The following is a 144179-nucleotide window of genomic DNA, read 5'->3' on the forward strand; positions in this document are numbered from 1 at the left end:
TAATTTTTTTTTTACCTATTATACCCTCAATTAAATAACTAATTACTTTGAAGAATGTAGAACTTTTCATCCACTTCATAATTAATAGGTGTAAAATGATAAACTCACTATGTCATTAATTGATTTCTGAATAGGTGTGTCAATTCAAAAGTGGACAAGTAATTAAGGACAGAGGGAGAGGGAGTATAAGTTGTAAAATTATTGTCAAGAATATTGAAGATCATGCATTTTTTAGAAAACTGGATGAATTCGTGCAATGAATCTTTTCTTTCCAATTCATATGGGTTAGTACAGTTTGACACAAAATTTAAGAAAAAAAAAAGATTTTTAAAATTTGTGATCTAAGAAAGCCTATAACCATTCGTTATTGCAAGAATATGCAAACGAGTTTCTGCCGTTGACGTTTCTACACACGAGGAGTTTATGTATAAATCAAAATCTGAATCAAAATTAAAATCAAAATGAGGCGGTTAGTATTGCACAATGTTAGGCAGTATTAGGGGCATCAAATTAAATGAGTGGATTGGATTGAAATAGAAATTTTGTTTGAGTCTTGATTCGTCTAAGTTTATTTTGGGCTCAAATAGTCTAAAAATTGGGTTGGGTCATGATCGGTTTAATATCAAGAATTTTAACATATTGCTATTTAACTTTTAAAATCATAATTTGAATTTCAACTCGAGAGAATTTATAAAAGGAGTTATAAATGGATAGATAAATACTAAAAGATATAAAATAGATAGTAATTCATACATTCAATATAAAAACATGGGAAAATGGTCTGAAAAATACTCCAATTTTAGCCGAAATTGCTATTACGATACCAAACTTATGAAGGACCTTTTACCCCCTGCACTATTTAATAGTGTATTTTAAAGGTTTTAAATAAACTGGACAAATTACCTATAGTTGAGTCATTTTTTACAACCCTGTGCAGCATTATGACAACTACGATGTCCAAAAATAAATAAATAATTGTGACAGTTAGGTTTCCGAAAGAAAAAGCTTTTCTATCTTCTTACCTTAGAAATGTGAATAGTACTCGTTATTTACGTGTCATCCTTACTATATGAAAACTAAATGATTAATTCATATTTGTTGGTCAATTTAATTAATTAAAATAAATTAATTTATATTTATTTATTGAAAACTTGTCTTCAAGAGAACACTAAATAAGGATACAATAATAAGCTTACCTAGTTACTTAAGGACATAAAATCTAAAATGATGACATATAAATAGAAACGGAGAAAGTAATTAATTCTATCAACCAATTGACTTTTTTCTATGTGGTAATTTTAACTATTATCATTTGTTGAGAGCTAATCCTCTAGTTATGTTAGAGATACTGAAGTGAGGAATAGGAGAAGAGGAGAAATTGAGAGTAACAATGTAAACTGAAAATAACCGACTTGAACTTTTCATTATCAACAATGCACTATATATTTATACACAGTTCCTAACTAACAGTGTTTAATTACTCATGTAACTAACTATCTAACAGACTAATTGATCCAGCTAATTATATACAATTTACATTTTATCACTCCCCCTCAAGTTGGATGGTGGAATATGTCCAACATTCCTAACTTGAACAACATGTTACTATGCAATTGCTTTCCTAAGGCTTTTGTAAAAACATCTGCCACCTGCTCCCTACTTGTTATGTACTCAGTCTTGATGAGCCCTTCTTGTATTCGTTCTCTAATAAAATGACAATTTATTTCGATGTGATTTGTCCTCTCATGATACATGGGATTTGAAGCAATAATTTGTAATGTTTCTTTATTATCATAGTGTAACTTCATAGGCAGTGTAATCTTAGCTTTAATTTCTTGTAGCAGACCCTGTAACCAAACTAACTCTGCAACAGTAATTGCCATGCTCATGTATTCAGCTCCTGCTAAAGACTCACCTATTCTGATGCCAAAACCTGTTACAAATTTCCTGGACACCACACATGAAGCTCAATCTGCATCACAAAAAACACTTATTCTGTCCGACTTCTTACTGCTCATTAATAAATCCAAACCAGGTTGTCCCTTAATATACCTCACTACATGTATTGCTGCATTATAATGTGATTGTTTAGGAGAATGCATAAATTGACTCAAGTGTTGTACAACAAAAGAAGTATCTGGCCTTGTCATAGCCAAGTATAACAACCTTCCAATCAATCTTTGATAGCCCCTCTGTCTTCCAACTCAATATCATCCATGAGGTTAAAATGTTCATCATATTCTAAACTCGTAAGTTTCTGATTTTGTTCAAGAGGAGTTGAAACTGGTTTTGCTCCTGCTAAGCCACACTCTGATATTAACTCCAAAGCATACCTTCTCTGATTCATCAATATTCCACTCTTTGATCTAGCATATTCAATGCCAAGAAAGTATCTTAATTCACCTAAATCCTTCATTTTGAAGTTATTATGCAATATGTCTTTAGCTTCATGTATTAACTTGTAATTGTTTCCAGTAATCAAAAGATCATCCACATATACCAAAATTATCACTATGTCTCCATTAGCATCTGCTTTGGTGAACAAGAAGTAGTCTAGTTTACTTTGAGTGAAGTCTGACTGTGTAAGAGCAGTAGTTAGTGTCAAATTCCACTGTCTGTTGGCCAAAACCACAACACATCTAACGGTCACCATTTTTACAACAGGTGAGAAAGTGTCATGATAGTCTAAACCTTCCTGTTGTGTGAAGCCTTTAGCTACAAGCTGAGCCTTATATCTTTCAACACTGCCATCAGCATGATACTTAATCTTATACACCCATTTACAACCAATAGGAGTTTTATTAGCAGGTAAATCAACAATTTCCAAGTGTGGTTATCACTGAGGGCCTGAATTTCTTGGTCCATAGTAAGAATCCAGTTATTGTCCTGAGCAGCCTGATCAAAAGAAGTAGGCTCTAACATAGAGGAAGAGGGAGTGGAAAGATAAGCCTGGTAAGATGGATTGATGTTTGAGTAGGACAGGGAAGAGGAAATGGGATGTGAGGTTGTGAAAGAGGTAACATAGTCAACATGCCATATATGTGGTCTGGTAGGTCGGGAAGATTTCCTTGAAGGTAAAGCGACGTAGTAGGAGCCACAGGTGAAGGAGAAATAAGAGATGAAGGTGTAATCTGGGGAACTGGTGGTGCAACAATGGGGAATGAATCATCAGTGGGGTGTGGAAATGCAGATATAGGAATAGAAAAAGAAGAAGAATAGAGAGAGGGTATAGAGTCGAGGAAAGAATGTTTGGGATGTTTAAAAGGGAAGATAGTTTCTCTAAAAGAAACATATCTACTGACGAAGAATGAACTGGTTGCAATGTTGTAAAGTTTATAACCCATTTGAGTGTGTTGGAATAACCCATAAAGATAGAAGGAATGGCTTTGGGAGACAATTTGTCAATAATAAAAGGTTTGGTAGCATAACAAAGACAACCAAAAACTTTTAGGTGATTGAGGTTAGGAGCATGATTATGGAACACTTCATAAGGAGGTTTACTATTCAAAACAGTAGAAGGGAGTCTGTGTATGATGAAAGTTGCAGTGAGTACACATTTCCCCTAAAATTTTAAAGGTACATGAGCTTGAAACCTTAAAGCTCTTGCCATTTCTAGGAGGTGTCTATGTTTCCTATCAGCTATGCCATTTTGTTGGGGAGTATGGACACATGTACTTTGATGGATTATACCAAGGAAAGTAAAAATATTGTTACATTGGTGATTGAAGAACTCAAGACCATTATCTGATCTCACAGTTTTAATGGTTGCTGAAAATTGTGTTTTAACAAGAGTAAGAAAAGCTGAAATGAAAGTCACAACTTCACTTTTATATCGCAGTAAAAAATCCAAAACATTCTAGTATAGTCATCAACAATTGTGAGGAAGAATCTATGACCATTATAAGTACATTGTTTGTAAGGTTCCCAAACATCCATATGAAAAAGCTCAAAAGGTAAAACAGTTTTCTTGCAGCAAAACAAATATAAGAAGTATGTAATGGAGAGGTGGTGTGAGCAATACCTCTCATATTGGCTATAGCCTCTTGTGATGAATAATCTTTTTCAAGCAATTTCAACAGGTGATTAACATCAGTATTCCTATTGGTATCCAAATTCTCAGCATACTGTGCATTATTGATACGAGGCTTTCTATTACCTCCAAAAACCTGTGATCTGTCATTCCTTGATGTTTGACCCTTATTACTCCAATCATCAGTTCATTTCTTCTTTGTGAACTTGTAATGTTGAGGATATCCAATGAGTTTATAACAATTAGCCTTTGTATGATTCCTCAATTGACAGTAGTCACAGTATAAACTTATATTTTGACATGTGCTTTGGCCGAATCTGTTATTGTGAGCTGAAGCTAATGCAGTAGGCTCATTAATGTCCAATTTCTGTAGAGGCAATACACAATTGGATATCAGACTAGACTGTATCTTTTGGGTTTCATCCTGCATTATCATACTGTAGGTTTGGGCTAGGAACTGTCAAAAGTATTTGGCTCCTCGACTGAGCAAAACTGTCATTTAATCCCATTAAGAACTGCATAAGTTTTTGTCTCTCCATGTGTTCTGCATATTCTTTGTATTTATCACACACACATGTTGGTAAAGGTACCAGAGATACATACTCATCCCAGAGATTTCTCAACTTAGAATAATACTCAGAAACAGTAGATGTTCCCTAGCTTAGGGTATTGATTTCTCAATGAATTTGATAGATCCTAGTTAGATTACGTTTATCAAATCTCTCTTTCAGATCTTTCCAAACACTATGTGCATTATATGAAAACATTAGGCCATTTGCCAACTCCTTTGAAACTGAATTTGTAATCCATGACAATACAAAAACATTACACCTTTCTCATTAGTGTTCTAAATCTCCTTTGTACTGATTCTTATATATTTACCATCAATAAACACAATTTTATTCTTTGTTAACAACGCTACTCTCATAGAATTGCTCCAACCAGTGTAATTTCAATACCAGTAAGCTGTTGAGGGATCAGAATGCTACCTGGAGTATCAGATGGAGTAGATAAAGAGAATTTCTGGGATGAATGTATGTAAACTTCTCGATCTGCTCTGGATCTGATTCTTCAACCGTAGTCATTGTCATCTTTGGATTAATGAATTGATTTTGGGCCGGTTCAATTGTTCTTCAATTCTCGAGTGTGTGGAAGGGAGAAAAACTTCAGAATTATCTCTGTTTCAGCTAGATCTTCATCGAAACCAACAACTCTAATACCATGTTGAGAGCTAATCCTCTAGCTATGTTAGAGATACTGAAGTGAGGAAGAGGAGAAGAGGGGAAATTGAGAGTAATAGTGTAAACTGAAAATAACCGACTTGAATTTTTCATTATCAACAATGCATTATTTATACACAGTTCTTAACTAATAGTGTTTAATTACTCCTGTAACTAACTATCTAACAGACTAACTGATCCATCTAATTATATACAATTTACATTTTATCATGGACGATTTTGACAAATATCGTTCTTTATAAACAAAGATTTTACAATGAACAGCCGGAGTATGAAAATCCCTTGGTGAATTTTTCAAATTAACAATAATGAAGGACGAAAATGAATTAGAAAACACATTTACAAAATAAATTAAAATACTAAATATCAAAATTAGTCAGATCATATTTATTTTAATATTTATAATAACGAGATAAAAAAATTGTTACAATTAAATAAAAATAAGGAAGGTTAAGCGTAATAATATGAACCACAGAAGAGGTTAGTGTTGGAAATCTTACGTAAAACACTTTCATCACGAACACTTGTACTGAATTCACCAAATCCTATGCTTCACTATGAACTTTTGTAGGAACTTCTCATAGCTTGAGGCGTGTCGAGAGACATTGTCCTTAAGGATATTTCACCTGGTATAGGTGTATCCCCAAGATTCAACAAACTCTTCTAATATAAAACTAGGAGCCAGAAACTAACAAAGATTTAATCAAAGAAAACCCAGCACTAAAATATATCTTGACGTAGGAGGAAAAACTTAATTAAAAATAGGCTTAAGTCATCTGCGACCCCTTAAAGTTGTCCACATAATTCATTTAGACACCCCCAACTAAGGTTTGTGCCTATTGAACCCTCTAACTTTAAGAAATTTTTACCTATTTGACATAAACTGACAAATAGTTGAAAAATAAAAATGCGTGTATCTCAAACGTGAATACAAAATCGATTTACCAATAAAATGATGACACGTGGTATTGTATTCAATTTTTTTTAAAAGCTCTATTTAAATAATCCAAAAAGTATTTTAAAAAATTTAAAAAGTTTTTTTTAATTAACACCCTTTCCCTTCTTCTTCTTCGATAGACCCAATTCTAGTTTCCCCTTCCGCCGGAGCTGGTGTCGACACCGGTGACTCCAGCAAACCATCGCTCTAACTCTTTCTTCTCTTTCGTTGGCGTCGGCAGTACAAAATACACCATTCCTATCCATTCAAGCTAAATACTCATTCTCTTTCATTTCGATAGCATGAATATCTTTTACTCATTGCCTTCATCTTCTATCCATTAGTAACTATTTATTAGAATTGAAGAAGAAAAATAACAAACTTTTTCCCAAAAAAATCAATTCTTATGTTTTCATGTAATAAATTGAGATTTTGAGACGTAAATTAACATAAAAAAGGGAAATAAGACGAAGAATGGCAGAGGGTGAGAGAAAGAGAGAGGTGTAGGGGGTGGGGTGTGCGCATGTGTGTAAGAAAAATGATGAAAATGGTGGAATAATAGATGCAGGGATGGGGAAGGAGATGACTGCTCCTTTTTTTTTGTTAATTAATTTTTTTCTTTTTTATTAATCCAATTGCATAAGTTAAGGGGAAAAAAAAGAAAAAATATTATTTTTTGATAACTTAACGCGTTCAAAGAAAGTGAAGCACACATTTTTTGCCATGTCAACATTTTGTGTCTAATAGGAATGACTTTTGAACAAATAAGGTGTTCAATTGGCACAGGGATAAGTTGAAGTGTCTACGTGAATTATGCGGACAATTTTAGGTGGCCGGAGATGACTTAAGCCTTAAAAATATGTTCTTTTCATCACTTTCATCTCTATCTGTATCTTAGGAAGAGAAGATATATATGTACATATATACTCAAATCAATTCAAAAATCAAACAATAACGTTCCAACATTAAATATGGTAAAATATTAATCACCATTAATAATCCATTAAAGGTCTTGCATTATCATATATTAATGACAAAAAAAGGTTAGGCCATTAAACAATATAATAACATACCTTTAAAGATATAATAAAAATAATGATAAAGTTTAATATAATAACTAATAATTTATTTATAAAACATTTATTTTTGAGATATTATCTTATTTTTCCAATAGTTAGTGTTATGAAGCCAAACTTAGGAGAAGGTCTTTAAAATTATCCAATTTTTTAATGAATAGATTAATTTTTTATGTCGGTATATTTTAGTATAATAAAAATATACACGTGATATGTATGTATGTATACCTAATTATATATTAGTGGTAGGTAATCTGTAAATGCATCGGATCGGTGAAAAGATAATTAAATATTTGCTCTTTTCTTAATGAATGGATTAGATTTATTTTATGTATATAAATTTAGTAGAATAAAAATACACATGGTATATTTATATATGTATATCTGATTATATATTAGCACTACTAGGTAATGTGTCATCATTAATGGATTTGGTTAGTGAAAGACAATCAAATATCACTTTTTTTAATGAGAATGTGTTCCATTAGTTTGTAAATTGATTTCTTAGTAAGTGTAAATGATGATGAAAGAAGAATGGTCTGTTTTATTAATAGGGTATAAGTTAATTTCTTAATCGGTGATCCTCATTAATCGTAAGTAATTTTAGAATATTCTAAAAAAATCAAGAAAAGTTGTCATTTTTTAAATAAATAAAAAAGTTCTATTTATGAAAACAATCTTAGGAAAACGACTTAATGACCGTGTAATTTTCCCCATAAAAGTGGTAGCCACCTAACCATATAAAAATTAACAAAACAAAAGTTTCAATTATTTGACACTTGAAGGGTCCTTTGGTAGAGTGTATTAACAAAACTAATGCATGCACTACCTAATTTATGTATTAGTTGTACCTTGTTTGGTGTACTTTTAATGTTAGGTATAAGTAATGCTTGCATTAGTTATACATTCTATTGTGTATTAGGTGTGTATTACTGATATCATGGATTTGTAGGTATTAGTAATGCAAAGGGATTTAATTCATGCATTAGCATTGTAAAGACACTCTTATCCATCAAAATCTCTTTTAAATCTTTTTCACCATAATTGTGGAAGATATTTTTGTACAATACATGATATTTTTAATACACCAAACCAAACAACGTATAAGAAATAATCTATGTATAACTAATGCAGCCATAACTAATACAAGCATTGTTAATACACCTATTTAGCTTTATTTTTATACACTCCACCAAACGATCCATATACAACCCACACATATAGGCTGATAGGCAAACAATAAAAGATTGTTCCGTAGAGTGTATGATATATGCATTAACTTTGTGTATTAATAATATTTTATTCAACATTTTTTTAATTTATGTAAAATTAATGTTTTCATTAGTTATACACTCTATTGTGTATTGAAAAGTGTTTTATTAATACATGTATATTCAAGGTATTAAAAATGCAAGAAGAATTAATGCATATATTAGCATGATTAAAAATTCTATTGTCCCTTAAAATCTTTTTTACATCTTTCCACCATAGTTTGGAGGTATTTCAAGTAAATAAACATTTTTTTTAAAAAAAACTATATAATGCATACTATTTTTAATACACTAAACTAAATAATGCATAAAAAATAATGTAAATATAATCAATAATAAGCATTACTAATACAAATATTATTAACACGCTCTATTTAATATTAATCTTATCTATATTATTAGCATCTTTTAAATCAGTTCTTAAATTTCAATCGGACACCAATCAACAACAAAAACGTTTGTACACCTTTTGGTCATTTTGCAACATCAAAAAGCACGAAGATGTTTTAAAAAATTGATTAAACCTTAACCTTCATTAAAAGATTTGACAAATTTTACTATTTATTTTAAGTTATAATTTAATTATCTTTAGAATATTAAAATAAAGGGGTCCTAAAATATATGACAAGAAAAAAAATTAGAAAATTTAAAAGTTCTAAAATCTTTGATAAGAGTTAATATATGATAATAAATATTGGAAGAATTAATAATTAAGGAGTCCTTAAATATATGATAAAAATATTTTAAAACTTGAGAAATTCTAAAATATAGTAAAAGGAAAATATATTGTACTAGTCTAATTATGTCTAAAATATTTAATTATAGAGTAAATTTTAGGTTTAGCAAATATAAAAATCATATTTGTATGTTATAGCTATAGTTTATATAATCGCGGTATGGCTATTAATCTGTACATTTCGGTATACATATACATAAAAATATGTATTTGTATATTTCGGTATACAAACTAAAACATAGTAATTGTATATAAACAAAATTACTACATATATACAACACATATGTATACCGAATGGGTCTATTTGAATATTTCGATATGCAAATGGGTCTATTTGAATATTTCGATATGCAAATGGGTCTATTTGTATATTTCGATATACAATTGAGTCCTGCAATTATTTTTTATACAACACATATGTATACCGAATGGGTCTATTTGTATATTTCGGTATACAAATGGGTCCTGCAGTTAATTTTTATACAACACATATGTATACCTAATGAGTCTATTTGTATATTTCGGTATACAAATGGGATGACAAAAAACATGGAATGTTTGCTTCGAATTACAAATAAAAGAAATTATAGCTATAGCATTTAATTTGAATTAATAGTTTGTTATTTTATATAATTTTCCCTAAATTATAATAATTCATATGTTTATTAATTACTTATCACAGGGCATTTTAATTTGAAAAGGAGACTGTGCTGTAAATTTGACTATTAACCTGTTAGGTTAAAGTATTCTAATTTATTTCTACATAAGTGAGTAGTTGATATTTGCAATCGCACCAAAACGTTTTCTGTCATAATTTATGATTTTTTGGTTGGGATAAAAAAACTTTCTTTGGTTTGGTTAAGATTATTCCCTCCACAAGCTTTTTAATTGGTAGGTTAGATCAAATATTTTGTTTCTTTTATGATAGCTTTTTTTAAATCTGATTAATTATCGCCTAGATTTACGATTGTTATCTCTTGCATGACTTATGCTATTTGGCATCGTCTATACGAATTCTCTATAACCATTCAGCTCTGTTGGGATATATATTTCATTCTAATAGTGGAAAACTATTTTGTGCTGAAAATTTTTTAGTCCAAATATGGCTCCCTCCCCAAATAACATGGTGGGAGGAGGGATTAATTTATTTGAACATACAGAATCTTGTCTAACTTAAGAGTACATGAATAAACTCGAGGGAATAATTTATTTGAAACATACAAAATGTTGTGTAAGTCAGTGTACATGAATAAACCCAGGAGAATATTTATTTGAAGCATACAGAAACACTGGGTACATGGATAAACCCTCCTCTCTAGCACCTTGTTTGGATTGTTGTTATCCGTTGTATTATATCGTATTGTTAATTTGAAATTTTAAATATAATGTTTTTTTATTGTTACTTAATATTTTCTTTTTATTTTTTCTTTATTTATTAGAGTATTTAGTAATCATATTTCATCTTTATATATCCTATCTTTTAATAGTAGCTTTATTTCGTACTCTACTTTTCTTATAGGTTTATCATTTAGATTATAGATGTGTGACATTATGTAACGACAAAGAACAATACAATCTAACCAAAGTTGTATTCATTGAAACAATACAATACAATATAACAAAAGACAATACGATACATTATGAAACAATACGTAACAACCATTCAAATAAAGTGTAGGACAACTTCCTTAATGTTCAAACTTGGCACCGTTCTGGGAGAGATTCTTACGCTTAGCTGCAAATGTCTCAGCTACTAATATGGGAAATGCAATTGTTGCATCACAATGCACCTGCATTCAACAAATCGAAAACAGTAGAAGAAATTAGAATCTCACATCCTTTGAAACCTATAATAGTCTGATACATATATTAGAGGTTACCTTTGCGCTCTTGGCACCAACACGTATCTTTCCCCATGATACAGCTTCATCAGGACGAGCACCAGAGTCACTACCATCATACTCTTGTGCAGTGTTAATTAAGACAGCAAAATCTGCACCATTGCGCATCATATTCGCATTGCAGATATGGTGCTTAGGCAGCCCTCCACCCAGGATAATCATTCCGGTCTTCCTCAAACCAGCATGGACAGCTTCATTATCCATGGCCCTGACATCTGGTTATATATACAACTTAATTCTTTAGTCAAATAATATGTATCTTGATGAGAGAATTAAAACTTGATCGATAAGATAGTGATACCTCCAACAATGTCTAAGACTAGACCAGGATTACGGTTTTGATCTCCCTTTTGGTAAGAATGAAAGTATAGCATGTCACCTATTGATCCATCCGTCAAGCTAGGACAGAAGACAGGAATCTCGTTCTGAGAATGATAACTACACATTAGTTTATAATAAACTCAAAGAAAATGCATGTTTTTCCTTTTATTTTCTGGAATCAAATTAAATAAGCACTAAACTATTCTTTTTAGAAATTTACCTTGTAAGCCCAATACAAGTATGAGGTTTCATTATTAATTTCTTTACCAAGGCGAGCAATGACTTTAGATGGTGTCCAAAGAACGTTCTGTAATATATAGAAAAAGAAGCTAAAAAGGTCAAATCATCACAAACAGAAACGCAATTAATTAATGACCCAAGAGTAGAGTAGATATATACCTCATTACTCTGCTCGTCATACATTTGGTCAAAAATTGGCATGATCCAGTCCTCAAATTTGCAGTAGTTGTCATTTGGAACCAATAAATTACCAATACGGTTCAATGCTTTGGATCGTAGAACAGCTCCAGGTAAAGCAAAGTCCCCCTTGTAAGTTGGTGCGAGGCATTTTATGAGATCCTCTTCAATACCACCAGCAGTAGTAACCAAAACATCAACCTGTAGGGAGGGATGGAATTGAACACAAGGTTCAAACTTGACGGTACAACACATGCAGTAAAGACATAAACTAGTGAAAATGCTACTGACCATACGGTGCTGAACAAGGTAGCGGATGGTTTCTCTAACACCAGAAGAAACAAGGTTTGAAGTGAACCCCAAAAATATTTTGCACGTTACCGACTCTCTGTATGCAACATTTCTTTCTTTTTCGCTGCAATCGTCTGTGGGCACCTCATGGGAAAGCCTCCAATTAAGCTTCAAAAACATTTATGGAATCAACTTTAAAACTATTTTATCTCAAGTTAAAAAGAAATAAGTGAAATCTAACCATTTGATCAACAATGTCGATGGCGTCACCAAGATTAGAAGCTTGGAAACCAGTGGAAATCATGGATTTGATAAGCTCAGAATAGTTAACGCCTTTATTAAAGTCATACCCCACTATTTTTATGCAAGAACCTTCTAGATCTTCCGAAGATTCTTTCAGAACTGCCGATCTTACCGACTCCATCATGTTGTCTTTCATTACTGCCACACAGAATATTCAGAAAAAAATTGAGGTTGATGTTTCTAAACACTAGGAGTTCACGTGCTATAAATAGAAATGGAAGTAGGAAAGGATTGTTTGGTAGAGTATATTAGCAAAAATATGAGTAAAATATCGAATATATATTTAAATTATCATTTTTTTAGCTTTATATCTAAATAATTGAAAGTGTATGTTTCATATCTAAACTATCGCTCATTAGTTTGTGAAATATATCTCTCTTTTATTTTTTAAAAATTGTCATATGATACTCTACATAGACAAACTTCTACCTTGATAAAAATTAAATAAATGATTAGTAATAATTAATAATTAAAGTATCACTATCCACAAAAATAATACTATTTTTTTTAAAAATCTAATTTTTATTTTTAATATTTTAAATTTCTTCATAAAAGTTTTCTTTTAAAAAAAAACCTAACTTATCCCCAACCTCATTCCAAAAAAAATTTAGATATTTTTTTTTTAAAAAAAATCCTATCACATCTCATCTAACTATCCGCTTCTAAATTTTGTATCGTTTTGTGTTAGATATAAACGTATGTTTTAGGAAAATATTTTCTACTTGTCGCACATTTAAGAAAAAAAAAACTTTCATTTCAATTATATTCTTTCCTAAAAAACATATGCATACATCTAACAGGAAAAAAGAAGCAAGAAGGTTAGATGGGGTGGTCTGGTAAGGTACAAACTTACTTTTCTTTGTTTTTAAAAAAATAATAGTAATATTCAGGGGGGAGGCAGCATATACGGGTTCATCCGAACCCCCTCAACGAAAAATATTACTATTTATATAATGTTAAAATTATTTTAGGTATGTATAATAGATGTCGAACCCCCTTTCACTAATTCGTGTGTTTATCAGATTTTGAATCCCCTTATTAAAAATTAATGTTCTGCCACTGATAATATTTAAGAAAAAAAAATTGAGAAGGAATGGATGGTTTAGAGGTGATAAGTGGGCATTGAAGTAAGATTTTTTTGATAAGAGATATTTTATAATAATAAAAAAATGGAGGAGGGGGGGATTGTTGTGGTACCGGGAAATGGTGGAGTGGGATTTAAAAAAAAATAAAAAATTACCTAACTAAACCTACTTTACTACCATATATACTTAATTTATCTTTAGTTTAAAAAAGTTAAAACATAAGACCATCTCCACCCCTACTCTATTTAACTCTTTATTCTCTATATTTGGAGAGAAATAGAGAATGTCCTCTCCAATCACACTCTATTTTACCCTCTACTCTTCAATTATAGAGAGTTGGATAATAGTTCTCCAAATTTAGAGAACAACTATTCATACTCTCTATTTCACTTTTTGAATATTATATTACTATTTCTACTATTTTGTAATTAACATATTATTTTTCATATAAGGCTATTAATTAAATCTCTAATATTTACAATTCTTTTTTAAATGTCATATAACATTTTTAAAAATAGTTTATTTTATATATACTACTTTCATCTCGAATTAATAATATTTTAAATACTTTTTTAAATTTTCGTCACTTTGTGATACAATTTGATGTTATTATTAATTTCCACTATGAAGAATGCAATTCAAATGATGAGATAAAAAAAATTAATTTAAAAATATAATACATAACATAATAATTTAAATACAAGATAACAATACAATACAATGCATTAACATAATAATTTTAAAAAACTATATTAAACGAGCCTAAATTCATCAATCAATACAACGATTTACCCCAAGATTCTAAAGGCCCTTATCACCTTGACAAATGGCAAATGCCAAGTTTCAGGATACACTATGACAAAGCAAATTTCTTCGTCAGCTAATCTCAATGCTTCTTTTTTTCCTTTGGGAGAATTTTTTATTTTATTTTTTGCATATGGTAGAAGAGTTTTCGCTCTTAGAATCTCCCATTTTTTTTGTATATCACACACTCTGTGTTGTGGAGGTAAGGCTCACAGCCCCCTCCATTTATGTACTTGCTTTTTAAGATTAAAAAAAAAGATAACAATAATTTAGTAATCCGGTAGGTCGTTTCTAGATTGAACGATATTTGAAAAAGGAATTAGTGTATGATTTAGAGAAGTTGTGATTGTAATTGCAGTTGTGCTTGTTGATTTCTTTTTTCAATTATTCGTAGTTGTTCTTTAGAAATCTAGAATAAAATATAATTTAATATTAAATAAAAAAAATTCAAAAAATTAAAATTTTATATTACATGAAATTATATAGGATGATTATTCGGAAAAAAAGAAATAAAAGATTTATATTATGGAATACAAAAACAAAAATGAAATAGAAATAATAATATAATATTGAGGAGAGAGAAGAAGATTCTTTTTTAGAGAGTAAAATAGAGAATTAGATTGGAGTTGATTGTCTGAAAAAATAGAGAACTCTATATTTGGAGAGTAAAATAGAGTACTCTATATTTGGAAAGTAAAATAGAGTGTAGGGTTGGAGATGCCCTAATATCACTTTTAATATTTATGTCATATATTTTAAAATCATTTAATCATAGAATAATTATCTTAAAATTTAAAGTCCTTAATAAATTGTCAATTCAAAAAAATTTCTCTCACCTCTGCCACACATATATATTATCTCTCCCCCACCACCAAATCTGTAAAAACAATATATGAAATACACTAAATTTGAAGGATGGAGTACAACCAAGTATGGAATAAGATAACCCTGTCAAAATATTATTATTAGATATAGCGAAAGTTAACATCAGATACAGCATGTCCTCCACCACCATTACCTGTCTTCTTCCTTTTTCTTCACCATCGTTACTGGTCCTCCATTTTTTCTAGAATGAATACACCCACAAATGCACAATCCAAGCAACAAGATGATTCAAACAAAACTGTAAACACTTTAATCATTCAATTGCGTTTTTTTCTTCAATTGTAGACGGCTAAAATGTGATTGTGGGTATCTGTAAATTATTTATCTATCATTTAAGCAATAGATCTTGTATATGATTTTCAAGATGGATTTGATGTTTAATTACGATGTATCTCAGTTTTGCTATGTATATATCTTATTGAATAGAATTTATGTATCCATATTTTGTTATATTTCCTATACATGAACTCATTCTATGTTGACTTAGTTATAATGGATGCGAGATACATGCTTAAATATATAAGATACAACTTATATACTTAGCACTATCTTGAATTCTCTATACACACATGCTCACAACGATTCCGAGATACATGCCTAACAAATTATACATGCTACACAAATCATTCCTCTTTAACATCATATTCGTTAATTTTACCAATGAAGTATACATTATTTGTCAGAGATACACATGTATCTATAATACATTGCTATATGAGATACATGCCTAACAAAATATACATGCTACAAAATTGTCATACCCCAAGCCTACACCTTGCGCGGGACTGACATTCGAGAACTATTGCTAGCCCCAAGCGAACCCTTGGTCTGACTTACTTACTCAGCGGAAGACTCTAAGTATTATTACAATGATCAAATGCATTTCTACTCAACTGTTTAATAAAATAATTTAGAACGTTTAAAGATCAAACATTCAACTTTGCCAAAGTGGCAACTTAAGTCTTAATTGTCACGCCCTGTGCCTACACCCTGGGCGGGACTGGCACTCGAGAACCATTGCTGGCCACAAGCGAACCCTTGACTTGACTTACTTACTCAACGGAAGACTTAACTCAACAAAGATAAATCTATGTAATAAACTGGAATGTTATATATGAAGGAAAATTCAACTGTCCATTAAGGCAAACTCAAGTCTCAACATAAGATAATGATAATGAAAAGACTAAAGAACTAGCATCTGACTTTCTATGAAGCGTCTAAAACAACTGAGATGGATGTCGGGACAAGACCCATGACATCTTAGTGAACTAATAATAAAACTGAAAGCAATAAAAGAGATCATCCGGAAAGCAATGAGGCTCACCACAAGACTCTGAGTGCTCAACTGGATCAACGATGTGCTGGATGCTGATCTTAGTTACCTGTGTCTGCATCATAAGAATATGCAGGTCAAATGGCATCAGTACATTGAATGTACGAGTATGCGAGGGGAATTCTAAAACAAGACATAAGCTTGAAAAGAACTAAAAAACTTACCTGGCTCAACTCAACTCAATTCAATATAAAACAGTTTAAAACAAGTGCAATATAAAGAAAAAATGTTTAAACATGGATGTCAACTCTGTGTATTTTAGAAATACCATAATACTTTGTATGTATGCAAAGATACAAATATAACTCTGAAATGTATGTAAAAATACAAACAAATTGTGTATATAATAATACAATTACTTCTATGAGAGTTTCTATAACCGACAACCATCACTTAAGAGCTATTGTGATGATACAACGTTTTGCCTAACGCTGTCAGGGTCGTCATATACCTTGCCGAGGGTATAAATCTTGAACTACTAAGTGGATCCACTAGTTTATGCTAAAAAACCCTAAAGGAATCATCTAAAAAGTATGACCCTTTTCTACCCATGATGGCTACATGGTTTATGGGGGCTGTGAGTTGATACGCTCAAATTACACCTTCCTAAAGAAGCATAAGCGATTGTTATCAAGTAAAGAACCCAACTTGTAGGTTGGGGTATCGATCCCACGAGGAAAATGGTTTAGACCTTACTTTAACCAACAATTATATTCAATTAGTCAAATTACTTCCAGAAACAAGTAATTAAATATGGGGGGCGGGGGAGGAATTTGTGAAACAAATTGTAAAAATTCAATAAGTGATCAATACACAAAAGTCAATTTTTGTTGTTATCAAGATGAGAGAATTAACTAGGGTATACGTGTTCCCCACAAGCTCATAACGCAGTAATCCTAGTAATAGCAATCATTTCCTAGTATATCGCATGCAAAGTGGTAAGTTATGTATCTCTAAATCCATGGTCCGGCATCTAGAGAATTTCACTGTCACGACCCGAGATCACCCCCTAGTCGTAACCAGCGTACTCGACCTCGAAGAGGTCTAATACAAGCCTCTTAGCATTCATTCATCGCATAGACCTCGAAGCCATAAGGAATTAAAAACTTTCTTTACCAAGAAAATATTTCATAAAAAAAAAAAACAATAGCAAGTGGAAGACTTTCTAGACTTTATACATGATGTCTCAAAACAATCTAATACTTTAGAGTACAAAATTCGGAACTAATCCCATACACAACCTAAACAATACTAAAAAGACATAAAAGAACATATGGGGTATTGTCCTCGAATATATGAGGACTCACCAAGTCTTCATCTTCAACACTTAGAAACTTATCAAATAGCCATGACATGTTATCATCTCCAAATCCCTACACTTTAGTCCAAAAAGGGAAAGAAATGGGTTAGCACAATTAAGTACTAAGTATGGAAGCCATGCAAAAACATGCTAAAAGGAACGTTTATTGGAGAAACATGCTTTTATGCCATTTGGTAAAACTTTATGAAAAAATACAAGTATAAGAGTCACAATATCCAACCATAACCAACATACGAGTCATTAACCACTTTAGCACATACTCCACACATAACCCATTCCTTCACCTTAAACCATCCACCTCAAGTAACCCTTGGACAATACTTTGTGCAATGTATGGATAGCGTCTCATACCACCATCCACACTAAAGCATCATCCTAAGGCCACCAAATGTGAACTTACCACTTATCATGCTTCATATCACAAGCCATCACGCACAACTAGTACCAATGTACAACACATGAACATAATTGACAAGTAAGCCTTTTCATCATTTCTTGACCTCTATCTCAAGTTACCCAAAGCCACACTTAAGTGAAACATGAAGTGACCGCCCATACAATCTCTTCATATACACCTAAGTGTTCCTAAGGGTTACCAAAGATAAGGAAATTTACCATTACAATATAACATACTAAGTCAATGTTCACATATAAAACCATAGCCAACCGTATACATACTCAACATATATTCATATACAACCCATGCTTAACTTTAAAGGAACACATGTCATTTCATTACCATAGGACCTCTACCTAATATAACCTTAAGACACACTTGAGTAAGACAAGAAGTGACCGCCCATACAACCTCTTCAAGCACACTTAAGTGTTCCTCAAGATTACCTTAGATAAGGACATTTCCTTTACAACATAACATCAATAGACCAACATTCTTTAAGAAACCATTTTTTGAGACATTCAAGCACATAAGGGGACTTTCACATAATAGTCGTTAGACTTAGGGAACTCACTTTAGTATCTTCAAAGCCTACTCGTGCCATGTGTAGATAGCATCCCATACTACTACCTATACGTTGTAGAACCTATCCAATAACTAGAGTGCGCATCCCACATGATGGGAATAGGCATAACCGACATAGACCATACTAGCTAGGTATGGAATCCGGAGTCTATCCTACTCCGTAGAGGTTGTTCTACTTGCCAAAGGTAGAACTAGTAAGCAACCCATGTAGGCACATGGTTTAGGGGATGTCCAAGGAAGTTCATTGTGCCTAATCTCATACTCAACTAGGCCACCTTCCTAACCACATCCACTCGGTGCTAGCCTTGTTTCCCATAGAGTAATTTCATTCACATGTATATGCTAGAGAGGGCACCATCATTAGGTCTACCGACCCATAGCACATCTACCAAGAAGGGCACCACAAGGATCTACCGATCAAGGTTCATTAAGGATAGCTCATTAAATCCCCCTGGAAGGGTGCCTTAGGCCTACCGATTTTTCATTAAGGGAGCCTTAAGCCTACTGGTCCAAGGTTCATCATTTCACACATGAGAAGAGCTACCACCATTAGGTCTACCGATTTCATGGTTTTACATTTACTTAGGAAAGCTAAACTTATGAAAGGGCACCATTTCTTAGTTTTGCCAATTCAAGTCTTGGCCTAGAATTCCTCTTTTAGCATTTATAGAAAGGGCACCATTTCTTAGTTCTATCCCACCTCACACTTTCATGCATTCAAGACTTTAAGTAACAAGGAGGGACACTTTAGTCTACCAACCAAGTCACAACATTTTCATTTAAGGATACTTCATAATCCAACATCATTTCATATATACATCATGAGAAATCATACTTTAACTCACAATGCTATCCACTTTACATAGGATCATCACAAGATCACATAAAACTCATTCACATCATACCTTCACATATAGCTTCATATAGAACTTTACATATAGCCTCATTCATATATAATAATATAACAATACAATAACACTCATATAATGCCCTTCATGGCCTCAATTCACAATAATACAATATTCCAACATTATGCAACAACTTCCCCAATGCCTTCATGGCTACAATTCACAATAATACCACACAAGAACAAGATATAACACTTCCACCAAAGGTGGATTCAACCTACCAACAACAATTAATTCAATAAAGAGAGTCCAAACTTTCTTACCATAATTCAAAGTCATAGCCAAAATCACCAAAAATCCAAGCAATCACCAATACTTCACTCATAAGGCTTACCACCCTTAATTCACCCATTATCAACAATTAATCATGAATAAATATTAAACAACACAAGAGATATCAATACAATTCGCTTTACACATAATTCCATCAACTTTGAATTTATAGAAATAGACCCACTTCATAAACACATTTTGGGGTTTTGTAGAATACAAGGATTCATGGAGTTTTTCATCTTAAAACATCAAATAAACATCAATAATATCATAACTTATCATTTGAAATCGTTTCATGCAAGAACCCATGAGTTTGAGTAGAAATTAGGCTTTTTCACAAACTTTGGAAAAGTTGAAAACCATTTGAAATTGGCTCTAGGGTGATAGCTTGCCCTAGATAAAGAACTCCCATACCTTTACTAAGATTCCCCAAGAAATTTGATGAAGAAAACGTCTTGCATCCACAACCCTAGCTCCCACTTCTTCTTCTTCTTCTCTCTTCTTTCTCTCTTCCTCTCTTCCTCTCTTCTTCACTCAAGAACCCTAACTCTTACTCTTTTAAAATGGAACAAAAATGATCCACAATCAGACTAACACAACAATATAACCTCAAAAGAAATGATTTGTGAAACGACCAAAATGCCCTTAAATTTCCGGACGGACTCCCTGCCAACTGCCCAACTTTCAAAGGGCATAACTCGCTCATACGAACTCGGAATCGAGCAAACTCGGTGGCGTTGGAAAGATCGTTCCAAGGGATTTCCAAACAGTATTGGAACTACTCCTGGATCATCCTGAGCTAGGAGTTATGACTGCTCAAAGTTGGCCAAAAACTCACTGATTTCCACACTTGGCCGAATTTCCAAATTCTGAATTTTTTTCCAAAAATGACTACTTCCAATTTCAAGCTTCTTCATATTCATTTTAAATTGTCGGATGTTACATTCACCCCGCACCTTGGTCCGGCTACGTGTGTATAATTTACTAACCCTTACCTATACCTCATATTAGCCATCATAATCGATGTTTGACTTAGTTATTACTTCGTACCAATCGACACTAGACTATTAGATAGTATCACACTAAATCTATGTTGATAATCTTTTCTTGTTAATTACATCCTTGGTCCGGCAAGTAGTAACAAGGCGAGTTCTAACGTTGGCCACCGTTAAAAAAACTTTTAAACGAAAGAATTATCAATGCATGCAAAGTACTAGTCAAGAATTTCTTATTTACTATTTATACTTTGTTAATCGCTCATGGTTCCCACAACCCTAGTTGTGGATTTAGTTACCCATATTAGCAAGAACACAATTCATAGTTTTAGTGGAGAAATCAAGAACTTACGTAAGGAGAATAATAAATCCAGAAATTCAACTTGAATTACAAACCCAAAATCTTCAAAACGAACTTAGAAATCAATAATTGCTAGGTTTACAAATTAATCTCCCAAGTCACAAAGTAAAACTAGAATAATAATGTCTAACCCCTAAAAATGAGGTTTACATACCCTATTTATAGAAAACAAGTCCTAAGTGAAAAAGGAAACAGATTAAGGAAAGTTTGTTCAGGCACGCGTCTTCATTGCACGAGACTTACTCACGGACTGTCAATTGATCTACGGTCCGTGAGTCCCTTCCGTCAGCCAGGACTTGATAAATATTTCAGCTTCCACCAATCAGCTTCTCTGAAGCAAACGACGGAACTTCAGTATGGACCGTAGATCGATCTATGGTCCGTCAATCCCCCTCTGTAGCTCCACACTTGAAATCTTCAAAAATCAGGTACTGGAACCCTCACAGTATCAATCTACGGATCAACAGTACGGTCTGTAGATCAATCTGTAGACCGTCAATGGCCACCGTGGTTCCACCCTTGGTCAAATTTCCCTGATTTGCCTTTCATGCCTTGCCTGTTGATTTACGGCCATCACCTACGGACCGTCAATGGACTTACGGTCCGTAGATCACATCCGTGAATGCACCTTTTCTGCATTTCTTTCAGTTGTCTCTTTACTTCCGCGCCTGAACATCTTTCCTGCAAAATATGATAAAACACATAAAAACCAATACAAAAAGGCCCTAGACACACACAACTTGTAAGTGAAATGTATTATAAATACCGTAAACTCACAGTATATCATGAGTGGTCTGAACTATCCCACATATCGGTGCTCAATACTACTCCCAAAAGATGATACTAGCTCTTATGTTTAAAAACATACTTCTTTCTGTAATTTGAGATAATTGCTCAAAAACTTAACTCAAATGTTATCTTGGAAATCAAAGTTTCCTTTCTTGATTAATTGTGAAAGCGTTTACTCTTTCTGAAAACTAGCTCAAAGGCTATTTGAAAATCAAGGTTTCCTTTTTTGTTTAAATGTGAAAATAGTTTAAACTCTTTGGGAATACATAGTCCTCATATACTTTTGAATAAATGAACTTCAATCTTTACTCCTTACTCTTTTACTCAACTTGAACTTTAAGTCTTAAAACAATGTTAAAAGCATTTGCAAAAGACTTCTTGAAAGGACTCTAAGAACTTCCTAGACTTGGCTCTTAACCTTCCTTGAATTTGAATTTATAGATTCAAGGTTATGATAATGTTTTTGGATGATTTCTAGGTGTTTAGAAGTCATTTAGAGTAGTTAAAATCAATATGAAGTGTTAGTACACTTTAAGAGGACTTAAACGAACTAAATGACGAAAAACGGGTGGAAAATGATGATCCGGGCATATACCTGGCGTGCCGCGCCTGTCCCAACTTACTGGGGCTCAATTCTGGCGCACTGCATACACGCCGCCCCAACTCCTCTGGCGCAGATGGGGGTGCGCCGCGCCAGACCCTCCCCAAGTGCGATCTGACGAGTGTTTCAACTCGTTCTCTGACCTTAATTCGATTAATTTCGACTTTTTTCCTCAATATCTCTTTAGATTCAGGTACCCAAAACATATACACAAGAATCTAACTCAAAGCAACTCTAATAATCAACATTAAACTCTTAAGAATTCCTCACTCTCATCCCAAATTCAAGAATGAAACTTATTCAAGAATACAACTCAAGAACATCAAATTATCAATCTTTTTAGGACGAAAATACGCTGAATTAAACATACTTGGCGCGTGGGTGAACTAACCCAATGCTATGTGATCTCACATACCTCGTAGGATTAAATCCTTGTTGAAATCCACACTCAATTCCTCACGAAATTGACGATTCCTTGCTTCTTCTCCTCTTTTCTCAAAACCTTAACTCTTTTTGATAAAGCGTAAACTGAACCAAATTGGTTTAGACCACAACTTAATTACCAAAAATGAAATTAATTAATAGGGTAGTGAAAAGACCAAAGTACCCTTCTAAAATCCGGTTTTGACTTTCCTTATCTAGACAACCCAACTTCAAATGAGCATATCTCCCTCATACAACGCAAACTTCGCAGCGTTGGAAAGATAATTTCAAGATTTTTCCTACGGTATCTTGTAGTACACCTAATTCATCCTGAGCTAGGAGTTATGGTCATAAAGTTGACCCAAATCTCATACTTAATTTTTGTCAAATTTTCAGATTTTCATTCTTTCCAAAAACGACTCTTTCTAATTCTAAGTCTTTCTAGTAGTGGGGTGTTACAAAAATCCATTACTCTTAAACATTTGATCTTTACATTCAATAATTATGTATACATTATTTGTTCGAGATACACACTATAAAATTATGACACATTTTTTTCTTCACATATTCGTAGTACATTATTATTTGAGATATATGCACAACAAAATATACATGCTACAAAATTCATTACTCTTAAAAATTAGATCGTTACTTTAACAATGACGTCTATATTATTTGTCTGAGATACAAATTATAAATTAAGATACACGATAAAAACACATTTAACCTTACGTCTCATTTCATTAATATTATGATACATTTTTATCGTGTTTCTAAGATACACGAAAAAGATATTCATTATGTATCTAGGGTACATCCAACAAAATAACATCGACTAGATCGTTATAGGTTGCATTGTCTCTCAAAGTATTCCGTCAATTCTATAATTTTCGTATTCATTTCAGTGATCCATGCATCCAAATGTCTCAATAATATTGTCATATTCGTCATTTGAAACAAAAAAAAACTTTGAAAATTGAAGATTCAAAGGAAGAAATCGATGAAGAAGATGAAGTTTATAATTTTAGAATTACTAATCTTTATGATTTAGTTTTTTCATTAAAATTGGTAACACTTGATATGGATCCACTAAATCTCTTTTGTTTGTTAATTTTCCATCATTTACTCATTTAATTAAGGAATTAAGTTACAACATTTAATTCTAATCAATTAAATCATGTATCTCATCCTTATAAGTCTAATAGATACATGTAGGGGTGTACATGACCGGGTTGGTTCGGGTTTTTCAAATATCAAACCAAACCATTTGTGTCAGATTTTTAAATCTATAAACCAAACCAAACCAATAAAACTCGGGTTTTTCAACCTTGGGTTTTTTTCGGATTTTTGGGTTTTTCCGGTAAAGTATTCATACAAACATATGATTTACTTGTACTTCAAATATTTCTTTAGTCTTACCAAAATACAACTATCTAAGGTGTTTCTTAAGAAAATAACACAAAATATGAAACGAGTAATGACACTAAAATATCCAACAAAAAAAATAATAATAATGAAATCACGTAAAGCAAGTATTGCAAATTAACAAGTCATAATGAAAATGGTCATAATTTAAAAGTACTAAATCATGCTAAAATAAGTTTAATAAGTATTAGTTACATGACTAAATATTAAAGGAAATTAAAATTAGATTATGTATTTGAATTGTCTAAACTAATGTAAAACCAAAGAACAAATATTCAATATTATTGTCATTCTTAGTGTTGAATTGATTTTCATTTTGCATTAGTATTAATTTGATTTCTATTTAAGCTTTATAATAATTACCAACATATGTGGACTATAATCTTTATTGAACCATTCATAATTCTAAGTTTCAAACTTGAAATAATATATTAAAAGATAAAAACTATGAAAAAGTATAAGAAATATTTAAAAATTATATCAAAGTAAATATTTTTATGTATAAAATAAAATTTTAAAATTATATATATAATGTCGGGTTGGTTTGGTGTCGGGTTGGTTTTTTTTAGTTAAAACCAAACCAACCCAAATATAGTTGGGTTTTTTTTTTTCCAATACCAAACCAAGTCAAACCAACCACTAGTCGGGTTTTTTTCTCGGTTTGCGGTTTGGTTTGGTTTGCTGTTCGATTTTGTACACCCCTAGATACATGTATCTAACGGGATACATGTATCTGATAGCCGAAAATGGTATAGAAAGTAATATTAAAAACTATCGAGATTTCTAGTAATTAGGATCTAAAGTAGTGAAATTTATGTAGTTTATTATAAAAAAATGTTTTTAATTTTTTTTTTTTTTGAAATAGTGATACTTTGAATTTTAGTTAATACGAATAGTTTATTGCGTAATTTTTGTTAAGATGAGGTGTTTTATCCATGCAGAACGTCAAACGACATGGTTTTTAAATTAAAAATGAGAGTGCATTACACACACCATTGAGATATGTTTCTCAAACTAAAGAATAATAATTCAAACATGAATGAAACTCATATTTTCAATAATTTACATATGAAACTCAATAAAAAAGATACAGTTTGTATGTATTTATGACATTTAACTCTAAAAATAATAAATGCATTAATTTTATATATTAGTAATATCTTACCTCTTGGATGCTGATTGGACTAGAAGGATTTGCCTTTAATACAGAGGATAATGTTTGGACTAAAGGCACCCTTACATTTTCAATTCGAACGTTTCTAATTAGTCTATTTTTCTTCTCCCCACGTTTCCATTATGGATTAGAAAGAGATACATGAATAGTGTCAAATTATCATTTACGACATGCTTCTGGATAAGAATCTAGGTTAAAAAAACAAAAGTTGGGGACCAATAATTAAATTGCAAATTACAAATTAACATGTTGATGGAAAGATTCCACATGATCATTTCAAATAAATTATAAAAAAGACAATATTAAAAATTTACCCCTTTCGTTTAAAAAAGAATAACTTAGTTTGACTTGACATATAATTTAAGAAAATAAAGAAGATTTTTAAAATTTGTAATTTTAAATTAAAGTTAATGTCAATGTAGCAAAATACACTTTAATCTTGTGATCTTAAACATGTCACGTGAAAAGCTAAAATTAAAATGTTATAAAAAAGAAATGGAGGAAATATACCATATAAGAAAACTTAAAAAGTACAAAAAGATGTTGTTGCAACTTGCAGCATCGTTTTATTTTTTAAATAATATAATTTAAAATAATGCTAAAAGATTTATCAAATTGTATCGATATAATATAACTTTTTAAAAATATAATATAACTTTTTAAAATAAATCGACCGATTCATATCATTAATATTATGAGTTGAGAGTTAAAATTATGTTTTCCTCTTGATTGATTGCATGAAAAAAAGTTGAAATATGCAAATATAAATTTACTCGTGCTTTTAAATAATACTTAAATGTTTTAAATAATATACTTTATTAAAAAATAATGAAAACAAAGTTTTTATATAGTAACTATTTAAATTTTAAAACGATGCTGATATGCCTTCTTTTTTCTTAATATGGAGATTTGATTTTCTTTTTTAAACTTTTAAGTTAGTGTTCTCTAGTTAGGTATCCTAATTAACTATAATATAGATTTTTAGTATTAATTTTTTTATGATTTGTTTTTAAAATAATTTTGGGACCCTTAAGCTTACATGTGTAATTAATAAAGTGCACCATATAAATAATGTTAATTATGCGATTCATAAAGTTAAATTTCTTGAAATAATACAATTTTAATGAGTTTCTATTTTTTAAAATTTACTCATAATTAATAACATTGATGAAAATATTATGTATGCATATGTATTTTGTAAAAACATTTGTCAAATAAGTCTCCCTCACTACTTAAGGTAAAATCTGTTTCTAAATTGCAATTTTCGATTGTATACCTATATGTAAAAGTTCATTAATCTTCTGAACTATTGTTTATCCCAAGAGTATAAATGATCAAGCTGCGGTAGTAATACGTTGTGAGACACAAATACAAAATTGTATGAATTTTTATTCTAAATTACTGATGTAAATGCTTTTCGTAGTTTTTATAATCTTTTTATATACTCTTTGTGGATTTAAGGAGATCAAAATTAAAATTATTAAAATGGTATACGACAATTATATATTCACATCTTATCTAATTCATTCAACTGAAGTAACTTCCTTGTTGTCTCATATAAAGGCTTTATTTTTTTTCTTAAATCGTATAATTTTTACATTGTTTTGTGACATAAGACATGATGACATCCAATTGAACAAACGTACTCTTAAATAACTCAAGGCAATCAACAGAGATTAGAACATACATAGGAGAAACTTTAATGAGAGGTGAAATGTATTGTATAAAATTAGTTAAAGTATGTGCATGTTAGTATGGGCAACACAATATATATAATATGTACGTTCTCTGTAAAATGATGGAGATGCTAAGTGCTGAAAAGAAGTGAATTATCAAAGTTAAATAATGCATCATCAGTTGGTAAACTAATTTTTAACAAGTATAAATGGCGATAAAAGAGAAATGATATATGCTATTAATTAGGATATAAGTATAAATGAGGTGCTTCATTAACCTCATGTAATTTTAGAATATCCTAAAATGTAAAAAGAAAAAAAACTATCATTTTTGTAATAAATAAAAAAGTACTTTAATTTATGAGAACCTACGTATGCTCCCTCCGTTCATTTTTACTTGTCACTTATTTGTAAAATAAATTTCATTTTTATTTTTCACTTTTGACATGTCAATAAAAGATTTTTTCCCCATGTTTTTACATTAACATTAAATACGTATTTCCAAATCATTTTCCAAGTCATCATTTAATAGGGGATGGTTTGGTAAAATACATATATCAATAATTATTTTCTTAATAGATGTGTCAAAGTCAAACTGTGACAAGTAAAAGTAAACTAAGGGAGTACTTACCGAATAATTTTTTGTACATATCATACATAGGCAATCAGTATTTTAAATGTAGTCGAGGGCACATAGCATTAAGTAGTGGCCAACACTATAGCCTCTCATTCTAGGACTTCCTTGTGCAATCCTTTCCATTAAGGAAGAGTTCGACCCATTCATTCATTAGTATTAGTTATCATAAGGGGATTTTTGATGAACTGGGAGAAAAAAGAATCTTGAATCTCAAATTTTTTGACAATCTTGAATCAAAATTGAAAGGATCTTCGATGAACTTGAAGATTCAAAAGGAAATCGTTTGGCCAACAACAATTCCATCACTTTTGTATCCTTCATAACTCACCTCGCTTACCCAAAATTTCGACAAATTTTTTAATCAAATTGAAAGGTTTCTTCGTTGATGGGGGGAGCAATTTGAAATTTTGAATTTCTTCATTCTAATAGGATTTGCCTCTGTATGATTGAGAGTAAGAATAAACGTAAGCGTAATTTATGGGATTTAATTAATTTTCAGATTTTATTCCTTTTTAGAGCAATATAAAGATTCTTCTTGTATTAGAATTAATGTATTCGGATGGTGAATTAATGTATCCGAAAGGTATAAAATTTTAAGGGATTATTGTAATTAGAAAAAGAGCAGGGATAGGATGTAATTTACTCTTTACACTATTAAATTAAATATACTAATATATCGTTTCTTTAAACCGACTAATCAATTCCTAGATTTCAGCTGGACACTTGGACTGTTGGTCACCAATCAACATAAAAACACGTTTCTTAACTCTTTTGGTGATTTTCCAACCCCACCATGTGCCCACTAAGATTTGAATTAACATTAGTAAATTGATGATGAAAAAAAACAAAAACAAGGATGAACGGCGAAAATCAAGAAAGACAAAAATTACCTATTCAAGAAGTTGAAATTGATTTGAGTGGAGAGAGAGCGATTTTAAATTTCAAATTGTTAGGAAGGAATTAATTGATAAGATTGTGGGAGTGAAGTTAGGGAGAGATTAATGAAGTGAATTAAGGAAGAAAAACGTTAGTTTTGGGAGTATGAAGTTAGGTATCAGGAGATTAGGATTGGGGAATAAAATAAGGGATTTTGATAATATTTTGAAATGGTAGGAAAGAACAGAAATTATGGTGAATAAAGGTATGTAAATAGGTATTTTTTCCTAATAATAATGTACATTGTCCAACCAACACAAGAATAACGTTCCCTTTTTCTTTTTCTTTTTTTGTGATTTTGCAACCACGCCATTTTTTTGTCATTTTCTTTTTGGATGTCTGTTGGTAAATTAATTATGAATAATTTTATATTGGAATTAAAATTTCATTATTTTACCCCTCCCCCTCATCAATTTTCATTTAAAATTTTTTATTTTTTTATTTTTTACGTCACTCCCAGGCCCCCACATCCACCCCCACGCGCCACACCCACCCAGGCCACCTCATCAATTTTTTTAAAAAAATATTTCAAATTTTAAAATTTTTATTTTTTATGCCACCTCCACCCCCTGCCCCCCTCCCATCAATTTTTTTTTTTTTTGAATAATATTTCAATTTTTACGCCATCCCTACATCCTACCCCTGCCATCCCCCCAACCTCCTCCCATCCCCCCGGATTAATTTTTTTTATAAAAAAAATTACTTTTGAAAAATATTTCATGGTCGAAGGTCTGACCAATTCCTGAGTCAGTTCTGGAAGTTGACTTTTGGTACGATCGTTAGGGTTTTGTCCTAGTTTAGGTGTCAAGATCAGATATTAGATCAATTATCGGGATTGATTTTCGAATCAAAATTATTTTCCTAAAAAATATTTTTCATTGACCAGCCAAACATTAAAAAATATTTTCTACTCGCCAATTAAACACGAGAAATAAATTAAAAATCCACTTGTTTTCCAAAAGCCATTTTCCTTCGTACCAAACACACCCTAAATCTCATAGTACAAGGATCCATCATCTATATGGTAAGAGGACTTGTCAGTTATCACCAACCTCCAAAACTCAAAATATGATACAACATGATTCAAAACCTATGAACATCTAAGCTCTTCACTTTAGAAGAGGAAGAGAACTAAATAACATGGTGTGAAGGGGAGAAAAATAATTAATTTGAGCCATACAGGATGTCGTCTAACTCGGGGTACATGAATATACCCTCCTCTCTAGTCAGTTTTCCAGAATAAATGGTGCTGCACACTAGCAAGTTGGCTTCAAAAGTACTTAGCAATTCATATGTGTCGTTGGAAGGACAGCTTCCTCAATGTTCAACTTGGCACCTTATCTGGGAGAATTCCTTACTCTTAGCTGCAAATGTCTCAGCTACTAATATAGGAAATGCAATTGTTGCATCACAATGCACCTGCATTCAACAAATCAAAAACAGTACAACAAATTAGAACCTCACATCCTTTGAAGCCTATAGTCTGATAAATATATAGCAGGGATTGCAGGGACAGTAAAAGAACCAACCTTGTTCTAGAAACGATTTCTGTTGCCCTAATTTTAACCCAGATAGGAAAACATAAGAAAATTTAACTAAATAAACTATTCGTAAGGTTGAGCAAAGTGCATACTCTCTCATAAGCTTTTGACACATTTGGACTTCCCTCCTCGAGCTAAACTTTATGATATTAACTCTTTGAGATTTTTAAATAATGAAACATCACCTCCTCTTAATCTCATGACAAATCTTTTTTCCCATCACAAACCTGCCAGACAGACCTTTTCCCCTCCATTTAATCTTCATGATAACAACACACTCAAAGGAGATGCTTGCACAAAATGTAGTAGAGGTAAGTTGTTAACCTTCACAGTCTTGGCACCGCCACGTATCTTTCCCCATGATACAGCTTCATCGGGACGGGCACCAGAGTCACTACCATCAAACTCTTGTGCAGTGTTAATGAAGACGGCAAAATCTGCACCATTGCGCATCATATTGGCATTGCAAATATGGTGCTTAGGCAGCCCTCCACCCAGTATAATCATTCCTGTCTTCCTCAAACCAGCATGGACAGCTTCACCATTCATGGCCCTAATATCTGGTTATAGAACTTAATTATGTTAGCTCTTTCATCAAACAAATTCTTGATAAGAGAAAATAATCACTTGATAAAATACTTGTACCTCCAACAACATCTATGACTAGACCAGGATTAAGATCTGGATTATCTGGATCTCCCTTTTTGAAAGAATGGAAGTATAGCATGTCACCAAGTGATCCATCCGTCAAGCCAGGACAGAAGACAGGAATCCGGTTCTGAGAATGAAAATGAGATTTATTCTATTAGAAATTAAGTCACAATATTTCAGCAGGCAGTCTTCTGCTTGTGAAAAAACTTCACTTGGAATATCTAGAGATAAAACAGGTATTTTTACAACCTTTTTATTTTTGAGAAGGTAAAAGGATTTTCAGTTTGTCAAAACAGCACTAAGATAGATTGTTGAACAATTTACAGCAACATCAGCCGAGTCCAAAAACCCAAAAAAAAAAAAAAAAAAAACTGAGATTAACTAGGATTACTAATTTTCCTTCCAAAAAATAAGGTTTTGTTTCAATTCATACCCCCTTTGGAAAGAGACCTCTCCTATTCTGTTCTTCCCTACTGATACTAATGTAAAAGTCAATATTTTCCAGAAAACAACAGCTAGGTGTTTCGGAAGATATCCCCAACCCAATCCCTATTATTCCCACCTGAAAGACGAAAACTATAACAAAGGTTAGTACCTTGAATTGACAAAGGTACTATTTAATTGCAAGGAAAACCTGGGAATAATGATAGAAGCTACTTTCCTGAATTTTTGTGCATTTGGCAAGCAGAAAGGATTTGATAAGAGTAAAAACTGTTAATGATGTTTTCTGCACAAAAGATATCCTCCAATTACGTATTGCAAAAATCTGCCACAATTCTGAAGTTGTATCCTCTTTTAAACTTTCTTTTTTCCCTCCTATACAATGTTGTGTTTCTTTTTCCTTCTTGAATTCAAAGGAAACAGTTCAAGGGTTTTTTTGGCGTCTAAACAAAAAAAAAATAGGGAAACAACAGCTACGCCTCAGTCACAAACGGGATGGGGTCCGCTAGATGAATCTTCATCGTTCCAAAAAAAGAAGAAGAAGGTTTCTTCTCCTTTTATCCTTTCCTCTTGATTTCACTTGCTGATCTCAATAACGATGAATTTGCTACCACGATGCATGCAAATCCATTTTCTCTCAGGTAATATCTCTTACTTTCTCATTTATCAAAATAATATCCCAATATTATTCCCACCATTTCAATTTATGTGCCTTACTTCTCGTTTTAGTTTGTCTGAAAAGAATGTCTCTTTCTATATTTAGTAAGTTTTTAACTTCAACATACCCTTAATAACACTCCCTTACATAAATGACATGACATGTTTAAGACCAGTAGACCACAAGATTCAACCGATATTTTTGGCATGATATACAAACTTTAGTTTATGACGCAAGATTCAAAAGTATTCTTTACATTCATAAACTTCATATCCAGTCCAACTATGCCAGTAAAATGGAAAGGGGAAGTCATAATTAATAATTAATTATATATGTGGGACTAGATCATTTGGCATTCTAACTTCACCAATATAATTTCATCAAATATGGAATGGAACGGAAGTGATTAGAAATGCACCTTACAAAATGAAAAGGGGGAGAGGTAACTAATATATATGTGGGACCAGCTTTGGCGTTCTAACTTGAGTAATACAATTTCATCAAATATGTAATGAAAGGAAAGTGATTAGAAATGTACCTTGTAAGCCCAATACAAGTATGAGGTTTCATCATCAATTTCTTTACCCAGGCGAGCAATGACTTTAGATGGTGTCCATAGAACCTTCTGTAGTACAAAAAGAAGATAAAACGGTCAAATCATCACAAGCCAAAGCTAAGATAAGTATTATCATATTTGAAAGAATATCACAAACACAATGACCCAAGTAAAAAATCCATTTGTATTTGAAAGTAATTCCCAAATACAAAATGAATAATAAAGGTTCAGTTAATATTAAACAAGTAATGGGAGGATCTAACACCGAACCAGACAAGAGTAGATACCTCATTAGTCTGCTCCTCATACATTTGATCAAAAATTGGGATGATCCAATTCTCAAATTTGCAGTAGTTGTCATTAGGAACCAATAAGTTACCAATACGGTTCAATCCTTTCGATCGTAGAGCAGCTCCAGGTAAAGAGAAGTCCCCCTTGTAGGTTGGTGCGAGGCACTTTATGAGATCCTCTTCAATACCACCAGCTGTAGTAACCACAACATCAACCTGCAGGGAGGGAAGACAATTTGCTAAGGTCCAAGACGCAATAAATAATATAAAATTCTTCCCTATGGTAACAACAATTTCATTAGACCAATGCTAACCATGACAGCTAAAACCTAAGACACGGAGATAGTAATTTTCTACCATAACATTTAGTACTTGTGTGGCAGAGAGAAGGATGAGGTATTCTAGTTTGCTTAACCAATAAATTAGAGAGACAAGGAAAGAGTGGAACATGATAAATAATGTCAAAAGCCTTGATCTTCAATTAATACAAACCAAGCATAACAGTGATTCAGTGCTTGACATAATAAATCATATGAAAGAGTATTGAGGTTGAATAAGAGGATGTCATAGTATTAGTGTGGTAACTATAGCTTTAGAGTGTAGAAGGGAGAGGACATAAAAAAAATTGAGAATATATATTAAGATTATCTCATATAAAAGTAGCCCACAGGGTCACAAACTTAATGGTACAACACAGTCAGACTTAAAAGTTAGTAGAACAGAAACAACTGGGACTGTTACTTAAATGCTACTCACCATTCGGTGCTGAACAAGGTAGCGGACAGTGTCTCTAACACCAGAAGAAACAAGGTTTGAAGTGAACCCCAAAAAGATTTTGCAGGTTACCGACTCTCTGTATGCAACATCTCTTTCTTCTTCGCTGCAATCCTCCGTGGGCAGCTCATATGAAAGCCTCCAATCTAGCTTCAAACCCATCACACCCCAAACAAAAACACAAATTTCAAACTTCTAGAATCAATTTAAGAACTTTAAAACTAGTTCAAAAACTTCAAGTGTATGAAAGAAGGTAACCTGTTAATAAAAAATCAAACCATTTTTAAGAAGCACATCATCAACTGTAAAAAGAATGGTGAGGTTTGACGTGTGAGGGTGGACAGATTTTCCGAAGTAAATTCAGATACTAATTGAATTGAAATAAGTCTTACATACTTCCAATATGCATACAAGAACCATGAATCATACTATCTATACCCACCCAATTCCAACTTAATTAGCATTCTTTCTATTTTAGGAATAATTCTTTTAACATATTTTTCCTACAAAACTATTCTACCAACTCTAAATTTTTAACTTTCTTCCTCCCACTGCTACTTGCTATATTTTATGACTTCCAAAACATGACTGATATTATTTCATATCTCTACAACTTTCATGATCTTTTAGAATCCAAATTATTTACAACATATTAAAACTTCAATGTGATATTTTCTCTAGCGAACTAATTTTTCTAGCAAGACCTTTTTTCCACTATGACTAATGACATACTAATATATATGTCAAGCTAACATCTTAAACCCTGTTTCCAGTCATATAAAATGGGAAGGGGAGAGTAGTTGAAACCCAAATATTGTTAGTTTAAAGCAATTAACTTTATTCCTAAGCCCAAAAAATATGCGAATGGATGAAAAAATTCAATATCATCGGATCTAAGTTAACTGGAAAAAAATCTTGATACTGAAATATGAGAATTTGCATAAAGCAACAAACTTTTTTAGCGTAAGTTAAAGAAAGAAGTGAAATCTGACCATTTGATTAACAATTTCAATGGCGTCACCAAGATTAGAAGCTTGGAAACCAGTGGAAACCATGGACTTGATAAGCTCAGCATAGTTGACGCCTTTATTGAAGTCGTAGCCCTCGATTTTTGTGCAAGAGCCTTCTAGATTTTCGGATTCTTTGAAAACTACCGATCTTACTGAGCCCATGATATTGTCCTTCAGAGCCTCTCCCATTATTGCAGACCAAGATTATGATTATGTATGGAACACCACTGCCGCCGCGATTTTATGCGTTTTTAAAACGCGAGTTTATGTAATGAATGGGTTTCTTAAAAACGGGTCGGTTTCTGTTCATTTTGCTAGAGGCCCAGGCCCACATTTTTTGTTGAAGGGTGGTTAAATATGGCCCAAGAATTGATTTTAGCTTCATTTTTAAAGTGATTTTCAATTTAGCTCAATACTAACCTAATTCTAGCCCATATTGTAAGATTTACTTTCATTTGGATTATTTTTTTAGGACAAATTACTTAAGTACACAACATTACTTTACCTATTCTCAATATTTCCCTACTCTTTTATTAAAATACAAAAATCCCTTATTTTCCCTCAATTCAACTTAACCGGATACTTTATTTTTTGGAAGCCAAATTGACGTTTCCCATTCCCTAATTTTCGCCCTCAATCTCTCCTCAGATTTTCCCACAACACACGATTCCATCTCTAAATTTTCTCCCCCATTATTCTCAACAGATTCATTAGTCCAATTTTGAATTTCAAACTAATTCTCTCTCCATTCAATCAATTTCAGAGTTTGAAATAGATACTCTTCATCTTCAACTTTTTTTTTTCATTTTTTAAATATTTTCTTATACTTTATGGATCATCCGTCTTTTAGTATTGGGATTATCCAAATAATCACAACAAACACTAATTGAATCTTTGATTATGAAGATCCCATAACAATGGTTAAGCAAAGTTCTAAGAAGTCAAAAGCTAAGAAGGAGGCACATGCAAAAACACCCAAGAAAAGTGGTAGAAGGGTTGCCCCGGCCATATCCAGATTTGCAATACCAACAATATGTATTTTCTTTCCTATAATTTTATGTATTCACATGTTACTATTGGATCCACAACATTCGTTTGAGGTGGAATTTGTTCAAGATATTATGCAACAAGAAAGCGACAGTCTGTAACTATTGAATCATTTTTTCTTCACTTATACATTTGATTTTTTTTTATAATGTATCTTCTTCTTTTTTATAGTGACTGCGGAATGTTTTTTGTTGTTTTTGTTGAATTTCTGAGCAGTGAAATCAATACCCATCTAATGATTTTCAAAGTGACTATCTTCACACGAGATATGCAACATTGTTATGAAAGTATAGTCTCAACAAGGCCAAGACGGAATATGTTAGAGAGAATGATGATCTACAAGGCAGAAGAGTGACTACACTCCACCAACAGAAGATTATCTTGTTAATGTAGAATAGATTTTTATATATCGATTCACCGACAATTGTTGATGATCTATTGTTTTAAGATACATTACATGTTTTTATACAATTATCAAGTATATGATACAAAAAAAAATTCACAAATAACAAAATTTTATTCTTCACACAACATGATACAAATTATATCTTATAAGATTGGTACAAATCACAACAGATGATACTAAATCATTATCATTTACATAATATTATGTATGTCATACTTAGGTGCTATAAACATCTCAAATTGATACGCTTTTATTATTTCATGCCAAAGTTACAAAGATATTAAGTTTCAAATACATGAAATTGATACCAAAATTACTCTAACGTTTTTTAAGATGATATTAAATTTCCAGAAAATTATTATGTACATGAAACACAATTGCATCCACAAATATCAAAATTATATGTATATGATATATAATATTGGTGAAAAATACAACATCCGATACTTTAATATTAGTAGATACAAAATTTAGAAGAAGATATTATGTATATGATATATCATTGCTTCAAATGATACCTTTTTTACATGTTGTCTCTTTTAACTTTGGCACACATCGTTACAAAGATATTAAGTATCAAATACACAAAATTGATACTAAAATAACTCTAACTTTTTTTAAGCTGATATTAAATTTTCAGAAAATTATTATGTACATGAAATACAATTGCGTCCACAAATATCAAAATTGTATGTATATGATATATAATATTGATAAAAAATACAACTTTCGATACTCTATTATTAGTAGATACAAAATTTAGAAGAAGATCTTATGTATATGATATATCATTGATTCAAATGATACCTTTTTTACATGTTGTCTCTTTTAACTTTGGCACACATCGTTACAAAGATATTAAGTATCAGATACACAAAATTAGTTCTAAAATTACTCTAACTTTTTTTAAGCTGATATCAAATTATCAGAAAATTATTATGTACATGAAACACAATTACATCCACAAATATTAAAATTGTATGTATATGATATATAATAGTGGTAAAATACAACTTTCGATACTCTATTATTAGTAGATACAATTTTTAGAAGAAGATATTATGTATATGATATATAATTGATTCAATTGATACCTTTTTTATATGTTGTCTCTTTTAACTTTGGCACACATCACAACTATTGATACTATTATTCTATCCCATACAAAATTTACAAACAATTAAGTATCAGAAACACATCAATGTATACCAAACTAACTTTATCAGAAATTAACAATAAAAAAATGTAGCCAAAATTCAAAATATAACAATTTTTCATTTATTGCTTCACAAAATAGTAACCTAAAAGTACTTAATTAAGTATCAAATTTGAGAATTATTAGACATGAAGCATAAAAGTACTTCTAAAAAGCAAGCATCGAGAATCTTTCCACCCTCAACACACATGATTGCACCTGTTGTTGGATCGAAGTTTTGTATCTCTTCATCACTTTTTTTCGACGTATCACTGCATAGAGGATACATACTGAATCTCACCTCATGTTTCTTAATTTCTATGTACAATTTCACCCCATATCATTCCGAATACACAATGGAGACGAATTACCTTCAACAACGTATTTGATCTCGATGTTTTTTTTCAATTCATCGATATCCAATTCAGCTGCAATTGCTGAAATAAGATTAACGAACGAAATATTTTCAGATACCACTATCTCATCACTTCTGTATCGCTCGTATCTAACATCACTTTTCCATAATCCATAATATCTTAACAAGATCGAAATATTCATTACAAAACTTCACAAAATTGCGTTTCAAAATCTTTTGAATCAAACTTCTACTGAATTTTCGAAGAACATGGAGAAGGTTTCACAATTTGAAATTTAAAATTCACAAAATTGCATTCCAATTTTTTTTTTAATCAAACTTCTACTGAATTTTCGAAGAACATGGAGAAAGTTTCACAATTTGAAATTTAAAATTTCTAATTCAGTTAGAGGTTTTATGAAAGACTGATTGGTTGAGGGAAGAAACGTACGTGTTAATAGTGGGAGTCAATTATAATTTATGTTTTTAATCCCTTATTTAACACATTAAACTGATAAGAACAACTTATTAATTTAAGTATCCGCCTGTTATTAATTAAAGTATCCGCTTGCAATATTATGTATCTGAAAGACACTAAAAATAGGGATTTTTTGGTAATTTATGAAAGAGTAGGGATATGAAGTAATTTCTTTCTTATACTATGTGATTTGCATAATTTTTACTTTTTTTTTATGAGATAGGGCGAATCTTGGATCTATGGTCTCGGGTCGAGGTCATGGTGGGGGATCGGGTATGGATTTCTGAGTTAGGATCAAGTCTCAAGTCTTGAGTCCCGAATCAGCTCGAATCTCATGTTAGAATTGTTTCTTCGTAAGGGTCCTAGGTAATTTGGATTATTTTTTTTATGAATTAGGGCTCGGGTTCCGAATTTTGGATCTATGGTCTCGGGTCGAGGTCATGGTGGGGGATCGGGTATGGATTCCTGAGTTAGGATCAAGTCTCAAGTCTTGAGTCCCGAATCAGCTCGAATCTCAGGTTAGAATTGTTTCTTGGTAAGGGTCCTAGGTAATGGTCGGGGATCAGGTTTCGAGTCCCAAGTTAGGGCTCAAGTCTTGGGTTTCTGGTCAAATTTGAGGCTCTGGTTTTGAGTTAAGGTTGGAAGTCATTTTCGTAACGCCAAAAGTAAAATAAATACAAAAGCGACCTTCTGAGGTTGGTTTCTTTAATAAATAAAAGCTATAAAAGCTGACCTCTCGAAGTCGTTTTATTTTCAAAATAAATTAATCGATCAAATTTAATATCTTTTTATCTTCTTTATTTTTTTTGCAAAAAAACTTATCTGACCTCATAATGTGTTTCTTTTTTGCGAAAATATAAATTTAAAGAGTATAAAACCGACTTCTTGAGGTTGGTTTCTGTGTCAATTTCCGAGGTAGGGTCGAGGCTCAGGTCAGATTATGAGTCTTATGTCCCAAGTGCCGAGTCAAGGCTCGATTCCCTGGTTTCAGGAGTGGACTATTAAAAAAAATTGGGTCAAATTAGCGGATCATAATCCAACCCATTTTTAGCCCAAACAACTTTTGGGTTGAGTTTAGCCCAACCTATTTATTAACTCTAACTCATTTTAACTTGATCAATTTCAACATAATCCGCTCTTTTGATACCCCTAATTTGGTGTATAATTAGGGGAGAACTTTTTCCCTTGGGAGTAGGGTCTTTGAATGCCAGATAAGGAAAAGCAAAAAGAAAAAATTATGTGACATGACAAAAGTAAACACTGTGATATACGATACATAGGTTGGTGCATCTTTCTCTCATTTTATATGATTCTGCAGAAGTTAATAGAAGTTTTTAATTGTTGCATAGTAAGTAGTAACAAATTTAACTTTGGCAACATAAGATGGACGCCAGAATCACATATAATATGGCTCATCACATTTACATTTGTCATTGCAAATATATATGGTGCTTAGGCATTCTCTTAATACCCTTGATATGATACTTCAAGTACCTTCCATTATACTACCTCTTCAAAACTGATCTATAATTCATGTACACACTACACTACATTTACTGAGATCATGCAACACTGCGATAATGCCAGAGGAAGGCAAAAGGGAAAATACCCATATCATGCAAGGAAGAAAGAAAGAAAGAAAGAAAGTGGTCCATGTTGCATTGAAAGGAACTCATAAGCAAAAAACAGCAACACGTAGATTGAAGTATTCCGGTTATACTTTCACTAAAAACAGTAAGAACAAGGTAGAAATTAGAGGAATCAACAAGTTTTTAAGAGGCAACAAAGAGTTATTATGGCTTGTAGTACTTGGTGGGAACAAAAGGCATCTTGGTAACCACCCCATCATAAGACTTCCCTCGAATCACAATCTTGACATTGGTCCCTGCCTTGTGGTTACCCGTTTTTACGTATCCCATTGCTATGTTCTTCTTAAGACAAGGGCTGAAACCACCACTGGTGATTTCTCCAATATTTTGTCCATTTGAATCTTGAATTTCACTGTGACTTCTAGGGGGTGGGCCTGAAGAGAAAAAGCCAACTCGCCTGATTTTAGGACCTTCTTCAATTTGCTTTAGTATTACCTCAGCACCAAGGAAGCCTCCTTCTGCCCTTCTTCTCTTCCCTATGGCCCATGTTAGCCCTGCCTCTACAGGTGTTATGTGCTGCTCCATGTCATTACCGTATAAGCACAATCCAGCCTCGAGACGAAGACTGTCACGAGCTCCTAAACCCGTTAACCGAATCTTCCCTTCTGATTTCTCCAGAAGAGCTTTTGCAAGATCAAGAGCATTTTCTGAAGGTACTGAAATTTCAAATCCATCTTCACCAGTATACCTGAAAACCACTCAAAATACAGATTATGTCAGAGGGGCTGTCGCAAGTCAAGATTACTTGCGCAAGGATCAAGTGCCAAGCATACATCAGAAGTAGGAAATGATTGCATAAGAAAATAGCTCAATGACTAGGAACATAGAGAAGTTGCCTTATGGATACAGTTGTAGCTGTTCTATACATTAGTGTGCAATAACAAAGGGGTATTCGACCATAACAGAAGCCAGGTTAACCCATTATTAAACAATTAAAGAAGGAACTAACCGAAGAAATATGCTTGGACCTTTTTTCATTTATCTGAAGTGATTTTGATTTTGAACTTTTTGAATTTTGAAAAAGTTTATCAAACCAAAGGATTGCTTTTTCACGGGCGCAGATTCAGCACTCAATTTTGAAGAGGAAAGCAAGAGCAGAAGCATACCCTGTCCTTGTGAGGAAGCATGGTGCCCCATTGATATCCAAAACCCTGAATTCCCCAAAGTACATCTTGCTCAAATCATCTTTTGTCAGATATTGAAGAACTGGAGCAGCAAGGGGGCCCTGAACAAAAGAAGTCAAGAAAAATAATCTGTAACTAGCAAAATAATTAAACAACTTAAAGAAGTGAAATGAAAAAAAAATTATTTCCTGAAAAGCAGAAAATGAAAGAGATTAATTATTTCCTGAAAAGCAGTGAAATGAAAGAAATTATTTCCTGAAAATCGAAGACCTAGTTCGAGAGATGCATTGAAAGAAAATAAGATTCATTAATTGTGGGGAAGATGAAGATTATTTGGTAAATATCTTGCAAGTTGCACATTCTTTTAGTCGGTTGAAGGAGTTGGGTGAGAGAGGGGGGTAGAAAACCATTGCTAGCACAGAAGTGTGCCCCAAAACTGATGAAAATAAAGTTTTAGATAAGGAAGAAAGAACAGAAGGGCGAGGGATTAATATGCATGGATTCGGCAATATTTGCACGAAGGGAAAGAAAATAACTTACTGCATCAAAAGAAAATAACTTAGTGATACAATGAGAAAAGGTCATCCGGAAAGTATATTCATTTGGATCTATACATTATCACCAAATATGATCAATTGCAAATTACCTTAAGCTAGAAAAATCCCACATTTCTACAGATAGTCTGATAATTCTATGAGCTGAATATTTTTGACATTCTGTATCCACTGGGATGTTGGATATCACTTTCTCATATCCTTGACTACTTAAGTGCCCTTTTTCAATCTTTGATCAGTTCTTAGTGCATGTGATTAACATTATTACTTACTTCATGATAAGAGAATATTTATATAAAGCATATAGCATGAATCAATTGTTGGAAAGAGCGAGCAGACCTGAAGGGCTAAAAGTGACCTCTCATCATGGATGTGCCATGAAACATCACCACCTTTTGACTTGAATGATTTCATGTGCTCCTCAATGTGTGCAAGATCCTTGTCCCTGCAACCCGCATTTACAACAAGGTAGATGTGATCATTAGTCACCTTGGTGACCACTGAATCATCAATTGCACCTCCCTTCTCATTTGTGAAGACTGTGAGACTACCAGTCCCAGGAGCAAGCCCAGCAACATCAGCAATAACAAGCTTTTCCAGGAAAGGGATAGTATCTTTCCCCTTGAGGCTTAGCCCACACATATGAGAAACATCAAAGAGGCTACCATTCTCCCTACAATTTACTGTAGAGTCCATAATTGAGTCCTTATACTGGATAGGCATACTCCAACCAGCAAAAGGCACCATCTTTCCCCCATTTACAACATGGAAGTCATATAGAACAGTCTTCTTCAGATCAGCATCTGAAGCAAAGCATCTACGACCAATAGTCTTCTTATCAGCCTGAGCCAGACGCCTGGTGATCGATTGTCCAAGTTGCCACAATCCTCCTCTCATCTTTCCAAACAATCTAAACAGTTTACAGACAAATCATCAAAATCCAAACAATGAGACTGATCATTTTTCAAGGCAAAAAATTGAATCCATCTAATTCAAAAATATCAAAATCATACTGAGAAACTACCAAAAACACCATTCCTAGTGGTAACAAGAACAAACAGAAAGTCAGAACACGTAAATAATAACTAACTTGTAAATCATCTAGGAATGCAAAACTTTCTGTGTCAATTTTTTTCTCAATAAGTATTCAATAATTTAACTTTTCATGAGACACTTTGTACAAGAACAGTCAAAATGGCAATAGCTAAAGTAAAAGAAGAACTTAAAGAGCATATAAACTTTCACAAATAGATGGATTAATCCGTTTGATTCAATAACTTTCAATAGTACTCTTTCTTAACTGCTTTATCCATCCTAAATCACATCACAACTTCTCAATGTTGAACTCCCTGAACCAACCACTTTAGAATTGTTCGACTTTCTTGATGTAATTTAGCCTATCCTAGGATTATAACAACATTAAATCAATCAGGGGCAATTGTATTTATCTGTTTGAAGGCGGAGGAACTCCATGAAAGTTCAATTAAGTGTGAAAATTCGGACAACATTCAGCAGTTCAGATCCAAATAGAATGATCTATAAGGTGATACAATGACAGATCTCTGAAAGAGAAAAAAAATACAATCTTGTGTTTTAAGATTAATGGTAATTACATGAGAAGAATTGAAGAAGAGATAAAAAGAAGACTTACCACCTTGCAAAAAGATTGAATCTTTTTGTATTCTTGAAAAGATAAATCTGAGAGCTTATAAGAGTTTATTCATACCAGCTGATATATGGGCAAAGAAAAAAGACAAGGCCTTTTTTATCTGATAAATACCAATCTTGGTGTTGTGGTAGGCAACAAGGAATATTTATATTTTTTAAATATGTAAAAAAAAAAAAATGAAAAAAAGAAGAAGATTTGTTGGTGGTGAAGAGTGGGTGGAGGAGGCTTTCTATTTCAAATAGAGAACTCATCTTTAGTGAGTGGTAGGAATTTGGATACTCCCTCTCTCTCCTTCCCCTTTTGGATTTGGCTCTTTGGTTGGTATGGATGGTATTTTCATTCAGTTGACATGGCATTTTCACAAGCCCTCTAACTCTATTTTTTTCCCTTTATTCATCGAATTTATGTCTAATCAGGTATAAATTACTTTAAAAAATGAAGTCATCTCTTAGTATGATAGAAAAATATAAATTCAATTAGAGTATTAGTTATAAGAGATATAAATTATAGACAAACAGAAAACAGAAACAAATTAAAGACCAACACAAAATTGGACCAAAAGGTAGATGAGCATTTTCTCTTCTTTTTTTTTGGTACTTTTGATGCCTGTGTTGGGCTCCAAACTTATTTTTCCTCTTTTTCTATTTAGAAGAAATCTGAGGGCTGGGCTTTAGGCCATGGCCTATTAAGCTCAAAGCTCACAACTTGTTTGCCTACAAGCCCAAATCAGTGTTCTCAAGGCCCAAATCAGATCGTCATCTCCAATATTCTTCTTAAAATAATTATTTTTGTAAATAGATTCCTCACAAAGTTTATTACAAGTAGACAAATAAAATGGTCTCCACTGTTTAACAAGTTGATAGGTGTGTTCTGTTTAAATATTTGTAAAGTGCATTTACATTCAATGAATAGAAATATATTTTTTATTTGGAATTTTTTTAGGAGTTATGTTTGATCATTTTTTTTTTTTTGGAATTGAAATGTATTTTAAAAAGAATTATGAAATATGATTTAAACAAAGTTCTTAAAAAAACAAAAATTATGATAGTTTTGAAGGAAAAAATTAAAAAGTAAAAAAAAAGAAGGAGAATAGAGTTTCGACTATTTTCCAAATTTCAAATACAACTTAAAATCATTTCACGGTCAAATATTGATTTTTTTTAAAATGATTTTTTTATGGCTCAACGTCTTTATTCTTTTCGACCCATAAATTTCAAATAAAATAAAAAGTACTCCCTCTATCTCTATTTATTAGTCTAATTTTGACATGACACACCCATTAAAAATAATAATTAATATAATAAATTTATTATTTTATCTTTATTAATTTATAAAATTCCAAAACGAAGTTCAACTTTTCGAAAAACTTACAAGTATATTTGGAATGTTTCGCCATTACCTACAAATTTGGCTGTTTTAAATGGTCCCACGCAATGTGACACTTGCCAAATTTAGACGCAGATTCACCAAATTGGTCTCAATGTAAAGGAAGTCAAAGAAGCGAGTGAGTAAACTATAAGATCGAATCTGTTCGTCTTCTCAAATCTTGAAGGCGAACAAAGTGAAGAAAGATAAAGAAGAATGGGATCAATAGCGAAAAAGGGTCTCCAACAGTACTTGCTACAGCTTCAGCAACACCCTTTACGAACAAAGGTCAAACCTTTTACCCAATTTCTTTACCAATCTTTTTTGTTTTTCTTTTCAACTTTTTTTTTTTTTTTTTGATTTGTGAAGAGGGGTTTTGGGATATTTTGAATTGTTTGCTCAATTGTGATGTGGGTCTTATTTAATTTGTCGAGAAGTTGCTATTTTGATACAAAGATTTCATCTTTTTCTTCTGCATTTTCTTGAAGTTTTTCGCAACTTTTCTGAAGTTTTAGCAGAATTAGTACTGGAATAATCTATGATAGTTGAATCCTTGATGGCAGGCAATAACGGCGGGAGTGTTGTCGGCGATCAGTGATATAGTGGCTCAGAAGATCACTGGCATTCAGAAACTTCAAGTCAGACGCCTTCTTCTCAAAGTGGTACGGTTCCTCTACCTTCTATTTGCAGAGGTTGATATTTCGAGTACTAAAAAAATACATTTATGGTATAATGGAGGTCATAATTGCAATTTGTAAGCACTCCCATGGTTCCATTTACGTATCTGAGCTTGGGTACGACTTTTGTAAATTTCATGATGCTTTTAACAAATTTTTTCCTTCGATTCAGAAAGAAGTATCAGTGAAGTTTCATACACTGGCCTGAGTGCCTCATGTTTGGTTTAGAGGTTCGCTGTCTGTGTCTTTTCATAAAAAATCTGCTTGGTTCTGTAACACTAGTGCACTACCTTAGACCCCAGTCTCTTTCATTGCTTTTCTGATGATGGTGGTAACCAGCCAGTTTATGTGCATCTACTAATACTCCAGGCAGCCTGATATAACCCATAATTACTTGTATTTGTAAACCTGTCCATCAAGGTTAGAAAATAGAACAAACACTCAATGTTGCAGCTGGGATTCGAACTCCTATGCCTCGGCTACTCAGCCTTAAACCATGATGTCTTTTATGTAATACCAAGTACAGATCAATTTTAGCCTCTTAAGTGCATCAGGTACGGAAACTAAATATAAAAAGCAAACTAATGCAGTGTCAACATGCTCTTTGGCTTGGATGGAAGTGGTAAGTTTGCTTTTAAAATGTAACCCAGGGCAATATGATCAGCTTTTCTCAAATTTGTCTTAAAATGACATGATTAACATGCCGAAGAGAGTGCTTTATTTTTTTTGTTCTAGAGAATCCCAGCCCAATCTCTTTCGGTTTTGGGTACATATTTCGGTTGTGCCCATCTAGGGTTGAATGGGTTAAGTTTAATTTCAGATTCTAGTGTTTCTTCTAAATGAAAATTTTACAACTTACGGGAAGAAGTGTTTTGGTTATGAGCCACAAAGGATGTTACAGATATATTTCTTCTTGTGCGTGAAATCTCTTTACTCATACTGGTCCTACTGCACAAAGGCTTCTGCACTGAGTATTGGGACGGTAGCCTCTGTTTTTTTTTTTTTTTTTTATAACCGAGAAATTCGTCTGTGACCCGCCCTTTGGACCAATCTGTTGCGTTAAAGAGGTGCTATTTCTGGCTAATCCTTTAATTTTCTATTTAGATTGTCAAGTCCTAAAACTGGAGTGGGATCTTTGAAGTTAGAACTGTAGCATGTGGATTATTATTACTTGTCACACCACTGACCTAGGAAATTAGGAGTCAGAAGAAAGGTAAGTGTTTCAAAAAATTGACAACTAACTAGTATGGATGCTGCTTGAAATAGCTTCAATATCTTGGGTTGCTTTGAAGATTTGTCTTTGAGGTTTGAGAATCCGAATACTGAGCAAGTAGTTGCCAGTGAGCATACAAAGTTAAAGTTCATTTCCTGGCTAACTTTAGTCACAACGAGTGAATGGATATAGAGGATTCATACAACCGACTCCAACTAGCTTGTTATTTAGGCGGAATTGTTGTCGGTGTAGGTTAAGTTTAGTTGCAATTCTGTGTCAATTTCAGGGTTGTTATTAACACTGCATGGCAAAATCATTTGATTCATTTGGTATCATTTGTTTCATATTCATCTACTTTGCGAATAAGTTGGTATTTGGGATGTCATCATCTGCTTTGCCTGTAACTACATGCAGCTTTTTGGTGTTGCCTATCTTGGACCATTTGGACATTTTCTTCACTTATTACTGGACAAACTTTTCAAGGGGAAGAGAGACAAGAGTACAGTTGCCAAAAAGGTACTAAACCCTCTCTTCTTTGGATGATTTTGTATGTTTCACAAAAATAGGATATGGTATCTTGTACATGGATGTTACACATTACCTTGTTCTTTATGGATCTGATCTACCTCGTACGTGGATCTATATCAATAGAACTGCTTGACTGTATACTCATGACCTGGTAAATTGCTACACTTGCCTACTTGAAAGTTTCACTTGTTTATCGTTTTGCTAAATAATGTTACCAGATGAAGAAGTAAATAAGTAAATAAACAATGAGCTGATAAATATACAAGAATGTGAACTTGCACTTTGATTATTTCAGGTGTTGCTGGAACAAATTACTTCGTCACCCTGGAATAACTTGCTTTTTATGGTTTACTATGGATTAGTTATTGAAAGTGAGTTTTTCTTTTGAGTTACCACTGCCTTTTAACATTCTGACATATAAACTATTGCGTGGTATACCATCACACCAAAACTCAACATCACGTTCTACAACTAAACCTTAAGCAATCAAATTAGGATTGTTATCTAAGAACTCAAAGGGACTAATTATAGACATAACCTTCAATTTAAAAGAGTTACAACAGCAACAAACATTTTATTCATGTGGCAAAAAGAAAAAAGGGAAACAAAAGGTTAAAAACTATTGTTTTCTGGCCATCTTTTGAATTCAATTTTAGCAAAAGCATTTCATCTACAGAAACACATTGTTTTGTTACGAAAATTATTCAATTTGCACGTTCAAACAGTTTATCTCTTTAAACCCTTACAATTGTACAAAGCTTGATAAGGTACTTAGTTTTTGCCATGTGAGAGCCTCAAATCCTTTGTTTATGTTTCTAGTTTAACGAAAATTTTGCGTAATTATTTCCCATTTTTCTTCTTTTTCCCTTAGGACCTTGTGGGAAATATCCTCAAAATGAGTAGATTACTGAAAACAATCTCTACTTTACTTCAATGAGTGTTTTATTCAAATAAATATTTATATTATGTTTGGCTGGGGTAAAAAGAGAGACGGTGTGAGCAGAGGATGTTTAAAAAGAAAAGCGATATGGGGTTTTCTACACTTTTTTACTGACAAAGTAATAGAGGAGCTTTTGAACCCTCTGAAAGAGGGACTGAAGAAGTTGTAACACTCTTCCATAAACTAGTGAAAGGAGGATATATATCCTTTTTACCTTCCATCCTATCCTAGAAACAATTAAAAGAGATGATGGATGCTCTATAAAAAGAAATAAAACCATGAGTTTCTCATTTCCTTACATATTTCTTCTCCTTCGTCGAGCCATATTTAGTACAAGTTTTTGAAAGCTGCTGAAAGGGAGCTTAAGTTTGTTTACCTTCCATTAGCTAGAGGTATGATTATGTACACACAGAACAACAAATCTTACTGAATATTTAATATTATTATGTATTTTGCACAGAGAGACCCTGGATCCAGGTGAAATCTAATATCAAGAGAGAATATCCAAAAGTGCAGTATACAGCATGGGCGGTTAGTCAAATTTGCCCTCTCCCAAATCCAATGTTTTTTGTTCTATTCTACAGTGAATGATAATTCTAATTATTGTTTATAAATGTGCAGTTTTGGCCAGTCGTTGGGTGGGTAAATCACTTGTATGTTCCTCTGCAATTAAGAGTAATCTTTCACAGCATTATTGCATGTTGCTGGTATGCACTGCAGTTCCCTTCTTGTTACTGTTTCTGCTACTTTCAAACATGTTCCATCTCTATGATTTCACAGTGTTGTAATGTTGTTAATGCTCTATGTTCTTTTATCGATTTGTAGGGGAATATTTTTGAATCTACGTGCAAGGTCGATGGTTTTGAAAAAAGCTTGAAATCCTCAAAGTTGATTCATGAACATGGCAACATCTCCTTGTGTTAGTTGAATTGAAAATGGTAGCTTGGAATTGCTTATTTTGTTTTGATTTTCATGTTTTCGCTGATCCCTCATAACCAAGACAAAGCTCATTTAGTAATAAATTGGTTGTAATTGTCCTGTGTCATCGATCAAGTGCTAGGCAGAATGTTGCACACATGGTAATGTGAAAAGTTGTCAGTTCGAAAAAAGTAACGCCCTTCAAATGTGACTCAAAAAAGCAAGATTGTGGCAAGAGATGACAGTGAATTATGTTTCACAATTCAACATTGTTAATGTAGCCATATTATTTTGGCATTTGACCAAATTGAAACTGAGTTGCTGCTATCTGTATACCAAGTCCTGGATGGTTGGTGTTATTCATCATTGCCTAGTACACCATCTAAGTGCGCTTTTCTAAATTTTCTCAGACACTATTTTGGAATGTAAACATGAGAATTTCTCAAACTACTTTTCAACATAAGCAATTTGATAATAGGTATTGTTTTTGGTCAATTAAACCTTTCAAATTATTTGTCATTTCAGAAAAAAAGGGAATATCATTTACATACACTGTTCCCCACCCCCAACCCTAAATTTACATTTTAGTGTTCGAATTAATAGGTTAGACATTTGAGGGAGAGATAAATAGTACTTACCACAAATACAATGAAATGAAGAAAATTTAACATGTGAATCTAGATTTGTTGGAAAAACAAGTATGTGCATTGAGCTAGAATTTTAGCTCAGGTAGTAAAAGGTCAACACGGTACACTAGTATAGAGCTGAACATGAGGTATATACACATAAAACAACTTTTAGTAAAGTAAAAACTGATGAGCTTTAGTATTTCAACAGTGGCTGGCTGGTATAAGAATTTTCTGATATTTGAAATATAGTTGAGTATATTTGACAGTCTTATTATATATTCATATCCCTTGAAATTTGAATCGACAAGTACTCATATTATATGTCCAAATTTGGATTTATTTCAATTTGTGAAACTACAGTATGCAAAAAATTTGCCTAATTAAAATCCACGTGATTTGAAAGAAAAAACAGCTACTCCGTGTTTCAATACATCTTTTGGTTCATGTTTTTGGAATTTTTTTCATGTGTTCTCATTAAAATTAATCATATAAAATATGTCATTTCTTTTAATTATATATATTCACCTCAATAAATAGTAAAATTTCTATATGAGGTTGATGCACATAATTAAAGGAGATGACATATTTTATGTGGTTAACTTAACTATACAATAGACTAATGAAAACACACGCAAAAGTTTATGTGCAATTTGAACACATGAAAACCAACTCATTAGACGAATGATAACACGCAAAATGGAACAAAACTTAATTCAAATCTCTAAATAAAATATCTTGACAAATTTAGGAGAACGACTATGTATTAAGCCAAAAAAACAACACAAGGGGTTTGTTAACACGTACTCCTTCCTACATGGTGTGCTAATTCAGTATGGCTAATTCTCATCATTTTGCAACTCAGGTTGGTGTAATAATTTGATTGTGCCAAGGGAAAATAAAAATAAAAAAGCATGATGGATTTTATCGAGAACAGATAGCTAATATCTGGTGGATAATTAAATACTTGTTAGCATTGGATTTTTTTGTATCAAATTATACAAAAATTATTATAATTAATTAAATTAAGTAATGATAGATGTTAACGAATCATGATTAGGTGTTAAAGAGATCTATGTACACATATATGCCACATAATTAATTTGGTTTAAATATCAGTAGCATAAAAAAAAATTTACATGTTTGCTCAAAATAAATGTAACAACTAAATGATTGTAAATTGTATTTTTTTTTCTCATCTATTTATTATTATATTGCTATTTGCAACTGATTGGTTAATAAAGTGAATCCACTTATATAATTTTTTTATTAACAAGAATAATTCTTAATTTGACGAAATTAATGTGGTTCACTCTTAATTATATTTATACCAAGTATCATCACCCATGAAATACCTAATTGGATACACGGATTAAGAGTTGATCAAGGGTCTTAATTATATAATTTTGCTATATTGAAAGTCAATAAGAGTAAGTACAATCAGGCCTAGTAGCCAAAATAAGAAATAGTCTTCTTGGCCATATTATACCCATTCAATTCAAACTTTGAATAACGTAACATACTATTATTGCCCCTCCAGTCAAATCAATCTTATTTCTGTTAACTACTATCCCTATAATAATCTATATATACGTCCCATGTCCTGTGTTTTTATATCATAATAATCATAAATCAAAAACTCAACTTTGGGTTTTCTCCTCTTTGTTTTTCAATCAACTAATATCAATTGAAGTAACAAATACGATGACAATCGTTCTACAATCGTCAAATTTCTTGAATTCATCAACATCATGTAGAAAGGGATTTATTAGAGCGAATATTAATACCCCGAATAATCAGACATATAAAATCTCCCTTCCTAGGCTTCAAAAAAGAGCTAGATTAGCACAGGAACAAGAGTTGATTAGTGTGTTCTCAACTAGTGGTAGCCCAGTTGGGAAACAAATTAGCCCTTCAAGAAGAAGTGATCCTCTGGTGATCGAGAAGCTTTATGCGATTAAGGAGGCAATTGCGGATAGAGTGGAGATGCATAGGAATATTGGGGAACAGAGGAGTCAATGGAGCAGTATGCTTTTGACATCAATTAATGGGATTACTCTTGCTGCTGCTACGATGGTTGGAATTGCAGCTAGTAGTAGTGGTGATTCTGTTTTGGGACTAAAAATGTCATCCTCTTTGATGTATTTGGCTGCTACTGGTATGTTGGTGGCCATGAACCAAATTCAGCCATCCCAATTGGCTGAAGAACAAAGAAATGCAGCTAGGTTGTTTCAGGCTCTATATAACCAAATCGAAACAACTTTATCAATCGGTCACCCTTTGAGTATTGATGTGAAAGAAGCTATGGACAGAGTATTGGCTCTTGACAAGGCTTATCCATTACCTCTTCTAGGCGGAATGCTAGAGAAATTTCCATCTTCTGTTGAACCTGCTGTTTGGTGGCCTCAACAACGTCGAAGGCAGCCTAAAAGGGTCAATGACAATTGGAATGGATGGAATGGTAAACTGGAGGAGGAAATGAAGGAAATAATGGGAGTATTAGGCAGAAAAGACCAAGAAGAATATATTAGGCTGGGGGAGAAGGCATTGAAATTCAACAAGTTTTTAGCCATGTCCGGTCCATTGCTCACGGGCTTAGCAGCAGTTGGCTCTGCATTTGCAGATCATTCTCCTCATGGATCATGGGCAGCCATGCTTGGAATTGTTGGTGGCGCTTTGGCAAGTGTAGTTAACACAGTAGAGCATGGTGGACAAGTTGGAATGGTATTTGAAATGTATAGGAGCAACGCCGGTTTCTTCCAGTACATGCAAGAATCTATTGAATCAAACTTGACAGAAGCAGAAATGGAGAGAAGAGAAAATGGTGAGGTGTTTGAATTGAAGCTGGCTTTGAAATTAGGAAGGAGCTTATCAGATCTAAGAAATCTTGCTGCTGCTTCTTTATCAAAGGGAGAAGAAATCGACGAATTTGGGAGCAAGCTTTTCTAAGTTTTAACTGCTTAGTGTATAATGCATTGGCAAAATGCAGTAGTACATATTAATGTTTATGCAAATAGGACTAACTCATTCTTTGTAAGACCATCTTACAAGTTGCACAGTAAATGGCAAGCTTGTTTGATTCTTAATTATTTTTTTTGACTCTATACAAGAAATGAATTACTTGATCATTTATTGTCTTTCAATTTTTGACTCATTCTTTCGATTCAAATATTGATTGCTTATAACAGTTTCTCAGGCAATCTTGCAAGCTTTAAATCGTTTGATGTTTTTTCTTATTTCTTGGCTCCATGAGAAATGAATCATCTCTTTAGTTCAACTGCTTTCTTGAATTCAAGCTTTAATTATGCATTTGATAATAAGTGAACCAAAACAAAACCTGAGATCATGTGTGTTTAAGTAGTGATCAATAGAAGACTAAATTCGAAACTTTGAATAATAAAAAAGTGAGCGTGTGATCGACTTGAGTTTTAAACTTAAAGGGAGTTGTAAAACTGTGACCTCTCTAACAGAGGCGGGCGGGTTAAAGAGAATGACTGATAGACTTTCACGTTGATAATTAACTTTGGAAGATGGGGAAGGAGGAGGGCTCAAGAAAGCGGGTCAAACCAAAGAAAACGGCAGACATGCTTCTAGTCTGACAAATATTTGAAGAAGAGCGGGCTGACGAGGACGGGCCAAAGGAATGACAACATGCTTTTACACTGACAAATTTCTGAAGAAAGGGTGCTCATAATACCTTAGGTCAATCTCACATCGTGGAGATCTTTATGAGGCATATTGTAGTTTGTAAGTCATAATACAAGTTCACATGATATGCACACTTTTGTACTATAAATATACCAACAATGCGTATCATGAGCTCATGCTTTAGTCGTCAAGGTGTAGACTGTAGTGGTTGGTTGGGTAGTCAGTGGTGGATCTATGCAGAGGTTTGGGGGTGCCACGCCACCCCCGAACTTCGACGGAAACTCTATATATACATAGGTATATATATATAATATTTATATAAATATAAAGCGTGTCACCCACAAAACAAAACTATCTTGTGGTGCCATGGTAGGAGGGCAATTTTAGAAGGTTGATGTTGCCGGTTCGAATCCCATTTGTACCTATTTTTTTGAGAAATTTGATGCAGACGTTTTTTAAGAAAAAAAAAAAAAAGGCTCCAAGCACGTTTTTTTAAGGAAAAACAGCTAGCACAATTTTTATTTTTATTTTTTTATAATTGTTATTGACTTAAATTAAATTAATTACATTATTACTCCTTTGACTTTTCTTTTATTTGATTAAATACTCAATAAAAGTGCAATATCTTATTATTTACATTTTATTGATTGATTTATGATATATATCGAAAAGAAAAATAATTTAATCAAATATAAAATTAATTTAATCGATAAGTCTATTTGGCACCTACGGACTCTAAATCCTGGATCCGCCACTGTGGTAGTATATAGGGAGTAGTATAATACCCCTCCAGTAAAAATGACAATATTTCTTAATTTAAATAATTTCTCATCTTAAACCGTTAAAAAAGTATTATACTGGTTCAACTAGGTTATCACCTTCAAATTGTATAAGGTTATTATTATCACCTGCAAATACCCATACGGCTAGCCGTACCCAGTAAGTCGGTAACCAAATTGTGTGTAAATATTCTTTAAGCTATCAATGGATAAGCTTGAATTTGCAACTATTTTTATTGGAGAATAAGTGTATACCTCATGAATTAGTAACAGTCCCCCTTCCCCACACCCCCACTTTATAAGAATTAAGACTCTGCTCTGATACCATGTGAAATTAAGTTTTACCCTAACTCACACCCCCAAAAGCTAGCTCAAAAAGAGGAGGATTGTCCAAGCCTTATAAGGAGTCCATTCATCTCATTAACCATCAATGTGAGACTTTTTACTTTAACAAGTTAGAGTCCCAAAATCTTAGATCGTGATTTGAATATTTAGGTAAAAAATTGAATTCTTGGTCTAAATGGGTTTCGAGGGGTATTTTGGTCATAACAATCTTTTTTTGAAATCCAACGTTTTCATTGATTTCGAAACATGTTTTATGAAGAATTTTCACTATTGATTTGTGTTTATAGGATCCCTGATAAGTTTCGAGGGTCAAAAAGATATTTTAAAAGTTGCTAATCGATGCATACTTTTAGGGACAGAAAAATAGACTTTTATCGACGGAAGTTCTCCATTATTCTCTAAAGCAGGAGTACTGGATTTCTATTCGTACCGTCACTTTTCATGTTTTTTGTTAGCATTGATATAATTAATTGCAACTTCCTTCGTGTTATGCCCAGTCATATTTAAAAAATATATGATTAAAGTGAAAAAGATAAAATAACAAAATGGAATTGATTAATTATACTTCTCATCGCATATTACGTACGTAAAGCTTAAATTTTGAAAATAAATATATGCAACTTATATGTTTATTTAACTCTTAAATTTAAATAATTACGATACGTTAGTATAATAAATTCCTAAGATTATATATGTTGATCTTTATTAAAGCCAATGAGTTTAATATGAAGGTAAATATTGTACTATAAAAAAATCGATCCTCCAATAGTATGAATGTAGTTCCAATTAAGCAATGGGTTCTTTAACCCTTTATAGTCTTATAATAGTATCAGTAATCGAACTTTTATATTAAAATATGCCAGAATTAAGAGCATGAAACTACAAAAAGTGAATGAAAAGGGTAAAAAATGCCTTTTTAATTATGTGAAATGAATAAAAATGTCCTCCGTTTATGGTTTGGTTCAAAAATGTCCACGCCGTCAATATTTTGGTCAAAAAATGACCTTATTGTTATTTAATGGATCAAAAATGTTAATTTTCTAAATAAACATATCATTTATTTTCTTTTTAACACATTCTTTTTTAATAATATTTTTATAATCAGCAAATATTTATCATACTTCAATTCAAAAAAATAAATTATTTTATTATAATTATTTTTATCGTTATATGAATAAAATTAATGATGGATATAATATATTCTTATATATATGACATATATTATCGAAAGGGTAAAGTTATTCTATTTTAATTGATAAAATGAGATTAAGAAGAAAAAAATTATTTCCTACATTTTTTTTGTTAAAGTAATTTTAAAAGAAAGAAAACAAGAATAGGGCTCTTAGTAATATTTTAATTTGGAAGAAGATGTGTTTAAAAAGAAAATAAATAATATATATATATATATATATATATATATATATATATATATATATATATATATTCTGAAAAGAATATTTTTGACCCTTTAGTAACTATAGAGATATTTCTGGACCAAAGTATTAATAGTAAAAACGTTTTTGAACTAAAATATTAACGGCAAAAGCATATTCTAACCAAACTATAAATAAAGAACATTTTTATTCATTTTACTTAGTTTAAGAGCATTTTTTATCCTTTTTTCCTTATTTTTGTATGGTGAGAAATGATGTATTGCCACCTCCCTTTGATATCATCAATCATGGAGGCTGAAGTATTACAATAGAGACCACCATGGGTCATGGGTGCGTTAGCTTTGAATATGAGAAAATAATGTAGTATGATAGTTTATTAGTAGGATAAATATTTATCCTCACAATGTGTTTATATCAAATTAATTAAAATATTATAATTAGTTAATTCAATAAAATAAAAATACATATTAATTAATCAGGATCAATTGGTAGTTATATATGTTTAACACATATATTTATGGACTAAGTATAAATATTCGATAAAAAATGTTTGTAATGACAAATGACATTACAAGTACCACGGTTAACATCTATTATTACAGTTTACCAAAGAAGTCAAAGAAACTGATTTTTTTCGCGAATGTTGTCTCTATAAAATATGTATTCAAATAGTCAGGTCAGCCTTTGACACTTTGAGAATCAATTATAAGCTTTTTAATAATATTTGACATATTAATATTGACAAATATGGTCCTCACAAGTTACATCCCAAATCAATATTCTCAACATCTCATATATACATCTTGTTAGTATTAAAATGAATTTTTCAACATTGTTTTGTATTTATTTGACATAATGTGGGATTTTCAATATTTGTTTTGAAATTGATCTCTCTATCTTTACAAGGTAGAGATAAGGTGTACGTACGTATCACCCTTCCCAGAACTTATTTGTGGAATTTCACCGAGTTGTTGTTGTTGTTGTTATTATGATTACTATATGATAAAAAATTAAAATAGATAAATACTTTTTGTTAGAAAACAAATTCATGAAAATTATATGATGAAGAGGAAATGTGGTTTATTTTTAATAGCTTCAACATGTAAATGTTATAAATCCACATGAGCCCTAAGCATATTCTATATACACATAAAAAGCAATATTTCTTTCCTTTTATTGGTGTTGAATATATTATCTTAGTAGAGAATAATGTTTCCAAGTAAATAAAAATCCAGGGTTTGGCCATTTCAAAATTCATACCCTATAAAAGTTTTTTGTTGAAAGTCAATGTCAAAGCAGCCTATTATACTTGACAACAAAGGCAAATATCAAATATTGTGACTGCGCCAAATTAAATTACCCATTCAATTCAACTACTAAAAAACAAAACTATAATACTAGTACTATTTCTTCTCATGCACCAACTTCCCTTATATAAATGTCATCTCTTACCCCTCTTTTAGCATAATAACAAAACATATAAACAACTGCTACATTCATTTTTTTTTCCTCCAATTTTTCAAGCCTAGCCAATTAATCATTCTTTTACATATATCAAAAGATTTAGAGAAATTAAATATATGGCAACTCTTCAAGCTTCAAGTTTCTTGAGATCGTCTTGTACTAATGCTAACTCATCTTCATCTTCTCGAAGACGAACCAATATTACAGCAAAAATCAATATTCCCAACATTCGTACCAACAAAACCTCTCAGCTCCCTATGCTAATATCAGATCAGCTTGAACAATTTGCCATCAATCCAATTGAGGAATTAGTGCTTAGTCCTTCAAGAATATCAATTCATGATACAAATGTTGATGGTCTGGATCCCCTGGTTATCGAGAAGCTTTACGTTATCAAAGAGGCAGTTGCAGATAGAGTTGAGATGCATAAAAATATCGGAGAACAGAGAAGCCAATGGAACAGTATGTTTTTAACATCCATTAATGGGATAACTCTAGCAGCTGCTACAATGGCTGGCATTGCAGCTAGTAGTAGTGGTGATTCTGTTTTGGGACTAAAAATGTTATCTACTATCATGTATTTGGCTGCTACTGGCATGTTGACCATCATCAACACGATTCAACCATCCCAGCTTGCTGAAGAACAACGCAACGCAACAAGGCTTTTCCAAGATCTATATAACCAAATCGAAACAACTTTATCAATCGGTCATCCTTCGGGTATTGATGTGAAAGAAGCTATGGACAGAGTATTGTCTCTTGACAAGGCTTACCCTCTTCCTCTTCTTGGTGTAATGCTAGAGAAATTTCCATCTTCTGTTGAACCTGCTGTTTGGTGGCCTCAACAACGTCGAAGACACACAAAAAGTGTCAACAACAACAATTGGAACGGATGGAATAGTAAACTGGAGGAGGAAATGAAGGAAATAATGGGAGTATTAGAAAGAAAAGACCAAGAAGAATATATTAACCTAGGGAAAAAGGCATTGAAATTAAACAAATTTTTAGCCATGTCCGGTCCATTGCTTACAGGCCTAGCAGCAATTGGCTCAATGTTTATTGAATCTGATTCTGCTTCTCATGGATCCAATTGGGCCGCTATGTTAGGAATTGTTGGTGGAGCATTGGCGAGTGTAGTAAACACAGTTGAACATGGTGGACAAGTTGGAATGGTATTCGAGATGTATAGAAGCAACGCTGGTTTTTTCGAGTACATGAAAGAATCCATTGAATCAAACTTGATGGAAACGGAAACGGAGAGAAGAGAAAACGGTGAAGTGTTTGAAATGAAGGTTGCGTTGAAATTAGGAAGGAGTTTATCAGATCTGAGAAATCTTGCTTCTTCTTCTTCTTCTTCATTGAAGGAAAAGTTTGCAAGCAAGCTTTTTTAATGTTTTAAAGTAACTGTTTATTGTACAAGAGTAGGGGTTAGCTAACTCATTCTTTTGATTCAATTGTTAATTATCAAATGACTTGATTTATTCGTTTATCTTATTTATTTATACTCCATGAGGAATGAATCTTCTCTTTAAGCTTAACTGCTTTTCTGAATTATAAGTGACGTATGCAACAAAAACAATTTAAAGAAGTAAATAAAAAACTAATTACCATAAGACATAATGCTAAAAGAACACAAGCATATTAATACTTCATGCATGACTTGTTTTTCGATAGAGTAAATCAATGTAAGAAAATCAACATAATATATATAATTAAAAATTTAATACACTTGGGACCCGTTTGGTAGGAGGTATTAATCAAAAGAGTCCATAAAAATATTGTTTGGTTACTTTATTTAACCTAATCCATGGGTTAGTTATACCTCATACAAGGTCTTATCTAATCCCTAGAAAAGGGAGGGATAACTAATCCAAGGTTTAACAATCCTTGGATAAGATCCCTAAATGACTAAACTATCCCCAACTCTTTTTTCCTATTTTTTTTTTTGTAATTTAATGCTCTTTTTTTTTATTTGAGAATATTTATAAATATTCTTTTAAATTCTCCAAATTCGTTCCATGTGATCTGATGATTTCACAAATTAATATTTTTTTCTCCATGTTTGATTTGTTATATTGGGTTGGTTTTTTCATTTTTTCTTTAAATGTAGTTCGTCGATTGACCTCTTGAACAATTTTTTTAAAAAAATAAGCTTTGTGTATTTCAACAATTTAAGTAGAGCTTAAATCTATGTTAAGTTCAAGGTATATTTGACCAACAAAAAAATATGAAATATACTGTGCTATCAAGGATCTCTATGGTGGCATATCACACATCAAAATTAATAATAATTTTTTGAATATATTCTAGTATTTAACTTGACAAATTAAATGAAATATAAAATCTCATAATAACTCAAGGGTATAATAGGAAATAAACTTTTTCTAGAATTTTAAACCAAACATAAGATAGAATGGGAAACAATGAACCAAACACTTGATAAAAACTAATTCCTACATTACTAAATCCTGCATTACTAATCCATGCATTAGTAATCCTTGCATTATGCATCTTTGTACCAAACGACCCCCAATAGTTAATACGTACTTCCTCTGTTCTTAATTACTTGTCCACTTTTGAATTGACACACATATTAAGAAAGTAATGATTGACATAGTGAGTTTACCATTTTACCCCTATTAATTATGAAGTTGTATGGATTAAAACTTAAGATTTTTAAAAAGTTCTACATTTTCAAAGTAATTAATTGAAGGTATAATAAGTAAAAGAATCTGTCATTTCTTGATTTGTCAAAATGAACAAGTAATTAAAAACAACTAAAAAAGGAAGAGTGGACAAGTTGTTTGCTTTTTCCCTTTTTCTTGGGGATCCGGTTCTTCTCCATTTCTCTTCTCTCCATTTTCCCCAAATTCTAGCCTGCATTGGAGACACATGTCATAGTTAAGACTTTGTTTTAATTAATTATATCTCAACCATTAATTCTAAACTATGACATGTGTCTCTAATACAAGCTAGAACTTGGAGAAAATGGAGAGAAAAGAAATTGAGAGAAGCCTGATCCTTTCTTCTTATATAATACCGACATAAGTTAGTGAGAAAATTTATGATTAATGCAAATATACAATAGAAATAAGTGTATTAAATAATAGTAACTCGATAAAAATATTAGAATGATAAAAATTATCTCTCAATGAACAAACTTTTTTTTTTACTAAAAAGTAGTATACAAATATTTGAATTATACATTTGAAAAAATTATCTCGACTAAAATTTTTATTTTAAAAATTACTTTTTAAATTCATTGGTGTTTTCATACCGCAAATAATTTTTACTAGTTATAATTATATAATCAAACTACACATCCGAAAAAAATAATCCACGTTACAATCTTTGATGTAAGAATTGTACAATTCTTACATCACGAGAATTTATTTATTCCGTTAAGCATCACAGATAATCTAAAATATACAGCAGCCACATGCTTTATTTTTCGGCCGATAACGGAGAAAGTAACGGATTATTAGCGAATTATCCTATGTAAGTAATGATCTGAATTCTGAAGGGCTATTTGAGGAAAAACACACATAAACAATTACTTTCTCTGTCACATTTGGAGCATGAGAATCAAAACAATTAATTTAGATAATGAATTCAGGTACGGAATTTTCAGATATTTAAAAGTAAAATTTACATAATTAAAAATCATATATAAAAAGTATTACAAGTCAATATAGCACATGATTTTTTACAAAATTATAATTCGAAAAATCTGTTTGACCCTCTAAATAATAACACCTTGACATAAAAATATGACGTATGTATCATATTTTTTTTATTTGTAATCATAAATTTATATACATCCTTTATTTTTTCTTTTTATTTTCTTGGGTCTCATGTATTACTAAATTGCATTCACCAATTCGTAATATGGGTTGGTGAGTTCGGTCGATTAAATAAATTGCATGTCGGCAATTAAGATCATCCTGAACATGATATATCCATAGCCTATAAGCATATAAAAAATTCTGAGTAAAAAAATTGTCTAGTTTTTACTGCTTCAAAAATGTGGTTGGCTTTCAATGCTATTCCATAATATAAAGCATAAAGTCATTGTTCGTTTATGCTAAGGCCGTCCGTCCCGTTAGCTTTGTGGGATGGGGTGGGGATATGGGTTTGTCTTCTATTATTATATCAAAAACAATTTTTAACGTTAATTAATTATCAAAAATGACTTAATTATCGTTAAATATGTTTTTTTTAGAGGCAAGCAATACTTTTTTTAAATATCCCTAAAGTCTATAGTAACACTGAATCCAATGTCAATTAGTTGAGCACTCTTATTTATATGCATATTTATTGCCATTAAAAGTTATTTTTATTGCAGTATATGTATTGTTTCACTTTTAACTTCCCAGTCCACCTATCCTGTTAAGAACTTGTTCCGTGCCAATTAAATTAGAAAAAGCATTTTTATATGTTTGAAATTGCAATCTTTTTTTCTTATCATTATTAATTTTTATTTTTATATTTTTGGAGTCGGTAATAAGTAAAAGTAACATAACTGACGTTCAGAAACCATAATATGTCAAGGTTATTTTAAAATTTGTGTATTCTTATATCACCTATTGTACTATCATCTTTTTATAAATTTTTAATGCTTAAATATTTAAATCAATAGTAATAATTAAAAAATCTCACTCAGGCCCTGCCCCGTCCCGTCCCATTAGCTTAGTGGATGGGACGGGGCGAGGGGTTCATCCGCACCAATCCTCCCTATCCCGTTAAGAAATCGTCATGTGCCGTCCCCCTAAAATCGTCCCTTTCCGCCCCCACTAGATATCCTTAGTTTATATATCATGCATGAAATATACATACAACTTGGGCAGAAAGTATAGTTGGTTAGTTGGTGGTTTGTAAATAGAGACACCATAAAAGTTTTCCTATAAATGTTGAAAGTCAATATAAGGGAAGGAAATGTGTAAGCAGTCAAAACAAGAAAACATAACAAATAAACAAAAGGGTACTCGTGAGATCCAAAATTTACGGAATTAAGCCAAATAAGAAAGAGTCTTGTCATCTACCCATTCAATTCAAACTTTGAATAAGTCACTAGTCTATTATTCGTCTCAGTCAAATCTTGTATATTTCAATGTCAACTCTCCCTATATATATGTCCAACAATTTTTTCATAATCACAACTAAATCCATTTTTTCTTTACCATAATCTCTCTATTACACAAAAAACTTTTCCATCCTAAATCAGTTAACATCCATTGGAGAAATTAGAAAAGATGACAATCCTCCAATCTTCAAGTTTCTTGAATTCTGTTGCCTCAACGTCATCCAACTACAGTTGTAAACGAGGATTGATAAGAGCTACTATTAATATTCCAAGAATTAAAACAAGCAAAATCTCTCTTCCGAATCTTCAATCAGTGCATGAACAAGATTTGATTAGCTATTCAACCATAGTAAACAACGATAACCTAGTCGAGATACAACTTAGCCCAGGTACAACAAGAAGCCATATGGTTAATGGTCCTGATCCCCTGGTTATCGAGAAGCTTTACGCGATCAAGGAGGCAGTTGCAGATAGAGTGGAGATGCATAGAAATATAGGGGAGCAAAGAAGTCAGTGGAATAGTATGCTTTTAACATCTATTAATGGGATAACTCTAGCAGCTGCTACAATGGTTGGAATTGCAGCTAGCACTGGTGCTGAGGGTGATTCTGTTTTGGGACTAAAAATGTCTTCCACTTTGATGTATTTGGCTGCTACTGGAATGTTGACGATCATCAACACGATTCAACCATCCCAGCTTGCTGAAGAACAAAGAAACGCAACAAGGCTTTTCCAAGATCTACATAACCAAATAGAAACAACTTTATCAATCGGTCACCCTTCAAGTATTGATGTGAAAGTAGCTATGGACAGAGTATTGGCTCTTGACAAGGCTTACCCTCTTCCTCTTCTTGGTGTAATGCTAGAGAAATTTCCATCTTCTGTTGAACCTGCTGTTTGGTGGCCTCAACAACGTCGAAGACAGACTAAAAGTGTCAACAATTGGAACGGATGGAATAGTAAACAGGAGGAGGAAATGAGAGAAATAATGGGCGTATTAGGCAGAAAAGACCAAGAAGAATACATTAGGCTGGGGGAAAAGGCATTGAAATTGAACAAGTTTTTAGCCATGTCCGGTCCTTTGCTCACAGGCGTAGCAGCGATTGGCTCTGCATTTGCAAGTCATTCTCCTCATGGATCATGGGCAGCCATGCTAGGAATTGTTGGTGGCGCATTAGCAAGTGTTGTTAACACAGTAGAGCATGGTGGACAAGTTGGAATGGTATTCGAGATGTACAGGAGCAACGCCGGTTTCTTCCAGTACATGCATGAATCTATTGAATCAAACTTGAGAGAAACAGAAACGGAGAGAAGAGAAAATGGTGAATTGTTTGAATTGAAGGTGGCTTTGAAGTTAGGCAGGAGCTTATCAGATCTGAGAAATCTTGCTGCTGCTTCTTCATTGAAGGAAGAACATTTAGATGAGTTTGCAAGCAAGCTTTTCTAATGTTGTACATATTTTTGTATTACTAGTGGAACATATTCTTTAATTTTTTTGAATATATATTCTTTAACAAAGTTAATTGGTTTAAAACAGTACTGTCTATGAGCATATTTTTCTGATTCTATACTGATTAGTCCTTGAAATTTCTTACCAAATCTTATCTGTCATGATCCGAATTCATGAGACCATGACTGCCCTTAGCAAGCATCTACCCGACTAAGCAAGTCTATACTAAGATTGATTAAAATGTACTCATTAGTAATTAGTACAAAACCAATAGATTTAGCTAGTAATTAGCTTGATTCTATGACAAAAGTCAAGGATTTGAGAGTGAAATTAGGGTGGTTAATTAACCTAGGGTAAGGTCAAGAGAGATATTATTATTATTATTATTATTCACATCATCTAATCCGGCAGATGGTTGTAAGGACATAGTTGTGCTGCCGGAGTCTTCGGCTTCTTCTTCAGTATCAATCATTGAAAAATGCTTATTTGACAAACTGCTACCATAATGATCGCCTACACTCCCATCCTGCCATAATTAAGCAAAATTAGTTAAGTAGTTAATCTCACTAATCTATTTGCTTCCAATTTTTTGGATAATTAATTACTTGAACAGTAGTGCAGCCATTGAAAAAATCCCTGAACATGTTGCAAGCTGGGTTCGATCGACCTTCTAATCCCATCATCTTCTTGGGCATGGGTTTCCTGGGAGGGGTAAACATGTAATTTCATAAATCACCATTGTAATACTAGCTCCGGTTATCTGTCTTATTTTTCAGGTAATTCCACTTGTTAATGATTCTAGCGGATAAAATTACACTAATCGTGTAAAAATTGTTCACATTCAATATATATAAGTTAAATTCAGTAAGAAGTTAGGTGTGAATAAGAAATGAAACGAACCACGGAGCTGGAGGGATAAAAGGAGGCGTAGAGGCAATTTGGTCCGAATAGGTGCTAGTTATTGTCGAATTAGGATGGCCATTATAGTAATGATGAAGAAAGTGTCCATGGGGATAATTCACTTGATCTGGACCATCCATTCTATTCCTCTTGCTCCCATTTGCAGCCTCTGCTACTGCTATAACAAAAAAAAATATCAAATGAAATTGTGATAAACTTAATTAACTAGTAACTGTTGAACGAATAATTTAAAGTTGGAGTAGGAAATTAAATTTGTCTAGAATTTGAATATTTATCTGTTGAATCCAGGTTCTATTATATGAACACTTCTTTGCTTGTACAAAAAGAGTCCACCACCACACATGGCAAATAAGATCTTTCTTCTTTACCCCAATATTCGGTCTGATTTTATGGACCCTTTATTAGGATTCTAATGGACATGAAGTTCTGACCATCTATCATAGAAAAAAAGAATGAATCGTGTATATATCTTTTTGGAGATTTTTTTTGGAAACAAATGATTAAACATCTACTTTTTCTTATGTTCCGTAATAGACAGGACATTGAAGAATAACCAAAAAAAACATTTCGAAAATCGGCTAGATTCTATCTCTTTTGCTTCTGATTGAAAAAGGAACGGAGCACAAGAAATTGATCTTTAATCTTTCTTTGATTAATCAATATGTAATATTCCGAATCTTCATGATCACTAATGAAATCCCAATGATCTCTAGACTGATCAGTTGATTAACGGAAAATTTGATATACATAGCTTAAATATACACCCAAAATAAAAAGAATGAAATTGAGGTAAATTATCAATTTTGGCCTTGCTAGCCATAGACTAGGTAGTGACTAGTAGTTCTAATTAGAACGTCCTTTTCACTTTTTAGTAACCAAAAGCGGTATTGTAAGGAATATATAATGGAGTATTCAGGAAAAAACATAAAGGGTCAAATAAAACATAAAAAGATTCCTCAAATGGAACTTCAATATCTTTTCTTGATTTCATCACTATTCATTCATTTACTTTCTATTTTCTCAAAAATTGTAGTATTAATTAAGTCATAAACTTTCAATTTGACTCATCATCTAATAAAATCAAGCTCCTCGATCGCTATAATGAATTTTAAAATCCCCAAATGAAAAGAAGCACAAAACATAAATAGAATAAGAAATTAAAGGTAGTTTATTGAAGGATACCTTGCATCAACTGTTCATGTTTCATACTTCTGTACATCTGTTCATATCATCAAAAAATACATCTTCTTAAAGCTACAGATCAAACGGTTGGAAAAGAAAAAAGAATGAAAGGCTTAATTATCTGTTAATAAATAACCTGAAGGTGACTCTTAACGTGAGATATGGTGAGGCCCTTCACATCCATCAACTGTAGCACCATCTTTGGTGTTGCTCCTAATTATATATGTACCACAACAAAATCAATAAATAAATAAATAAATAGCTACCAAATTATTAAGTCATCATGATATATAAAGAGAGAGTTAGGCTTACGATCTTCTCCACCAAGACGCTCAACAGCATGCACAAAGCTGCGATGAAGATCATGTGTCCATCGGAGTCTAGGCATTTTCGATCGAACATATGGTCTTACACCTGATTTGTTATTGTTAGTATTTTCTAATATAATTGGCTGCTTCATGGATAAATTAGAAGAAGAATTTTCTGAGAAGTGATGTAGCCCGTTCATCATGTGGTTGGGAAGATGGGGCAAGGGAAGAAGTAGTACTTATGGTGTATGATACAATAAAAGGAGAATATTTATTAGGGAGTCTGTTGTCATGTTTTGTCTATTTCTGCAGGCTTTTTAACAACAAGGGATTTGAGTTCTTGAAAGAGTTTTCATTTTAAAAGTCTCTTGAATTTTGATTATGAAGCTGAAAATTTTCCACACATATTCAACCTTGCACTCATAATTACATGAAAATAGTGAAGAACTTTAATGAATAAGAACAAAATAAGTCCCCAGAAAAAGATTCTAATTGATTATAATAGCTTTACTTTACAGGACATCTTTGTTTGAAGTCGGCATCAAAACATTCTTGTGTGCCCACTTATGAGATAGATTATACACCACAAACACACCTTTTTGATCAGTCTTAACTTTAAAATACCCTTAAAAATGGCCTAAACAGATCATTAATGGTGATTGAACATAGAAATGATCGTCAATGTTAAGATTAGCTAAAAGACAAATTAGTGTGTGAAAAGTGAAAACCTCTTTTGGCATTTGGTGAAGTCAGTTACGAATAATTAATTAACACTTCAAGCGTGTACTTGATGAGTTATACAAGTGTGTTGTTTCAGAGCTTGATATACTCATTATATTATTTTTTAAAATTTGACTAGTACTCTCTCCTTCTCAAATTAACAATCCCAAAATTATTATAGTTGGAAATCTTATGGAAAATATTTTTCACGAACACTTGTACGGAATTCATCATGCGTATCATATACTGTCCTTAAGGATATTTTTTTTCCAACAATTATTGTTTTTTAAGAATTAAAAGAAGAATGCACAATATTTAAAAGAAATAATCAATCTACTTTTATTATTAAAGGATTAACTTAGTAAATTATACTCCCTATGTTCCATTTTATGTGACACTTTTCGGATTTCGAGATCCAAACAAGTCTGTCTTTGACCGTAAGTTTTCCATAAATCTTTTAAACATTTTGAATTATCAATTATTGTGACTTATAATACTTTTTACGTAGTTTACAAATATATGAATTTCATTTCAAAAAAAATTGAAGATTCCATGCGCAAATTTCCGATCAAACTTAAACTGTTTGACTCTCGAAAAATAAAAAGTGTACGTAAATTGGGACAGAGAAAGTACTTTCTATATGTTTGTGAAATATTTTTTTAATAGGCATTGAAAGTCATAACAACACTTAAATGAAATTGTGAAGTAACATATAGCTTAGCTTATTTGACCTTTCTTTTGTAGTTGCCAAAGCTAGATATAACAAAGCTTTGCTTCATTTCTTAAATTTCATATCCAATTAAAATGTATCACGTAAATTCACGGAGAATATATTTATTATCCGAAGAAGAATGATGAGTGGTGAAGTGAGACCAAAGAAGGAAAAGATGAGGGTGACATAGGCAAATGTATGTCCTCAAGGAAACATACCAAATTCTCCCTGCCCCACTAATTCACCATTTCCTCTCCCTGGAAACCGTAACTCCTTCTCATCCCTAAAGTTGTTTTAATATTTTTTTTCTTTCTTTTTCGAGGGGCGAAGGACTCTAAACGTTATTAACGTTACCCCTGACTAGATGGAGCCAATGAAATAGTGACGCGTGATGACACGTCTAAAAGTTTGGTGACACGTGGCTCATTCGCGATAACTTCTATGAATAAATAAGGATATCGATCATTAAATGAAATCTCAACATATCATATTTTTTTAACGATGACACGCTAGAATTTCTGCGGGCTTCCGTAAGATACTTAATATTTAGTGGGGCGGGTGCAGAAATTCTAAGTAGCTTACGTCGGAATTGGTTGATGGGTGGAATTTAGGAGAAATCCTTTGCGGAATTCAGTCACAGCCGAGATGGCCGAATGTAGCCAAAAAAATAGTACGTAAGTGGACAAAAATTGGGGATGAAAACGGGAACGGAGTGGCTTGGAAAAATGACAGGAATATTCTCTGGCAGGAGATAATGCATGGACAAGTATTTTGTAAGCATGAATAATGGACACTCTAAGAAATTTGAGAATTTTATTTCTCTAGCCGTGATCATTCATTAAGTGACTCTGATTATGTTCAATTCCCGATGAAAAACAAAAAAAAGTTGGGTGATTAATTATTTTCTTATTTCTCTAAGTTTGATTTAATTTGATTAATAGAGTGTATTCACATCGATGGAATAATCAGTAGTATTTGGTAGAATAATCAAGATGCGCACGAAGTAGATTTTTTTTAAAAAGCTTCTCAACGTGTGGGTTACTTGTGATTAGGGGTGTACAAAATCGAATCGAAAATCGAACCAAACCGTAAACCGAGTCAATCCGGAAAAAAAAACCCGACTAGTGGTTGGTATGACTTGGTTTGGTTTTTGAAAAAAAAAACCCGACTATATTTGGATTGGTTTGGTTTTAACTAAAAAAAAACAACCCGAGATCAAACCAATCCGACATTATATATATAATTTTAAAATTTTATTTTATACATAAAAATATTTACTTTGATATAATTTTTAAATATTTCTTATACTTTTTCATAGTTTTTATCTTTTAATATATTATTTCAAGTTTGAAACTTAGAATTATGAATAGGCCAATAAAGATTATAGTCCACATATGTTGGTAATTATAATAAAACTTAAATCTAAATCAAATTAATACTCATGCAAAAAGAAAATCAATTCAACACTAAGAATGACAATAATATTGAATATTTGTTCTTTAGTTTTACATTGATTTAGACAATTAAAATGCATAATCTAATTTTAATTTCCTTTAATATTTAGTCATGTAACTAATACTTATTAAATTTAATTTTAGCATGATTTAGTACTTTTAAATTATGATCATTTTCATTATGACTTGTTAATTTGCAATATTTGTTTTACGCTATTTCATTATTATTATTTTTGTTGGATATTTTAGTGTCATTAATCATATCATATTGTGTTATATTTTTAAGAAACATCTTAAATAGTTGTATTTTGATAGGACTAAAGAAATATTTGAAATACAAGTAAATTATATGTTTGTATGAATACTTTACCGGAAAACCCGAAATAACCTGAAAAAACCCGAGTTTTATTGGTTTGGTTTGGTTTATAAATTTAAAAATCCGACACAAATGATTTGATTTGATATTTGAAAAACCCGAATCAACCCTGCCATGTACACCCCTACTTGTGATCAAATTATTATGTGTTATTGTATTTGATGTTTACTATTGGAGCAACTAAACAAAGTAGTTTGAATGGTCAGAAACAAGACAGAGGAAGGAGTGAACGCCTGACTGGATAGAAAGTGTGAACACAAAAGTATTGTGAAAAGTGTGAACAGAACCATATTTTAAAAGAAAGAATGCAGAGAATGAGAAAACCCAACTTAGCCTTAATTTAGACGAGAGAATGTAACCAATGTTAATTGTTGTAATATTCATCCCAGTAACTGACGAATAGTTAATATGATAGAGTTTCAAATTTCACATGTCAAATTTCTTGACAATAGCTATTCTCCCTCCATGACCATCTGTTATTTAACTCAAAAATATGTACAAAATAATTGTCATTTTAAAAATCTAAAATTAAAGCCAACAATTGTTTTCTACCATTATTAAATTAAAGAAGTATGTGCAATATTTAAGAGGAAAAATTAATCAGCTTTTCTTCTTCTTCTTTTTAATCTGCTTTTATTAAATAAAGATAACTTAGTAAATTATACTTTGTATTTATATATTTATTTTTTTCTTAATAAGCATAATAAAAAGGTCTGAAATATATCTGAACTTTGACCGAAATTACTATAACAATACCGAACTTTGGAAAGGACCTTTTACCCCTGCACTATTTAATAGTGTATTTTAAAGGTATATATGTGCCCACGTGGACATCATAAATATTGCATCATTATAAATCGTAACATGTCAACGTGGGCACATATATAATTTTAAAATACACTATTAAATAGTGTTGAGGGTAAAAGATCCTCCATAAAATTTGATATCGTAACAACAATTTCAGCCAAAGTTAAAGTATTTTTCAGACCCTTTTCCCAATAGAATACATTCACATTTATGGAATACCGTAGAATTATCAAGATGCACACTAATTAGATATAGAAAAATGGTTTCTCAACGTGTGGGTTCGAATTGTTATGTCATTACGTGTTTATCGTCTGAACAATTCTGTCTTATTTAATAAAAGAGATAAATGTCAAAAACACACCTAAACTATACTTTTTTTAGTTTCATACCTAAACTATCACTTTTTAGTTTGAGAAACACACATATCTCTTTTATATCACTTTCATCATGGTGTGTGTAATACACTCTCTTTTTTATTTAAAAAAATTATCACATCACACTCCACATGTGTCACACCCCTTTTTGCGCATAGCGGTGGAAGGGTTTTTCCAATTTAAGTGACGTTATTGATTAAGGGATTTTTTATCTTTGTTTATTTTTTCAGAGTCACCACTTTGAATTGAGTTGTGGTGTTCCAAGTCACCTTTTCAAATCCCTAATCAATAGGAAATGACTCTTTTAGTTTTGGTCTACGAACTAGAAATTCGGGTAAGGAATTCTGTTGATCGAGGGGAAGGTATTAGGCATCCCTCGAGTCCCGTGGTTCTAGCACGATCGCTTTTATTGACTTATACTTATTTTAATATGTTTTTGGATAATTTGTGTCTAAGGCCATGATTCACTTATTTTTTAATTGTTGAATTTTTATTAGTCTTAAACCGGATGCATAACTGCATTCTCGATCTTGACATTTTAGAGACATAACTGTCTTCTTTGCATCACACTTAATAACCTTATTTTTTATAAGTCTTACCTTAAATTAATAAAAACTATTTATATTAGTGGACAAGGTGCGTCACCGCATCCTTGAGTTTATTTTAATGTCTCAAAAAAGATGTGTAACCACATTCTTAATTGAAACAAATATTTTTTAATTTGTTTAAGTGTTTGATCTAACATTAAAAGAAAATATATATTCCTAAAAAAAAACAAATAAAGTAAAATACTAAACTTCTAGAATAAATTTTTTTGATCATTTTTCATATGTTTTTATTTTTTGCAATTTCTTAAAGTTGAAGTCAAAATTAAGTGTACACTTTCTAATCAAAGAAAACAATACCGAATTGCAAAAAATAAATCTCATTTTTTGTTTGATAAAATAAAACAACAATAATTTATTTATATATTTATGTTTTAGCCTAACTATACCTACTTTACCATTCTTATCTAAATCAAGACAAGAACAATGTTATGATCCGTTCATTTTTAAGAGATCATAACTAATAAATAAAAATAAATAAATAAAAAACAAAATCATCAATTAAAACTACCTTCATTCATGAAATAGATATAACACTTAACACATTCTTCATTTTAATCAAATTATGAATAAAATAAAAGTGTAAGAAAACTTATCATAATAATTACATCAAATTCCATGAATAAATTAAATAAGAAGATAAAGTAAAGTTGAATACCGCAAAATCTTAACTGAAGCTCGATTAGAACACCCACAACTTTTGTAGGTTATTTGTGATGGTATATGTGTTTGTGTTGATATGAAAAAAAAATGGGTAATGAAGAAAAGATGTGAATGTGTTGGTGAATTTTTTAAAAGGATAATCAAATAAAATGGGAAGGTTTTTCTTCTTCTTTTTTTCTCGTGTAATGTGTTGTTGTTTTTTTTTGTTTCTGTCCGTTTGTGTTGCTGTGTTGTTTTCCGATTTTTCCTTCTTCCTTGGTGTGTGTCTGTCTATATAGTAGTAGTAGTATGTATGTGTTGTGTCGTGTGTGTAGTGTACTAGTGTGTGAGTTGGGTAAGTGGGGTAGTGGGTAGAGTGGGGGTAATGGGAGATAGGTAGTGGAGTAGTGTGTAGTATATATAAATATAAATATAATAATTAAAATTACTAACTAATTATTTTAAATTACTATAATTTAAGAAAAGTTAAATAGCTAATTAAAAATATAATTAAGAAACACTAGTTTATTTATTAAATATACATTAAAAGAAAACATACATTTTTGAACATTTTCTTCTCTTTTAAATAAATTGAAAACAAAACTTAACTTAAAACATAACTCTATTTTTGTGGTTTTCGAATATTTTTACACTAAACTTACTAAAATATGATAAAATCAAAATATTTAATTTAAAAGTAAAAGAAATATTTAACCACTAAAAATGGTGTAATACCTTAAATTCGGTCAAAAATTACGTGTCTACAACATGGACAAACATTCAACTTTGACAACAATTAAATAAATTATTAGTATTAGTTAAAATTAAAAATTAAAAAATTATTATCCAAAAAAATAATATTTCTTTTATAAAATAAAATGTAAAATATTTTTCTTACCTCACTCCATCACTTTCTCTCACCGCAACCCACCCACCCAACCCCGACCATTTTTTTTTTGTTTAAATTTCTTTTATAAAAGTATTTAATTTTTTTACTTCATCTCCTCCCCCCACCCCCTCAAATACTAATTTAGATATTATTTTATTTTAAAAAAAAAAATAATTCTACCCACTCCACCTAACCCTTCGCTTCCAATTTTTTTCTCATTTTGTGTTAGATATATACATATCGAAAATATGTTTTACTTGCCGCAACAAGATTTTTTCCAATTTTTTTATTTATTTATGTTATATTCGGCACACTAGTAGAAATTATTTTTTTCTAAAAATATATGTATGTACATATCTAAAACAAAATGAGAAAAATGTAAAAATAAAATGAAAATAGGAGCGGATGGTTAAATAGGATGGGATAAAAAATTTATTTTTTTAAAAATAAAATAATATCAATTTTTATTTTGGTGTGGGGGGGGGGGGGGGAGGGTGAGTGGTGTTTTTTGGGAGGGGGAGAATGAAGTATGATTTTTTTTAAAATATTTTATAATATAATTTTTTTATAAAAAGGATGGGGGATTGTGGAGGAGATGGTGGAGTGAGGTAAGAAAAATAATTTAAATTGTATTTTTCTAAAAAAATTATTTTTTATGGATATTAATACTTTAATCTTTAATTTTTTAATTAATATTAATAGTTTATTATTTATTTTTTTGTCAATGTGAAATATTTTATCCATGTAGAATGTCAAGGTTTTTTCAAATAAAAGAGAGTGTATTACACACACCACTGAGGTGTGCTTCTCAAACTAAAAAGTGATAGTTTAGGTATGAAACTCACACTCTCAATAGTTTAGATATTAAATTCAAAAAAATGGGATAGTTTAGATGTGTTTTTGACACTGTTCTCTTTAATAAAATAGTTTGAATGGTGAGAAACAAGAAAAAGAAAGGAGTGAACGCCTGACTAGGTGGAAAGTGTGAACACAAAATCATTGTGGAAAGTGTGAACACAAAATCATTGTGGAAAGTGTGAACAAAAAATCACATTTTAAAGGGTAAAGGGTCAAATATGCTTCTAAATTATGCGAAAATGTCTAGATGTACCCTCCGTTTGAAGTTTGGCTCATATGTACCCTCGTCGTCCAACTTTTCGCCCATATATGCCCTTATAGACGTTAGTTGTTTTGCTGGAACTAACCAACTCATTTTCTTTTCTTTAAATAACAAATGAAATTGCCACATCCCCTTTTAATTACCACATGACATTTATTTATATTAAAAAATGAATGCACCTCTCTTAAATAGAATATCCGACCCGTAAATCCTATCCAACCCAAATTTTTTTGGTGGATATTTCACATAAGCCAATAAATCATATTTGCACCAAATCCCTTTGGTCGGAGAAACGCCATCTCCAACCAAACCCATCAATTTATCCTAAAAAAACACCATTAAAGATGAGCTTCGAGCTCTAACCAAGAGCAAACAATATAGCTCCAATGAGCTCACTGATTCGCACAACCTTGGACAAACAACTACCAAATAGCTCCGACCACCACGAGCTCCAGAAAGCTAGCAAACGACCCAAAAATAGTTGTATTTCAGATGTCAAATGTTATCTCATTTTAGATCTGGTCGGAGGAATTCAAACTCCGGCCACCTTGGGTCGGATATTCTATTTAAAAGAGGTGTGTTCATTTTTTAATATAAATAAATGTCACGTGGTAATTAAAAGGGGATGAGCCAAACTTCAAACGGAATATATCTAGACATTTTCGCATAGTTTAGAAGCATATTTGACCCTTTTGCTCTATTTTAAAAGAAAGAATGCAGAGAATAAGAAAGCCCAACTTAGCCTTAACTTCAGGCGAAAGAATGTTGCCAATGTTAATTGTTGTAATACTCCCTCCATATGTTAAACTAGCTTAAAAAAATAATTGTCACTTTAGAAATTCAAAACAAAAGTAAAGGTATACTTCAATCATATTAAAAAGTCCAAGGCGAGAGAAGTCCTAATCCATCTCTAATACCGTAAAAACCCAATTTTCCTTTTTCGATGGCCGCCACGACCGGCAGCCAACCTCCTGCTGAGGTAGGTCGGCTGGTAATTCCATCTGGACCTTCATACGCTGATGCACTGGGTCTGAAGAAACATCACAAACAACCATTACCACTTAAACCAATTTCGTATTTGCATGGAGAACCTCAACTAACATGGGATGTAGAAAAAGTACATCAGATGATCGTCAATGAAAATCTAGAATATACGGTGATTGAGAAGTTTTCGTACGAATGGCCGGATATGCAAGATCTTAGAAAGTTGATACCTAAACAATGTGAACTAAAAGGGTGGGTGTAATATCGTTTTGCTTAGCAATAGGCATGTGTTAATAAGAGCGGCGTTTTTGGAGGATTATGTGCATCTCATATCCAAGCCAGCTTTTTACATCACTTAAAACAACTGGTCATTCCCAATGAGAACTTTGAAATGGGATCCAATGTTCAATCCTGAAGAGAAAACGACAACAGCAATTGCTTGGATCTCATTTTCATCGTTGCCGCCAATTTTTTTTGGAGGAGATGTCGTATTTTCACTTGCGGCAGCAATGGGAAAGCCACTACAAGTGGACATGGCAACGAAGAATCAAACGAGGCAAAGTTGTGCAAGAGTAAATGTGGAGGTAGATTTACTGAGAGAATTCCCAAAGCAGATTAAAATTGGGATGAGGATGAAGAATAAAAAGGTATTGGAGAAGTGGATCAAGATCAAATACGATTATGTACCAAAGTATTGTCAAACATGTATGATTCAGGGACACAACGAAGAATAATGTTTTGTTGTGCACCCAGAATTGTACCCAAAAGAGAAAGCAGGACAAGTGGAGGGAAAAAGAACAGAAAGAAAGCATATAAATTCTAAGAAGGGAAATTTAGATGTGCATGTTGTAGGAGATGTTGGAATTCTCCAAAAACCCAATAGAGAAGAAGGATTTGTGGAGCAGCGATATAAAAAATGGGGTGGTGACAAAAGTAAGCAGCCGGAACAAGTTTGGAACAGGGTGGGTTTAATCACTAAAAATATATTCAATATGTTGGCACAAGTTGAACAAGAGGGAGGGGGAAAAGGGGAGAAAGTGGATTTGACTGGGGTGAAAAAAAATGGAGATACGCCTGGTGTTCAAATGAGTGATAATAAAGAAAAGGGAACCAAAAGGCAAGAGAGCACAAGAGAGAATGAACTTGTAGAGGGGAACAATCAGCCAGAAATAAATAATATGGATACATCAAGTAACATAGATGACAATCATCAGGCAAGCAACAAATGAGGTGATAGGGTGGAGAGAAATTTTAAGGAAGATATATCAACAAATGAGACTTATGATGTGAGTAATCAGGTTAAGGAAAAGCAGAGTAAAGATTTTGCATCACGTAAAGTTATTGAATTACGCATGAACTCGGGGAAAAAAACCTTAATGGAGGGGGAAGACACTGGGAAGGGTCCAACTTTAATCGAAAAGGATGATGAGGTATTGTAACACAGAAAGGACACGAAGGAGGATGAGGATATTGAACACAACAGTCAACAAATTAGTAAGGCATGTGATTTATCACCTAGACATACCAATAGCTTGAAATATGAGGCAAAGAAAGATAAGCGAACACTACCTTTACAGTTCCAAACAAGGAGTAGCAGGGATAAGGCGTCTAATAGTGATCAATGATTGACAAAATTATTTTATGGAATATTAGGTCGGTTAATACTCAAAAATCTTTTGAGAGATTAATGGATCTAAATAAAAGACATCATTATTCATTCATAGCTTTAATGGAGCCTTTTTAAAGTCCATCGGAGCTAGATCAATACAAAAGGAAGTTAGGCTTCGAGCATGCAGGGGTAAATTGTTCTATAAAAATTTGGTTTTTTTAGAAGTCAGATTGGGAGGCCAACATTATTCTGGACACATTACAGCAGATTACTATCAAGTTTAAAATAAGAGGTCTATTTTATCGGATCACGGTTGTGTATGCGAGATGCACTGCCTTGGAAAGATTGGAATTATGGGAGGAATTAGAAGAGTTAGCAGGAAGTGAGCAATGTCCATGGGTTGTTGAGGCTGATTTCAACGTAATTCTTAATGATGAGGAAAAACTAAGTGGACTGCAGTTTACTTAAAATGAAGCTTTAGATTTTGCATCCTACATCACTTCGTGTGCTTTGTCAAAAACACACACATCAGGTAGCAAATTTACTTGGTGGAATAGGCGAATTGAAGGAGATTGTATTTTTAAGAGGCTAGACAGAATCCTTGTTAATCAAGGGTTTCTGGATATTTTACCAACTTCAGAGGTCCATCATCTGATTAGGTAAGGATCTGACCATGCCCCTTTACAGATGATATGTAATTCTACTGAGGGACCAACGATAAAACCCTTAAGGTTTTTGAATTTCTAGAGTAAGCACAAACATTTCAAGAAGATTGTGGAAGATAATTGGTGTGTGGATTTTGTAGGTAACCCTTTTATAGAGTTTCAAGCAAAACTGAAGAAAATTAAAAATGCACTATCAGCATGGAATAGAAATGCTTATAGAGATGTATTTTAGTAAATATCCACCATGGAAGATGTGATAAAGGTGAAGAAAGTTCAGATGGAGATACACCCCTTTGCAAACAATAAGGTAGAGTTGAGCGAAGACGAAGCAAAATTGAAGAAATTTTTGACAATTGAAGAAGAATTTTGAAGGCAAAAGGCGGTAATTTTTTCATTCTTATGTAAAGGGGAGAAGGAAGAAGTTGCACATTGCTGAAATAGAGGATGATTATGAGATAAAGTTGCAGGTGAATTAACATATTGGAAAAGTTGTTGTGGATTTTTTTTAGCAGCAATTTTGTGCAGAAACAATGGTAACAGATTTTGCCATGCTTGAGCACATACCAAAGTGTTTAACAGAAGATGAAAATGAGGTTTTAAGTAGACTGTCGGACCTAAAGGAAGTGAAAAGAGTGGTGTTTGAATTCAATGGGAATAGTGCTTGTGGATCGGATGGTTTCACAGGACATTTCTTTCAGTGTTGCTGGGAGATCATTGGGGAAAATGTTACAAAGTGGTTAAAAGGTTTTTTCTGTGGGCAAGAGTTGACAAAGAACATCACTCATATGAATTTAGTGTTATTGCCTAAGAAAGAAGTAGTGCAAAATTTTTCAGATCTAAGACTTATAAGCCTTAGTAATTTTATGAATAAGATCATCTCCAGAGTGCTACATAAAAAATTGTGATGATTTTACCCTAGATAATTTCTCCTACATAGTGAGGCTTTATGAAGGGCAGAAGTATTATAGAGAATATATTATTGGCAAAAGAGATAATCAGAGATATGAATAAGAGGAGCAGAAATGTTAATGTGGTTGTGAAATTGGATATGGTCAAGGCATATGATAGAGTATCGTGGTTTTTTTTAACCAAAGTGATGAGAAGTTTTGGTTTTTGTGAAATTATTATTGATTTGATATGGAGGATTATGTCCAATAATTGTTACTCTGTTCTGATAAATGGGAGGGCTCATGGCTTTTTTCGATCTTCTAGAGGATTGAAGCAAGGAGATCCTCTCTCCCCTACCCTTTTTACTATTGCTGCAGAAGTTCTAGCAAGAGGTTTCAATAACCTACATGGGGATGCAGACTTTAAGGGCTATGGGTTGCCGAAGTGGAGTCCTAAGATAAATCATTTATCTTATGCAGATGATACTATTATCTTTTGTTCTGGGGAAAGAGGGTCAGTGACGAAGGTGCTAAGAGACTATGAGTACGTTTTAGGGCAAAAGATTAACAAATCAAAGAGTTGTTTCTATCTTCATGAGAACACACCTTTGATTATCGTTATAAGATTGAGAAGGTTAACAGGATTAAGACAAGGGAATTTTCCTTTCATTTACTTGGGCTGTCCAGTTTATTATGGGAGGAGCAACTCAAGCTATTATGAGGAGTTGATAAGGAAAATTGCAAAAGAGAATTTTTTCCTAGCATAATAAGTTCCTTTCTTCTGGAGGTAAGCAGGTACTAATTAATCATATACTTCAGTCAATGCCTATATACTTTCTATCAGCAATGAACCCAACCAAGAAAGTCATGGTGCAAATTCATCAAATCTTTGCGAAATTTTTTTGAGGAAGGGATGGGGGAGTAAAAGGAAAACATTGGGTGGCATGGGAGGATATGTGTCTACCAAAGGAGGAAGTTGGAATTGGATTTAGGAGGATTCAAGATATAAACAAAGCTTTGTTTGCTAAGTTATGGTGGAATTTTCGAATATCCACAAATTCATTATGGGCTGAATACATGTGGAATAAGTACTGCAAAAAATTGCATTCGGTAATTACAAACAGTATTGGAGCTTTTCAAGTATAGAGGAAGATGATTAAGATTAGAGAGGATGTGGAACATGACATCTGGTGGCAATTAAAAGCTGGAAATTCTAGTTTTTGGTTTGATAATTGGACCAGGCAAGGAGCACTTTACTTTACAGAGGGAGATACGACACAAGAGGAGGAGTCAGAAGTCAAGGATTTTATAAGAAATAAAGAGTGGGATGTGGAAAAGTTGAGATCGGTTGTTTCTGAGGAGATGGTACATCATATAACAATGAATTTTAAGGCCAGAAGTAGGGCAGTCGGCAGTGATAAGGCTTGGTTGGTTCGAAACTGTAATGGGAATTTCACGGTCAAATCAGCATTTCAAACAGTGAGAAGTAAAAAGGAAGAGAAGGAATGGAGCACGTATATGTGGTTAAAGTGGTTACCTTTCAAGATAGGTTTTTTTTATGGAGGGTTTGGATGAGGAGAATAGCAACAGATGACAACCTCAAAAGGATGAGTGTGCAATTGGTGTCCAAATGTTACTGTTGTGAAGAGGGACACTTGGAGACTATGCCTCATTTATTACTAATGGCTCACATAACCCAAAAGCTATAGAAGCAATTTGCTTCTTGTGTAGGTATCAACATAAATGGAGCTAATCTAAGGCGACTCATTTACAGATGGTGGGAGCACAAGATGTCAAACAAGGTAGATCATATATTAAAGGCAATCCTAACCATTATAATGTGGGAACTATGGAAAAGGAGAAACAATTTAAGACATGGAAAGGAGACTACCTATGGATATATGTATTATCAATGTCAATTGGCAATACATCGTTTGATAAGGGTCAAATTTCCATGGATTAAAAAGGTGCCACATCAATGGTATGAAAGGGTTGATTCACTGCAGAATACAAGCCCACCATACATTATCTTTTAGTAGATGGAAGGTGCCAAGAAAGGGTTGGATTACTTGCAACACTGATGGAGCTAGTAAAGGAAACCCAGGCCAGAGTGCGTTTGGTTTTTGTATAAGAAATAGAAGTGGAGATTTGTTGTCTGCAGAAGCACAGAATATAGGGGAGGCCACTAACATGGAGGCGGAGGTACGAGCAGTATGGGAGGCTTTGTCTTATTGCATTAGGCAAAGTTTTAACTATGTTCAGTTGGAGACGGATTCATTAGTTTTAAAGAATATGATTACAATGAATTGGAGAATTCCATGGGAACTAGCAGAAAAAATGGAGGAAATACATCATATGGTTACTCAAATCAATATGCAAGTGCAATATATTTTCAGAGAAGCAAATCAGCTAGCAGACTATGTAGCAAGTTCAGCAATTAACAAAGAGGATAAACATGTATTTTTAAATTTTAATCAGTTACCAAGCATGGGAAGAAAGATTCTTAATATAGACAAGCATCAAATACCATTTGTTCGTATCAAAACAAGGAGAATCAATATTGACAATAACAGACATGCTTAGTTACATTGAAGACACTGAGTTCCACAACACAAATTTAATGGGTGCAAAAGAGTTGTAGGGGAATTAATCCTAAGACTAAGTTAGGACAAACAGCAAACAACGATACAGGGATCAGCAAAAAGCGAGAGTAAAGAGGCCAAATTTGATTTTATTGTAAGCACTCAGCTAGGAAATCTTAAGAATGAAGCTCGAGAGATTTTTTCTTGTTTTCGGCTTCAACTACAGGAACAGGGGTTCATAGTTAGCACAAAAGGAAATCAAGATGAAATAAATGGAAGGGAGAAACGCACTTACACATAACTCCAAAGTTAGAAGGTCAGGCCTATAATCTAACAAGTTACTCAAGAAATCAGGCATTGCACGCCTGCAACCAAGCTAGTGTCAAGAGAGATAAGCGGAGAAAAATCAAGGGAGAAGGGAGGAACACATACCTTTGACAGCTGATCATACAAGTTTGAAGAAGGATGTTTAGCATAATGAAATCGGAGTTGAAGAGAGCAAGCGAGTATTTCTTCAAAGCTTCAGGGCGACGGATGAACAAAGAGGAAAGAGGAACAGGAAAATGGTACAGACAAACCATTTAGGAAACCCGTCTAAGGGATTTTTTCTTTTTAAAAGCACTTGATCTGGTCAGTGGTCACTTTTGGGCCGACCAGGATCCGTGTTTTATGTAAGAGTGGCCCATTTCGGGTATTTTAATAAAATGGACCTTGTGTCCAAAATTTAACCAAAAAAAACAAAACAAAAGTAAACAAATCGTTTTCTACTATTAATAAACAAGTAGGCACAATATTAAGATGAAAAATTAATACATCTTTTATTAAATAGGTAACTTGGTAAATTATACCTTTTATTTATTATTTTTCTTAATAGGCGTGATAAAAAAAAAACTAAAATGATAGTTAAAATTGGGATAGAGAAAGTACTTGTTAAATTTAAAATCCCCAAAGAAAACCGTCCATTTTAATTTGTTTGCCATATTTTCAGGAAGAAAGCCAACAAAAAATGGATCTAACCATATAAAATTTGTTTTAAGTAAATTTATTAACGCAAACTATCTATAATTCTACTCCGTTTATTTTTAGTTGCCATGTTGCGTTTTTCTAAAGTCAATTTGATTAATTTTCAAAGTTAAATTAGATTATATTAATTCGATATTTAAACAAAAAAAAATTAGATATTCAAATACTATACGAAAAGTACTATAAATTGCAATTTTTTGCATGTCAATATAATGAAAAAATACATCATAAAATCTCAGCTAAAGTTCTTATTGTTTGATTCTAAAAAAAAAAACTATGACAACTAAAAATGGACAGATGGAGTATATGCTAAATGGCTTCAATGTCGATGGGCTACCCATGGAGGATGTTCTTTTCTATTTCTACTTGGAGTAATATTTTTCACACGAAACATATTAACATTGATACTCCTTTTTCTTTGCCAAAATGGTGCACCTAAATTTACCAAAACTTAGTTTTTTCATGGAAGTAAATTCATGTGCACCTCACCTCATACTTTTTTTCTCAAGACAAACAAAAAGAAAATTTTAATAGTTTAGTTGGTTAACTATCAAATTTTTCCTCCTTTTATCACCCCAATTTTTAATTATTATTTTTTAAAAAAATAAAGGAGTCTAGTCTCAATAATTGATCGTTACTCAACACTGACATATATAATCCTTTTTTTTTTTGAAATGGCAAGTCACATATGTAGTCTAGGGATAAATTTTTATTTTTCCCTTAAGAAACACTTTAAAGTTTTAGCTGATTGAAACCAGGGAAACAAGTTAACTTCAATGATTCATTGATTTTGCAAGGCATGTACATTAATCAGTTCATGGCATGTTGGCTAGTTAGTGACATGTCATATATAAGAGTTCGATACCAAATATATGTAATATCACACTTCTTTTTTCATTTTATCACATAAATTAAAATGGAGAAAAAATAATAATTAAAGTAACAAAAAAAAAAAACATACAAGTATTTATTTGCTCTAATCAACCAAAATTAATTAGACTTGTTCTCCCTCCTCGTCGTGCTCATGCACTCAACGCTCGCCAACCGCTGATACACCACCGATTCTCTCCGATCTGGAAAAAAAATTAATCAAAATCAAAATCCAGGAGAATGATCCAAGTGCTGTTTACTGTGATATTCGCCGAAATGGCGTTAATCCTGCTCCTCATATTCAAGACGCCATTGAGAAAACTTGTAATAATGGGCCTGGACCGTGTTAAGAGAGGCCGGGGCCCAATCGTCGTGAAAACTACTGGCGGCACCATCTTCATCGTCATGCTGTCCTCCATCTACAGTGTGGTGTCTATCCACAAACGGTGGATCGATGAAGATGGCAATGTTACCCCAACTGATCAGATTCTTATGGCTCAACATCTTCTAGAAGCTTCTCTCATGGGTAATAACATTTTCATTTTCTCCCTATGAATCTTATATGACTAATGTTAATTGTATTAGCAATGATACAGTGAAATTCTGAATCCGCTAACTTTAAACTCTGAATCGGTTTCTGCGGATTTGAGTGATTGATCAATTCATATAATTTGAGAAACAATCTCTATTTATGATTTTTTTTCCTTGCGAATCATTGTTTTGATGAGCAAGTCTCCTGGCTTTCTCGCAACCCTCCAAACAATAAGCTTTGGATTGGATGTACTTGAATGGAATTTATATCTATACCAAGTTCTCAACAGCGATTGTTTGTTTGATTTTTTTGAAGTTATTCTCTTTTGTAATTTTAAGTGATGCATTTCATCTTTATTGCCATAAACATAAAGGTTTAAAAAGTATGTAGAAGTTTTCATTATTAAGCACCAGGTCGGTATAAAAACTATGTACAATTTGTTTCATGTTTATATGGTAAATTCATCCATAGTAGGTACCTATGAAGTTTCCCAACTCTCATATAGAACACAATTTTCTCTCTTTGCACAAAAATACAAATGAAAAGGAACTTGCGAATTGTATGAATGATTTAGGTTGCACTAGTTAAAAGAAAGATGATGCACAGTGAGAGAATCACTTTTTTCCTAGCTTCTAATTGTATCTGTGACATGGAAGAATGCAAACTTCCCTTCCTAGGAGATCATAATGCATATGAATTGATGATAACCCTTTTTGTGGTTTGATCAGGTCCTTTAAGTTTGTTGGCATCATAACTGCGTCTTCTAAGCCTTGTGTTTCTCTAATAGTGCTATTCTATTCCTGAATAATGTGATAAAATTAAAACTGGTTTCTTATGTGGTGAACTTCATCAGTTTATGCTCAAATCCTCCAACTTGGAGTTCCAAGTATCTGGTATCAGTATAGACAAAATCAGAAAGAAAAGAAACTAAAATAATCTTCTATTTTCTTTTATAGATTAAAAAGAAATTCTAGTCTAGGATGAGATTGCCTTGCGGCAAAAACAGAAAGATAGAGAATGAGTCGTAATATTCTGTTTCTTCTTTGTTTGGATTCAAGACATTGCCAGTCTAGGATGAGAAAGGGCAACATTCTTTGTTTGAAACAGGGAAGGGTTAAAATATCAGTGTGGAAATGCTATTAATGGATGGAACTTCCTGGTCCTACCACTACAGAAGCGAAAAAAGCTATTAGGTGAACACCAAGATATCTTTGGGTCTTTCAATGAACTTGTTGTGTTTTCTGTTTTGGGGTATCAATGCTTATTGATCCAAAAGTAAACAGAAAGTTGTCATTCAAAGAATTTGTTATCTATTGAGGGGTTAATGCTTCTATTGTTGAGCATATGGTCAAGGAATAACAATTTGGTTGCCTTTGCCCCTTTATTCTTCTTACCCCAGTAACGGCTTTCTTACAAATTTGACCTTTACATGGGACTTGTATGCAGGTTTTACCCTGTTTCTTGCTCTGATGATTGACAGACTGCACCACTATATAAGAGAACTGCGTATGAGGAGGAAGAGCATGGAAGCAGTGAACAAGCAAAACAGAGGTTTTGAGGATGGGAAGAATGGAGCTTCTGACGATATGAAGTCTTTGGAGGAAGAGGCAAGTGCATTGCGTTTGAAAATAAAGAAACTGGAGGCAACTGTCGAGGAAAAAGCTAAAGAATCAAGTGATGCAGAAGCCAATGTAGTTGCTCTTAAAAAGCAATCAGAGCATTTTCTTCGTGAAAATGATAGCTTACATGAGGATAACCAGAATCTTCGTGCTCAAGTGCAATCACTGGATCAGAGATTGTCAAACTCTGATGTTAAGAAGGCTTCATAAGGAATCATGTCTCACATTCATCATTTGGAAGTCCACTGATAATTAGTGTCTATTCATGCTCAAAATATCAATACATAGAATGTAGAATATTGTAGGTTCCCATAATCCTTAGTGATTTTATCAGAGATTACACTCAATGGAGGTGTTCAAGTTTTTATCCTTACTGGCTTCATTGGCAAATAGAATCTTTTCCTCAACTAGTTTAGAGGCCTCTGAAAGTACTACTTGTCTGTAAGTTTTTATTGTCAAGACGGCTTCCTTTAAAGTACTTTGTAGGTTTGATTTTAATGTCTTGAATTGCAGTTGATTCTTCAGGAAAATTTATTCATTTAAATGAGAATTCTTTTGTAGTCTTCTAGCTTTTCATTTTCTTTTGAGATTGAACGGTTTCTTTTATTTCCCTTCACTCCTGTTGGCATTGCGTCACCATGACGGTAGCGCACTCAATTTTACCTTCATATTTTTCAGTTATGAAATTTAGATAAAACTCTCTCCTTGTGAATTTCCACACATTATACAGTTCTAATTACGAAAATAAAGAACTCTGAAAAGGATAACTACATGACTCAGGTGAGGTAATCAAAAGACACCAAAGTAATTCCAGAGTAGGCAGAAGGAAAGTACTTGTAAGAGGTTGTTTCCATTTTTATCTGTAAATTACTTGTAAGAGGTTGTTTCCATTTTTATCTGTTGGAAAATATTTACCAATTTTTTTGCAACAAATTTAAATGATGCACGACAACAAAATCACCTCTATTACGCCATGATAGATATTACACAAGGACAAGCATATACACCAGCACAAACAGTACTACATATCTAGTCAAACGAGAGAAGCCAATATTTACAAGGTTTTCCTCTTGCAATACCTTACGGTCCAAACTTTTACAATCCCATTTGCTGATAAAGACTTATTTAAGGGCAAGTCACTACACAACAACATCTGGTAGTGGCTTGCATTTTTTTATTTCATTAAGCTGCTTCAGCGAATCCAACTCTAAGTTTTCCAGAATCAAAGACTGTGTGATATCGACCCATGAAGACATCCCCCAAGATCCTGCACCACCGAAGCCATAAAGCAAACAACGTTTATCAATTAAGGCATGTTAGCCAGTGCAACTAAACAAAAATAACAGAATTGGCACGCGTGAGTGTTAAGACAAGCGGGAAATATACCAAAGAGGTCCACGGGGTGGAGGAATGTCCAAAGCAACGAAGCCACTAATACATTGTGCAGCGCGACCTTCGCCCACCTTGAGTATGTACTGGTGACAAGACAAGATTGCAAGCTTAATATAACTCAACTCTATACCAAGTATTAGGAACCTTCCCCATAGCATAACTATTTAATCAATGCTTTGAGTAAATATTTCAATAAAAACAGATATTATTCCTACTTCTCTTAAAAGCAGTGAGGCGCTTTTCAAATTTAATGAGAACTTTTAAACAATAGTCTCCCTAGATACAGGGAAAATAAAAGATTCCTCTACTAGACACTCATTAAAATAAAGGAGTGTCGAAAGCGGCATCTATAATTTTAGAGACACCAGACAGCATCTATATTTATAGATATTAACATCAAACATACCTCCTCAGGTGCGAGGTCAAATTTTTTGCCACCGATTGTGAAGGAAACACTAGGCATGCCAGAAAGCTTTCCACAATCAACAGCTGATTGTCCCATTGGGCTTGGAAGTCGCTCACAGAGCTGTTAACGCCATCAGCTGTCCGAACTAAGTTAAAGAAATCAAAAAAATGTGATGGAAGATATTTACCTCATTCACATAGTTCAAAATGCGATCCTGAGTCTGGTTCTGTCTAAGTTGGTTCTGCATCCATACAACTGCCATTTCACAAGCAGAGCACACAGCATCGTGCAGTCCTGCTGATTTGCCAGCTTTCTCGTCTACAACACTTTCAATGCCCATGCTGCACGTGGAGGAAAGAAATCCGCTTAGATATTCAAGTCATAAATGTATGACCTAGGTGAGGGAAGAGGGCCTGAATCCTAACCTTACGCCTCGAGTTCCATCAAAGGTGCACAACCCAACCTGTGAACAGATCTTCTTTGGGTTTGCCTGTTAGGATACAAATCCATCAAAATATTGGGAAAGGCAACTAGTAATATAAACGAGATCAGATCATGAAAAAACATTAAGAAGAAAAACAAACTATCAACTCAAACAATTGGTTGCTCACCTCTGTTAAAAGCATATCCATTATTGTTTGCCCATACTGTTGAACAACAGTTTTGCATTGTTGGCTAACAACTCCAGAGGCCCCAATGGCATGATTAATCATAGTGATTACAGTCTGAAAGATAGAGAAGGAAGGAGACAAGAGGGTAGAATGATGAGGACTAGAAAATGCAGCAGTAAAACCTTACACTACTATAATTGTTTGGACAAAAGCTGAAGTTTTTTTTTTGTATCATATCGTTGAACCATTAAGGCCTTAGAGATGACAATCTAGAAGCAGTTTCTTTTTTTCTCGATGAAATAATCTAGAAGCAGTTCCAAGTTGCACTATTTTTTCCTAATAAAGGAGATCCGCAAACAAATAAGGCAGGAACAACAGGGACAAAGCAAAAGGAAGTAGTTGTTAGCAAAGGAAATCAGTAATGTAGTATGTCCCGATACTGGAATGAATCAATTTCATCACTTCTCGTCCTGCTTTCATGGCTTAAAAGGGGAAAAAGAGAAGTTCAAATGCCTGATTGATTCATTGATTAAATAAACTGATATCCCGAAGAAAAAAATTTAACCTAGTCACTCAACTATTAACAAGCCAATTTGATGAAGCTACACATGAACAAGACTGTACGTAACATTCTGAGATTCAATGTCAATGGTGGGAAAAAATAGCTGAATAATAGGAACGAAAAAGAGAATCCTCCTTTTGGAGAATACCGTTGGACCAGCCAAGAGAGAAGTTCCTGAATCCGCAATTGCAGAACATCCACCGTCACAGTAACCTACATAATTCAATATGTCAAAACAACAAAAAGCAGGGACAACCAGGGGCAAGTGGTCTCATCAATATCCTAGAGTTACCAAACTAATTTCCTGTTCGAAAAGAGAAAGGACCAAAACGTACCTGTAGCTTGGCCATCGATCAGAACATCACCCATATCAAACTGCCAATTATATTCTGAGATTAAGAAAGCAGTTGCAAAAAGTCTAACAACAATTTTCCAAGGATATAGAGATACCCCACCTGCCAATAACCCTTCTGTGTGACTGGGACATAAGTGTGTTTTCCCCTAAAGTGCTTAGGATCAACCCCACCAAACACAATTTCACCGCCTTTCTCTTCCTCTTTGTTTCGATTCAGCCAAAATGAGAAGACAGGCTCCTTGACAAGACCCTGTTTGACCATGTTGTACCTATAAAACACAGAAGAAACTCTCGAGATCAATATCAAGTTATCAACCCAATTTTCTTGTATACAAGGAGACACTCAAGAAATCCTTCAATCCAAAAGAAGAAAACATTTTGATGAGATAGTAAAATGTCTAAAGCATGAACTCAGTCAATAGGAAATTGAAAAACATTTGAAAAGAATACAAAGGAAATAAGCCAACGCACCATACTGGAACAGCATTTCCAACAGAAATCTCACGGAATCCAAGACCCAATATACCATCAAACTTGGCTACCAAAAATGTCACACTGGGTTCTCTGGTTGCCTCAATGAACTCCTGTTGTCATTAACAACCTCCACAGATGAGGGACCATATATTCAATAAAATATGACCCAGAAGACTGAAGCCACACTCACCTGATTTTTCACAACAAGGTCACCAACTTTGACGTTATCTTGACTGAAGAATCCAGATATTGCTCCAGTGCCATAATGAATTGCAGCAGACGTCCCTGTATGGCATATTAAGAAGAAAAATGTCTGAATGAACGGGTTCTTTTTACAACAACCAATTCAAGATGTTGGTCAACTTAGAAAGTAGACACTGAAGAATGACCAAAGGTCACTCCCGAACACAGAATAGACATCAAGTAAAAAGGACATTTAATAGATATCAAAACTCAGAGAAGAAACTCCACCATAACTAGTTCCACAGTAGACAAAACAGTTTAAGAGGCACAATTTTTATCACCTCATGTCATAGAGAAAAAATGATAGAGATAACCATGAACACCACTTTCAGGACAGAAAGCATGTTATCTAATTATTATTTTTCATGAGATTTTTGATGTCCATCACATAATTGGATGGAAACCATAAGAATGGTGAGTGTCTTCTTTATTTTATTTTTTTCTTCGGGGGGAGAGGGGATTAGGATGAGACCTTCTATCTAGAGGTTGGGACCAGGGTGATCAGTTTGGACTCAAAACCTATGACATGTCAAGTTTACTGCCAAATGCCAATAATGCCACACTTCATCTTATAGACAAAGAGTATCCATTTATGCCACACTATATCCTTATTAATCAGTTCCAAAATAAATTGACACATTTCTACGTTTGAAAATGTTTTAATTTAAACTTCCCATTTTATCATTAATGAGAAGCTTTTATTGTGTACTAGTGTTTTAGCATGTTTAAGACCAAAAGTTTCATTTTATTAAACATGCTTAAGACCACCTTAAACTCCATGCCGAGTTCAACTATGACATAAATTGGAAAGGAAGGAGTAACACATATCAAAGAGAAGCATGTGTTTCATGCTGCAATTGAACCAATGACTATCAATGAAAAACTGCTCACATCAAATATAGACAAAGGTCAGACACAAACCATTTTTCTTATAAGTACTTGATTGGCTCGACTTATACTTGGAATGGAAATGGCAAGGGACCTGCATGAATGTAGATAAGCATAAAAATCGATGATCATCAATTATGAGTGGCCAATGTTAGCTTTTTCTGGTATGCTTTCAAACTAAAGATGTAAAAGAAGCTTACTGAGAAGTAACACTTTGCTGAAGGCACCCACAAATTAGAGCTACCAGTATCAAAGATCACAGTGAACTTCTGATGGGGAGTGCCTACACCAATCTCTCCAAAGTACTGAGCATCCATATAGTTCTTTAGTGCAACAATATCTGTATCCTCCGACGCCCCAAGATCACCACGGAAGTTGTACTTCCTAATAGAGGCCCGCAAAGCCTCCGCCTCCTTGGACTCTAGGCGAGCAGCAAGCCGGTTGTTTTGATCATATTTGATCTTTTTCAAACCAATTCTAACCAAGCCATCATTTGATGTGGAGAATGCCAGAGGAAATAACAGCGTTGAGAGAAAAAAGGTAACAAGAAAGGCTTTTACTCCCATATTGACCTATGCAAGTTCAAATTATCATTCCACATTAATAAATTTTAGCAAGGAATTAGAGAAACTAAGATGCCAAAATCATTTAACCAATAAAAGAAAATGCTCAAAAGATCAAATCATTCATGTTAAGCCCGTTGCATGTCTTTGCCAGCTCTTACTGGTAATATATATGTCTTTTTAAGCAAAAGATAATAAACATTATGTCTCAAGCTACAATAAAAATGGGAGAACCAAAGTGAAAACAATAAAATCAGTGAGTTCAGAAACAAAACTTGCCAACTTGGTACACATTCAAATCCTACAGAAGGAAAGCTACACATTGGAGCTTTGTTACCTTCTCCCCCTTTAACTCTCTCATCATTAATCCAATACCTTGCTACCTAGCAAGAACAACCAACCATACCCCCACACCTACACCCCCATACACATACACGTGTCACACAATGACAAACTCTCCTGGTGACTATTTCCCCTAAAAAAACATTAGGTTCTATAACAATTAACTGCACCCCATCAAAGCTCAAACATAGTTAAATCATAAATGCCATAAAAGAGGAAGAAGAAAAAAATAAAGAACACTAATTTCAACACAATCCCTCAATATTTCATCAACTTGTAACAGAAACACAATCCTTGAGAACAGCAAACCAAGCTCCACAAACAAACAAACAAACAAACAAAAAACATAAAAAAAATTAGTTCTTTCTTGATATGGGAAAATACCCAACCTTAAAATTAAATTCTAAAATCTTGAAAACAAATATAAATGAAATAAACCCCAAAACCTCACAGAAACAAAAAAAAAAACACAACCAAGCATAAATATTAATCTTTCTTGAATTTTAACAAGGAGAAAAGAAAACTACTCACCAGTTTGATGAAACAAGAAAAGAGAGAAAAAGGTGGAATAAAAATACTCAAGTTAGGAGATGCTCTGCATGAATAAATAAAAGAACCAACTTTGCTGAGATCAGCTACCGTTCTTTAAAAACTCTCAACCGTTGGATATATTAAATCTTGACCTTTGATTATCAGTTATAAATATCGTTTTCCAAAGATTCTTGATTACAAGAACAATTTTCAGTTAAAAAAATAAGATTTGCAACACAATCGTAGCCGTTGGTTTTGCAATGAACGGGTGATAGGAAGAAAGTGGGTCCAAGGGAAAGATTGAAGCAAAAGTATCAAGGTTATGATAAGGATAGATTAAAAGTGAGTGTTGAGTGGGGGCATATGTAGTAACTGAAACCTTACGCGTCAGAAACTTGTTTTAATTGTTGGTGCGCTTTACACGCGACACATTGCTTTTTCTTATGTCATTCCTCTCCTTCCATTAAAAAAAAATAAAAAAATTGAGCGTATTTTTTAACTTGATCTCAATTTATAATTTTTTTTTTAATTTTGAAGAAGGTATATTATGTAGTTATAATTTTATATAAAATTGAACAAGTTGATAATCCTCCTTTTCGGATATGATAGGAGTAAAAAAAATAAAAATCTAAGGAAAGTGATAAAATTACAATTTATGTAAAAATTCAAGAACTCTTTCTTTGAAATAGGTCTAGTGTCATTCTAATGATAAGACTATGTTCTATTCGAATTAATTATATATTTCTAATTCTAAATCCATCAACTCTATTACTAGGATTAGTTTGTGGAGATTGTGCTGATTTTATGCACTTTTTTTTTTTCCATCTAGTATCTAGTACCCACATTGGAACCCGACTAAATCCGAATTCAAGCTGGAAAGTCCCACATTGGGGTAAAGCGCTCCCTAACAAAGGCGATTCCGTACCCAAGGGAGCTCGAACCCGAGACCTCTTGGTTAAGGATGAAGAAGTACTTACCTCTCCACAACAGCCCTTATCGGTGATTTTATGCACTTTGTAACAGGGAAGCATATCTCACAATGTCAATGCGTTGCAACATAATTTTCTATGTTTACAGAAAATAACACTTGGATGGATTGATGCAAAAGAATGTCATGTACTGGATTTATGGGATGATAAGTCTTTGAATCTCAAAATGGGTAGACCCCTATTCAATAGAGTGGGCTATCGATTGGGCAACATTAGCGTACATATGGTCCATTAGAAAATGGGCCAAAATTAGGGAGCAGGTCATGGTACAATTTGTCGAAGTCCAACTGATCAAAAATGCATATGGCTAGTTGGTAGGATTTTCCCCTTTTCAAATTTCAAGTGACATAGATTTCAACAAGGAATTCAAAATTTAAAAAGTAAACATTTGATAAGAGTTAAAAAGTTTAAGATTTATTATATATATATATATATATATATATATATATATAACAAATAATTTTAACTTTGTCATGTACGTAGCTTTCTAGTTAAAGGGGGTTAATCCCCCTAGCTCCACCAATGCCTCGCCACCCTCTGCCACACAGTTAAAATATGTCTTGATTGTTAAAAAACGATTTGATGTATTAAATTCTTGTGATACATGAAATTTGAAAAAGAAACAAATCATATTGATATAGTGTGTACGCAACATATAATTATGTCAAGGCATGAGTAATTGCTACTATGACTAAACAACTCATTATTAAAGTTCCAAAATTTCGTCTAAGCTTTTTCTCTCCATCTCGATCACAAATTTATTTTACAATGGTTACTAATTGATCCAAACATCCAGTGATATTAGTTATTTATTTCCTCCATTTCAAAATATTTGCTTCACTTTTTGAAAGTTTAACTATATTTACAAATTTTAAGATACTACATTTCCTCACCATACTGATAAGAAAAGAAATATCAAATTATATATTTTTCATATAATTTTAAATATTTAAATTATTTATAACTTAATATATCAGTCTTTTAGAAAAAAATTGATTCATGAATAAAGACTAAAGTAAAATATTTCAAGATTATGTTATGTCTGAGATTAATTAAAATATCCATCCTTTATTGCACCTTAGATAAAAGGTGCAAGTAACCTAAATCTATCTAAACATCTAAAAATCCCATTTACACAAAATTGATATTTTCTTATTAATTTATTACATTATTATTTCGTAAAGAGAGAGGAGAAAATAAGATCACATGAGAGCATGTGTGAATAATAATAAGGTCGTTGGGAAACGATGTTGTACGGTGGATATAGTACGGTTGCGACCCACAAAGTCACACGTTCCATTATTATTATTATTTTTCTTATATATAAAATAATTGGATTATTTATTTTAATAAGTACACTACATATATGATTGGTAGGCACATCATCAAATTAAAAAGTCTAATATATGTGCACGTAAGTCAATAACGTATCTGACTTGTCCAATAAAATACTACAATTATAGACTACTTCCTATACTCTCTCTTTCAATAGCGTCTTTTTTTGTTTTTGTTTCTTAGATACAAAACTTTTACTCAATATTGCCTAATCCATGAACTTCTGTTTTATCACAATTATGCACTCAATTTTTGGGAAAACCATCCAAAGATGTTTATAGATAATCTAAAATTGATTAATTTCATCCATTGTTTTGTTACGCCATTGGTCCATTTATGTTTTTCTTGGTTCGTAAATCTTCTCGTATTTTCCCTTTTATTGATGGAGCTACAACGTGAAAGGCTTGTATAAATTTTTTGAAAAAAAATATCAAACATTTCACTATGATTTAAAATTACCTCGACATTACAACACAATTAGGAGTCAAGAGGTAAAATGAAATTGCTAAAGACGGGTAATATTAAACCAAATGTTAACGTCAAAGTTGCTCAATTTTGAATAATAGAAGGATAATTTAGATGTTACCATATTTTTAAAGTACCTCCGTTAAGATATACGTTCGCATTTCGAAATATGTTTTGGATATTCAACTGTTCTAATGTCAATTTATTCCGTTTACTATTCTTGTGGTGGTGTGATATCCCACATCATTTTAATTTAATTTTTAATCCGTGCTTTGTTTTTTCAGACCTTATTAAAAAGTTTATGAATTCAGTTCCTCAAAGACCATTATATTCAAAAACAAATCTTATAGTCAGCCAGCCCATATGATGTTGCTAGGAAGGAGGCATTTAATTTGCTGCATTTTCTTTTAAATAATATACAATTGGCCCCATTGCTAGCTGTTATACCATCATTTTATGAGTCCAACTATTGAAAAAAAAAAGGAGTGAACTCTTCCTAACAATTATAAAAACAAATACTCCATTCGTTCTAAAATAAGTGGTATTTTAATCTTTTTATTTTGTTTAAAAATAAGTAGTATTTTTAAGATTTCAAAAAGGATATAATCTTAGTCTTCCAAAATCATCTTTATTTCAATACAGGAATAATTATAACGTGTTCAAATTAAAAACATTACTTATTTTGAAACGAAAAATTAATAAACAGTGAGACAGGAGACAGAAACCCATCTTGAAGGAGGTGAAGTCAAATGAAGACGTTCTTGAAGTTTGAACATATGAAATCAAATCCTTTTGTTCTTTTAAAAGTCATTTGGTTTCTTCAAAAAATCTCCAACATGAATGCACCGAGATCATGGAGGACATAAAGGATTTGACCCAAACAAAGATAAATACTCATAATATATTCGGATTATAACTTTATTATTTATTGGAGACTTGTAAGATTTTTATAATTGACAAATAATTCTACTCTATATATTATAAAAATATTGACCGTATAAATAAATTTTGATTTACGTTTTACACAATCAGTGTAACTTCCAATTTGACGGAGACGGTATATATTTTTTGGATCTAAATATACAATGTAATAGACTATTAATTTAATTTAACTTGCAATAACAGGTCGTTGCTGATACCAATTAGGCAATTACCATAAGCTCGTTACCACAAGTAGACTTTTGCTGAATTAATAGAAAATTTGGCATGTTTTATTTAAATTCTCCTTAAATTATATCTGATCTTAATTATCTATGTACTAATTTTTTTACTTTTTTTTTTTTATAATCGTCAAGTACTCCTCAAATGACCCAAGATAATGGAGATCCAATGGCATGATGAATGATCAGAGAATCATGAGGAAGTTACATTGAAGTTTCTATAGAGTTCGAACTTTTCAAGCCAATCCAAATGGAACAAACTTTTACGTGTCAAACTATTATAGCCTGATTTTATTGACTACTCACCAATCACTGAAACTTTCTGAATAAAAAAGTATGATTATTCTTTTCTTGAGTTCTTGGATCTTGACAACCTTTTTGAACCTTAATTTCCTTTTTTTTGTTTTTTTGTCAACTTACGAAAAAGCAGAAGAAAAAGAAAATAACAACATTCACATCGAAATAATTAATTCAAACAGAAGATGATTTTGATTAAGCAATCACATACATTGCATCCATTTTTGTTTGTATACCAAAATTCAAAATCGGAATAAAAGAATGAAAATAACGTTTTTTTTTCTCCTATACTTTTTCCTCCACGGTAATAATACAAAGAAAAAAGATATGAACATGAAAATTCATTCCAATTTCATCCCCTAATGTCCTAAGAAATTACAAAAAAAAAATGAATGAAGAAAGGCTATTGGGTAATTGACAGCAAAATTTCAAAACAAAATAATATTTTATTTAATTAGTTCCCTGGGAAACTACTAGTGTTGTTATTATTGCTTGAGGGACCGGACATGGGGCTGTTGCCGTTATTCGGATGAGAACCACCGATGATGGAGGAGATGGCAGCAGCAAGGGCGGCGGTGAAGTTAGGATCGGCGGTGATGGCAGCCGTGGCGGCGGAGAGTGTGTCATGAGAAATTGATGGGTGATGAATGTTGTCCTGAGAAATTTGTAAGCCCGAAAATTTCGATTGGTTATACAAAGGTTGCCCCATAATGTGAGGCATTTGTGGTGCTGACATTGAAGCGGCGAAATTCGGGTGATTAAGCCCAGCTGGTAAAGGGAATTGGAAATGAGGATTTGCTTGGTTAATTCTTTGGTGGTAATTAGGCAATGCTGCGTTTGGATTTTGGGCTGTGAGGTCTAATGTAACAGTAGGAAATGGAGCTGATGCTGAAATAGTTGCCATGTTTGATGAACATGGAAGCATTGCCCTTGCTAAGAAATTTGTGTTCATTAGCCCATCAGCACTTGGCATGGAACCAGAGAGCAACATGTTTGCTGCTGCGGATGTTGTTGATGCCATGGCCATGGCTGCTGGTGGTAGTGGGTGGTTGTGTGTGCCTTCGTATGTTGTTATTAAGATCGTCCTGTCGTCCGCACACCTTTGCACCTGAATAATTATGTCATGTAACTCGTAAATTTCTTTATACTGACTATGTATATTTATAAGTTAGATAAAGTTGAGCATATATAGATGAGTACCTGTTTGCGCACTGGACAGCCAACAGCCATAGTGCAACGATAGTAAGCACGTGGACATGGATTGCCTTTTGCCATTTTCTGACCATATTTTCTCCACTGGCAACCATCACTAATCTGCGAAATTTTTATTACAAATGATTAATTTTGATGCTAAAATTGTTAAATACTACTATTAAGGATTGATATTTTAGGTGACGTACCATGGGAGCTTCTGATCGAGCACGGACGGAGACACGAGCTTTCCTCATGGTTGCTTCTGTTGATTGCTCAACAGGTTTTGATGATGAATTCATCAATTTAGGGGCCTTGTTTGGAGCCCAACTCTCAGATTCTGGGCTTTCTTCGCGGTTAATTGCCTTATCCCTTGACACTAATTCCATGTTGGTCCGAGGTGATCCAGATAGAGTTCTTTCTTCTGATGAGGAGTGAGAATGAGATGGTTCATCCATCGGGTCAACTTTGGAACCACTTGGGCCTAGCTCCATGAATTGTCTTGGAACTATGGTCCCATTATTCTCTTTTTTCTTTTCTTCATCAGTCTTTGAGCCAACAACCTAAGGAATTGTCAACAATATACATCGGATTTAGAGTTTAAATTCTATATACATGTTCATTTCTAGAATGAGAAGTCATTGAATAATAGATCGATAAAATTAAATTACATACACAATTATTCAGATTTTAGTAGAATAGTACTACAGCAATGAAGTACCTCATGGGGATGTGTATTTTCAGTTTTTGAATTCAGTTGTTGCTGCTGCTGTTGTTGCATGAGTGTAACAAGATGCATCTGAAGTGCAGAATAACTGCTGTTAACTTGAGTAAGCATCCCTTTTAAACGTTGATTCTCGGAATTCATCCGTTCAAGCTCAATTTGCAATTGTGCCAACTGCTATTTATAAATTAAGAAAAAAAAAATCAATATACAAGTCAATTCCAAAATCAAAATACATTTAACAAAATTGATTTTATATTTTTTTTAAGATAAATTAATTAATAAAGTTAATAGTCAAATTAATTACCTGAATTTTAGCTCGTTTATCCTCAAGTACTTCCGATGAAACCCCATCATCTACGGTTGACTGATCACTCCCCGCGTTTGCAGTCACAAGTTGCAAACCAGTCTACAAAATTGAATAACAAACAATTATCATCAATTGAAATTATTCTTGTCATACATCGAAAAGATATAGAGGTCGATCCAAAATTTAAACTCTACGGTTTAACCCGAAACAACGAAACTTACATTTACAACAAACTGATCATCAGTTCTGATAGAATTATCTCCTTGAGAATTTTCCTTCTTTACAATAGGCTTTTTATCGGAGAAGAAGTCGACTTCATTAACGATGCTACGTTTCTCATCGGAGGAGGAAAACATTTCACCAGCGTTATATTTAGGACTTAAATTAAAACCAAAAACAGGCTTGCTCTTGAAGAAACCAGCTCTATCAGAATTAGAAGAAGAAGTTTCAAGGGTAAGACCCCATCCTTTGTCCATAAAAAATGAAATTTGGAGGAATATAGAAGATCAAAAGCCAAAATAGAGACGGAGAAAACTTGTGGAAAAATGTAGAAATAGAAATATGATAAATTGAAGAGTCTAAGAAGTTTTTTAACAGATGCTATGGACGCTGCTATAAAAAGACTTTGAGATGAGTAGCTTCCGCGAAGGTTACGTAGACCAAGAAAACTACTAGTACTACTTTTTAAATTTTTATTTTTTTAAAAAAAAAAATTATCCTCCCAAAAAATTGTCACTGTTACTCTTTAGACACTCAAAACATTTGTTTTTTACCTAACTGCAACTTTTCAAAATTCTTCTACCACATAAATTATTTCTTTTTTTTAAAAAATAATAATAATATGATTTGACACAGAATTTTAAAAAAAATTGTAATTTTATTAACATATTTATATCCTTTTTAAAAAAAGAGTGGTAGTATAAGTTTATAATAAAAAAATTATAATATATTTATTTTATTTAGAAACTACTCAAAACTTACCCAAAAATATATTTATAATATGTTAATTTTATTTCGAAACTACTCTAAGCCTACCCAAAATATAAATGAGTTAATCCTTTTAATAAAAATAATAGAATCATTTTGATTACCTTCTAGTTCAAATTAATTACTTTCTTGGATTTTTTTTAAATTTCATCAATTTTTTACAAAAAAAATAAATTTTAGGGTATGTCGGTATGGAAAAAAAAATTCTAAAAAAAAAACAATTTTGTTATACTCAATTGGTCAAAAATTTAGATTTATTTTAAAGAAAAACAAGTTGCTCAATATAAAGAAAATGACTTCATGAAATTAGAAAAAACAAGATTAACGAGTGGTATTCCATATTAATCGTATTACCACCCCACTACCACAATTCATAATATTTATATATAAATAATTTAAAATAATACTCTCTTTATTTTATATTAGTTGGTCATTTATTTACGAGTTTATTATGATATCATAAACAAGAAAATAATTTTATTAATTTATCCTTTAAATATTTCTTGAAATTTTATAAATAAATATGAACATTTTCAGAAAAAAATTAATTATAAGAGTACTACACAAAATTTTTAATTAATATCTTTTTAATTTAATAAAATAAATAAATAGTATAAAGAAATTAATAAGATGATCCACTAATATTGGAGGAAGACAATAGTATTTAGTTATATACTCAACGACTAAAAAGAAAAAGAAAAAGGAAAAAGAGTGGTCAAAAGTGGTAAATATTAAGGGAACGTAAGGTGGTGCGTCATTGTATGGGTGACAGGTGTCAATTAGTAGGACCCAAAAGGTGAGAGAAAAGAGGAATGAAGGAGTTTTCGTCTCAAAGGGTCAAGACTGAGTTTGACTCGTTCCTATTAAAAGTAAAGAAAAGAAGAAATCCACCGCCCCGAACGGTGCGGCGCGTCCCACGTGATCAAAAGAAAAATACGATTATGAGATATATTAAAGTCAACGGATTTGACGGACAAAATTTTCGGGTCACACTCAAGACTGGGTAATCCGATTTCTTTTTTATAAATTCTACTTCAAAATTTATCTTACTTATAATAATTTTTATAATCACGTAGATAACGTGATATGTTATAGCTGTCAAATTTAAAAACTTCAGTCAATTTTACTTGTTAGGTTTTGTTTTACCCCCTCTTTAAGAAAAGTAGAAAACATTAGCTAGATAGTAATTTGACTAGCAAAGAGTAATTGATATGACATATTTAAAATTATAAATTTAAAACAAAAAATTATGATAAGTCAAACTATATCAATTAATTAAAATAAAATAAGTATGTAAGTGATTTGATCAGATGAAAACATATATTAACTAATCATTATAAAGTAAGAAAAAAGTGTGGACAAATCATGTACTTAATCATATGGTATATATATATATATCGGATGCGAGTATATTTTGACCTGATTATTTTTTCGGTGAATTTAATTTTTGAACTTGTATTGATACAATTGTGTTTTAACTTTTAATACAAAAATAAATTTTGCACAAATACGTACTTAACTGAAATATGTAAAACTCCAGCATAATTCAAAGCTCTGTTGGTAAAAGGATTTCACCACAATATACTAAAGTTTGATGAAATTTTTATTTTATCAACGAAGTTGTCTTTTATCATCAGTGATCAGACTGTCTGGTAGGATTTTTTCTTTTGACTTATATTATAACAAAATATAACTCAAAAAAATTATACGTTAAAATTTTCCAAGCCTGCTATTTTGTGATCCTTTAAACTGTAACGGTGAAAATTCTTGAATGTCTTTTCTTTTGGATGTTTAATTACATGTACAAAAGTTATATATACTGGAGTTAACTTGTATTTTGGGCTGGGCAATCAGAGGGGGAGCTAGGTGAAGGTTTGTGGGTTAGAACGAACTCAGTAGCTTTTTTATATATCATGTATTTATACTAGAAAATTAAATAATTATATATGCATATAATTAACTTGTGAATCTCTTGACAAAATTGATTGATGGTTCAAGGGTATGGAAGAAATCGTGAAAATATTTTTCACGTTAGAGTTGTGAGTTCGGGTCAATAACTTTTAAAAATCAGATGATTAAATAATAGTTTTAGAAGTTTTTTTATTTTATTTTGGGGAAATACATAATTACCCCATTCAACTATAACACTTTTTTTAAAAAGACACTCAAACTTTATAAGGGTCCTAGTACCCCACTAAATAATTTAAAAGTGATATAAATATCTCATTTTTCAGTTAATCCCACTTATAAAAAAGAAGGTGTAAGCACGCACTAATTATAGTTTGCCACCTGTCAATTTTATATAATTTCCTAATCTTTGTTTTAATTTATGTTTTTTTTTAGTTTTAATTCTTTATTTTTTCTTTCTTCGCTTAACCCATCCGTTGGTCTTCTTCGTTGTGGAGTGGCCGTCATTGCTACAACACCATTTACAACATTAAATCAAAATTAAAACTAGAAAATCAAATCCGCTTTCAAAATTTATTGTTTTCAAATAAAAATTTCTATCAAAGTCTTCTTTTTATGTGTTTTGCCTTTGATTTTTGCTCTAAATCAACTTGGGTTGTATTTTTAAAAAAAATTGAAATAACGCCGACGATTCAATCTTCGAAGTTTCCATCATCTTTCCGGAGATTCTCACCCTAGACAGTCAAGAAGGAGAAGAAGAAATATGAGGATGAAACAACAAATCTGTTGTTGCTTCCGTTATCAATGGGATTTTCTTATCAGTGAAAAGGCATTTTATTTTATGTACTGAGATTGTGTTATTTAGTTACAATTAAATCTCTCCGTCAAAATCCAATCTAAATGAAAAACGAAAAACGAAAAGAGAGCAAAAAAAGAAGAAAAAAAAAAATCTTCAAGCTCCTTCAATGGTGAAGCTCGGGAAGGAGAAGAAATAAAAAATTAACAGTAAAATAAAGATTATTTATATAGTTAATAAAAAATATTGCAAAAGAAAAGTTTAATCTTACTTTTTTTTGGTTTCCACGCTCTTCAGGTGAGTGATATACACTCTCTCTATAAAATATTGAAAAATGGTTCAATAATTTTACATTAATCTAATTAAGTGGTGTATTAGAATCTCCGTAAAATTTAAGTGTTTTTTTTTAAATTACATCCTACTTTAATGAGATAATTATGTATTTTCTCTTTTATTTTTTGTCAAAGTAGAAGAGAAAAAGAAGATTTAAGAATGCTGTGTGTGGAACGTAGTCGTGTATGACTGCGACATGAAATTTCTTAAGAACCACGTCGTCTATATTAAAAACCCTTCTTAGGTTCTCGATCTATTCTCGCCCCCCCCCCCCCCCCCCCACCCACCCACACACACACACATATATATATATGCCACTTTTAATATTTAAAAAATAATAATTAATTATTATTAGTGTTAATCACTTGTTTCTTAAATATATTATCAATATTTAAAATATTATATATTAATTAACAAATTTAATATGATAAATAATTATATTAATTATTATTTTCTTAATAAGAATATTTGATCCAGCGAATAGGAGAAGGATAGCACACCAAATTAAACACGTTACAATCCCTAGGGAGGGACAATCTGTTGACTCTTTAGGCTGATTTGCATTACCTTGGGGGAGGATTAAGTGGTTATTTCTATAAATTTTAAAATTAAATTAATTTTATATTTAGTATTTTAAATTAATATAAATTTTTTATCACAATTCACAACACAAGTATGAAAATATTTAGTGTTTATAAAAGTGAGATGAACAACTTTTATCAAAATCTCAAAATTATATAACCTGATTTTCGACTAAATGATCCTTTTTAATAACTTAAAATTACAAGGAAGTGATTGACATCTTCTTACTTTGAATTAATGAGGGTAAGTTGGAATTTGGTTCAATTTTTTTGCAATCTAGAAATCTATTGTGGTGTAGTTAGATTGTGCAGTCTCGTTTCAATCGATAATTAAGCTAATTAATGATGCATTAAATCGATCGAGTTTAAAGTCAATGAGTTTTGGGCTACTTGATGAAGTAGCCACCCCTACCTATTAACACCTCTTAATACTCCCTCTAATTACTTCTTTCCCTAATTCTTACCAGCTGTTGACTTTCATTAACTTCTCTGATTTGATCTCTAAACTAATAAAATTATTATTATATTATTATTTATAGAAAAAATAAAAATGCCTCTAAAGGGACTAAATTACTAAAGTTGATATGTTATACAGAGGACTCGTTTGGTACGAGGGATAATAGATTAACTAATTTAATATTGATTTTTTGGATAAGTTTTAATTTATTCCATGTTTGGTTGTAATAAAATCGCACGATAACTTATCTCGAACATAATGTTATTTGTAATTCACATTCAAAGTGAATAATAATCATGAAATAATTAATCTCCAAATAACTTATTCCTCGATCAAACAAGTACTAAAAGAATATACAGTAAAACCTCGTTAAATTAATATAATTGGGACCGTGAAATATTATTATTTTGTAGAGATATTATTTAATCAAAAAATTAATAATTATTAATTTATAGAGTGTTTTGAGATTCAACCTTATGATGCTCGGATAATAAAGACTTTCAAGATGTATTATCGGAACAGGTTTTATCATAGGATATTAGATGGCTATGAAGTAGGACGACATGAATTTGGAAATCCTGGCTTGGACGATAAATATTCATCAAAAGACAACAATAAATTATTTTAGACACTACAAAATATATTTGAAGGATGAAATCTAAGAGAACTTGAATGAGTCCACGCACTTGTGAAAAATGTTATTTATGAACTTGAGGTTATGATTAATGATATCGGTAAGCGCAATAAAATGGACGTCAATATCCAGTTGATTTATCCAAGTGAAAATGATACATTATGTGGTCCAGAGCTTAAAAGAAATTGCAGCTACCATAAAAAACAATGTTGACGATGAAATTATAGGTGATACCATAACTTTAGAACCAGTTATGCGTAAGGAAACACTTATCGCATCTAGAACTCTTCAGAATATTATGGTGTAGTTTGAAAAGACAACACCAAAACTTTTGGATACAATAAGTAAAATTAAAGATGAACTTCAACTAGATTTAAAGTTTAACAAAAAAACAAAACACAATAGAATCACATTTCACTAAATCGTCTTAGATATATTTGTACTTTTAAAGAATTATTCATTTATAATATTAATGGGACCATATATTTATATAAGGGTCTTTTGAAAATATATTATCTTATCGAAATAAGTGATTTTTTCCATTGGCCCAAGTCGAGACCGGAAGAATATATTATCTTAAAGATATTATTAATTTACTGAGTATTAATTTAGTGATGTTTTACCAACAAGAAGAATTTTGAAGCATGAAAATGAAAATGAACCAGGAAAAAACCTTCTTAGTCTATGTTTGACTTGTACATCTTTAAATAAATAATAAATTAAATATCTATTTTATTATATCACTGTAATTATTATTCCCACAATTGCATTTTACTTGGTTCATATTAATCGATTTGACATTTATCTTAAGAAAGTATTTATTAACAATTTATTTTATTAAACTAACTTTATTTGTTATGCTTTGAAAATCAAGATTTGGTTACTATGGAGTACTTTATATAATTATTTAATATTAAGAATAGTATTGGGAGAAAATAATAAAATTTTATTGATTTGCTAAAATAGATAAGTAAATTTTTTAATTTTATTTTTGTGTATAAGGGTCAAGTAAAATAAAACTAGGAAGTACTTAATAAAGATAAATTAGATATATAATAATAAAGTATACTTAGTTTTTTAAAATTTAAATTATAAAAAAATAATCAAATAAAAATGAACGAAGAAAGTATCACACCAATTATATGATTTGAATTGAATTATTAGAAGCGTAGGAAAAAATTGCCATTTATGTCGGTCATATTTCAGGAAAAAGACAATTGTATGGTAAATGTATTTCTCTACGCTTTTAGACCAAAGAATAATTTTGAAAAAAAGAGTTCATACCAGTTGACATTGTTATTCCTTTAACGTGATTATTTTGTTCATCAATATGCTATTTTAAAAAAAATTAAAAATAAAATTCACTGCGGAACTTTTCGTTCATGTTTCCTCTAATTACTCCTGTATTAAAAATAGTCAAACTTTTATTTTTTACTATTACGTTTTTATGTTAATTTTCCTGTAAAATAAAACCAAGCTTGCATTGTAATAGGGGTGTACATGGCCGGGTTAGTTCAGATTTTTAAAATATCAAATCAAATTATTTGTATCGGATTTTTAAATTTATGAACCAAATCAAATCAATAAAACTCAGATTTTTCAATCTCGATTTTTTTTGAGTTTTTTGAATTTTTGGATTTTTTCGATAAAGTATTCATACAAACAGAGGCAAAGCTATGATAGAAAAAGGGTATTCAGATGAACCCACTGACTTTTCCGTAAATTCAATATTCGTATTAAAATATCAAATATAAAGTACAAATAAATTTATTGCGAACTAACAAACACAGTGAAGCGGGTAGCTCAGTGTCTTTCTGCACCCAGCGGAGGACCTCTGTCTGTGTGTCGAGGGTTCTCGAAACTCACTACGCACTATATTTTTGGAATTAATTTCTCACATACAAAGACAAATGTACGTAGATTTAAATAAAAAAAATTAATTAAAAATCAGAATGTTAAATGAAAAAAAACTGTTTTTGGAATTAATATCTAACCTAAAGATAATAACACAAGTAGGTTTATATATTTATTTATTTTTTAAAAAAATCGATAAATGAAAATAAACAGGAAAATAGTGTTTGTGTCATATTCAAAAACAATATCTAATCATTGACTTCTACTAAGACATTCAAAAAATCCTGACCCAAATTTATTTTTAAAAGTTAGGGTTCTAACTTAATCTGATTACTACTATCCGACCTCTGTTCTCCGGGTAAGTACTATGTACTCTCGTCTCTCATTTTCAATTTTTTTCTTATTTATTATCTTTTACACTGTTTAAATATCTATTCAAAAATTATTTTTTATTCTTTCATTATAGGGTTATCCTACATATTGATAATTGATTATGTTAAATAAATGTTGTTTGTTTTTCAAAATTTTAACTTTTGAAGGCAATAATTGGTTCAAGGTCATAGTGAAACTAGTAAAATATATGTTTTAGGTGGCAAAATTTAATGGTGAATCTAATAATTTTAATCTCACTTAGAACAATATTGAATATTAAAATAAAAACGTTCATAATTTATATTTAAAAAATTATTCATTTTTTATTAACAATATTTTAGAACTTGAAAATAAATTACTCAACTCTTCGTATAACAATATCTAAGGTAATATTTTCAAACATGATTAACATCTCATTAACAAAAGTTGTGTTTGTCATTTTTAAAATTGTTGTCCTTTTAAAAATTTAGAACCCACATGCCTGAAATTCTGGCTCCGCCTCTGCATACAAACATATAATTTACTTGTACTTCAAATATTTCTTTAGTCCTACCAAAATACAACTATCTAAGGTGTTTCTTAAGAAAATAACACAAAATATGATATGATTAATGACACTAAAAATATCCAACAAAATAATAATAATAATGAAATTGCGTAAAACAAATATTGCAAATTAACAAGTCATAATGAAAATGATCATAATTTAAAAGTACTAAATCATGCTAAAATAAGTTTAATAAGTATTAGTTACATGACTAAATTTTAAAGGAGATTAAAATTAGATTATATATTTTAATTGTTTAAACCAATGTAAAACTAAAGAACAAATATTCAATATTATTGTCATTCTTAGTGTTGAATTGATTTTCTTTTTGCATTAGCATTAATTTGATTTTGATTTATGCTTTATTATAATTACCAACATATGTGGACTATAATCTTTATTAAACCATTCAGAACTCTAAGTTTCAAACTTGAAATAATATATTAAAAGATAAAAACTATGAAAAAGTATAAAAATATTTAAAACTTATATCAAAGTAAATATTTCTATGTATAAAATAAAATTTTAAAATTACATATATAATGTCGGGTTGTTTCTTTTAGTTAAACCAAACCAACCCAAATATAGTCAAGTTTTTTTTTTCAATAGCAAATCAAGTCAAGCCAAACCACTAGTCGAATTTTTTTCCCGATTTGATTCAATTTGCGATTGGGTTCGATTTTGTATACTCCTACATGGTATATAATAGCTCCAGCTATTGTCTTGATAAAGGTAAGGTATAAAGTACTCCCTCCGTCCCTTTTTAGTTGTCCACTTTAGAAATGACACACAGATTAAGGCAACAATGATTAGCACAGTGAAGTTACAATTTTACCCTTATGACAACTTTTCACTTCAAAATTACAACCACTTATTTGAATTAAAGTGAAATAAATTGGAAGGAAACAACATACACTTTTACAATTTTCAAAAAGTGTAAATAAGGGTATAATAGGAAAAAATTTGTTGTCCTTTCTTGATTTGTCAAAATGGACAACTAAATAGGGACAACTAAAAAAGGAAATATGGACAACTAAATAGGGACAACTAAAAAAGGAAATATGGACAAGTAAATAGGGACGGAGGGAGTACTACGTAATTATTACCCCAAGCTTGCATGGTGTAAATAAATTTTGCTATAAACATGTTCCTGCTTCCTTCCTATATTTTACCAACTTTTTATCTGATGATTTTATTTTATTTTTAAAAAAATTGGGGGCAAGGAAGGGGAAATGGAGAGAAGATTACAATGTGGGAAATCGAATCCTCACCAAAAAAATGAGAGTTCAGATAGCTAACCAATTGAGTTACTAAAATTTTCACTTTATCTTATGAAATAATTAGACGTAATCATTAAATTTTAGGCGACCTATTAATATAGAAATTCTTTTATGCAATATATAACTTAAAACTTATCCTCTTAAAAATATCAAAGTTTGCCAATTACTCCTTCATTTTCTTCTATATATTATTATTATCATAAGCCGAAAAAGTTTGTGCTAACTCCTTCTCGTTATTATAACAATGACAACATATTTTATACGATATTACAAATAGAAATTTAAAAAGATAAAATGTATACAAATTATACTTTTATTTTAGGAGATAAAAAAGTTAAAAGATTCTCCTTATCATAATGATAAAGATAAAGTTTTCCCTCTCATCCATCAGTGGAACCAGTGGTCTGAAATTGACCATATTTTTTGGATGTTAAATAATTGACTAAGTTAAATTATTGTGAGTACATACTAGAGAATCGTAACCAACTATTAGGAAAATAACTTACAAATACAAATAATCCAATAAAAGTTGGTAACCCATGGAAAATTTTAAAAAATGTGCCACCGTCTGATTTGAATAAAATAAATTCCTTGTATTAGGTGAGAGGAAAGACAATATGACGAATCTTGTTTTACTTTATCACCTTTACACTATCAACCATATTGCAGCTTTATATAATACACACTTTATTTAATTATAATTGCTTACTGATAAAATTTTATAAATCTCCAAGCTTTGAACACCGAACCAAAAAAAAAAAAAAAAAGAGTAGCTAATCTTAATTAGCAGTTGCTACGTCATAAATTATTAATTTTGATCCCTCAAGTATATTTGATAGGTTATTTTAGTCTTTCTGATATTCGACATTAAATCTTTAATTAATTAATTGTGCATGTTTGAGCGGTTTACTTATACATATTGATAAATTTATCATAATTATTGTTCTACCACTTAATTATATTACTGGTATATATATTATTTTAAATTTATAGGCTTTCATAAATTGGATCACAAATTTTAACACGTTAGCCAGTTATTGCCAACTAATATAGAATAAATCCAATTAAAGTTGGTATAATCCATGGACATTTTGAACATGTTCAACGTCTAAAAGGCAAAGGTAATTGAACAAAACAAGATCCAATGAGAAAGGGGGGAGAAAAAGGCAAAGCATGTGACAACAAGAAGAAAATAAGAATGTGTTGATTTCTAATCATTTAATTTTCTCTTTTGGAAGTTTTGTTTTTGTTCATACTCCTATGTTGTTTTAGAATTTGAGCTGTATAGTAGAAAAAGGGATTTGGTCCAATATAATCAAAAGAGAATGGCAGCTAGGAGTTGAACAATTTGTTTTTCTTCATTACATGGGGATCTTCAAAAAAGGCTATTAATTCAAAAGATCGACTGGTTGGACTAAACAAGGAGTTGAACAATTTGTTTTTCTTCATTACGACTATGTAACCAAACAGCTAATACCCGCAAGAAATGGGTCAAATTAAATTGCTTCACATCATGGCAAATTATAACAATTTTTTTTTATGACAAGCCGCTACTCTTTTGAATGCGCACATGATAAAATTTTCGCTCCTATGCAATAGCTCGCAAATCACATAGGAAAAGTAACCCGCACTAAGCAAGCTCGGCGACTAGCTCGACCTAGCAAACCCCTTGCTTTCGCTGACAAGGGTTTCGAACTTGAGACCTCCAACATGGAAGTCCCAAGTCAAAATCACTGAGCCATCCTGAAGGGTGATGGCAAATTGATAACTACTACCTTTGTTTCATTTTACTCAATTCCTATATAGAAAAATATGTTTTATTTACTTGTCTATTTATCAAATCAATAAAATTTTATACTTTTTTCATATTACTGTTGGTAATCAAAATTAAAGTTTCACAGTATTATTAATAATATGAATTTTATAAAATACAGTTTTAATTAAATTTTTTTAATGAATATATCATCAGTACCTAAAGTGTCATTTTGTCTTTCCTTTCAAACTATACGGTCTTATCTAGGGGTGGGCATAGCATGGTATTACAGTTATTTATTTTTTTTGGTAATTTTAATTTTTTAAAATATTATTATATATTAAATTAATTTGGTATTATTTTAAATTTAGATTTGATATTTTATATTACGATAAATTGATATCATAATTTGTTCGACTTGGATATATAATTAATGAAAACTTATTAAATGGTATTAAATGTTCATGTTTTTCAAAGATAAAAGACACTAAGAAAGTAATCCTCTTTCTTTTTTCACTGTCCAAAATTAGACCCATATTGTTTGGTCTCCTTAGTAGCTATCATTTCATGACTTTCTTAATTCCTCTATTTTTATTATTACTAGTATATATAACAGTTGAATAATAGATATTTCACTAACCTGGCAACCTCAAAATCACGCAATTTAAGTACTAACAAAGTCTTCTATATATCAACCAAAAGAAAAACGGAGGCTAGCAAGTTAACAAAGAAAGGAAGAAATTTGAAAGACAAAAAAAGTAGTAGCCCCCTTTTGTAAATAAAAGAACATTACTATAAAAGATTTTTTTTCTTTATGTAAAATATTCAAAGAACGGATGTAGGGGTGTCAAATCAAGAAAAATGACTTGTGTTAATAACTAAGCAGACTATTAATACGTTTAAGAGGCGGTTTGACATTGTTGTTGAAACGCTAAAAATATTTATTTTGAATAAAAGATATTTATTATAAAAAAAAAGGTGTTGGCTAATCAGTAAAATTGCTTTCAAATGGAAGCAAATGCAGTTTTTCTACGTTGGAAAGAAGCCAAAAAAAATTCTACTTCTTAAAAAAGGTAGAATCAAAAGTAGAAAATTATTTATTTCAAGATCCAATTATCATTGTTATATATACATATTTATCAATATATCTCTTAAATTTATTTATTTATTTATTTTTTGTGATGAGTTTTTTGTATGTAGTTATTTAATTTGTGAAATAATTTTTAAATTTATTTTGATTGATATTTTTAATTATATTTAAATCATCATGTTAATATTATATCAATATTAAATTTGTTTTTTATTCATCTATGTATGATATTGATTGAAAAATTGAGTTTGTACTTTTTAATTTAATAAAAATAAAAATTTAATTAAAAATTATATAATAAATATTTAAGATAATCTTGTTATTAAAAGTACATTGATACTTGTTCTTTTTCCTAATTAGACTTTCAAAAGTATTTTTTAAAATTTTTTTAGCCAAACACAATCCGCTTATCAAAACGCTTTTGAAATGAATTAACTAAAATACAAATAACTTTTTTTTTTTTCCTTAAAGCACTTTTTTGAAAAGTTATTTTAACAAAATATTTTTAAAAATAAGTAATTTTTAGTAGCAATCCCAAACGGGCTCTAAAAGTAAATTGAAAAGATAATTGATCAAAATGAGATGAGCAATGGTCATACCGTCCTAGTTTAACCTTCCAACTCTCTTACCAAGTTTTGTTTTATTATCATTATTTTATTACCTGATGTTTTTTTACCGTCATACTTTAAATAATTATTTTATTACCTGTTATTTTTTTTTGTCATGACTTTTTTTTTATAATAATATGAAATATTTTTTCTTTATATAAATATTGTGATAATGTGACAATTGGTAGCGGTGGATTGTCGAAAGTGAAATAAAAGGACAAAATCGAGGTTGAAAACAAAAGGAGAGTTGACTAAGATTTATTTGACCCACGTTGGTTGCTCCATGACGTAGAAAATTGGTACCTATTGTTAGGTTTTGATTGGACAAAATTTTGGAAAAAGTAAAAAAAGAAAAGAAAAGAAAGACATAGCATTGAATTCTTGTGAATTGAGATAATGATAGACAATACTTTACTTTACGTGCAGATTTTAAAGAACAAAATAGTGACATTTCACACGGGCTTCATCATTCATCCTGTTACACTGATTATTGAAGTCTGCAAGTATTTCCTCAAAATTAATCGCTCGGTAAATAATCACGTCAATTATTATTACTTGATATGTTGTGTCAAGCCTAAATGTGACAAGTAAAAGTAAACGAATAGACAATTTTCTATTTGTACCAAAAAATTCAACGAGGCCAGGCCAGGCATCGATCGTTGCGTAAAAAAAATCATCCTCTAGAGTCTCAACCCCAATTCCTAATTTAGTTCAAACCTAATACTCAAAAAGCCATGCTATTTTTGGGTGTACATGTTATTTTCGAGTTGCCGTTGAATGGTAATAGTATGTGAAAATTGAAATTAAACAAGCTCGTCTTTCTTTTTTCAACGTTTCCAGCTAATTTTGACGACTAATTTTATTTTGTTAATACTTCTCAAATTCTACAAGTAATCCACGTACTCTTTGGTGATTTAAGTGAATAATTTAAGGTAGCTTACTTAATTAAATTTAATTAGATGAAAAAAGACAAAGAGAAAATGATTACAGTACGTTTTGGTATAATGTTCAAATTAGTATCAATGACGTTTAAGAAATGTTATCCTAATAAACAAAGAATCAAAGCTTAGACTTTGCCCATCACGAGAGAGTGACATAGTTGAAGTTAGTGCTAAATATGTGGCTAAGTGTGCATTTTTAATTTCTTCTATTTGTATCAGTATATATATGACTTGCCTTTGTCTTACTTAATATGATTATTAAAAATAATAATTAGCAGAACATATTTTGTCGTCTTTTTAATTTCTGGGAAAATAACGTTTAAAAGACGTTATCTGATTATCAACTATTGAAGATTTTGAAATCACAAGTCATATAGTTGATGTTAATAACATAGATAGCGTTAATCCCCCTCTTGCTTGGGTACGTAATGCACAAGTTGTCTAGTTTAGTCAAAGGTAGAATACACAAATAGACGCTTAAACATAATTTTCATTGTCAATTTGGCACCCCAACTTTCATTGTAACCATCTAGATATTTTTGTCACAACGAAAATTGAGGTGCCAAAGTGACATTGAAGACTAAATTTAAGTGTCTATCTATATTTTCTGTCTTGGTTATAAAATAAGAAAGAGAAAGTTAAGAGTGTTAAAATAACAAAAAGAAAAAAAAAAACAAGTTCCTGCGTGATTTTCAACATTAATGTCAAATTGACGTTCAACTAACTTTCCAAATAAAAATAATAATCAATAGGATAAATTAAGCTCTCATATAGCATGAAGGCAAGGGGGCATGACTAGCTTGTTACTAGAACACCAGTATATATGCTGTGCTAATAGGTGTTTTATTAGTCTCTTAAAGTTGTTAGTCTAAGCTCCATGAACATTTTGGTATATGGACAAAAGAAAATTACTTCCTCCGCTTTAATTTATGCGGCACAACTGCAATTTTGAGATTCAAATTTCTAAATTTTGACTGTAAATTTAATTATAGAAGTTTTAAGTATTTTGAAATTAGATTTATATATTTGAAAACTATGTAAAGAATACATTAAACCACCGAAACTAATAACATAAAATATGTAAAAAGACATATTTTTTTTGATAAACAATTGAAATTTCAACTGTACGAAGTCTACAGGAGTATTATCTATTCAGTTGTTTGCTGATGTTGCTCTTACTCGGAGAGATTTTCAAAACTCATATTTACACCGTTAACTCAACTAAAAGAGAGATATCTTGAAAATATCTCTAATAAGCCATTTCGGGTTACATATTTAGTTAAAATATTCACACAAATTTTAGATGACAGAAATGAGCGAGTCAAAAAGGAACAAATAAAGAAGAACGAACAATAAATAAGCGGGCTAATGATTTGCCCAAAATTGAATGGATTGGACAACTCACGTTTTCATATCATAATTTTTTCACTCCAAATAAATATTAAACCTAACTAGTATGAATGGTAACTGAATTGCTATTACAGATTATGTTACAACTAAAATAAAACACAAATTTCAAAATTTAAAGTTTATAAATTTTATAAGTAATCTCAAGTTAATGCCATATAAATAACTGTGTTTACAATTAAATTTTTATAAATAATTAACCCTCTAAAGCCGCCCCGTGAATAATGTAAAATAAAATTACACTATTAAGTGTGTATAGCCTAAATTCATTTTAAAAAGATACTCAAGAATACTTTTTGTCAACAGAGTGATATCATGCATGCATTAATTAGATATTAGGTTCGTTTTTAGTAAAAGAGGAGTAGGTTGGTGAAAAATAAGTTTTGAACACTAGCTCTCTCTCTCTATATTAATTATTGAGCACGAGTGAAATTAAAGTTGATAAGTGAATATATATATATGGTGGATTGTGGATACTTTACGCTATCTTTGATGTGATTTAATTCCTAGAGACTTGTAGACTTTAGTCTTTGGATGACTAATTAAGGCATATATAGGATGTGACTTTCAATAAGATAGGTACATGAAGAAGATAATTTAACTACCTGCTTATTTATCAACTAGATTCATTTTATTTCGTCTAATATAAACTATTTAAGTTAGACGGCTTGAGCTATACACGAGGCTCAAACATACCAAAACTCTTTCTTGATAGGTTAAAGTTATGAGTAAATTTGAAAAATTATTTTTAGTATAGTAGATAAGTACAATTAAACGGTGGGGAGTATTTAGTTAACGGTTAATAAAGAGTTTTGAGATGTTAAAAACGGGTTTCCAAGGTAATCTAGAAAGCTCAAGCATAAAAAAGAACATAGATTTGAGGTTTCTCAATTAAAGTAAACATATGCCTGTAGTTTTTTTGCTTTTCTACTAACAATTTTCTTTAGAATTTTGAAAAGTGTCATGAAACACGGTCCAAACACTCATAATACAAAGTATTCTTTCATGTTTGGTGAGGTTTTTTTTCTTATAATAAAATTTCTCTAAACAATTAGACTATTATAAGTACCCGTGGGCATACATGGTATATTAATTTGAGTGGTAATTTAGAAGAAAAAAAGAAAGTTGTAAAGTTGAAATTTGGCAAGCAGCCTCATTGAGTAGATTGGACCAACAAGTCTAAATCAAAGAAAAAACATAGACTTATAAGACATTTAATGAATAATCCCTTTACACGAGCTAATTTACGTGCACCCTAGGGAGAAATTAAAGCTAAACAAAGATACCTTTCACACTATTTTCTTCCTTCCTTTATTTTACCCTTTTTTTTTCTTCGTCTTTGAATGCATTGAGAAGGATGTTTTTTTTTTTTTGGGAGTGAATTAAGTAGTATTATTTGGAAGAAGTGTTATAGGGAGGAGCCTTTCCTTTCTTTCTTTCAACTTTTGATTTTGATTTGGGACCAAATCCTTTATAACTTTTCATTATTTTCAAACTAGTTTCTTTTTTGATTCAAAGCATCCTTCTAGACAAGGAAATTTCAAGTTGTGCTAGTTCTAGATGGGGACCAATTAACCTTTTTGAAACCCCTAGCTAGTTTTGGCAATCTTTTTCTAGTCATGACTCTTCTCTTTAATTATAAAGTATGGAGCAATTAATTAATTACCCTACCATTTAATTTAATTGGCTCTTATATAAATTTTTCGTTCTATTCTTTCATATATATTTTTTTGAAAAAATAAGCATTATTTCAATAAGTACTATTCTTATTGTTAAATAACCACATAAAATACTAATAGTTAAATTTAAATTTTTTAAAACACAACTTATAAGATCAATTGAGTAAAATGAATCCCTAATAAATACTCTTAAGGGAGTTGTCAAATCAGTACATGAGGAAAATAAAATGAAATTGTGAGAGTAATTTATAAAATTGCATGTTTTGTCCTTCAAATAGCTAGGTTGATCTTTAATTTTTGCTCTTCAAATAGACTGATCTTTAATTTTTCTGTTTAACAATCGAACTTATGTCTAGTGGATGATAGGTTTTTTAGAAACTGAAGTCATATCCGGACATAACTTGTGAGATAGAATGACATGAAAATATAAACTTATACCCAAAAAATATATTTATTATGAAAGATAGTTAAAAACAATTACAAAATAGGGGCAAAAATGCAAATGACTTCGTAATTAACCACAACTACAATTAGGACCAACTTAGGCCTAGTAATACATTCGGTAATTGATCATGCTTTTCTAGGGTTTGTTTTAGGTGTGATATGTTCAATGCATTTTCTGAAAAAATATTTTTATTCATAAAATATTGAGGGCATGAGAAAAATAATCAATCTTTATCAAAATTTAATTGGTTATAATTTAGGTAGAGGCAACTTGTATTAATATATAAAAAAATTGGTGCATGGGACACGGATGGTGTTTTTTCGATCGTTTTGATAAACAAAGATTGATAGTAATTGAAACAAGCAACTTAAATTGAGAGAGTTAATTATAGAGACTTGCCCCCATCAATTACGTAGTCATTTTCTCATTTGATGAGATGCTTAAATAAATTAGAATTGTCAAACACTAGAAGATGATTTCATTGATGAAAGCATTTCCAAAATATATTACATTGATCAAGACTATACTATTACGCTTTTATTTTGAAAATTAATATGAATTTTGTATTATCATTTCAATCTAATTTCTCACTAGTTGGTCATGCAAGTGAAAAGTTTCTAGTCTTAGTGGTGAATTACCATCTGATTAACTAATTTATCAATATGATTGAAATATACATACTACTATTTTATATACACTATGGGTGTAGATATTGTGTATAAATGTGTATATTTAGTATAAAATATCTAAATCTATGCAATTTATATACTTTGAACATAATTTTAAACTAGTGGTTTGAAGTGTTTAGGAGCGTAATTATCCTTTAAGAGGGAAAAAACCCAACATCATTACTAGGATGATATTGCTTGATTTCACACAATATAACCAATGAAGTTGGATATGGGCTTGTGAAAAAAATCAGTTTCGACAACGAAGATCCAAGAGACGTAATTGAAGCCCAATCATACACTTCCCTTTTGGATAAATATTAGAGAGCCCATTGCACATTTGCCAAGTACTGCAGTTTGGATCCATAAGTTCGATTGCGAAGACTAGTCCATTTGATTTGAAGAGAAAAACGTGCAATTTTTTTAAAAAAAATTAATGTTTTCATATTGAAATCTTAGTTTAATTTTGAAGCGAAGAAATGTGAACTGTTTATTATTTTGTTGAGGCCTATATGATAGTTATTTACTTATTTATTTTGTTTTTTTTTCCAGAATGATGAAGAAGAGTTTAACTGAGTCCATCTTTTTGTTAGAATTACTTATATTTTGTGAGGTTTTATTTAATTTATAAAATTGAAAGATAGACATTTGATTCGACAAGAAGAAGGTAAAGAAAATCGCAGAATGAGAAGAAGAAACATTTGTTCTTCTTCTTGCAAAAATACAAAAAGTACCAAAGATTGGACATCCACTTTAATCTCAAAACATGAAAACATTAATTCAAAGAAACATTTCGTCAAAGGTTCGTTCAATGTGCAAAAAAGCGAGAATCTTTTTTTCTTTCTTTGTGAGAGGCAATAAAATGGATAATATATAGTTGTATAATGTTTAAAAAAAATGTAAAACAAGTTTAGGTAGGAGTTTGAATAATTGAAAATTGAAGTTGAAAAAAAAGTCCGTGGAAGTGTTATCAAAGTGTGATTGAATAAAGGGGTATTGGGCATCTGAACTTTTATTTTGTTGGGAAGGTTCGACTCCCCCACCTTGTAATTTTTCTTCCCTTTCCTCTTCCCTCACCTCCTTATGTAATACTCCCTCCGTTTCAAAAAGAATAACCTTTTTTCTTTTTTGGTTACATTTTAATTTCAGTTCTCCACGTGGCATGTTTAAAGCCACAAGATTGAAGGGCAGTTTAGTACATTTGACATAACTTTAATTTAAGACTACAAGATTCAAAAGTTTTCTTTATTTTCTAAAACTTCGTGCCAAGTCAAACCAGATCACTCTTTGTGAAACAGAGGGAGTAACTAGTTTCTGGACACGTGCATTGCACGTGTACCCATCTTAATTGACATAAATTGTTTCAAATTACCATTGTATCAAAAATGATTTTATAATTAAATTACACCAATATCATTCATTTTCAAACAAAAAATAGTTTAAATATTTGAAATCTACTCTTGGATATCAATAACAAATTAAAATATGACAATAAAGTATCTCTTCCCCAAATGAAATAAAAGATAATAATATTTTGTACTTTAAAATTCTATAATTATAAACACAAATTAATATATGTATATTCTTATCCTATATGTTAATTACCTACAAGACAATGTTCAGAGAAAAGAAGAAAATTAAAAATGAAAAGAATTTGATAGCCACTTCTTAAAGTTAATTAAAATAAAATGAAGGCTACAATTAATAATCAATATATATATTTTTTTATTATTAAGGGATCATATCAAGTATTGGATCCAAATTATTTTTTTCAAAAATTAGCTTAGAATACAGAAACATAGCATCAACGGAGCGACAACTTAAAATATGAAACGGTATCACAAGTTGAAACATTGAATTTGCCTTTCTCAAAGTGAGACAAAAGGATAAATAAATAAAGATAAACATTTATATCATTATTTCTTTCGTATATTAAAGAAGCTATTAATAATTTAGTCATATGTTACTTTATCCATTTCAAATCATTCATCATGTTTCAATCTTGTACACCCCTTCAAAAAAAATTGATAAAAAATAAAGTTTTTTATATTCTATCTTAACACACACCCCTTACAAAAAATAAACATAAATAAGTAATTAATAAAATCGTAAGAACAAATTAAATAATTTTTATTATCAATTAATATAGTACAATAATTTAATCGTTAAAAAGATCAAGTAAATTATAATTATTTTTTTTACAAATTACATCACAAAAGTATATTAGTAAAGAGTCATGATCTTATATTTCGATGCATGACCCTTTATTTTACATTCAAAGAAGGAAACTATGTACTAAAAAAACATATTCTTCTTGAAGATCATTCACCTTTGTTCTTCTAAAATAAAGAGCAAAAATAATGCTTTGTGCATCCCTAAAGTAGTTGATCCCCCAAATCTTAGCTTGCCCATTCCTTGAATCACTTAGTCCAATATTTTTCATATTTATAGATGACAAATGTAGGAATAAGTGCAAATCATGATATAAATGAATGAGAATATCTATAATTTTTCTTGGAAAACGTGACATTTTGCTAATACATGAACCATATTAAATTACTTGTAAATTTCAAAATAACTTTTGAAATTCGCAAAAAGATCTGTTATTATTTTTTTGTGCATTGAAACATTAATGATTGCGTAATAATTTAGTTTTGAACCATAAGTTATTAGAGGAACATTGTTAATTTAGTGAATGAAAAATGGTCATTTATTTTTTTTAGAAACATTTAATATTTAATTAATTAGTTTTTTATAAGAAAAAATGATTTAGTATATATATATATATACATATTTATGATATATGATATGATGATGATTAAATTAAATATACATATAGATTATAGATGATAAATATTATTAAATTAAATATTTTAGTTATAAATTAATCTAAGGAAGTGCAAAAGTCATTAACATTTTTATTAAAATAATACAATTTAATATTTAAATTAAATAATTAAATATTTTATAACATTTTAATTTTTAGTAGGGGTAAAACTGTAATTCAACTTTTTACTTTTCTTATTCCTACTTATAGTAATATATGATATGATGATGATAATTGTATTTATTAATTATTATTTTTATAGAAAAAATGTTTTTGAACAAAAAATTCACCTGGAAAAGGAAGAAATGATGACTAAAACCAGTATTCCACTTTAAGTACACATTCAAAACAATATTTCAATACTTCACTTAAAACTCAAAATTAAATAGCTAAACAAGTAGTTGCAAGAAATGTACTCTCTTTATTGTTTTCCCGAAGCGTTTAGCTTAATAAGTTTCATGTTAAGCTAATTCAAACTTGTTCGATCTATTCAATTGAGACCTTATTTATAATGCAATTACACCTTTGCTCCAATTATAGGTTTCGTTTCTGTATTTACTCTTGACACGTAGCCAAAGGTGGAGCTAGGTGGAGTTCATGGGTTCGGACGAACACACTAGCTTTTTCATAGACTCTATATTTGTATTAGAAAATTATAAAAAATTATGTATATTAACTTGTGAACCCCCAAATAAATTGATTTAGAACCCCAAACTCCTAATTTTGGCTCCGCCTCTGCACGTAGCAACGATATTTCAATTCATCCTCTTTTTTTCGACCTGTATTTTGCAAATACTGAAGTAGTATGGCTAAGTTTGTTCATTTGCTAAGAAAAGTAATGTGCAGCTAATCTTCATTATGGAACTAGATATTAGTGCCAACCAAAAACATGTTTCTTTTCTTTTAAAAATTTAAAGTTAAGTAAAGCAAAAGCATTTACAAAATGAAACTTCTGAAAAGAAAAAGAGAAAAAAAGTGAAAGGTATATAAAGCAAAAACCAACAGCAAAGATTCTCCTTAATCATCATAAACACTTTCCTAATGCTACAGTCTTCCTTAACTATACAAAATCTTGGTAGAGAAAATCAATGTCAACATCTTCTAGCAAATCTCACATGGCCATTTCATTAGCAAACAATTGTATATCAACTTTGTCCATCTTTATTATTTTCCTTTTACTTCAATTTCTGAGCATAACAGAAGCTCAATCAAGCATTTGTAGAAATTCGTGTGGCGATATCCCAATTCAGTATCCTTTTGGCATTGATGATGGCTGTGGAAGTCCATTTTATCGACACATTCTTGTATGCACTGGTGGTCAGCTTCAACTTAGAACCCCTTCTGGTAGATACCCTGTTAGAAATTTAAGTTATATCGATCCACATATTCTTGTGACCGACCCCTTAATGTGGAATTGTCTAGATGGTGACAATTTTCGACCTACCAGGCCTTTTAGTCTAGACACTAGCACACATTTCACATTGTCCTCTGAAAATGACTACTTGTTCTTTAATTGTAGTGAAAGTGATGTGTTAGTTGAGCCAAAACCAATGTTCTGCGAGCGTTTCCCTGATCAGTGTGATTCAACTTGTGATAGTTCGAGTTATCTTTGTAGGCACATGCCTGAATGTCCTACTGCTTTGAGGAGTAGCTCTTGTTGTTCTTACTATCCCAAAGCTACTGAATCTTTGAGGCTGATGTTGAAGCATTGTGCAAGCTATACTAGTGTGTATTGGAGGAATCTTGGTTCAACCCCTGCATTTGATCAGGCTCCTGAGTATGGGATTAGAGTTGATTTTGATATTCCAGTTACTACGCGATGCCTGCAGTGTCAAGATACTGTTAAGGGAGGAGGAACTTGTGGCTTTGATATAGAAACACAGGATTTCTTGTGCCTGTGTGACAAAGGGAACAGTACCACTTACTGTAATGGTACGTACGATGGATTTAAGTTATATGCACTCAATATAATTTAACATGTTAGAGTAAGTTAATTTATCAAATCTTATTAAATGAAGTATATACAGTTCAAGTTGAATTGTTGTTTATGATTTGCAGATCGTATGAGCTCTCACAGAAGAGGAGTCGTAGCAGGTAAATTTTATCCATCAATTGCTCACATTGGCTGATTGATATATTAAGAGCTTTCAATTGTATTACTTAACTATTCGAATTGCTGCAGGGACAGCAACTGCAGTTTCAGTTGCCGGGGCATTTGGAATAGGAGCTGGTGTATGGTACTTGAAGAAACTCAGAGCAAAAGCACTGGTAACGCATGGAGTTCAAACCAATGAGAATAGACTCTTCTGAAATCTTCTTTTGAAGTAAACTAAAAAATTGCTCTATTTCTTCTTCTTTTCCACTTTTCTTTACCATTTTTCGACTTGTTTTCCCCCCTTCTATCTTTTGCTTTTTTATATAGCTTAGCTTATTCTTGCACTTCAATTGGTTCTGTTTGTAAGTTTATGGAATCAACTTTTTGTCTGAGCATGTTTTGACATTGCTTGTATGTGGAGTAAGGAATGTCTTAGAGAACCACTGCACCCTGTGAGGCAGGCCTTTTGTTTTTTGTTCATTTATTTGAATATCTCTGATGTCTAGTTTTTAGCATGAAGTTCTGTTGCAACTAGTACTCTTTGCTAACAGAGATATTGATCATGATAGAACCATATACAATTCAACAAACAATAGAATTTACGTTATATTATACCCTTCGAAAATTCATTGTCATTTCTAAACAGAACAAACTGTGTATAAACTATTATAAGGAATACAACTTCTTTCATTTCTCAAAGAGACTTTTAACTCCAAAAGCCTGAATCTTTCTTGAACTTACTAACCATGGTATGCGCGAAGGATAAATTAAACATGTTGAAGCATTAAAAAATGCTGCCAAAGATAACAGGGCATGCTGATGATAGGAAAAGTAAAGAAGGAAATTTTCTATCAGCATTTAGCAAGGTTCATTGACAACACATTGAAGAGGACCAGCATTGGAAGTTAAAGAGGGAGTAAATGCTCCGTGAGCAACAATGAACGATTGTCCTCTCGTGTATTTTGGAGCAATACTTCCATATCCAGATGGAAGAAAATAAGCTCCATTCATAAACATATCATTGGAGGACCTCCATTTCCAACTTTTCCATCCTTCGTCTTCAGTCTCCCTCTTGGTGACCTGTAACACAACGATGGCGATGACATTAGTATGAGTTGTTTTTTTTGTGATTTCCAATTTCAGAACAAGTAGTTTGATGTTAGTATACCTCTTTGTTGTAAGCTTTGTCAGGAGCAATGAAATAATTTCCTTCACTTAATATTGTTGGATCTGCACTCCCACCAATGGCATACATTAACCATTGATCATAATAATTGTTGGCCACATGAGCATACCCATGCCTAACCCTGTAAGGAAATTTTTTTGTCAAATGTTTGATAATCTTGCCCAATTATTTTGATCAATCTTGATTATGTACCTTGGCATTCTTTGAACTAATTCACGGCCAAAATGGTTGTAAACTACTGTGACTTTCATGTTTCTGTCCGCAGTATATTCATCGTTGTGTCCCAATAACATAACCTGGAAATTTGGTTTAAAGTCAGAACTAAAACATCACTACATGTTTCAACTATAATATAGTTTTGACTCGAATCCATTGACAACGACATGACTTACTTTGTCATGTTCAGTGAAGTAATTGTTGGAAATGGTTACTGCAGTTGAAGCATGAATAACATCGAGTAGACCATCTGTTGCACGAGCAAGATAGCAATGATCAATCCAAACATTCGACGATGTAAACACACTTATAGCATCACCATCAGAGCCTAATCTTTCACCAACATGTTCAGGACTACTCCTAACCATACCCTTTTTACCAGGCTTACAATCATGGATACTAATCCCATGAATAATAACATTTGTGACATAGTCCAATGTGATACATGGACCATTAGAGATTTCCACTTTTGCTCCTCTGCCATCTATAGTCTTATAACTATTCACCATAAGTTCATTTTTAAGTGTAAGTATCATGTCCCTTTTGAAAATGATCCAAAGTGGCTCAGACTGAATTGCACCATACCTAAGTGTGCCTGGTTTAGGATTTATAGGGTCATCAGAAGAGTCAGTGACAATATAAATGTCACCATATTTACCACCTATGGTACTACTTCCAAAGCCTATTGCACAATCCGCTAAAGCCTTTCGATTGGATGACCAATCGCCTTTCCATCTCCAACACGAATCAATGACATTGAGGAGGCCATTTTTGTGAGGCAGAGGATCATAACTTATTGATTTAGTTTCCTCTTCATCAGTACTTGATTTACTAGCTACTATGGTGAAAAAAGAACAAATAATTAGAAGCCATGAAAGTATTTGGAGGGAATTAGTTGATTTTGCCATGGCTTAACTATGTGATGCAATGAGAATAATCATAAGAGTGAAATTTAAATAGTCTATAGTAGTAGTGGTTGGCATGTTGGAAAATATATCAATTTCAATTAGCTGTTTGGTGAGATATTTGGAACTTAAACATTGAACGTGAGAGCACGAGCTACAAAATTAGAAGATACGTTCAACTATTCGAGTAAGCATTGCCTAAGTATAAAATACTCCACTGCGAACAAAGTCTCATATTGATAGTTTAAAAAAAAAATTAAAAAATTATTTGTAAGATGTTTGATTCTCTCAATGGTGTGAAACCTTTTAAGGAAAAACGTGTAAACTTGATCCAAAGTAGACAATATTATACCGTATTCTTTAACCATTTTAACCCCGTACAAAACATAGCATCATATAGATTTGAGGAGAATAAATTATCTTCAAGTTTGAGGACTACGAGTTCTAATATAAGACACGTGTTCTGTAAGATGATAGGAGTATAACTAACCAATGCACTGGAAAATCATGATCCTTGTTTTTGGAATATCCTACAATTAATAATACGTTAACATTAATTAATAATTTAATATTCATGAAATCTAGACCTTGCCACATAACGATTCCATTTCTCATATAGTAGTAGTGCTCAACATTATTAATAATTGATGAGTCATGCACGTTAATTAAATTTATCTCGTCGTTACACTTTCAACAAAAAGGAAAATTCACTTCAAATAATCATGTCCAGTGTTTTAAAAAGCGGGGACATGAGGCGAGGCGTTTTATACAATACAAGCGTAAGCTTCGAGACACGGGGCGTAAGTCCTATGAATCTACGGGACATATTCTCGTATCTATTCAATTTTATAGTTTTATTACTAATGATATAAGCAAATCTTTCAATGATTTATGATTTTTATTTGAGATAAGTATTAATAATCAATAATGAAGAAAAAAATATTATAATTATTTTGAGAAATATCATTACACCAATAATAAAAATATGATTTAAAGCAAAAAAGGTTAAAATTTTTTTAATTAAAAACGCCCTTACATTTTTATGCTCGGGGCTTATGCCTCAAATTTTAGGACTTACGCCTTATGAATCTACGTCTTTAATTTATGCTCCGGAGCGTTTTCAGTACGCCCCTCCCCGAGACTCGCCCCAAAAACCTTTTTGAAAACACTGATCACGTCTTTACTAATCAATGCTCAAAAAACTAATTAATTTCTTTTGAACAGTTCTGTTTGGAGACTTCGACCAAATCAACCTCAAGTTTGGTTTATAATTCTAGATCAACATATATCTGCAGTAGATCTTCAAAAATGTTGTTGAAAAAAACCCAACTATCTTATCATTCAAAATTAAAATTTTATTTTCAAACTCATTAGACCTTTAAATATGTAAAAATAAATCAAAAATAGAATAAATGTGCTATGCAAAATTAACTAGTTGGAGTATAACGTACGTCAATGATATTAATAACATAAGAAGATGAATCAACACATTTTATAAATTGAAAGCTCTACAAAAAGAATATTCCATGAAAGAAAAAGAGGTTTTGAAAATCAAAATCAAAACTAAAGTAGAAAATCAATAACATAAGAAGATGTGTTGAGACTTAAAATTCTATACTAATTGAGGGCTAATTTTGATATTTTAAAAATAATGCAATGATTCAATTAATTTTGCCGTTAATTTAAAATCAAGGGATTTATTTATTCCTTTCAAGAGGTAAAGGGGTATGATTCTAATTGTGTGTCAGTTTTCCTTTTCCTTGATGAAAAAATTGTCCCCGAAATTTAATTCAGGCAAATCCCTTTTACTTCCAATGGAAAATTATCTTACAAAAGTTTTTTTTTCCCAACATTTACCTTTTTTTTTCTTTTCCTTATATGTTTGAATGGGTTCAAGATAGATTAAGTTCAAATGAATTTATACGGTAAATAAGTAAGTCATACCTAACTGAAACTTAAATAAATTCGGATAGTCATATTTTGTGGGCTAATTTTACTATTTTTATTTTGAACGAAAAAAGAAATGTACTATTTTGTACATAATATATAGTAATATCATTTCCACGCTTAACTTTAAGCTTGTGTTTGAACGTGTGATGTAAAAACATGATCTGAAATAAATTTAAAATAAATGTCACTTATAGAATATATTTTTGTTACCTAAGATTAAAAAAGTCATGCGTTTTTATTTTTTATTTTTAAAATAATACTTAATTTATTTAATTTCATCCACGAATCAAAAAGTACTGACTAACAGTACATACTTACCAGAGGTCTCGGGTTCGAGCCCTGGATATGGAGAAAATTATGTTGGGAGTGCCATCCCCGAATGGGCCCTGCAGAGCGCGATTTGGATTTAGTTGAAGCTCCAATGTGGACTCCGTCCACCGGGTGGGAAACCAAAAAAAAAACAGTACATACTTGCGAGTTGCGAATATTATTATTTACTCAATTTAAGCAAAAAAGGGAAAGAGCAATTGAATAGATCTTTCCAACTATATAAACCTACTCATATATTTACATGAAAGTTTTTTTTTAATGAACAATACAATATCCAAAATGGATCCTCAATACAGTTGTCATCTCATTCTCAGGGATTCTAATTTTTAAGACTCCCCATTTGGTAGAAGTAAATAAAATAAAATTAGTGCATAAATAAAACAAACAATTATGCACTTAAATAATTCCAGGCCAAAAAAAAAGGTTAACATTTATAAGAAGTACAATGCAAAGGTCCAGCATCAGCAGTTAAAGAAGGAACCATAGATCCATCAGCCACAGGAAATGATTGAGCCTTTGAATAATATGGATTAGTAGTCCCATAACCAGATGGTATAAAATAGGCTCCATTCAAGAATTTATCCTTTGAAGACCTCCACTTCCAATTTTGCCATCCATTATTAGATTCCCTTTTTGTAACCTATCAACCCAATGATAATATATAATTTTGTTAGTAATATAAGGTTGAACATCAACTTTGTTCAATTTAATAATAGATATACAGAGTAGTTCGTTTTGAATAAACTAAAAAGGAAAGAATGTCACAGACTCAGACTCAGACTCACTTGTGTGGATTTAGATGCCAAGAAATAATTTCCTTCACTAAAGATGGTTGGATTAGCACTTCCACCAATAGCATACATCAACCATTTTTCGTAACGATTGTTGGCCACATGAGCATAACCTAGCCTCACTCTGCACGTATATATATTTGTCTACTTATGTAAGAAGTTGTAATTTTCAAATAAATAAATATGTATGTATAATGTGTGACATTTTTTTTGTGGGGAGAGTGGGGGGTTGAGAAATTATATTTACCTTGGCATTCTTTCAATTAAACCAGGGCCAAAGTAGTTGAAGGCTACTGTGACTTTCATAACCTTATCTTCTATATTGTTATCATTGTGCCCAAATAACATAACCTGCTCATCAGACTTTTGTCAGAATTAAAAGAAAATGACACAAAATAAAAATCATGGTTTGCACTAGCTAGCTTATTTAATATTTCGAATCTACCACTTCATTAAATGCAGATTCTAATGTCTCACTAAGGATGTGTTTCGTATGAAGAAAAAAAAATATTTTTACTTATTTTCTGGTGTTTGGTAAGTAAGAAAAGAAAAATCATCTCAAGAAAATTTATTTGTAATCTAGGGAAACATATTGGGGTGGAGGGTTGGGGGTATTGTGTGTGTGTGGGGGAGGGGTGAGCTCGAAATGTCACTTGATCATGAAACTTGTTTTTTTTAATACTATTCTCACTCGAAAAGTCATTTTCTTCATTTTTAAGAAATTTATTTTCTCAAAAAAAAAAATGTTCTCCAAAATATTTTAATCAACCAAACATGAATTTTTTTTTAAAAAAAATCTCCTCCCTATCAAACACACCCAAAGTAGAAAATTAAGGTAGACATACTTTATCATGCTGAGTGAAGTAGTTATTTGAAATGGTAACACCAGTAGAAGCATGAATAACGTCAATAAGTCCATCGGTACAACGTGCAAGATAACAATGGTCGATCCAAACATGAGTCGATTGAAATATATCAATGCCGTCTCCATCGGCGCCGTTACGATGGCCTGCATGCACCGGACTATCCCGGACGATACCTTTTTTCCCCGGCTTACAATCATGTATACTTATCCCATGTATAATCACATGACTAACATGTTGAATTGTTATACAAGGTCCATATGCAATTTCAACTTCTGCACCCCTTCCATCAATAGTCTTGTAACTATTGATCATAAGTTCATTCTTTAACGTTATAACCATATCCTTGTTGAAAATAATCCATAGTGGTTTAGATTGGATTGCACCATATCTTAGTGTACCCGGTTTAGGGTTAACCGGGTCGTCAGACGGATTAGTAACGACGTATATCGCACCGTTTTTCCCACCGATAGCTGCTTTGCCGTAGCCGACAGCACAATCGGCTAATGCATAGCGATTCTTGGCCCAGTTTGACTTGGCACGCCAACATGAATCGATCACGTTCATAGTTTTTCTAGTAGTAGAAGGTGCATAGTTTTTACTTGGTGCATAGTACTCGGCTTGTAAAGTTGAGATACCCGAAAAAAGAAGAGTAAGTACAAGTGCTAAAGAAGCCATGATGAGTAAGGGAAATGAGATAGAGGGTAAGTACTATGGAAAATTGTTAGATATATATTAGGGTGTGACAAAGGTGGTGCCCACGATGATATAGAATATTGAGACTAATTCTTTTTGCAACATTTAGTCAGCATATTGGCTAAGATTTAAGGGAGCATTAATAGACGTGATTGCACGAGCTTTGGATGATTGACTTTTTGAGAGATATAAGCAAAGTTTATTCTTTAGTAACACTTAATATAACTGGGATTTGAGTATAGTGATATTTGACTTATATAATCAAGAATAAAGTAAAACGTTAAATTTGAAAATATGCACGGACACTGAATGTTGCTCAATCATTGTGCATTATTTTCGGGAAAGAAACAGAATTGGTTCCCTGAATAAGGTTAGGTTTCAAGGATTTGGCTCAAGAGTAGAATGATATTTGGACAATTAGTTAACATAAGATAGAAAATAGAAAAAAGTGGAGAACAGAAGATACTTGGAGACAATCTTGGTCATGCTGAAAAGCAAAACCATAGTCATGGGAGGAGCTACTAGCATGGAAAGGGGGAAACCAATAATATTGGTTTAAATCCTACTCCTTCTGTTCATTTTTAATTGTCATGTTACGCTTTTCGAAAGTCAATTTGACTAATTTTCAAAAGTGAAATTAGATTACATTAATTTGATATTTTAAACAAAAAACTTAGATATTCAAAAACTATACGAAAAGTACTATAAATTGCAATTTTTTGCATATCAATATGATGAAAAAATACATCGTAAAATGTTAGTCAAAGTACTTATCTTTTGACTATAAAAAAGGAAACTATGACAATTAAAAATGGACGGAGGTAGTATATATTTGTCGAGAAAGTCGATGAATATAAGCAGGTGTAATGCGGAAGCTAGCAAAGCAAACCTCGAAAGACCATGAGTAATAAGACAAACAAGAAACACACCAAAAGAGATAGATTTAACGTGATTCGGTCAATCAACCTACCGCATCCACAAAAGAGATGAGCAATCCACTATAAATATGAGATTACAAAATATAGAGAGAAACAACCTCAACCAATTCACTCGGCATACAAGGAGGCAGGGGCGGATCTATAGTGTGTCCAGGGGGGTCATCCGACCCCCCTCGGAAAAAAATTACACTCTATATATAAGATCAATTTTTTTGTGTACGTGTATATATTTAAAACTGAACCCCCTGAGCATATGTCAAATGAGTAGCTCAGTGGTTTATGGGGGTCAGGATTCAGCCTATGTGAGCTTTGGGTCACGGGTTCAATTCCAAGCAACAACATTTTTTTTATTTGAACCCCCTTGATAGAATTCCTGCCTCCGCCACTGCAAGGAGGTACACAAAATTCTCCTCCATAACCGCAACTCTCAAAACCCTAGGACTACATTGTGAATGCTGATTAAGTTAGAAGGAACAAGCCTATATTTATAGAGTCCTAAAACCTTTCCTACAAGAAAAGGACTACTCAAAATATTAAAACCTTTTCCTAAAAGGAAAACCTATTTATGGTAAGAAATCAGGGCAAATAAACCCCAACATATATTTGTTGAGAAAGTCGATGAATATAAGTCAAAACTTATAAACTTCAAATTCTATGTATATTTGTTGAGAAAGTTGATGGACATGAGTATATACAACCAGAGGCAAATTTAGGATTTTTCGAATATTGGTGCACCAAGGAAAATGTATTAAGTGTGAATTGATCTGAACATGGATGTACCAAAAAAAAAATGTATTAAGTGGGAATTGATCCTTATTCCTCAAGGTCAAAAACTCAACATTTAACCATGTGACTTCTTATAGTATGGGTGCAAGAATATAATATCATCCAAATTTTAGAAAATATATATACATAAAATATCTAGTTTTACGAAAAGACCACAGGTTCTGATGCCCTATTTTTTGCCTCTAAATTCGCCACTATATACACCAAACTTCGGAACCTATAAACTTTAAAGTTTATACATATGTTGAGAAACCAGTAATAGCTAGTGGTTTAAATATCCTATATATTTGTTGAGAAAGTCAATGGAGGTAAATACAGTAAAATTAACCTCAAATCTTAAATCTGTCTATGATTATTGATTTGAAGTCTTGTTATCTTTGGAAAATGTTGAACTATTGTTCATGGCTGCATCTCAAGGGGTTAACCAATTGCCTAAGAGATCACTTTTCAAATTAATCATAGTGGCTATGAGATCTATGATTAATATGAGTTTAATTTGTGTTCTAACTAGCTGCATGCTACTAATTAACAAATTGATTTCCTCCTCAATTCTATTTATTAACTATGTTAAACAAGAACATATGTTTAAGATATCCATAATATATATATATACTGCAAGTTAATATTCCAAACTTGATAGATTTTCTAGGAGTCAATTTAGACACAACATGTATAGAGTGGATCGGAGTTGAACTTTCGTTTTTCTTTTTGGTCCTGATCACAATTTTCTTAGGTGGCTGCGTGCTGCTGTGCGCATTGGCATGTTGAATATTAACTATATGTTGAATTTCTTTGGGTTCACTCATATGTGTACTTTTTTACATTTTAGCTTTGGTACCTATTATGACAGGTTAAATACTGCAAGTTAATATTCCAAACTTAATTGATTTTCTTAGCTAGGCTTAGATGCTATAAATCACAAGTCATAACTTACATCTCCCTGCTATTGGATTTCTAAATCTACTGCTGCCTAAGCCCTTCTTGTATACATTAATTTTGCCCGCGAGAAAGAAAAATCTCAACGCACATGAATTAAATGAGTCACTTAAAAAATATAAGTTAAAACACAAGTGGCTTTCGCTCCTATCCCGGCCCAGTAGTTCCGCAACTACTATCGTGGTTGTTGCCAACGGGGGTCCCCATTCCAAAAGGTTACTAAGCCGGCTGTTAGGTTCAAAGTTTTATATGCAAACACACTTATTTAAATCTAAAAAATAAGGTCTTAATGTCTTGTGTTATTTGATTCTTTCACACCCAAACGACCGGACCTAGTAATTGAGAGGGAGGTTTTATAGCGCAAGTTGTTACTTTAACGTGCCCAACATATACTTGTGATGCTCTTGGACCTAGTAAATGGAGGTCGAGTTTTGAAATTCGAAACTTCTTAGTCCATTTTTAACTTAAAGATTATCTAGAGACGGTACCTTAATTTTATTTAGGGGTGGCAATTGGACGGATTGGGTTGGAGGGTCATAATGGGTTAGGGATGTTTTTGGGTTAAGACCTAACTCAATCCAAATTTGCTTAGGTCAAAATGAGTTAAGTAATGGGTTACCTAATGAGTCAAGACCTAACCCAACCCAATTTTTACTAAGCTTAATTGTTTTACTTGGTCTTTTAAAATATTTTAGTACCTATAAAATTATCCTTTCTTTATTATGGCTATAAGGCTATATATAACCTATCAAATTGTAAAAAAAAAAATTCTAAAAATATTTTGACAGGATTTCTCATAAACCAATTTAGGTTACATATCAACCCAACTTTTAATGGGTTGGGTTGAAATGAGTTGAACTCATGAATGGACGGGTTATTAAACTTGTTGGGTTTGATTTCGTAACCCCTTTTAATTTAATTATGGTTCACGCTGCCTCATGCTGTATTTCAGTAATACATTAATATAATCTCATATGATTTCATAAATGTTGTCATTATAATCTTTTGGTATTGCCTTTATTTGATACACAATAAAAGGAATCACTACCTACAATCAAATTTAATTTAATTAACTAGTAATTAATTTGTAGAACCAAATAAATAATTTAATCGTCCTTATAACTTCTATTCTATGAATAGTACTCTAATTAATTTGCATAGCTGCACATTCCGTAGACACAAGCATTCCCTTTCTGGCACTTGTTACCGCAACCACCACAATGCCTCTTGTGAAACAAAGTGTTAACACACTGCCCATTACAACAAGTCTCATTATACCTGCATTTCCTCCCACAATATCCACAATTTTGCCTGTCTGCAAACACGTTTACACACTTCTTATTGCAGCAAAATGGCCCCGGGCTACCTTTAGCACGACATATTCTAGGGTTCTTGTTACATGTATTCATACGTTTTTGTATGATTTTTGACTTGTAATAGTAAGGTGATTTATGTCCTAGAAAACGACTAACCCCTTGAATAGATGATGAACTTTCATCAGTTTCATTCAAAGATACTTCAAATGATTCAACCATATGGTTATTTTTTACGGACATTTTTTCTTCTAATTTATCGACTGATGACGACGCTACTGAAAGTATAGTGAATGAGGCCATTATAATGGCTAACAAAAAGAAAATTTTCAAGAAATCCATGGCTAATACTTGTGATATTATGAGATGAAATGAATGTAAATATTGAGAGAAATGTTTGGATGTGAATTTGAGAAGGAATGAAAGAGTATTTATAATGGAAATTAAATGAATTGTATAGAGGAACTATTTGACTCATTTTTGCTAGTGGAGTGGTCTTAGTTCAAAGCTAACTTTATAAGACGACATATGTGAAGTCAAATAGTTAACCACAATTAGGCACTTCCTTAAACAAAATGTGTTCAAAATTACCTTTTGTTTAATCATATTTTATACTAAAGCCATCCGCATTTAGTTGCCAATTTGAAACTAATCTATCCTATTTAAATAATTAAGCAAGATTTTGTTTTATTAAATTAAATCTATGTGAATGGCAGCACCAAGTGTTTCTGCAGTTTATTTAGGCAAAGGTTTAATTTTGACGTGTTGACTTTTATATATAACACAGGTATAGAAGCACTAAAGTGCCAAAGCGTACGTACTTTTTTTTTAGCGTATACATTTTTGACTTGCAATATAATAATATATACTATAATTATTAGGAGTTGACCCACTAATTGCCTGCTCCCCAAGTTAAAAATACTTGGAAAAAATCCAACTTAAATGTATTACCATTGTAAATAAATTTTACTTCTATCCGTATATATTTTAATACGACGTGACAAGTAATTTTTTGTTTATTTTTTCTAGTTGTTATTTTTCTTATTGAATATTTATCTGGATTTATCTTTTAAGTGATTCTAAAGGTGAAAAATCTTCTTTTACTCTGTTTTTTAAAAATAGAAAAGTTAAACTCTTCTATAATCTAGTAATGAGTTGTTCTTCGGCTGAACGTTTGGTCAATCTGCTAGTTGTTGGATGACAAGGCATGTAGAACCTTTGATTTGATTTAATGTTTTTTTTTTTGTATACTTCATAATTTGTATTGCACAATTTTTTCACTTGAGCAAAAACAATTTGTAGCAATTGCACGTATGTAATTAGTATATCACTTTTCAAATTCTTTTCTTTTTCTTATTTATTACGTATATTTTGATACATATTAAAACATATTTACATGTTCATATGAATTAAATTGAAATTATACTTGTGCAATCAAATATGATACTAGCTGGAATTGCATTGTAATTAATTAATTATGTTATCACAAATGAATAAGTTTTTATAATCACTATACTTTATTATTATTTAGATGTGTAACTACTACTATATATCCAAGTAATAACACGTCAATTTTCTAGATTGCAATTTATTTTCCTAAACTTAATTATATTCTTAATAAAGTGACGTGCTCAACATACTTGTGATGCTCTTGGACCTAGTAAAAGAAGGTGGCTAGAGTTTTAAAATTTCCTACTTGTGAAGACGTAAATATACTTAGTACACTTGCACACCACGGTCCACGTATTTGCTACTTTACAAATACGTAATATTGTTGTTTTATGTATAGCCTCGGTGACAAATTAAAATTTTAGGCAACATGACCATTGAATAATTATTGCTTTCCTGCCTCGGAAAATGTCTAAGATATATATACTCCTTTTGCCGAATAATAGTTGTCCATTATTGACTTAACACAACCCTTAAAAAACAATTAATAATAGGGGTAATATTACTATTTTATCCTTTGATTTTTATTAATTATAATGCTTTGAGAAATGTGGTAGATGATAATTTGTAGTATACTAGTATTTAATAGTAAGGGTAAAATAAACACAAACAACAAATTATCTCTTGATTTTCTATATTGGACAATTATTGTTGGACGGAGGGAGTAAAAGATGTTGGAAGTGTGTGAATTTTTTTTTGATGAAATGATTATGCATTTTAATACGGTATTAGAGTCAAGATGTAAATTAATTAATTTCTTTAGATGTCCAATTTAGTGATAGTATCCTTGATACAAAATAGCAAATGCAGATAACAATGTATTATGAAGAGAGACTAGAGAACAGAAATAAGCATCTTCATTGAAGAGAAATCAGTACATAGTGAATTGAATTACTTGGAGAATACACTAAAGTTCTCCTTTATATACACATCTAGTCCTATTCTATTGACAGCTATAAAGCATTAACTAACTAACAAACTAACTAACTCTGTTAGGAATCTTCTAGTGTTAACTAACTAATGTTAGCACTAATGATCAACTAATCTATTTTATCTAAGTCACAGCTCCAACTTCATTAATCCTACGTCGGTGTGAGATTGAGCAATGTGCTCTTTATATGATTTTGAGATTTTTGGTGTTGAATCACGACCAATGTCCATTTTCTTATCGATAGATAATAATCCATGTTAATGAAACACTTCTAGTTATCAATGTATAATTAAGTGTACAATTTATGAGTAAAAAAATGGAACCGTTCTAGAGGAGAAGAATTAATGAAACAAATTAAATAACTTATAATGTGGCATATCCTTTAATTTGCTATGCAATAAATTAAAGTAATCACTGCCTAGAATCAAATACTATAATTTGAACATTAATTTCTAGAGAACCAAATAAATTAAATAATTTAATCGTCCTTTAATTTGCATAACTGCACATTCCATAGACACAAGAACTTCCTTGCTGGCACTTGTTACCGCAACCCCCACAATGCCTCTTGTGAAATAAAGTGTTAACACACTTCCCTCTACAACAAGTCTCATTATACCTACATTTCTTCCCACATAATCCACAATTTTGCCTGTCCGCCAACACGTTTACACACTTCTTCTTGCAGCAAAATGGCCCCGGGCTACCTTTGGAACGACAGATTCTAGGGTTCTTGTTACATGTCACACGTTTATGTATTGTTTTTGATTTTTGATAATGTGATTTATGTGATAGAAGAAAACGACTAGCCCCTCGAATAATGGATGATGAACTTTCATCAGTTTCATTCAAAGGGACTTCAAATGATTCAACTTCATTATCATCTTTTACGAGTATTTCTTCTTCTAATTCATCGACTGATGAGGCTATTGAAAGTATAGCCATTATAATGGCTAACAAAATGAAAATTTTCATGCAATTCATGGCTTCTTGTAAATTGGATGAAAAATATTAGACTGCAAAATATTGAGAGAAAGTTGAAATGTTTGGATGGAAATTGGAGAAGGGATTGAAAGAGTATTTATAGAGGAAATGAAACTAGTTGACTAGTGTTTTTTACTAGAAACTGGAGTGTTCTTTGTTCACGGCTAACCTAAGACGACATATGTGAAGTCAAATAAATTAGGCACTTCCTTGAACACAACATGTTTATTAGTACTCCCTCCATCCCATTTTATATAAGGTAGTTTGACTCGACACAGAGTTTAAGAAAGAAAGCAAGACTTTTAAAACTTGTGGTAAAAAATGAATAATAGAAATTTGTGTGACGGTAAATCATTTCATTAAGGGTAAAATAGACATTTTATAGCTAAATTGTTACTTAAGGCCCGTTTGGCCATGCGATATGGTATCATGATATGGAATCATGATATGGTATCATGATATGGAATCATGAGATAAAATTGAAGGTTTGTTTGGACATGCGATATGGAATTTTTGTGTTGTATATTTTCTCATAAACATAAAAATCCCATAAGTTGTAAAACTATTAAAATAGCCCCAATTGTTTATTCAATCTTATCAAATACACAAAAAATTATAAAATCGCATAATAAATTATTACAAATTTATTTGTTCTCCACTTAAGTAATTGTTTCATCTAACTTTAATTTAATTAAAAAAATTGAACATAAATTGTAGTGTTGCACCGCTTTAGGAACCTCCTTTGCGATTACGATATGCTTGTTCACCGCTTTAGGAACCTCCCCTTCTATATATGTTCCATCAATCGCACCAACACAATCCTACCAAATAAAAAAATACATCAATATTAGTTTAGTGAACATAAAATAAATTGGAAGCATTATAGAATGCACTTCATAAAAATAATGTTTGTAAGAGTAATAAAAATAGTGCTTCCAAGACAATGCAAAGTCATAAAATAAATATTATCTCTTTAAACAAAGTTGATAGGAAATATGTAACTAAATACTAATAACTTACACATAAAATATAAATGTGCACTTATTAAGGCCATAAAATAAATTTATTAATGTGATTGAAATTTTACCTTGGCCAAAATCGAGTATTATGTCGAATTTTGGAATGTACACCAGTCATATTTTTTGGTTGTATAAATATTGGTGCCATCTTGCTAATTGCCTCGGCAACTATTTTAACATGCCGGTTAATTGTTTCAAGTGAATGTTGAAAAGTTTCACAATCGTGAGGTGTGAGTTAAAGCGACTATATGTTGGTGAGAATAATAAATTTTATGTCGGTGAGAATAATAAATTTTAAAAAGTAATGATGTGATTATAAATTTTATTTACATATGAAGCAAATGGTTAGTAGATATAAATGTGGGGTTGTTTTAACAAAATATAAACTCATGGATCAATTATTGTATTAAAAGATCCCAAATCATGATATAGAATCACCATATAATTCCATATCATAGTTTTTGGAGAATATGGTATCACCTCTCATGATATGGAATCATGAGATGGAATCAGCGTAAAATTGCATGTCCAAACGCTGATTCCATCTCACGATATCATATCGTGATATGGTATTACATGGCCAAACGCCTACTTAATATAGAAACGTGTCATTTTTTTGAGACTACTAAAGAGGAAAGTAAGTTACATAAATTGGGACAGAGGGATTAATATTTTATTATTATATAAATAAAAGCAAGATTTTGTTTTGTAAAATCTATGTGAATGGCCCGTTTCTGCAGTTTTATTAGGCAAGGCTTAATTTTGACATGTTGACTTTTACATGTATAACTCCACAGGTATAGAAGCACTAGAGTGAGTTGACTCACTAGTTTCCTGCACCAAAGTTAAGAAATACTTGGGAAATATTCAACTTAAATGTATTACCATAGTAAATAAATTTTACTTCTTTCCGTGTATTTTAATCTGATGTGACAGATTTTTTGCTTATTTTTCAGGTTAAATTCACTAATAGTGGACAATTACTTGCATTTATCTTTTAAGTGATTTTGATTGTGAAAAAAAATCTTGTTTTACTTCTCTAGACTCTAGTAATGAGTTGTACTTCTTCAGCTGAATGTTTGGTCAATCTGCTAGTTGTTGAATGACAAGGCATGAACAACTTTTCTACTTTATTAAATGTTGTTTTTGTAGATGAATGAAGCAACTAGTCAAATTCCGTTAACCTGAATCTGCATCTCATTTCGTTGACAAAATATAGAGTTTTTTTTTTCCTTCAATTTTTCAGTTACATATGCACTTATATATGCAGACTTTTATGTACTATACACGTTCATCTTTTCCTTTCTGGCCTTGTTTGAATAAAATGCTAGTCAATTTGCTCGGCTATATTTGGTTGATACCAAAATTTATCTTTATGTATTTTCCGACGGATTTTGATTGTGACATACTACCTCATTTGTTGGCGCTGAATGCGGCTTTGAATCTAAATGATTCAAATATCAGGCTATTAAATGTTGAAATAAATTTTAATATCATTAAGATTTTAAATAAAATTTTAACATCATTCAAAAGTATTTTTGTGTGAATAATTTTACCACCAATCTGTTTACAATTATCATCAACCACTTCTGTCATCACAATTATCACCATTACTATCAATCATCGCCATTATTGTTAACTACCTCTGTCATTACAATTATCATTGTCAACCATCACCACTGTTATTAATCAATTTTATCATCACAACCAATACTGTCAATCATAATTATTAATCTATACCACATCTATCATATCCATCATCATAATTATAACCGCTACCATTATCATCACTAATATTCACTACATCATTGCATGTAGTCGATCTGACTCCTACTACCAATTACTAGCTCCTAGCAACATCATCATTCTTCAGGTATTGCACCACCAACTACTAAAAAAACCAACTCTACCACGACTAGCAACTACTACTATCACGGCAGTCATTACATGCAATGCCAATCACCTTCATCATCACAAGTCACAACTATAAATCACCACCACTATCACTAGCCATTAGCATCAACCATATTACAATGCAAACCATCTTCACCATCATGAACATATTTAAATATTTCATTTTAAAAAATTAAATAATGATTTTTTAAATTCAAATTTCTTGTTCTTTTCTAATATTATTTTATTTGTATTGTATTTTACTTTGTATATAAATAAATAAATTACAGATACTAAAAAATAAACGACCTTAATCATTCATTATTCAAATTTAAAAACAACTTCTTAGTTATTTAGATGTGCTTTTTGATTTAGACATTTGAACTATTTAATCAATTCAAGTTGTTGAATTCATAGTTGTCTGACTAACACATATTTTAAATATATATAAACTTTTTTTAAAACAATAAATTAATTTATATTTAATTCAAGATAAAACAATTACGTAAATTATAATTTTGAACTAATTTGAATTTATAAACACCTTCGACAAACAAACCACAAAGTATTTATCCAAAACTTTTATATGGGATTTCATTTAGTGACCGCAAACAGATAGTACAAGAACACATTAAACAATTCACATTAAAAAAATATTTGTTTTAATTTATTTATCTCATTTTTCTTTTTAATGTATTTTCAAAAGATTTTTTTTTCTAATTAGATAATTAATTAATTTTAATATCTCGTTAATATAACATAAAATTAGAAGATCTAAAAATATTTTATACATTATAATTTTTATTATTTAAGACCATAATTCATAATACTTAAATTTTATTTTTTAAAATATCTTATCTAGTCAAATTATAATAATTCTATGTAAAAAAAATAAATTACTCGTATGGTTGAAATGTATATTTCGGTGAATTGCATATTATGTCCCCAATATATTCGAAATGAACAATTTAGAAAAATCAGTGGACGAGGAGACAACAAAAGGCGAGAAAAAAGATTTATCAAGTGCAGTGCTGGAGACGGAACCGTCAGATTCAGGAATGGCTGCTGCTTCCGCCACGGATGGTGTCGCTGCGACGGCACTACGGTCGGTAATTCAGCGAATTGAACACGCGGCTGAACGATGTGGCCGCAGATCGGACCAAGTAAGGCTGGTGGCTGTAAGCAAAACTAAGCCAGTATCTCTCGTCAAACAAGTTTACGATGCCGGTCACCGTTGCTTCGGTGAAAATTACGTCAAAGAGCTCATCGAGAAAGCTCCTCAGGTAAAGGTTCTATACTCGTGTTTGTGATTGCCGCTACATAATTTAAGCATAGAAAACATATGATTGATTGGTTTGCTGATCGAATTGTTTTGTTTTATTTGACTCTAGGACTCACTTTATTAAGGTTAAGTTCAGTCCAATACTAATACTGTAGGCAAATTTTTGGGCTTCTGTAATCTAATCCTATCTTGTAGTTTAATTTCAATTAACTGGTATCTAGTATAGGAATGTTCTACTTCCATTGTGTTTTGTTTTTAGCTAAGTATGGATTTAAATTAAGAGATTTTAGATCTTTTAAACAAATGCCCTTCATGTGTTTTTTATGTTTTTGTTATTTGGGATACGCTATATTTATAGGAAAATGAAGCTTTTCACCAGTAGCTTAATTGATTTTCTTTCTGAATATTGCCAAGAGTGAGATTGTTTGCTTTTAGAATTATTGTTATAGCCCAACCTGCTTATGCACAGTATTGCCGCTTTGTCCAATGGACCTTACTGATTTGTCCCTCGAGTAAGTCGCAAAGATGCCTGAAGTGTGCTACCAAGTTACCTTATACTTTGTCATATATAGCGCAGGACTTTCCTGTCCTTTCCACGGTGTGAATCACCTGATGTGTCTTCTACTTCAGAAGTTCACTAGCTTCAAAGTCTGCCAATTCTTGACCTTTCACGGACATCATAATTACATTCAATTGGTGTCTTGCACTAGTTCATTCTTCTAGGAATTGGCCATGTTATGTATCTATTTATTGATTATTTTCTTTGTTTTGTGCTAGTTAGTGTGTGTGTGAGAGAGAGAGAGTAGTTTCTTCATGGTAAGTTTTATTTTTTATGTGGGCCGTTGTAATTTTCTGTGGGGAACAATGTGACGTATTGTGTTTCAGATGAGGTGTTTATACTGCTATTGTTTGGTGAATTGCAGCTTCCAGATGATATAGAGTGGCATTTCATAGGGAATTTGCAGAGCAATAAAGTGAAGCCACTTTTAAGTATGTTCTCCTTCCTTCCTTCACGGTTCCTTCTCCCATCCTTTTCCTTATGGACCAGTAAGGGGAAATGTACATTTCTATGAAAATAGTTTCAGGATGAAGCAAAATCATAAAAATCGTGATTACAGGATAATTTTGTTGGAGAAACAAGGGGAGAATACCTTTTTTCTGGCGTCCTGGTGAAGCCCGTGGAGGGAAGGGTTGTTTCAAGAGTTGTAAACTTTATCTTGGTGAAATAACATACTTGCTTCATCAAATTTTGATTATATTAAATACCACAAATATTTTTTAAAATGCCAGATGTGGTGAAACAGATTGCCTTCACTTACATCAGTCAGACGATGGACAATAAGTTTCTATCTCCTTTCTGCGTTAGCATGCATGACATAACTGTAATGAAGAGTTTGAGCCACGCTTTTGTGCAACTGATATAAATGTATAGAGCTTATAATAATTTTTCCTCATCTTTGTTTTTCAGCTGGAGTGCCAAATCTTGCTATGGTGGAGACTGTAGATGATGAAAAGGTAACCAACACCGACTCTGCTACTAGTTTGTCTCGTAGTCCAGTAAATATCTTTAGAACATATTCTGGTTGTTGACTTTTTAATACAACATATTTTAACTATACAAAATACATATGCCCAAATTATGATTACACTCTTAACTTTTGTTTTGATTTCAAAAATCATTGTATCCATCTCGAATTTCTTGATCGATTTTGGTCAAAGTATCTAAAATCGTTTGACCATATCTGGTACAGATCTCACACCTACATCCACATCGTGTCAACACAGGTGCGGCACCGAAAGTGAAGAGTGCAAGAAGGAAATAAATCAAATTTAGTTAGAAAAAGAAAAAAATGGGTTATTAAGTGAATTTAATAAGAAGCCTTTGTATTTTATGCACATATTTAATTTATTCGGAGCTATTGGAGTGGGATCGACATTTGGGGGAATATGAGTTGAAGCACTAACAACTAACAAGAATATTTATAGTAGAATATCCAATATTGTGAGTATAGACCTCCTTTTACAGACATAGTTTATAGAGTATCTGTTTTCTTTTTGAGAATGGTTACTGTGTATTCATCAGCATTAAGGAAATTTCGGACACCATATTTACAGTTCAAAGAATTAGCAAAAACCCTGTCCATCTTGCAAAGATTCTTATATTTTGTTTAATACATTCTGTAGATTGCAAATCAGCTTGACCGTGTGGCTGGGAACATTGGAAGAAAGCCATTGAAAGTTTTTATCCAAGTTAATACAAGTGGGGAAGAAAGTGGGTAACTGGAGTATGTCTCTGATTTATTAAGAGTCATTTGGTCTATTTTTGTGAACGTTGCCATATTCATGAAGGAAAAAATAACCATGATTTGATTCCATTATTGCAGCTAAATCTGGTGTTGAACCAGATGGGTGTCTGGAACTCGTGAAACATGTTACTTCAAACTGCCCTAATCTTGAATTCTGTGGCCTGATGACTATTGGAATGCCAGATTATACGTCGACTCCTGAGAACTTTAAGGTTGTGGTTTTATCTTTGCTGTTTCTTCTTGGCCTGGTTGCTATTGTTATATCCTCAACTCAAGTATCCTGCTATTTGTCATGCTTGGTTTCAGACTTTAGCAAGATGTAGAAGTGAGGTTTGCGAGGCACTTGGAATATCTGAAGATCAATGTGATCTGTCAATGGGAATGTCAGGCGACTTTGAACTTGCTGTGAGTGACCTGACTTGTCACTAAGCACATTAAACCATTAGTAAGCTTGGAAGGAACTTGAATAACATGAGTTCTCTCGGGAGTATGTGGTAGTCTGACTGCACCACGTATACAATCACTTTTTATAAATTAAACCAAGTATTATTAACTAGACATCTGACTCAGTTTTCATTACTGGTCTCTGTTATTAGAATGGTCTTGAGTCTGATTCATAATGCCTAATTGCTGGGCAATAAACTCGCCCAGCTCCCGGCCACATCCTTGGGATTACGACACTTATGCAGACTAGGATTGTAGTTTCGCCCCTTAACAGTTTGTTACAATTCAAGGGTTAATCTGTTTTTATCTTTTGATAAGGTAAAGTCATGTGACCGGGTTTGAACCTTGGAATCAACTAGTGATACTTATGTTAGGGTAGGCTGTCTATATCATACCTCCTGGGGGTGTGGATCTTCCCTGGACCCTGTGTATTCGCCAGCTGCTTTGTGCATGCGGCTGCCCTTTATATTTGCGCTATTTTCTATCAGTTTCCCATGCATACTTGTTTTCTGTGGCAGATATTATGTATCTGTAGAGTTGATGGTTGTTAAAAGTAGAATTCATTTGAATGTTACCAGTTTCAAAAAAAAAAAAAAAAAAAAAGTAGAATTCGTTTGACGCTCTCAAAAGAGAAAAGAAAAATTGAGTATCACAAAAGTAGAATTTTATTTGATTAGTTGTTGATTCTTTTGTGTTTGAATATGTTAGAAGTTCATCATGATAATTGCTTAGGGAGATCTTATCAGTGATATACCGTTCCAACCTCCATCCTACCTCCAATCTGATGACTCGTACTGTAGTCACCAATCAACCTATGCTTGTAGCCTATGACCCCCTTAATTATGTAAGATATTTTCTTTTAATGAGCAGTCTAGGCTATTGTATCAGGTAAGCATATTTATCCTCGTGTCCTGCTATATTGAATAAACGAAACCAGCATGCACTCATGCTAACTAGCCAGCATTGGTATTACATTCTACATATGCTCCGTTTGACCTCATGTTCTGCTATGTTTGAGCGCAACATACTTATAATGCTGTCTATTGCTACAGGTTGAGATGGGCAGTACAAATGTTCGAGTTGGATCTACTATATTTGGTGCAAGGGAATATCCAACAAAGCAGTCGAACTAGGTTGATGAACCCATTTTAGTGAGAGAGCATGAGCCAAACTTTTTCCCATTCATGATATGCGCAGCTTCTTGTTTGTACAATGCGACTATGGTCCTCATTGACTATGTCTCCTATAGCATCCGTTTGTATTCTATTTATTATTACTGTTGAGCATAGTCTTGAGCTGCAATAGAAATGTTCTGAATAATGTCATGAGATTTGATATACTCTCGTCTAGATGTACTAATTGATGATATATCTGTAGAATACTTTTCTCATGGCGTGGTCGGCTGGTCCTTTCATCTTCTTGTTGAAAAAACGACTAAACTATGTAGGGCAGCTAACAGTCATAACTTGTGCAAATTTGACGTGATAGTACAGGAGAAAACAAGGATAATTTTAGTTATGTATATAAAATTATTATTTTTTCTATCAAGTTCACTGAACGTAATCGTAAAGTCATATTTTATCTCTAATGGCGCTTCATGTATTATTTAGTCATAAATTATTGCTCATTGTAACTTCTAAGAAAGGGATTAGTACCAATATGAAAATTGGCGCCTTGTGGTATACCTTCCATAAGGTTTTAACAAAAAGTTCAGCCCAGAAAAATCCTGGAAGAATGTGACCATGAATTATGCATAAGCTCAAACTCAACATCCTCTTCCACCCTTTAAAACAGCCGCCATTTCGCCACTCCGCCGCTGCTGCCGCCGCCACCAAGTCCTTCAACGCCACCCTCCACCGCCTTTCCTCAGAAGGTTTCCACCGTCATGCTTTACTCACATACAACTCCATGCTCAAGTCCTCTGTACCTCCTGACCCTTTCACTTTCCCCACTCTCCTCAAAGCCTGCATTTCTCTTAACCTTCTCCGGCACGGTCTTTTGCTACACCAACACGTGGTCG

The 144179-nt window shown here is 31.9% G+C and overlaps 16 protein-coding genes across 19 annotated transcripts in view; 8 read left to right on the plus strand and 8 right to left on the minus strand.

Moving 5' to 3' along the window:
* Window positions 1-10868: 10868 nt before the first annotated feature.
* On the minus strand, window positions 10869-12660 carry LOC125821818 (deoxyhypusine synthase-like). Its single transcript, XM_049501182.1, has 7 exons — window positions 12463-12660; window positions 12222-12389; window positions 11913-12131; window positions 11734-11820; window positions 11494-11617; window positions 11172-11407; window positions 10869-11081 (listed from the first exon to the last, which is right to left on the minus strand). The coding sequence occupies exons 1-7, from the start codon at window positions 12658-12660 to the stop codon at window positions 10980-10982; spliced, it is 1134 nt and encodes a 377-aa protein (XP_049357139.1). The 3' UTR covers window positions 10869-10979.
* A 17390-nt stretch (window positions 12661-30050) lies between these two features.
* LOC125822183 (deoxyhypusine synthase) lies at window positions 30051-35330 on the minus strand. Its single transcript, XM_049501566.1, has 7 exons — window positions 35036-35330; window positions 34026-34193; window positions 33267-33485; window positions 32962-33048; window positions 31319-31451; window positions 30998-31233; window positions 30051-30551 (listed from the first exon to the last, which is right to left on the minus strand). The coding sequence occupies exons 1-7, from the start codon at window positions 35240-35242 to the stop codon at window positions 30450-30452; spliced, it is 1152 nt and encodes a 383-aa protein (XP_049357523.1). The 5' UTR covers window positions 35243-35330; the 3' UTR covers window positions 30051-30449.
* Window positions 35331-40209: 4879 nt separating this feature from the next.
* LOC125822181 (aminomethyltransferase, mitochondrial) lies at window positions 40210-43691 on the minus strand. 2 transcript variants are annotated; one of them, XM_049501564.1, is made up of 4 exons: window positions 43513-43691; window positions 42201-42771; window positions 41290-41408; window positions 40210-40871 (listed from the first exon to the last, which is right to left on the minus strand). In XM_049501564.1, exons 2-4 carry the CDS (start codon window positions 42756-42758, stop codon window positions 40328-40330), a joined length of 1221 nt encoding a protein of 406 aa, XP_049357521.1. In that variant the 5' UTR covers window positions 42759-42771; window positions 43513-43691; the 3' UTR covers window positions 40210-40327. The 2 variants fall into 2 exon arrangements, with proteins under 2 accessions (XP_049357521.1, XP_049357520.1); XM_049501563.1 differs by having other exon boundaries at window positions 43516-43601.
* A 1243-nt stretch (window positions 43692-44934) lies between these two features.
* Window positions 44935-49519, plus strand: LOC125822191 (peroxisomal membrane protein PMP22-like). The gene is made up of 7 exons (XM_049501573.1): window positions 44935-45183; window positions 45459-45557; window positions 47200-47301; window positions 47609-47684; window positions 48714-48784; window positions 48875-48960; window positions 49079-49519. Exons 1-7 carry the CDS (start codon window positions 45112-45114, stop codon window positions 49128-49130), a joined length of 558 nt encoding a protein of 185 aa, XP_049357530.1. The 5' UTR covers window positions 44935-45111; the 3' UTR covers window positions 49131-49519.
* A 1982-nt stretch (window positions 49520-51501) lies between these two features.
* Window positions 51502-52746, plus strand: LOC125822180 (probable F-box protein At4g22030). The gene has a single exon (XM_049501562.1). It carries the CDS (start codon window positions 51502-51504, stop codon window positions 52744-52746), a length of 1245 nt encoding a protein of 414 aa, XP_049357519.1.
* Window positions 52747-57543: 4797 nt separating this feature from the next.
* LOC125822178 (probable F-box protein At4g22030) lies at window positions 57544-58818 on the plus strand. Its single transcript, XM_049501560.1, has one exon. The coding sequence runs from the start codon at window positions 57544-57546 to the stop codon at window positions 58816-58818; it is 1275 nt and encodes a 424-aa protein (XP_049357517.1).
* A 3768-nt stretch (window positions 58819-62586) lies between these two features.
* Window positions 62587-64025, plus strand: LOC125822177 (probable F-box protein At4g22030). The gene has a single exon (XM_049501559.1). The coding sequence runs from the start codon at window positions 62680-62682 to the stop codon at window positions 63955-63957; it is 1278 nt and encodes a 425-aa protein (XP_049357516.1). The 5' UTR covers window positions 62587-62679; the 3' UTR covers window positions 63958-64025.
* A 278-nt stretch (window positions 64026-64303) lies between these two features.
* On the minus strand, window positions 64304-66574 carry LOC125822188 (myb family transcription factor EFM-like). The gene is made up of 6 exons (XM_049501570.1): window positions 66376-66574; window positions 66200-66276; window positions 66064-66100; window positions 64861-65038; window positions 64566-64662; window positions 64304-64486 (listed from the first exon to the last, which is right to left on the minus strand). Exons 1-6 carry the CDS (start codon window positions 66572-66574, stop codon window positions 64304-64306), a joined length of 771 nt encoding a protein of 256 aa, XP_049357527.1.
* A 16306-nt stretch (window positions 66575-82880) lies between these two features.
* Window positions 82881-85061, plus strand: LOC125822189 (uncharacterized). The gene is made up of 2 exons (XM_049501571.1): window positions 82881-83216; window positions 84669-85061. The coding sequence occupies exons 1-2, from the start codon at window positions 82931-82933 to the stop codon at window positions 85049-85051; spliced, it is 669 nt and encodes a 222-aa protein (XP_049357528.1). The 5' UTR covers window positions 82881-82930; the 3' UTR covers window positions 85052-85061.
* A 767-nt stretch (window positions 85062-85828) lies between these two features.
* Window positions 85829-91249, minus strand: LOC125822172 (aspartic proteinase-like). 2 transcript variants are annotated; one of them, XM_049501554.1, is made up of 14 exons: window positions 91209-91249; window positions 89973-90344; window positions 89806-89866; window positions 88832-88926; window positions 88639-88751; window positions 88268-88436; window positions 88148-88187; window positions 87961-88025; window positions 87251-87364; window positions 87065-87129; window positions 86827-86980; window positions 86640-86759; window positions 86228-86316; window positions 85829-86108 (listed from the first exon to the last, which is right to left on the minus strand). In XM_049501554.1, exons 2-14 carry the CDS (start codon window positions 90336-90338, stop codon window positions 86024-86026), a joined length of 1536 nt encoding a protein of 511 aa, XP_049357511.1. In that variant the 5' UTR covers window positions 90339-90344; window positions 91209-91249; the 3' UTR covers window positions 85829-86023. The 2 variants fall into 2 exon arrangements, with proteins under 2 accessions (XP_049357511.1, XP_049357510.1); XM_049501553.1 differs by lacking the exon at window positions 91209-91249 and adding an exon at window positions 90611-90632 and having other exon boundaries at window positions 85871-86108.
* Window positions 91250-95716: 4467 nt separating this feature from the next.
* Window positions 95717-98191, minus strand: LOC125822170 (probable WRKY transcription factor 31). 2 transcript variants are annotated; one of them, XM_049501551.1, is made up of 6 exons: window positions 97901-98191; window positions 97677-97778; window positions 97367-97543; window positions 96855-97208; window positions 96655-96768; window positions 95717-96562 (listed from the first exon to the last, which is right to left on the minus strand). In XM_049501551.1, the coding sequence occupies exons 1-6, from the start codon at window positions 98153-98155 to the stop codon at window positions 95909-95911; spliced, it is 1656 nt and encodes a 551-aa protein (XP_049357508.1). In that variant the 5' UTR covers window positions 98156-98191; the 3' UTR covers window positions 95717-95908. The 2 variants fall into 2 exon arrangements, with proteins under 2 accessions (XP_049357508.1, XP_049357507.1); XM_049501550.1 differs by having other exon boundaries at window positions 97367-97546.
* Window positions 98192-119871: 21680 nt separating this feature from the next.
* Window positions 119872-121375, plus strand: LOC125822157 (LEAF RUST 10 DISEASE-RESISTANCE LOCUS RECEPTOR-LIKE PROTEIN KINASE-like 2.7). The gene is made up of 3 exons (XM_049501536.1): window positions 119872-120778; window positions 120905-120940; window positions 121029-121375. The coding sequence occupies exons 1-3, from the start codon at window positions 119935-119937 to the stop codon at window positions 121154-121156; spliced, it is 1008 nt and encodes a 335-aa protein (XP_049357493.1). The 5' UTR covers window positions 119872-119934; the 3' UTR covers window positions 121157-121375.
* Window positions 121376-121773: 398 nt separating this feature from the next.
* Window positions 121774-123262, minus strand: LOC125822244 (probable pectate lyase 16). Its single transcript, XM_049501625.1, has 4 exons — window positions 122520-123262; window positions 122320-122423; window positions 122110-122248; window positions 121774-122021 (listed from the first exon to the last, which is right to left on the minus strand). The coding sequence occupies exons 1-4, from the start codon at window positions 123249-123251 to the stop codon at window positions 121800-121802; spliced, it is 1197 nt and encodes a 398-aa protein (XP_049357582.1). The 5' UTR covers window positions 123252-123262; the 3' UTR covers window positions 121774-121799.
* Window positions 123263-125745: 2483 nt separating this feature from the next.
* LOC125822285 (putative pectate lyase 2) lies at window positions 125746-127860 on the minus strand. Its single transcript, XM_049501673.1, has 4 exons — window positions 127165-127860; window positions 126567-126670; window positions 126314-126443; window positions 125746-126168 (listed from the first exon to the last, which is right to left on the minus strand). The coding sequence occupies exons 1-4, from the start codon at window positions 127858-127860 to the stop codon at window positions 125953-125955; spliced, it is 1146 nt and encodes a 381-aa protein (XP_049357630.1). The 3' UTR covers window positions 125746-125952.
* An 11202-nt stretch (window positions 127861-139062) lies between these two features.
* LOC125822498 (uncharacterized) lies at window positions 139063-143549 on the plus strand (the record flags this gene model as incomplete). The annotated part of the gene is made up of 7 exons (XM_049501900.1): window positions 139063-139410; window positions 140333-140399; window positions 140878-140924; window positions 141594-141681; window positions 141794-141927; window positions 142022-142120; window positions 143212-143549. Coding segments are annotated over 7 exons (864 nt in total), but the record flags the coding sequence as incomplete, so codon positions are not given.
* A 359-nt stretch (window positions 143550-143908) lies between these two features.
* Window positions 143909-144179, plus strand: part of LOC125822008 (pentatricopeptide repeat-containing protein At4g04370) — a 2260-nt gene continuing 1989 nt past the window's right edge. The window contains 1 exon segment of the mRNA XM_049501384.1: window positions 143909-144179. This exon segment is cut by the window's right edge and continues 1951 nt beyond it. Coding sequence (XP_049357341.1) covers window positions 143909-144179 — 271 coding nt within the window.

Source organism: Solanum verrucosum, unplaced genomic scaffold, assembly GCF_900185275.1.
Source record: "Solanum verrucosum unplaced genomic scaffold, falcon-dt-bn FXZP01000103.1, whole genome shotgun sequence".
NCBI lineage: Eukaryota > Viridiplantae > Streptophyta > Magnoliopsida > Solanales > Solanaceae > Solanum > Solanum verrucosum.

Coding starts and splice junctions, on each gene's coding strand:
- LOC125822244 (XM_049501625.1), bottom strand. CDS start 123,251: ATGGCAAAATCAACTAATTCCCTCCAAATACTTTCATGGCTTCTAATT. Junction 122,424..122,519: donor ACTTCACTGAACATGACAAA/GTAAGTCATGTC, acceptor CCAAATTTCCAG/GTTATGTTATTGGGACACAA. Junction 122,022..122,109: donor ACAAAGCTTACAACAAAGAG/GTATACTAACAT, acceptor GTTGTGTTACAG/GTCACCAAGAGGGAGACTGA.
- LOC125822180 (XM_049501562.1), top strand. CDS start 51,502: ATGACAATCGTTCTACAATCGTCAAATTTCTTGAATTCATCAACATCA.
- LOC125822172 (XM_049501554.1), bottom strand. CDS start 90,338: ATGGGAGTAAAAGCCTTTCTTGTTACCTTTTTTCTCTCAACGCTGTTA. Junction 88,188..88,267: donor CACAGAAGGGTTATTGGCAG/GTGGGGTATCTC, acceptor TATAATTGGCAG/TTTGATATGGGTGATGTTCT. Junction 87,130..87,250: donor TGGATATGCTTTTAACAGAG/GTGAGCAACCAA, acceptor GTATCCTAACAG/GCAAACCCAAAGAAGATCTG.
- LOC125821818 (XM_049501182.1), bottom strand. CDS start 12,660: ATGAAAGACAACATGATGGAGTCGGTAAGATCGGCAGTTCTGAAAGAA. Junction 11,821..11,912: donor ATGACGAGCAGAGTAATGAG/GTATATATCTAC, acceptor TATATATTACAG/AACGTTCTTTGGACACCATC. Junction 11,618..11,733: donor ACTTGTATTGGGCTTACAAG/GTAAATTTCTAA, acceptor TATCATTCTCAG/AACGAGATTCCTGTCTTCTG.
- LOC125822183 (XM_049501566.1), bottom strand. CDS start 35,242: ATGGGAGAGGCTCTGAAGGACAATATCATGGGCTCAGTAAGATCGGTA. Junction 34,194..35,035: donor TTGAAATTGTTAATCAAATG/GTCAGATTTCAC, acceptor ATGGGTTTGAAG/CTAGATTGGAGGCTTTCATA. Junction 31,234..31,318: donor AGTCATAGATGTTGTTGGAG/GTACAAGTATTT, acceptor TTCTATAACCAG/ATATTAGGGCCATGAATGGT.
- LOC125822285 (XM_049501673.1), bottom strand. CDS start 127,860: ATGGCTTCTTTAGCACTTGTACTTACTCTTCTTTTTTCGGGTATCTCA. Junction 126,671..127,164: donor ACTTCACTCAGCATGATAAA/GTATGTCTACCT, acceptor TCTGATGAGCAG/GTTATGTTATTTGGGCACAA. Junction 126,444..126,566: donor TTAATTGAAAGAATGCCAAG/GTAAATATAATT, acceptor ATATACGTGCAG/AGTGAGGCTAGGTTATGCTC.
- LOC125822178 (XM_049501560.1), top strand. CDS start 57,544: ATGGCAACTCTTCAAGCTTCAAGTTTCTTGAGATCGTCTTGTACTAAT.
- LOC125822177 (XM_049501559.1), top strand. CDS start 62,680: ATGACAATCCTCCAATCTTCAAGTTTCTTGAATTCTGTTGCCTCAACG.
- LOC125822157 (XM_049501536.1), top strand. CDS start 119,935: ATGTCAACATCTTCTAGCAAATCTCACATGGCCATTTCATTAGCAAAC. Junction 120,779..120,904: donor CAGTACCACTTACTGTAATG/GTACGTACGATG, acceptor TATGATTTGCAG/ATCGTATGAGCTCTCACAGA. Junction 120,941..121,028: donor CAGAAGAGGAGTCGTAGCAG/GTAAATTTTATC, acceptor GAATTGCTGCAG/GGACAGCAACTGCAGTTTCA.
- LOC125822191 (XM_049501573.1), top strand. CDS start 45,112: ATGGGATCAATAGCGAAAAAGGGTCTCCAACAGTACTTGCTACAGCTT. Junction 45,558..47,199: donor GACGCCTTCTTCTCAAAGTG/GTACGGTTCCTC, acceptor AACTACATGCAG/CTTTTTGGTGTTGCCTATCT. Junction 47,685..48,713: donor CTATGGATTAGTTATTGAAA/GTGAGTTTTTCT, acceptor TATTTTGCACAG/AGAGACCCTGGATCCAGGTG.
- LOC125822188 (XM_049501570.1), bottom strand. CDS start 66,574: ATGATGAACGGGCTACATCACTTCTCAGAAAATTCTTCTTCTAATTTA. Junction 66,277..66,375: donor GCGTCTTGGTGGAGAAGATC/GTAAGCCTAACT, acceptor ATATATAATTAG/GAGCAACACCAAAGATGGTG. Junction 64,663..64,860: donor TTTATCCCTCCAGCTCCGTG/GTTCGTTTCATT, acceptor TACCCCTCCCAG/GAAACCCATGCCCAAGAAGA.
- LOC125822181 (XM_049501564.1), bottom strand. CDS start 42,758: ATGAGAGGAGGATTGTGGCAACTTGGACAATCGATCACCAGGCGTCTG. Junction 41,409..42,200: donor GGTCACTTTTAGCCCTTCAG/GTCTGCTCGCTC, acceptor TCTTTTGTTCAG/GGCCCCCTTGCTGCTCCAGT. Junction 40,872..41,289: donor TGCTTCCTCACAAGGACAGG/GTATGCTTCTGC, acceptor AGTGGTTTTCAG/GTATACTGGTGAAGATGGAT.
- LOC125822189 (XM_049501571.1), top strand. CDS start 82,931: ATGATCCAAGTGCTGTTTACTGTGATATTCGCCGAAATGGCGTTAATC. Junction 83,217..84,668: donor TCTAGAAGCTTCTCTCATGG/GTAATAACATTT, acceptor ACTTGTATGCAG/GTTTTACCCTGTTTCTTGCT.
- LOC125822170 (XM_049501550.1), bottom strand. CDS start 98,155: ATGGACAAAGGATGGGGTCTTACCCTTGAAACTTCTTCTTCTAATTCT. Junction 97,779..97,900: donor ATGATCAGTTTGTTGTAAAT/GTAAGTTTCGTT, acceptor TCAATTTTGTAG/ACTGGTTTGCAACTTGTGAC. Junction 96,769..96,854: donor CTCGATCAGAAGCTCCCATG/GTACGTCACCTA, acceptor AAAATTTCGCAG/ATTAGTGATGGTTGCCAGTG.